The sequence below is a fragment of the Lycorma delicatula genome, chromosome 12 (genome assembly GCF_047948215.1).
Source record: "Lycorma delicatula isolate Av1 chromosome 12, ASM4794821v1, whole genome shotgun sequence".
Taxonomy (NCBI): domain Eukaryota; kingdom Metazoa; phylum Arthropoda; class Insecta; order Hemiptera; family Fulgoridae; genus Lycorma; species Lycorma delicatula.
The window spans coordinates 56381231-56525409 of NC_134466.1; the positions used below are offsets into that span (position 1 = coordinate 56381231).

Sequence of the window (144179 nt, forward strand, 5' to 3'; positions counted from 1 at the left end):
GGAAGCTGTGATACCAGTAGTAAGTAAAAAAACTTTACAAAGAGAATGTTTTGTTGACCTGGCTTGTGTGTATGGATCGTACTAATTGGGTGCATGAAGAGGAGAATTCTTAATGTTTTATTTTTGCTGGAGATATTTTAAATTAAAATATATATTAATTAATATATAAATTAAAAACTTTCCGAGTAGAAATAAATTAATAGTGTTCATTGTTTCCAGCAGAAAAGGATACACTAATAAATTGTTTTAACTACCTGTCTCAGTCTTCTGATTAAGATGCACATCAACATCACAGATCTTATTGGTTCTAGTGATATTTAATCTCAGATGTTCATTATAAAGCTAGATCTTTGATGAACAAAAAACTTATGAATGTATGGCTGAATACGAGCTGCATTTTTGAGGACTTGGGGTATTATTTGCAGTGACATTTGTTTGGGTCAGTAAAGAATGAAATTGGAAACCACTTTCTTAGCAATACTGCCACGGTATGCTTGTTATTATTAAAAATAGTTAAGCTACTGTCATGAGTAACTTGTGACTGATGTCCAATTGCCTGCAACTATATGTTTATGACACTTAAATACTGTGGTGTAAATTGTTGTACCATATCACTTTTCAAAAGGAAATGTGTTCTCTTTAAGAATTATTTCCCATCAGTATATTATGCTACTTATTTTTCTCAAAAATTCTTGGGCGTCAGATTTCATCGCTATGAAAACACATGAAAGCTAATCATAGTTGTATCAAGAGTTGCTGACCACTGGAAAATATCTTAATGACGACCCAAATTTACTGTATTACATTGATATTTGGAAAACTTACTGTTCAATTCGGTTCAACAAATTTCATCAACTTTGATAAACTTGAAAAGCAAATTGTCCATTACATGGCTGCACAATATTGTTTAAATAACATCTAGATGTTAAAATCTACGAAATAAATACAATAAATTCAATGTATTCCCGTAAGAATATTCCATTTTCTAATGTGAAAGCGTCTCCATCAAAATACTTTTCTACAAAACTATATCAAGTGCTTTTAATTGGGTCTACATTCTTGAATTCTTCAGTCTGAATAATGAAGGGTAAATTTTATACCATTTGTGAAAATTCATCATATACATAGCAGATTTATTTTTATGATGCTGCTGCACATTTTCTTCTGAAATGATTTTTTGTTTTTGTTTATTTGAATAATAACTGGAAATATTACAGGTTTGCATTACTTTACTATATCATCTTTTACGTATTTTTTTTTTTTTTTGCAAAGATATAACTAAGAGATATTAGTTTTTTGTGTACTCATGACATAGAGAAATTAAAAATCTATGATCGTCTGTAAGATTAAAGTTATAATAATAATAAAAAATAAAAAAATTACTTAAAAAATTTTATAGATTATGTTTGGTTGCTTGTAGTTGAAAACCAAGCACATACAGCTTAGTTAAGCAATAATGCCCTTTAGGTAGTATTTATTTCCTATTGTTTACAGTAGTCATGAACTAGCCTGAATTACAAAGCAAAAGATTTGAAATTGTCAAGTTGAAGTGAAAGAGATTTTTCAAAGTAAACTAGATATTAAATTTTAATAAAGATTTTTACTGTTTTAATTACTTGCTAGTTTATTGGTTCATACTATTTTTAATTTTTTTTCCTTTTCCATTTTGTTGGTTGCTTTGATAACATAGTTACATATATTCTGCTTGTAGTCCAGATAGATAAAAAAAATCACTAAATTATTTTCATGCACAAATACAGTTCGTGTTTTGATGTGAATTGCATTTTAAATGATTCTACTACTTACGGGATTAGTTTACTGTAAGTAAATAATAATATTGTGTTACAATTTTAACATGCAATTTTTAATTGTTCTTGATTTTGCTGAATGCGTATAGTATTAACTTAGACCATTTGTTGGTGTTTTCTTCTGATATATTCATTATTAAGGTGTTACTGCTTATAGACGAGAGACTTATCAAACAACTGACTAACTATTTTTAAAATAAGTAATATAGAATGAAATTAAAATGTATTTCATATGATAAAAATTGATTGTAATAGATTTAAGTGTAAATTTATTAAAATAATAGAAGAATTATTATTAGAAAGAGAGAACTTTCCTCAGAAAGAAAAATTTATCCGAATCTATCTGTTAAGTGAACAGTAAACTTGTATATACATTTTAGAAAACCAAAGTGGTCAAATACAGAGGTCAATTGAAGAATCTTTCTTTTTATTAATTAGAACAATTTGTTTTTCAGTAAAATCGATTAAAAAAGGATATTTTAAAGTGACCACATGAGAAAGAAATAATGATTTTAAAATTTTTTTCTAACAAGATTTTGGGGAGGTGAAATTTCATAAGAAAAACGACTGAAATGTAACAATCTTTGGAATTTAAAAAAAAATAGATAACCTGGTTATCACACACACACACCAAGGAAACATATAAAATTGAATTTTTTGTTATATAAATCTTTAAACCACATGTTTATGTTTGTACAAATACAAACGTGGAAAAAGGGAGAAAAGGAAAATAGGGAAAAATCAGAAAGAGATGACAGAGAAAGTGGAAAAAAGAAAAACGGGGAAAACAAGGAAAAGGAAATGGAAAGGAGAAAGAAGAAAGAAGAAAAAGGGAAATAAGGGATAGAGAAAGGGGGAAGGAAATGGAATGAGTGAAAGGGAAAGGGAATATGGTAAAAATTAAAATGGGAAAAAGGAAATGGAGAAGGGTAAAAGGGAAATATTAAATTTTGTGAAGTTCCGTAATGTTCATTTTGTTAATTTATCAAACTTTAATTTGTGTTCATTTAATCTATATATATATATATATATATAATCCATTTACTTCAATATTATATTTCTGTCACCATGGCAACAGAAATAAATTATGAATCTTTCGTCGTTAAAGTGTGTGCTTTAATTACTATAGTTACTTCTATTCCGTCTTTTGCAATTTAAATTATTTCATTTCGCATTAATTACTACTTATTTACTATGTAAATATAGAGGCAAAGTATAATTTTTTGATCAAGACAATGCATCAACTGTAGTTTTTACATAAACTTAGATTGCCGCTTAATTTAATGTCTTTTAGATATTCATAGAAATAAGCTGTTGCAAAACTAACATAAGGTTTTTTTTCAATCCTTCAAACATTGTACTGCATAATTTTTCTGTTTATTATTGCACCTTAAGAAAATAATATTTATATTATTGTTTCTCTTTTTCTTATAAGATTTCAAGCATTTAATGCAAAATAATTTTTTTTTAATATTTCTTTCCAATTCATTTTTTAATAAAATCTTACTGACATAAACTGTTTAATATTATTTTACTTATTGACTTATATCTGTATAAAAAATTTTCATGTACTCTTACTCGTTTATTAACTTTGTACTATACTGCAACATAAAGATAAAGAAAAAAGGAATAGATCAGCTAAATTGAAAATGATACTGACCCAAACATGTGTAATTGTTGCTAAATGTCCCTTCAGATCCACAATATTCAATACATTCTTTATTGTATCTATTATATACATAAAAATCAAGAGATTTCTGTGAATTTTTGAAAAAATTCTCTATTTTATGCAAAAATTACTCAACCCATTGAGCTGAAATCTTGCATCAACATAGTTTTTCATACCTGGAAAAAATATACCTTAATTATTAACCAGTACTACCTTAACCTTAAGAATTAACCAGTTAGACCTACTATTTTTAATATGCGGGCTGACTATTCTGAAACCAGAATATTTCAGAAAGTTTCAAGTTCTGTGCTGATAAATCTGTTGCTATAAATTTAAAATATTTTTATTGCGTCATGATTATTTATTTACTTATACAGCAGCAATCGACAAATGCCATACCAGTTATTGATAATCGATAATGCTAAATGCTGTGTATATAACAAGTATTGAAGCACTAAACAGTTGGTGGGAATGTTTTTATTTGAAGTTACATATATTTTATATGCAAAATTAATGCGATAATATTTTCGTTATTCTCGCTCTTTTGAATAATTTTTATGTCCAATTTCTGATAATATACTGAAATTACAGTATAATTTAAACGTATTTGTACTTATTTTAATATCTTGTATATTAAGTACATTGTACATCCTATGTAACATTTTACACGCTGAATTCTATAAAACATGTTAAGATGTAATAAACATGTAGAAGTATTTTTTATATTTCACTTGTGTTTAAAGGTAGTCTTGATGCATGGAGATGTTATTATTATTCCTTCATAGTACAATTTATTTTTATTCATCTGTGCGCAGTTCTGCTTTAGTTATAAATGACAGGAATGAGCAAGTGTATGTATATATAAAACTTTCATCGACGGGTTTGAATCGCGTCTACACCTATTGCCAATAAAACCATTGTAAAAGAGATATAGCATAAATAAACTTTTATTATGCTATAAACTTTTAAATATACTATTATTATTCCATCAGGAATAAGTAGGTATACTACCTAATGTGTAAAAATTATTATTAACCATTCGTATTATTATTATTAGTTAATTCTGTTCTATATTTTGTGTTTTACTTTAGTGTATAATTTTTTATTATATCTGTTGGTTGTAATAGTAATATTTACACTAAAATTGAATATAATATAAATTATAAAAAAATCAATAAAATATTTAAATCATTCTGATTAAGAACTTCTGAAATAACCAACAAAAAAATAATAAAATGTATAAATAATGTGGATCATTCAAAAATGATAAAAGTCAATTTAGAAAAACAAGGTATATATAGTTTGAAATGTACGGATTGCGATTTCAAGTACATCGGGCATGGCCAGGTTCATTTTCAATAAGAACAAAAGAGCATCTAAAATGTTTAAAAAAAAGGCCATATTGATAAATAAAATTTTGGTAAACATAAACTAGCAGACCCGGCAATGCTTTGCTATTGCTATATTTAAGTATATATATATATATTTATAGATTAAATGAAATTTAAGATTTTGAACTAACGAACTTTTACATAATTATTTATATAGATAACCATAATTATGACCCAGACAACTTTATTGATATACTCGATTACTCTAATAATTTACATAATACTAATAATCTATTTATCTAAATAAATTTATTTAATAATCTATTTCTTTTAATAAAAAATCATTCTATTTGTATTTAAATAATGATAAATTAATAAACGAACAGACAAAATTTGATAATGACGTATTTTAGAGGCAGGTATTTTTATTAACCCACGGGGTTGATCTAATGATGAATGCGTCTTCGAAAATCAGCTGATTTTTTTAAGCACATTGTCCTTAAAAACCTTATTCGGTTTAACCAAATAAATGATAAAATATCAATACAGATAATATCTTTTAATTTTATCAAATAATAAAATGTCCGCTTAAAAACATTATATTCCAATGGTTCTTAATTTAAATTTCTATGTACACAGAAAGAAATACGTAATTAGTTTTTACTAATTACCTTTTTCTTTCGCCCTTCCAGCGTGTTTTTGGACAGATTTGGCAATCAAAGAGCCCTTGCTTTTCGCCATCGCTACTGGAAAAATAACCAAACCACTTTCATATTCCTTCCACCGACTAAACTTGAAAATGGAACGAACAAGGAATGTTCCGTGCACACGCGGAGTAAAAAAAAACTACCTTCCACCAGAACACCAGAGTCGGCACTCTCTCTCTCTCTCTCTCTCTCCGCTCCTTCGCCCTCGCGTGCAGCTTCTTATGTGCGCATGCGCACAACAGCCAAACATTACGCCTCTGGAACTGTGACGCGCACAGTTCCATACAAAGATTTTTGTATTTTTCTTAAACTGGGGGATGGCTACTGATATTCAGCTGAAAGATTATATATTTTACAAATATAAAGAAAGAAGGACTCATTATATTAAATGTTATTGATAACATCAACTGGAAATAGGGGGTGCTGCAGTCCCTATACGCGAGCCATCACTGTTACGATCGATGTAATATTTTTTTCTATTTGTGTTACCTCCCTGGATTGTTCGAAATTTATATAAAAGTTGTACAAATTGGCAGATTAAATTGGTTAAACGTCTTTCTCAGTTTCTACAATATCTTATTAAATTTTTAAAAAATGATTAATCTGAGCGTTAAAAGGTCCATCGTATCATATCATTAAAAATTTTAATAATTTAAAACTGTGTTTTTATTTTAAAAAGTGTTTCGAAAGATATAACAATTCTTATTTTTCTTTTTGATTGTTTGTGATAAATAAGAAATGCGGTGGATAAAATACTATTTGATACTCGTTATAGAATTGAAATTCCGTTATTAATAATTTTATTTTTAATACTTTTCCATTTACTTAGAACGCGTTTTGAAAAATACAATTAATGTGCCTGTCACGTAACGCATGGGTATCCTGTTCTGTGTACTTGTCTGAAAGTATAGCTGTTCTATAAATAAGCATCATATTCAATTCTCGCTCATCTATGACGTCAAAATATGGGTATATATATATATATATATAAATAACCATTCACACCGTATACATTGAGCATATAATATTGGATTCTGTAATAGGGATCTATCTTGTACTCTGACTGGATCAAGTTTTAATAATGCTATAATTCTATGAAAAACATAAGAGTTTCAAACATGATAATCAAAATCTACTTTATGATTTTTTTCATCTTCATTGCAGTGAAAGCTAACGAAGAAAAGTAAGTAATATATGTATTTATATATACCTCTTTGTTTTTGCGTGCGTTTCGAATCAATGGACTGAAAATATTCTTTTAATAAATTAATTTAAAAAAAAGTTTAATTCTAAATACTATGTACTTTGCGTAATAAAAAAAGGATACTTCCCTGAATCAGAGTAGCCAAAATTTAGCAAAAAGATTGTCTTGGTCGAATGCAGATTGAAATGAGAAATTCTTAAAGTTTTTAATACTACAGTAGTTTAAAATCACACGTGAAAAAATTTTAAAGCATACTTATAATAAAAAAAACTGTTCTAAAAAATAATATTTTTTTATTTCTAACATTAATTTCGATTTTTTTTAATGTTTGACGACATTTAATTTTTTGATAGTCTTTTTGTTCAGCGCCCACTTTAAAAGAAAAAAAGATGGAATTTAAAGAAGAATATAGAAAAGTATTTTAATGCTTTTTTAAAAAACATTTTTAAAAAATAATTTAAAAAAAAATGTTTATTTCACATCGGTTTAATTTAATTTAAATATGTAATTTTAATTACGTTTTTACTTCTTTGTAAGAACTACAAGGAAGTATTGTGATCGCGAAAAATTTCGGATGTTAGATTTCAACGGAAATATCCATTTCGACCATCCTTGAATCAATTTTGATTAGTTACGGCGTGACGTCTGTACGTACGTATGTATTTCGCATAACTCAAAAATGATTAGCCGTAGAATGTTGAAATTTTGTATTTAGGATTCTTGTAACATCTAGTTGTGCACCTCTCCTTTTAACTGCACTCGACTGGTCCAAAAATGCACAAAAAAGCCCAAAATTCAAAACATTTTGATTTTTGACTTTTTTAACTGCAGTAATAAGCCCTTATATAGAGCTTTCTAACGATTTATCATAAGTGGTACTTATTTTCATTGGTTCTAGAATTATAGCCAAGTGAAATTTTAGTTAATGAAATATTGTGATCTTATAAGGGAGAGTACGTCGGTTATTAATGAAAAAAAGAATTTATGTAGTTTTCATTTTAGAAAAAATGTGTATATGTACGAGGGATATCTCTAAAGTAAAGACCCCTGGGAAATTTCTCTCCTTAAGGTTGGCGAACCTGTCTCGTTCATGGCCGTACTAGTAATGTACACATTGCAGTGTTGTCTGTAAGTTGTCGCATCTTTGATTACGTGTGAGTTATTACGTTGTTAAATGAATAGGAAAATGGATATTGCCGCTGACTCTGAAATAGGCGGATTCATACCTTTTTTTAAACCATCAAAACGTCAAGCCGAATGAAATTCATAAGTAGTCGGTTGCTGGTACGGTGATAAAGTAACGAATGAAATAAACATCCGAAAATGATGTGAAAGGTTTAGAAATAACAGAATTAACGTGCATGATGAAGAACGTTCGGGGAGGCCCTCGACAATCAATGAGGACCTGCTAAAACGCGTCGAAGATGAAATCAGAAAAGATCGTCGCTCAACAATTTCTCATCTGACCCTTCTTTTTCCTGATGTTTCAAGATCGGTCGCATAGTACATGACCATTTAGGCTTTAGAAAGGTTGGGTGTGCTTAGAATTTTTGACACGCTACACAGGAAAAGGTGATGAGTTCCTTAATTCGATTGTTACCGGCGATTAAACATGAATTCTGTATTACACACCAGAAAGAAACCGGCAGACAAATGAATGGTAGTCACCTACAATCACCAACCAGACGCCAAAGGTCAAGCCACAGCCATTTGGATGCAAACTGACGGCCACAGTCTTTTGGGATCGGTTTAAAATACTGCTGATTGATTTCATGCCACGTGGAACGATTATAAATGCAGAAGCCTACTGCGAAACTATGTAAGTTACGGCATGCGACTCAAAATCGGCGACGTGGGCGGCTGACCGACGGTATCGTGCTGCTGCACGATAATGCACTTCCGCATTTTGCGGATCCGACACGTGATTTACTGAGAACATTTGAACAGGAGATTCACGATCACCTACCATATAGTCCGCACTTAGCTCCTTCTAATTACCATTTTTTCTCATTCTTCTTCCCGAACTTATTTTCTCCCAAAACATCTTCATCAAACTCTCGCTACTTCCCTTCTCTCCTCTAAGTAGCCCGCTTCTTCTTTTCTATACTATCCTGGAAACTTTCAAATTTTTGAATTTCTTCTGTGTACCTCTTCTAACAAGAATTGTTCTTTCTTTATTATCCACTTCTTAAATATTCTTTATCGTTTTCTCCATCCAGTGTTCACTTTTATTTATTTTTGTTATACAAATAATTGAAGGAAATTTTAGTTAACTTTTCTCCATCCATATTCTGTGTAAGAGGCTGAAGTAGTCATGCTTTCTTTTTCTCACTACATCTTCCATTTTGTACATTCCCTTTCTTTGAATCTAAGAATCTGTCTTAGTATTCTCTTCTCCAGAATATTAATCCATTTCATATGTCCAGTACTGTTCAGAGAATGGAATTGAATTTCTTGCAATAATTCTGGTCTTATTATTGTGCAATAATTGCTTATTTTTGTCTCAGTGTAAATTGACTTTTTGTTGTAGTTCTTTTGTAACAGTTTATATGCTAGTTGTCTTCTGTGTTTCTTGTTCTGTAGTGACCTTTTTGTTAGTTACGTTACTTAGTAAGGCTCAATCTCCCAATTAAATGAATTTTCTCTTTGCTGTATAAAACAACGCTATTTACCACTTACCGCTTTACCACTTCGAACGGTTCTGAAAATTCCCACAAGAATTTAACATTTGGAACTATTTTTGTTAGTGACCATAATTATGTATAGTGGTTTCCTATTTATTCCTACATCTTCTTATATTTTAAATAGCAGCTTACAATTGCTTTTACTTGCTTTTCTTTAACTCACAATGTTTTTTTTTCATATTTGTCCTCAAATCTTGCATCCTTAATTTTACATACAGTCAAACATTGACTGTTGATGAAATTTTGCACAGTTTCTAAGGTCAGATGACAGTACAATATTCCACAATTACTTTTGCAATTGTCACCCTTGTCGGTGGGGGGGGGGGTAAATTAAGGATGCAGGTGTAATAATTTAACATATCTTATAATTTAACGATCTCTCGATGAACTTAAGCTCAAAGAGTTGGAAAACTCCAAATTAACAGGAAGAAAATATTGCAATAATATTGTATTATCAGATATGGATGGATCAAATGAGAAATCTTCTATAAAAACTCATAAATATACATTTGTCAAAAATTGTGATAGTTAATTAAGTAAATGAAATAAAAACTTCACTATTTTGTTACTTTCTATAGTAAATGCTTGATTGAAAATTTGTTTGATATTTTATAAATGCATTAGAACTTTCAATATATAATGTTATCTTTTGAAGTCCAAATTAACCTACTAATTAAACTCATGCAGTGTATGATAATAATTTGATTAAAGTATTACTAAAAAGTAAAAAGCTAGGTTTTTACAATTTTTTTAAATTTTTGTAATATTAAAAAAAAATGTTGGCTTAATTGGTAAAGACACTTTATACTGGAGTGGTAAATAATAGGTAAAGTATTAATGATAACATGTTTTATATTATTTTAATTATTCTAATTAAACTATCATTGTTTATCACCAAACCAAAAATTTTTGAGAGTTGTTTTAGCGCTCTGATTCATCAAGTAAGTGTCAAAACCTATTGCCCGATGGATAGTATAAAACCATATTATTTTCGATTTCATTCATGTATGAAATGAAATTCTGCAATATGTTAATGATTTTTTTTTTTTTTTTTTTTTTTTAATATATGACAATGGTAATAATTTAGAGTGGCTTTGGTAATGTAATCAACAATAGGATTAAAAATATTCAAATAAAATTAAACTAGGCCATTAATTGTTGATGTTCCAAATGCCCTTTTTTGTTTTCAAATAATCCTTCAACATGATAAATTATATCAACATTGACTACATTTGTTGTCATCAATTTTTGTTATTCCCACGTTTATTTATCCTTTGAAAATATTCTCCCTTCTCTTCTTGTGTTCACATACTTGATGTTTAAAAATCAAAAAATATATTTTTTTAATTTAAAATAAAATCATACCTCTAACATATCACAAAAATTTGTACAGCTTTAGAAAAACTTATTCGATTTTTAATGTTCTCTTTTGTTCAGTATTTATTATTATTTAACATACGGGTTTTGCACAATATATATATATAGATATTAATGCAAAAAAAAACATTAATAATATTAATATTACTGCAAAAGCTAAAGAACAATTTTAATAATCCTGATTTCTTAACATGAAAACAGTTTGCAATTAAACCATAGAAAATGTTTCTCATTTATATGCGATAGAATATCAATAGTTTCTGACCTATCTTAGTGCGAGTTACCTGTTTTGTTATGACTTAGTTTATAGGGCCCATCATGACAACATTAATTTAAATTAATAAATAATATGCAGTAAGAATTGATTTAAAAAATAATACGGTTACTTGTTTAAATCTCAGGTATTCTCCATCTGATTATAATAATAATGAAAAATATAAAAATCTTCAAGCGAGGTATTTATATAATAATTAAATATATATATATTTTGTGTGTGTTTGTGAGTGCATGCGTGTGTATGTGCATATGTGTACACACACATACATATATATATACATATGTATGCATCTGTTCATTATAGCTACTGTTTTTAGAAAGTATTGATTAAATAATGGTATCAGCAGTAGATCTTGTAATTGAAGAGTACATTTTTAATTTCATACCTTGAAATTAAAAAATGCGATTTAAATGTAAAAAAAATTGTACAGTATGTTTATAAAACAAATTTACATTAAAAATCTTGCAGGATTAGTACCACACTTCTCAGGAGTGGTCGACCTGAGACTGTACAAGATTGTTCTTCATTCATTATCATACATATCATCCTCATTTATCTTCTGAAGTAATACCTTATGGTGGTTCCAGAGGCTAAACAGAAAAAGAGAGAGAGGATACTAATCCTCTCTCACATAAGTACTATAACATAAGTACTAAGTACTAAGTACTAAGTATAGTAAACATAAGTACTATATGTCTATTTCCAGCTCACTTAATATAATGAGGATTTTGAAGTAAATAGTTATAAAGAAATATATAATTAAAATATTACAGATATAGAAATTTTAATATTATTAAACAGCTTTTGATTTTTATAAAAATGGATAATTGACAAAAAAATTAAGGTGACGGAGATTAAATTAATGAAGAAAACTTGATGATCCAAAAGGCTGCTTGCAAAACATGTATGAAAGAAAACTGTTTGCAAGAAATTCAAAAGTGAAAATTACTTGTATTCATCAAAATAAGGAAGGAAAGCACAAAGCGTAGAATACTTAACCTTATATTCTTGTTAGAGTAAACTGTGTTTTATTTGGGCTGAGTATAATTATGTTATAATATACTCGTAATATTAAAAAAAAACATTAAATTGTTTTTGTTTTTACAATATATTAAAAAATAATAAATTGATTAATTTAAAAATATTTTTTTTGATGCGATTTTCAGCTGCTTATCAATGTTTTTTTCTATATTTTTAAGTAATTCTTTTAGTATCACTTGATTTCAAACCATACAAAAGAAAGCTAAAACATTAGGTAGTTTTTGTCAGTAACTTACAAGTTTTCATTTTTTACTTTATCAAAAACCATGGTAAATAGAGTTCTTGAAAGTTCACTGGCTATCGTTTTTTTAAGTAAATAATAAGTTCTACTTCTAATCAATTGTTTTATTTAAGTAGCCTTTAACAAATCTCCTACATTCTCTATCTCTACATTTAAAATTTTAATTTTTCATCCCATATATCTCCTTAATAAATCAAGTTAATATCAGATAAAATTGTAGTTATTAGGGACTAGAAAGAACTATGAAAAATAAAATTTTTATCCTTAACATTAAAACTTTAAGGATGAAGAGTTAAAGGTGGCCTTCTGAACATGGTGTGTACGGGTTGAATTAATGAAATGAACCATTTTTAAGTAAGTTAAAAAAATTATTAAAATATAAAGTACACATGAATGCATTACCTGCCAAAAAATATGATGGCAGTTTTTACACCTCTATTCCATTTGTCTCCAGTTTAATATATGCTCAGTGTTAAAATTATTTTTGTAATTTCTTTGGTTTTTAGCTGTGAGAATTTCAATATTCCCAAATAATATTCGGTTATCCATTTTTACATTAATTAAATAAAAATTACAAATTTTTTAAACAACATATATTTGTGTAAATTATCAGTTTCACAGTTCCAGTCTAGAATACTTTCAAACTAAATACATTTATTTAGCTTTGATCCATCTACAATCCGATATCTGAACCAGCTACCTACTCCAGTATTTTTAAAACAAATAAAATGTGTATTTTATTGTTTTATAAGCTTAGTGTGAATTATTTGAAGAAAAATATCATAAAACTTGTAGGCATTTTATTTTACTTGTAGTAAAGTTTTGACAGATTTTGTAAATATCAAAATTAGCAATTAAATTTTAAACAATATAGGAAAATTTTGCAAAATTTTAAATACAACGTTAGAAAAATTATAGGAATGCAATGAAAAAATTCTATAGCCTTTTAATATTGAAAATAAAAGGAAATTGTAAAAAACTAACAATAGAAAATTCAACAGGTTTATTGTTATCATTGTGCAAATATAGCACAGCAAAAGTAATTAACACATTATAGCGCTGACAGATTTGAGTTCCTTTTGAGAGAAAATCGTTGATCTCAGCATTATGAATCAACACCGTTCATAATACGGAGGGCGGATTCGAATATCAATTGGACAAGAACTGTTAACTGCCTTATCTTTATTAAGCAAATGTAAATCAGATTGCTATTCTGCAACGGGATGAGCTAGTGATAGCCAAAATGCAGACAGTTTTGTTAAAATATTTGTGTTGCCAGTTGTACATTTTCCAGCAGTACTTGTAATATTTTTCATAAATTGAAAATAAATGGAAGGTTATGTAACTACATTAGCATGCGCATTATTTTATATTAACTTTTTATCACGTTTTTAATTTTTTTTTTTTTATAGTTTGACTTGAATTTTAAAGCACAAAGAATTTCAATTTATTACGAAAGAACATAATAATAATATCATTGTATAAAGGCAGCAACGTAATGAAAGTTTTATTTTAAGATTAAAAATTCATTCTTCTTTTTGAAAGAGATCGAGGGAAGTTTTAAAATAGCAGAAATATGTTTTATTGTTATGTTTGTTTTGTAACTGATCATTTAGTCTACCATTTACATATTTAAGATCATCTTTGTTTAGATCATTATGCCGATCAGTATTAACTAATTAAATATTCACTTTTTATCACAGTTGCCAAACATTTGTAAATTCTGAAGATGCATTTACAGGGTAAGTATTCAGTCACCGGTAGTATATAATACTACTATACAAAAAAGTATAGCAATTAATAAGAATAGTATTCAAACAATTCTGGAGCTGTAGTATTAAAAATAAATACAATCAGTTCTTGTTAAAAGATATTATAATTCATTTAAAATATGTTAAACATTCCGAAAAAAAAAATTTTTTATGTAATAATAAACAATTTTTAAACGTTACAACAGTTCTTATAGAACACAAGATTTTCGTATTCGTTTTGTATTTTTTTCATATTGATTCCAAACGAAGTGAAATGTCCTAGCAGTTGTAAATTTCTAAGTTAGTTGCTTCGTATACCGGCTATAATTTTCTGCATACTTTAACACCATTCATTATAATCGTCAATGAAATTGGCTGACCATTGATCTTTCACTAATTTTTGAGCTATCATTGATTTAAGCTCCCGCAATCAGTAGTAGACCAAAAACTCCTAAGATCTAAAAAATCTCTAAATGGCTGATTATATATAAAGTTTTAGCACAGTTTAAAACAGTCTCGTTGGAAATCACCCCTGATTATTTTAATTTTTTATTTGCTATCGAATCAAAAGCAATTTAAAAAACAACAAAGATGCCAAACATCTGTTTTTTTTTTTACTCTTTTCATATGCGCATATTGACATTACATTTTTGATTTCTTCTGAAATCCGCCGGCCTCTTCAGTGTTATGTTACGCTCTTCAGTTCACATGTATAATCTATTAGAAAAATTCTTATAAAAATTTTAGTTATATAATTTATTGATGCAAAATTGGGATTATTTTTATGGCATTTATTTATTTTTTTGTAACGATGAGTCTGAGAAAAATTTTTGACGAACCCACTCACACAAGTGGAGAAATGTCGGACTCACACGGGTTCAGCTAGTTTTTGTTTGGAACCTATATGTGCCGCACCCTTCTGCCTAAAACTCCTCTCTCACCTCTGGCTACCAACATTCCTGGGATTGCTTAAAGAAGCATTACTTCAGGAAGGAAGTAATACACCCACTCACACAGTCATGCACATTTACTATACAAAGAAGTATCAATGAAATCTATACCTTAATAAATCAATACCTTAATCTAATACAAAATCAAAGAGAGAATGAAACTTCATACTCAGTAAACAATGAGGAGTTACAGAACACATGCAGAAAACAGGACACAAGATGACATGTCAGGGTTCATCAATACTCACTATTGTTATTTACAAGACATAAAGTAAATAAGCAGCACACATTAATGTCATAAATTTCATACATTAGGATTAATGCTATTGATTAGACTTAATACTATGAATGGGAGGAGTACATCCTCACACATATCCTGTACCAATGGAAGAAGTAAGAAGCAGTTTAACATTAATACTAAATAAAATGAAAACAAAACATACGTTTACACCTACGGGATACAAGATGGAAAGCACTGTTTCTGGACAAGTAGAGAAGTATCACCAAAAAGCAGAAAGATATGGTTTCAGGAGAGAACACTGGGAATGTATTTAAACAGCATTGTGTCACACAACATTGTGTCACACAGCATTGTGTCACATACTTACTCACATGCCTTATGCAATAATGCCTTAACTTACACAATACGGGTGCACTCCGCGCAAAATCACTTGTTGGTGTCTCTCATGCAGACTATCAGTCAGCACAACAAAAAATCTACCACATATTCATTACAAACAGTCACAGACTTGGAGGCTTCTAGGATGTGGATGCCAAACCGGAATCGGGCATGTACCCATATTCCAAGGTATTTTATCGTTCTTTTTGATGTAATCTTCTTTCCCTCAAAGGTCACTGTGAGGGTCATCCTTCGCTTAGCTGTAGAGATGACGACGCCTCCGTTTTATTTGGTGCCAAGGCGAGCCCCATTCCGGCCATCCAGTCTTTTATCATGTTGTATATGTCACTGATTTTAGTGACCGCCTCCCGCCAAGTTTCAGCCGCTACCTGAAGAGCCAGGTCATCCGCATATTCCAGCATTGCCACATCCTGTGGGAGTGCCAGGTGAAAGACATCGTTGTAGGCCAGATTTCAGAGCGTCGGTCCAAGGACCGATCCCTGTGACACTCCTCTGTGGAGATGTCTTTCGACATGTTCGTCTCGTGCTTGACACACCAGGTTGCGGCCCCCAAGATATGCCCGTATCATTCTGTGGAAGTAACGTGGTACGCCGAGATTTGTTATTGTGAGCAATACGGCGTTGTGGGAAACGCAGTTGAATGCATTTCTCATATCGAGCATGACGAGAACACTCATATTGCTTCCTTCACCTGCCATGTTCCTTTCACAGCCATCTTGCATACAGCGTCCTCTGCATCCAGAGCGGATCTGCCCTTTCGAAAGTCATACGGGTGTGGCGAGAGCCCGCCCGCATCTTCAACCGTACATGTTAATCTCTGTTGAACCATGCGCTCCAGGACCATGGCCAGCGCGTTTACCATTGCCAAGGGTCTGTATGACGATGATAGTGTGGGGTCCTTCCCCGCTTTGGACACCAGCACCAGTCGTTGGCACTTCCACCTTTGAGGAAGAACGGCCTCTATAAGACAGTTGTTATATACGTCTAGAAATGCTTCTGGTTCGGCCCTGGATATTATATTGATTTCTTTTTTATGGAATTTATTATTTAAAACAATCATTTTTATTTTCACCTATTCATAGGTAATTTACATAACAAAAATTTTTCTATTTAGTAAGTAAATTAATAAAATCAAGTCGTGGAAGGTGCCTTAAAAAAATTCAATTCTTGTCGAAAATGTGGCGTAACAGAAATAAGGTCTAGCTGAACGACGGCTGATGAGCTACTCCAATTGAATTAAATAATTAAAAAGCGTCGGCTTAGTAGAAAAAAGTTACGATATAATTTTGAAAAGTAAATTAAAGAAACTAGTATTATTGTAGGAAATAATGTATTCAAAATAAAAATATTCATACGAAACTGTTACATAAATGATAGAAATTTAATGAGTCGCAGAATAAAAAGATAATTCAACTCCTACTAACTGCCATCTATAACTAAATATTGGGATTTATTATCTGCATTTGTTAGCCTATAATACTGTAATAATGATTTATTTCTGATTATTGTAATTATTTTAAAAAGCTATCTTTATAAACTATTAGGTTTTTAATGATTTTTTACTGAAATAGCTGCTGATGTTTCAAGTGATTAGCAAAAAAATAAATCTCGTCATACACTCGGCTACATTTGCACATGAAATTAATCAAGATTAATAAAGTTACCCTTCTTAAATTGATAAAACTATAAATTGCAATATCCGAACATTTTTTTTCAAAACACATTGCGACTTACTTCAGACATTTTCAAGATACAAGAAAATTGTCAGAGCGTTGTTTAGGGTCAATGGATATGAATGTTGTATACTGATATTTAGTATATTGAAAACGTTTGACTTATTCATGTGTTTACTTTGTACTTAAATAAAAAAATATATTCTACCACCTCTATTAAACCGGACAACAAAATGTTTTTCATATAACAACTTTATACATAAGATTACAATAAAAAAGGCTCATTATCATCTATTGGTTATATCTATTTCCATTTGTTATTGGCTATTACCTATTTCTTCTTCCATCTATTCTCATAAAAAGGAGAAGGAAAAGGAAGAAGATAATCATGTGATCATAGATGCTTTTGAATTCGATAATCTAAGTGATTTATCTTTGAGTAGTGACGAATTGTTTGAACCTACTTAAAGTGATTTGGAAAGTAATAATGACGACGATTTTGAACACGAGGTAAAGAGTGATGAAGAATCTGTGGTGCAACACACAGAACCTAAACGGGGAAGAACATATCTTCGTGACCCAGAATTATAAGTCATAGAATAATTTAAAGTAAGGAATCCTGGCAACAACTGCCCGCAGAGGAACAGTCTCTTTTTCACATATTGCTATCAGTTTTTTGACACAATTTGGAAACTTCTAGTAAAAGAATCACAAGTGGTAGGATATCAACTGGTACGCTCGCCACGAATCAAATTACGGTTGTGCCTGGCCTGTTACACCCCACAGAAAAAATACCGGTCATTTCTGGTGCCTAGGTTTAAACTGTGGTGTTAATCCACAGTGCTTCCATAATTTGGAACACTTTTGGAGGCCCAGTGACACAGGCAGAAAAAGAAATCGCCCTGAAGATACAGAGGATGAATCTAATTAGGGTTCCCTACAGCACCAAAATGTGTATAGTGTACAAATAACTTTTTTTTCCTAGTAATAAAGGGTGGATCAGAGGAAACGCATGTTTTTTAAAACGCTAGTACTCAGGGATGAGTGGGGTATTGATCATTGACGATCTCTGGTGGACATCTCAGACTACGCAGTTTCAGTCTATGGAACGTTGGAGCGTAGAATACTTTGTGTTTACTGTCGAACAGTTTTTTAGAAATTATGATTCTGTGGTCACAGTTCAACGACTTTTCCTTTGACATTTTGAAGTCAACGTCTAGGTGCAGTTTCAGATCGAAACACCGTACCCCGATGGGTTGACGCGTTTAGAAGTACTGACTCTTTCGAACTCAGGAAACCGTAGACAGAGTGAGAAGGAGTCAGCTAATCCAAAACGATCCGTTAGGTGACAGGCTGTAACTCATCATGTCGTTCGCTTCATCGCATCTTCCACGGCGATCTCAAATTTCATCCATTCTGTATAATGATATTCTAGCAGCTAACTGAAAGGGATTTTGTGTAACAAAGAATTTTGGGTTGTGGTATGATCAACGCCATTCTTAAGGAAAATGCAAATACCCTAATAATGAAAAGTGACGAAGCCCGTTTCCATCTGGATGGCAATGTTAATTTACAGTACTGTCGGTACTGGGCATCGGAGAACCCACGTGAACTACACAAAAAACCTCTCCACAGCTCAAAAGTAACAGTGTGGTGAGGTGTCTCTAGATAGGAATTGTTGGTTCTCACTTTTTTGAAGAGTGGGGCCAGCAGTTACTACTCTTGATACATCAACCTGCTACATCGACATGTTAAACAACTTCCTGCGTCCAGAACTGGAAAGGCATCGGGTAAAAATGCGAGAAATGTGGTTCCAACAGGATGGTGTCAGAGCTCATAAGGCGAGAGAGTCGATTTAAGTAATTCGACAAATGCTTCCTGGATATGTCATTTAACGATTTGACAATGTTTCTTGGATCTCACGCTCTCGCGATCTGTCGATTTGTGACTTCATTTTGCAGGAGTACCTGAAATCAAGAGTATACCGTGAACAAGCCTCATACAATTAAAGACCTGAAAATTTCCATTCGTCAAGAAATTGAAGCGGTGTTGAATGAAATGTTCGTGCACAGCTTTGAAGAGAGACTCCTAATTTGCGTTCGACAAGAAGGATGTCATCTTACTGGTATTATTTTCCTAACCTATTTAAGGTGTGTTGATTTCAAAAACGCAATAAAAATATTATTTAAGTGCAAAACATTTTTTCTACAATTAAAACAATCGAAGTTATTCAATAGTGAAAAACATGAGTTTCGTCTGCTCCACACTTTATAAGGTAGCAAATTGTGTACATTTCTTGTTCATTACAAAATTGTATACAAGTGTAATAATAGAAGTTATATATATATATATATATATATATATATAATAGAAGTTTAGTTATCGTAGTGTTTGGTTGGTTTACACGGACTGAAATTTCTGAAAGTGAAATATTTTTTAGTTTGATGATATTTGATCAAGACTTTCTCAAACAAACAGTTCTGTAAGGACAACTATTGTATTATATTATTATTCATAACACTTCATGATTAGTGAAAGAAAAATAGTTTTGAAATTTAAAAAAAAAATGCTTGCAAAACACCTAAGAATGATTAGCGGCTCAAGGTAATATTTTATTTTTATATTAAAAAAATATTATTTTTCAAAATGCAGTCTACATTCCCAGATTAACAAGAATCATTACAGATGATCAAGAAATATCTTAATTAAATTATTAAAACTATAATATTAATAAAAGCATATTTCAATTCTTAAGATATTACGATATTTCAATTCTACCTTCTAAAAGAAAATAAAAGTAGAGAATGAGGTTTTAAATTCTATGCCACTTCAAGTCTTTTCAATCCCTTAGTGAAAATTAATATTTTGCAATTTTCAAACTGTTAGTTTTGAAAATGCATTTAACATTGAACAGAAATAAAAAATCATGGATTGTAAAGATTTTAACAATATTTTGTTTCAAGCCCTCCATATTCAAAATTCTACCTTGGAAATTGACCCAGTGTTTCACACAGATTCATATCATTTAATGCATAATTTTTGTTTAATCCTAAGCAAATTCCAAAAGACGGTTTCTTAAATTACAAAATAATAAAGAAATTAACGATCTCTTGTAAAAAATATTCTGTGCAGAAAACAAAAGACATTTGCTGATTATTTTAAAATAGTTTCAAACAATTCTCTAGTCTAATTTATTGCTAACTATTGATTAGAACTTAATAAACAAATTTGAATTGCCTTATAACGCATGTGAGTAGATTACTATAGCTATCTATTCTTAAACGCTATTGGATGATTTATGGAAGCCGTAATGTGTGTGTATTACAATAAAACCATGTTGAATAAAGATTATTCAACATTAGTTTATAACATAAAATTCCTATTAATAATGGTTGTTAATTAATTACAGTTATTTAGCTTGGATGTATAAAAAAATTAATGATACTAACCATCTTCTGGGGTGAGTATATATAACTACTATTTACACTTTTTTAAAGTATTTATTTTTTATCTTTTGTTAATTAATTTTTATAATAAAAATAAATAATTAGGAATTTCATTGGTATATTTTTTCTTACAATGCTAAATGGATAAAGTAATCATTAAGAAATTGTGTTATATTGAACCGATAATGTAAGTTCAAATATCAATAAAAACTTTCATGTTGTGATATTAAAGTAAGTGTAAGATGTATATGACCGAGCATATCATCACAATATTGGTCGCTCTTTGTCTTATTCACATCACTTGCAATCAACATGTATAAGTAGGAATTATGCATTAGCTTGCATAAAGGGAAGTTTCATCTAAGATTTACAATAGCCTAGGAAATCAAATCAGAGATGAACACAGTTTTAATAATAATACAAGTAATTCAATGACAACAGACTGAAGTTAAAGGGCTTATTCAGAAATATCAACAAATGACTATTAAAGAAATATCTGAAAACTTTTAAGTGATGTGAGAATAGAAAAAATTATATCTGTTCCCTGGATTTTGAAGCCTCAGTGTAAAATAAAGATCTGTTGCTGTTCTTACTACAATAGGATATTTTCTGCAGCTGAAAAGCATAGATTCAGGTCATTAGGTCTGTATAATAACTTGCAATGAAACATAAAAGTGATATTCTTGTTCACCTCCATCATAGATAGAAAAAAATACATTTTCAATCCAAAATATAATGGTTACCTATTGGAATTCATGGGGAATATTCAACCTTGCCTTTCTCACCAACCTAAGAACCGTCATTGCCCAATAGTATGTCATGATTTTAAAAGATAGTGAAATAGGGAATATATTCCTAGTATGAATTCATCCCATTTACTATTTGCTTTCCACCAGGACAATGTTTGCCTTTACATGCTGAAACTATGAAAACACGTACAAGAGCTTGAACAGGTATACTACCTGCAATCTATAGTATCCAGATTTTGTATCATCATACTTATCTCTATGGTGAAATTGAGAAATTGTAGAACAAGGAGCTCAATGATGCTATGTGAGGGCAAGTCAACATTCACCAGAAACATCTCCTCTTCTGAAATCAATAAGCTTCCTGAGTACTGAATCATGTACATTGCAATCAAAGGAGATTACACCACTAATAAAATAGAAAATAGCTCACCACATTTTACTTAATAAATAAAGTATAGCCGTGTAATTCTTATTTATATTTAAATTTCTCCCTAGAATTATGGCGGATATGAATTATCTTTTTGCCATTAGCTTATTAGCCCTGAGTTGGGTTTTGTAATTCTACCAGATAGAATAGAAATTTTTTGATGATGACATATTGTTGATATTTTGTTGTTTTATTATGAATGCTATTGATTTTATGCAATCGCATGTTTTACATGATTTAAATATATTTAACAAAACGGCTTAAATTTTAAAGCAGGTACATTTTATCTTCAGGTAAGAGAGAGGATAGAAAAATAATTCTACATTAATCTAGGAATATATATTCTGCAAACATTTCTAAGATCTATCTTAATCTTGTTGCAAATGGTTCAAATTTTGAATGCAGTTAAAATAAATTGATTCGGTAGCAGAATCAAAACATGGACACAGAAAATAAAGAAGATATGTTTAATAAAGAATTATTTAAAAGTAATTTTTTTAAATTGTATTTAAACTGTTATTGTTATGAGGAAAAATAATTAAACACACTGTCGAAATAGTAACTGAATTTTCAAAAGATTTCTGCATTTTATTATTTTCATTTTTAGACTACTATTAACTTATTAATATAGCCTATTGTATAGCTTAATAAATAATATTTTTTTAATTTTTAGGTGCCTTAAGGAAAGTAATCTTAATAAACTAAAAAACCAGTAAGTAATCTTAACATTTTTAGTTGAAATTGGCTTAAAATTGATGTTTATTTCTTCTTTTGCAGAATTATTTTTTAATAGGGTCAAACTGGTTATTTTCATTTCTCTTCTCTACCTTCTTTTTCATCTCATAATTAATTCCTTTATAATTCGGTTAACTTCAATTTCAATCAGTTACTCTTTTTCACTTTCCTTCTATATTTTTCCTTTAAAATTCCTTTTCTCTCTAAACACACACACACACACACACACACACACACACACACTCAATAATACATAATGTTTATCTTTTAATTAATTGTATCATTAACCAAAGGTGTTTTTCTTTTCTACCAAGATTTTTCATACCATATTTTAACTAAACCCTGTTTTTTATTTACATTTATTTTTTTCTTTTACATAATTTAAGCAATTTTGTCTCATTTAACTTTCTTTTCTTTTTTGTTTTATTTTTTTATAATATTTATGACGTGTTTGTATTTTTTTTCTTACTTTTGTTGTTTTTTTTATGTTTGTAATATTTTGTGTAACATAATAAATTAATTTTCATGTTATTATTATTATCTTGTAAACTTATAAATTTGTAAATAAATAAATCTTTATAGTATAAACTACACTAGGTTATAAGGTTCTACAATTTACAACCTAGTGTAGATTAAAATAAAACAAACCCCCCCCCCCCAAAAAAAATACCTTCATCATATGGCTAAGATTATTATTAAATTAAATATTACTGTACATATTTATGCAATTATTTCCACACATATAAACTGCTTAGCTAATGAATCGTACAGAATTGCCGGTTCATAAATAATGAGTGAAGAAAATATTTATAATTATTCTGTAATTTATTTAAAGTAAAAAAACATTTATTTTAATACTTTAGTGTCTATGCGCCAAATAAATTCTTACTAGTAAAGATTTGATGTATAGTTTTCAACTCTAGATAAGTTGTAAGACATGTTGCTCGTTAGATGAATCGTTCAGGTCTATAAAAAAAAACAATATGTTCATTAAAAATAATTTAAAAGAATAATTAGAAGAGATTGTGAGCTCATAGGACTCTTTAGAAAATAAAGAAGTGATATTATATGATTACTTGATTGCATGTCTAAACATACTTCCCGCCAAAATATCAGATGATTTTTTATAAGTATTCATTGATGTAATGAAATAAAAAATAGTAACACTTGTACAAATAAATCTTGAATAAGTTCTTTAAACACAGATTATTTGAAAAAATAAAAACTTGTAAAAATATACCATTTGAATCAATAAATCTTGAATTAAGTATGTAGAATAAGCAAATACCTTGAACAACAAAAGCATTTGGATAAATAGATTCTTCCAATAAGTAGATATCTTGATCTAATAGTATCCAAGTCTAAAAAGATACTTCGATTAAGTAAACACTTTGTACAGAGTAGTGAACGAAATGATCCAACTTTTGGTTTTGTTAAAAAACATTTATTTGAATCGTAATACAGAAATGTAAAATACAATGTGTTTACTATATACCTGAAGATTATTCTCTCCTTATCACATGTTCAATATGACCACCATCACATCTAGCAACTTCTTCAACATGAACTCCTATGTTATTAATAACTTGACAACACATATATTCGGTTATCTCGTTGCACAATGATCAACACTCTCAGTTCCATCACTGTACGAGGATGTTTAGGGAAAATCTTTTCCTTTAGAAGTCCCCAAGAAAATAATCACACAGATTAAAATCAGCACTGTTTGAGGCCAGTACTGGCCACACACAGAACGATTAGGAAATCAGTTTGAAATGACATTTGAATTAAAAGTTTCATCCAGAAAGTCTAAAACAACATTAACGGTATGTGATCTGGCTCCAATCTGCATGAGCAACTTGTTTTCCAATTGAAATCCTTTTGCAAGAAGCTGAGGAACAAAATTATTACGCAGCATGTTTAGATAACGTTCACTGTTCATTCTCTGTTCGAAAAAGAATGGTCCTATTACCCCATGACTTGAGATAGCCACCCATACTGTAATTCTTGGAGCATGATGTTCCTTTTTCATGAAGCATGTGTGGATTTTCAGAAGCCCAAAAATGCACATTTTGTTTATTAACAACCCTGTCTAGGTGAAAATGTGCAACATCTGAAAACCAAACATTGTTCAAATACGTCTTGGCTCACAGCCCATTTGGCGAATGCCATTCTTTGATGTTTATTGTCAGCTGTTAATTTAGGTAACACTGTTATTAGGTACGAATTCAAGTGCAAATCAGTTTTTAAAATTTGCTGCACAGATCGCTTAGAAATCCCAAGTTGTGCTGTTGCTTTTCTTGTTAATTTGCCTGGGCTCCTCAGTGATGCTGATCTGATAGCTTCGACATTCTATGGAGAACATCAGCATACCGTTCACCCTACTCTCAAATACTGAACCATCACTATTAAATTTTTTGTAAAGTCTATGTATTGTTTTAAATGAGGGTGACCACCGAGTTTGAAAATGAGCACAAAACCATCTTGCGTAAGCACCACACTTTTCGTGTCAATAAAAAACAACACAGTCTATACGTGCTGTTCAACAGTCAGTCTTCCTTTGTCAGCCATCCTGGAACGATACACAAAGAATGCACTTGGAAAGAGAAGAAACTAATATTCATGAACTCCTGTCACTTCTGCCAACATAACACACATTAATAATTATTAAACTAAATAATTATTGCCAAAACAAATGTTGGATTATTTTGTGTGCCACTCTGTACATAAATACTTGTTAATTCTTTAACAGTGGTAACAAACAGTTTGTGTATTGGTCTATGAAGTATTCCAAAAGATGTTTTGACATCTACAACAGTTACTAAATTATCCAATCCTGTAAATATTTTTGTTATTAAGCAATATTTCCACTTATTGTTTCACACTAATTTTGTTATGTGTGCTTTAGAATTCAAGATAAATTGATGTATTATTAATTGTATGTATGATGTATTGTAACTGTAGATTATTATTAATAATCTACATAGAATTTGTGGCGGGATTCAGGTGACCAAAAATTAAAATATTATGTATTATGAAGTGCACTTATGGTACAGCTAGTACCTCCTTCTTGATTATAAGATGCCTTATTCAGATTACTAAGCCTGTTTCCTGTTGTTTTCTGTTGTTTCTTGACTTTTATATTGATAATCTTGTAACATGATGAGAAAATCTAGTTGTATTAAAGAAGTTAAAGGTAGATGATATAAGCTGTTTGTTAGATTAATAACGGTTACCATTACATAAATGTCTAAATAATTTAAGCATAATTCCAGTAAATGATAATTGTAAGATTTATTAAACAAATCTGCAAAACAAATAGATATTTGTATTTACTAAAAGGAAAAAAACGTACTGACTAAATCTGGCTTTAACACACTAAAATAATGATGTGTTTATCATTGCTGGAATTTATAACCTAATAGACTTGATTGAGTCGGTAGTATTCTTATGCAAATTGTATTCTATGCAACAACTGTGGTAAATTAAATGTCATTGAGACGACAGCGTATCTGATAATTTATAGTCCTATTCAGAACATCTCTACAGTGAGTTAATGTTAGTTATCAACTTTATCATTAACATATGAATTATGAATATTGGACCATTAAATATTTTTATGGTTTTGCTGATGCATCACACAAAAGATTATGTCAGTTGTATATAAATCAGAATCATTTATTCTAATGGAAAAATTTCATCCAATCTACTTCGTTCAAGAATTGCCTAAGGGTGTTGCACTACTCAAACATATTTCTTTTACCAAAATTTGAGATATTTGCTTTTTGCTACTAACTCGTTTGACTAATCAAATCTGTTGATATCCTAATTTGAGGTTTTCCCTGAAAAGCTTCAAAGATGTAATTTATATTGACATTTAGCCCCTTTTATTTTTTATAAGATTCAATACATTGGGCTAATAATAATCTTTGCTGTAATGATTTTACTCCTTCACCTGAGTGTAATATTGAAGAATCTAAAGGAATTCAATTCTTATTTGTTTTTACATTACTCAAAGATATTACTGAAGATTTTTTGTTATTATCTACCTTAATTTGTAACTTTACCTATTGTTTCAGAACAAACCTATTGTTTCATGTTAGAAAACTTAAGAAAATAAAGTGTTGATATAGTTGTATAAGTACATCAGTGTTTGTAAATTTTTATATTTATTTTTTTTTTTCAGATATTTGTTTTTATATATATATTTTTTTTTTTCAGTGAATATTATAAAAAACATTTGTAAGTACCCGTACCACTTATTTTTGTAAAATGTAGACCTAAAAAATGTCTTAGTTTTTACAAATATTATATTGTATGCCATTAAATAAAATTTCCATTTTGTTTTTAAAACAAAATGTTGTTGCTTTATAAATTTAGTAATTTATACAGAAACTGACATAAGTCAATCATATATTGTTTGCTGCAGAACAACAAAATGTTACGTACAGGGAATACAAGGCAAAGAAAAATGTAGAGCAGCTTTATATTTAGTGCTGATGGATGAGAATAGCTCACATTAATACTAATTAGTGACAATCTTCTTTTAGTAAACTTAATATCTGTTAAATACATAACAGGTTAGAGGGCGGATACTGTCTGACAAGCCCTAATCATGTATTTGAAGTATTTGATCACTACTCACCCTCATATCGCTCTAACACTTATAAGTGCTAGATTGACATCTTAATTACTGCTCCAAAGAACAACGCAGACACATTAGATGTTTATATGACTGGACATTTCCTTGAGAGGCACAACATTCTTCAGTCGCTGAGCCAAACTTTGTAAAATAGCTAGTAAAATTTCCACGGTTGGACAGACCATTGATTGACTAATTTCATGAAATTCCTCCCATCATCCTGATTGTCATCCACCTTGTGACAATCCTGGTCACCACACCACACTCTCCATTCATAAATCTGATGGGCTTTACCGGAGGTCGTCTTTTAGACACACTGAACTTGACAGCACAACATAGTCATCATTTTTCCTCTGTTAGGATGCAACCATTGCATATATCTCAGGAGGAGACATATCCATCAGTATATATATTTATATACACACAACCTACTACAACACCTTCGTATGGGCTCTTCCAACCATGGCCACCTACAATAACTTAACAACCCTCAACTATCTAATTAACCGATTTTCAGAAGCACGATTCTTGTGTCTTCCTTTAACTTCAAAGGTTTCACACAAAACCTCTTCCTATATCTAACTTCAATTAGACTATGCGCTCAAGTCATTACTTTCTTTAAACATCGTAAATACTATCTTCATACCAACAAAATGTGTTGATCGCAGCAACAACAATTTTGTCATCATCAGTTTAATTTACTCAAAGTCCTCTGTTTACTTAAAAATCAAGAAACGGATTCACAAATTTAATAAGCCTCTAATGAAAAGATAGGCTATCTCTCTCTGCTCTGGTCCACTTTCGAGAGCGGGTCAATGCCTACATTCTCCCACACCGTAGCTCCATCACACTGTTCTCAACATATCCATTCTCATCCTACCAGCAAATATATCGGCTAACTGGGTGGGTCTCGAGGCTGCAATGCGTAACTTGGCGGGCGAAGTATGCACCCAGGCAAGCCTCTACCCATACTAGTTGCTATTCTATCTATACATCTATAACAGCATTAGACCCCCCTGAGTAATCCTCTTCAGGGCATAGAATCTAAGGTGTCCAACTATGTTCCATTCCCTTTTGGTTTTCAAATTAACTTGTAGATCAAAACCAGCATTGATCCCTGCAAGCTCTATAACTATTATGGTATGCTCAGCTTCGTACCTGGGGCAAACATATGATACATGGCACACATCATCAACGACTCTACACTTTGGACAGAAGACCGAATTATTCAAACCAAATCTGTCCAACTTTTATCGAAATTAACATATCCAATAAGAAACTGTATAATATGCCGATTGAGGCAAATACTTCTAACTACCTGCATACTTCTCAAATCAAGAAAAATACCACGCAAGTAACGACCATCGGACAATTCAGTTCACCTGATCTGCCATAAATGGAAAACTCAGTCGTCTATTTGTTTTATGCATCTAGAGGTAAGTTAGCTCTATTAACTTCACAATGCTACTTTCTTAGAATTATAATGTAATTGGTGCTCAGTCACAAAGATATCAATGGTTTTAGTACCAGAAATAACGTGGACTACTGAGAGACAGTCCTATAGGCAGTCATCAATCACAGGTAACAATACAAGACGTTGAGCCCTTAATGAAATATTCCTATAACATTTATACTTCATTCAATGAACTAAGACAGGTACAGCATACAGCATTGTGGCTTTGCATACACCCTTATATGGAACATGCATGGTTCTAAAATTCATCACTTAATCAGGGTGAACTGCTTTCCAAACACCGAAGAAAACAGAACAAGCCTTTGTAGCAGCATATTGAAAGTGATGAATGAATAGAAGATTCTCATCAAAGATAACACCTAAATACTTCTGCAGCGGGACATACCTAATTTGATGACCTTAGGCATTGAACGGATCTAAGTTATTGACAAACGAGGTCATAATGTAACAGCTAACCTGCTCTTGAGCAACAGCATCAATGTTTTTTCTGGGCTTAACACCATCTTATGTTGTAAACAGCTGGAATATCTTACAAACTTGGATTGTTCTAAAAATGATCTCCTTTAACCAGCAAAAGCCATCATTCACATACGAGATGGCGGCATCAACCGGGTAACCTCAAGAGCATCAAAAAATCAAATTTCACAACCCAGAGCACAAATCCTAAAACACTACCCTGCAGACATTTAGATAGCGTTTTTCCCACTTCTGAGACTCAATTTCTGAAATGAATATAAATACCATATTCAGCTCAATCTATGTAAAATCACACCTCTGCAGCTAAAATAGGGGAGAGGGTCACCACAAATTATTATTAATCCTCTGTTATGTCCAAAAAAGATTCCTAAGAAGTACTTAGACTCACTAGAAGAAAAGTATTCATAACCTTAAAAATAGCATCCTCTGTATCCTTTCCTTAGGTACTGATCATTAATCAGAACTTTTACCTCCCAAAAAGAATATTGTTAAAGACAAGCTCAATAATAAAGTAAAACACAAAATGGGTAAAAAATTCTTTTAGCATGAAGTTGAAATTAACTTATTATTAAAAAAAAAAAATCGCTCTTAAATTTTGTAGATACTTTAATTTTGAATTATCGTTAAAAATTAGCTAATTGTTGTTATTTTATAATTTTATTAATAAATATATTTTAATTGCTAATAAGTTCAAATAATTGCTTGATTAATTGTATAATATTAAAAAAAAAAAATAGAAGTAATGGTAATGCCTTAATAATAAAAAAAAAACTTTAGAAGAACTAAAAAAAACGAGTGAACTGCTTGGATGGTGGAAAGTAAATAAAGAAGAAAAATCCTATAAAAATAATGAAGAGCATTGAAAGGGAATAGTAAAGTTCAAATTTCTTAGCAGATCCTTCCGTATCTACATAGAAAACTGTTTCAATTGTACGTTTCTTTTGCAGCCAGTGATGACAAAAATTTAACGTTTAGGCATCATTTCAAAGCAGCTATTTTTATTTAACTATTCATAAATTTGTAATTATTATTTATAATAAGTTCACAAATGCATAATGAAAATATCAGCAAATTTGCTTATTGCCGTTATTTGTATCGATTAAAATGAAAATGTTAATAATAATTTTTTTTTCTTCTGAAATAATTAAATTAAAAAAAAATTGAATATAGTATGTTTTTAATACTTTTCTTTGTATTAATTTTATCTTTCAGAATCCAGTTATCAATTTTTGGAAATGAAAACAAAATAAAAATAAAAAAATTGTTACCGACTCTTGTTAAACTTCTTGGACTAATCCCGAGTAAAATTATGTAAGAAAATATTATTTCTGCGATAAGTATCTTAAATATTTTAATATTAAATAAATATTACTTTTTTATACATAAAAAATTTAAACAACATAAATACCTTATTATTACATACTTAATGCAATTAAAAAACGTATTCATTGTGAAGTCATTCCGTGCTTGATTATTCGTGGCAGCATTTAACCGCTGAATTATAGATTTACAATACGAGGATATAGTTTTATAAACTGTTTGAGTAAGTTCCGGTCAATTTGATTTGAAGAAACCATGAAGTTAACAGTTTCGCAGGTTGAAAATTTGAAAGGCATAAAATAATATTTTCGCAGTGTTACTCAGCGTCCTGTCCGGGGATAGTTTTATCGAGATAGACTGTTACTTTTTTTTTTTTAAGATGTGGAGGAACCCCAATTACGGGCGCCAGGGCAGTGTCGAGCCCGTTAAAAGATTCCGCAAGATGTTATAACTGAGTATGTGTTTCTGCGCACTATCGACTAATCCTCCATCCCTGGCTCACCACACATCCTGGAAACCGCTTATGTTGCATTACTTCAGGAAGAGTGAAACGCCCACACACAGAATCTGTCACCACAAAGAACACCCAAGCAAACACTCACTCGCCACAAAACGAAACTCAAAAGTTACACTCAGACTAAGCCAAAAATATCAAAAACCGCCTACAAAAATACCAAACACGCCAATAGATCAAGGAACAACCAAAACTCATACACATCACACGAATCGCAGTAAAGCTACACGAAGGAACCAACAATACTGTCAAAACACACTACTTATCAAACGGAAACTATCTATCTTCGATGTAACAGTGATAGACGCCATCGGGCACCACGAACGGAGTGCCCACGGCTTCGTCGCACCAAGGCAATCTCCAGATGCTCAGGTGACCTTCAAGGCGCTCAACCGCGAGCCTGTCCGACCTGGCACTCTCCGACGTCTCCTTCCCTTACGGAGACTCTTCTGCAGCATATAGTTTCGCATCAACTTCCTAGTGAAAACTTCCACAGCTCTCTAGCTCTCCTCACTTTCCAACAGGATCCCTTGCGTTTCTTTGGGCGTGAACATACGGTCACGACCCAGCGTGTCTAACATTTCCGAGCTACCTGTGTGAAAAGCCAGAAATATACGTACTCTGGGGTCTCTTCTTCCTCGCACTCAGGACAAATGTCCAAGTGGTCCCAGTTGAACCTATAGAGATATGATCTATAACCACCATGGCCCACAAGGAACTGCGCAAGACTGTGTTCCAACTAGTCACATCCACCCTCTCACACCACCTCTTCAAATCACCAATGAGGTGATGTGTCCACCGACCCCTCATGCCACAATTCCATGAGCTCACCTATTATTATCTTAATTGCCAACTTCCTGTCTACAGGCTGCAATTCCCCCAACTCGCTTATTCCCTTCCGTTGCAGCAATACCAAATCTATCGGCAGACGTCCGGCCAGCACTTGCGCCACCGCTAATGATACCGTTCTATACGTTGATATAGCACCTCCTGTGGAGGGACTTCAGTTTCCCTCTCTATTTACGATATCTAGCTACTCCCGACCATGACTCGGCTCCATAATGGACTCCTTCTCTGTTGCTGAGGTCCACCTCTATTTGGCAGAAGGTCCGCAATCAGCCGCAACACCCTATCAGCCTTACCATTTACCTCAATGGCATGAACTCCAAAACGGAGTCTGGAGTCTATCCAGACTCCAAGATACGTGATAGCAGGTCTCGTAGCAATCTTATTACCCTCTAGCGTAAGTGTCAAAGTAGGCCTTCTTTTAGCTGCACTGATTACCACGCCTCAGTTTCCTCCAGGTCTAGCTCAAGCCCGGCATCCTCTCTCCATGCCCTAATCCAGGACGAGAAGGACCCCTATCTTATTTTTTAGTTCATCTTATACACAAAAAGATTTTAATGTAAAACATGTATTTAATGCGGAAAAAAATAAATTTGCAGTCAAACTTGGTCTCAAGTTTAATATTTTGCAGGAAAGTCGTTTTCACTTCCACTTCAGATCAATTATTATTAAATTAAATTATTCTAGTCGAGGCAATACCAGCTTCTATGCATACAGTAATATTGTATTGAGAAATGAAATTATCTAAAACTGTAATTTTTAATCGGTTAGAATCTCATCAGAATTAAAATATATTAATAGAACAATATTCAGAAAATGAAAATCGTCTATTTATATAAAAATGAATGTTTGTCTCGTATGCGTTCCTGTACCATTCATCTGATTGCGATGAAACTTTGGTGAGTTGTAAGCACGCCCGCGAAGGTTTCTTAATTAGTTTAGACCCGCAAGTTGGCGCTGGGGTCGAGATATTTAGAAAAATTGTATTTATGGTCCGAATTGGCTCATATTCAGAATATGTGTTCTTACATGGAAAAGTATACCTCTGCAAAAACTGGACCCGCTAGATGGCGCTATGGTTGAGGTATTAGGAAAAATTGCATTTATGGAACGATTTGGTTCATATTCAGAACATATATTAGTTACGTAAAAACATAAGTTTTTGCACAAACTACCCGTTAAGAGGCGCTGATGTAGAGATATTTACGAAACAAATATACAAACAGACATTCTTCTATATATATAAAAAGGAATGTTCGTACGTGTTTCCGCTATAATGTAAAACAAACTGCTGGGCCGATTTACACACGGGATTTTGAAAAATGGTTCGCGTTGTCCGGAGAAAATTTAAAGCCATGGAAATCCTTGATCTGACCAGTAAAAAGAATGTCAGGGGTATTTTGAACAGACTAGTTTGTTTACAGATTAGTTTGAATTATATCCGATAAGTAGTGCTGTTTTCCCAATTGTATTTATTTGGCTTCCGACTTTTATAAAGTGAAAAGTTAAATTTTGTGAAGTTCCGTACTGTTCAATTTTTCAAAGTTTTATCAAACTTTCATTTGTGTTCAGTATATTATATATATACTCAAATTTATCAATAACGAAGCGTGCCGGGTCTGCTAGTTACGTTAACAATAATTATTACATCAATTTTTTAATAGAAAGATCATGGATGCAATTGATTCAGGAGAAAAACCTGTAGCGATTGCCTGAGAAATAGTAACTTTTATACGTCTATAGAATTAAGTTAAGGAGTTAATAAGCTTGGTTTACTTCATACCTTATCGGAACCAAAAAATTCGTTAACCTCCGGTAAATTCGTTAACGCAACGAACCTCAAAATTCAGCCAGCCGTATACCTTTATCTGTGTGTCGTCGAATCCTGTCTACTTTTACTTAACATAGGTGTCTTTCATTTCACTGTCTTTCTTATTGGTATCACAGACAGATGACCTCTTACTTTATGTGGTCATAAAGTAAGGGTTCAAAGATAGAATTATCGGTCCCATTTTGTTAATTTTAAGTCTTAGTACCGGCGAGTTCAATACTTGATATCGCCTTATTTTAAATTTAAAAAATCAATAATAAAAAAGATTCAAGAAATAATTTATATAAGTGATGCAACACTGAGATGTGATCCAGCAGGAACTTCATTAGAATATGATACAATGAGGTTACGTAATTTTATCGATATACATGTAGCAATCGAAAGACTCATTCGATGAAACTTAGTAATTAATGATTAAGTCTTTTTTTGTAACGATCAAAGTATTTAGAGTAAACAATACAATCATATTTATCACCCTAATGATATGGACAGTTATTTCCCTTGATCGCTTGGAACAGTCATTCATACAGGATTCTTAAAGCTCACTTGAAATAATTATTTGTATTATTTTTGCCAATCATTATTTAATACAGAGTTATCAATCAACGAAATAAAAGAGAAAGAAAATATTAGTTAATAAAATAAAAATTGTAGAAACTATACTAAATTAAAGCTAATATTTTTTTCAGGATCAAAGGAGGAATAATAAATACGTAAGTAATAAAAAAATAGCATATTATTAATAAAAAAGTAGCTTTTAATAAATGGGTCCTATGTATTATAATTTCTGGAATTCGGATTTCAAAATGCATTCTTTCCTACACAGTTCATCTAAATATCTCTTTATTTTTATGTATTTTTCTTGTTTTATACAATGTATTTAACCCTACAATCAGCGTGAGCCTACATTCGACTTACGTTCATCGCGTCTTGTGCTGCCACTTCAGAAAGTGTTCATCACAATAGGGCCTTTGTTAAAACTTATTATTATAATGAATATTTATTTTTTAATTAGAAAAATATAATTAATAATATAAATTTACAAATATTTTTGTATTTCAACAAAATCTATTTGAATATGACATTTTGAAACGCAAGTTGATACGATCGACGTTTAAATACTCTTTAAATACTTTTGAATATTCTATCAGTTATTTACTTGAATGTATCCTGCATTTCAATAGAGTGAATAAAGCAAAAGCTCTACTTATGTACGTACTGCTATTTTACATAAACAGATATTTGTTAAGGACTGTATAATTCTTCATCCGTAAATATTAAAAAAATGAAAAGTTTATACGAGTAGAAATCTTTTTTTCTATGAGAAAATACTTTTTCCAAACAAAATCTTTTCTTACAGATTGTAATATATTATTTTTTGAGTAATTGGGTACATATTACTTATAAATTTATGAAGTGCTTTAATATAAAAGAAATTAAAAAAACTACCTTAATATAAAACACTTTTAGGAGTATTTTAACAACTGTAAGTTGTCTAAAACGATAACGCACAGTTTATCAGGATTCAAAGAAAATTATTATTTATATACCTAATCAAGTTTACTGCCTTTCAATGTATTCCGCCTTATGTAATGATGTTCGCCAATGGTTTATCATGTAATGTTAAAGGTGCAATACACGAACTTTTGTTAAAGTGTCGAATTTTCTGGGTCACAGTAGCCCCATAAATCTTTCAAACGAATACCTAGGAATGTTTTATTAGCTTACGAAAGAGATGTAAGTCCGGAGAGCGCAAACAAGGACTGTATGGTGAATAGCGAAGGGTTTTCCAAACGTAATCAAAGAATATATCAGTGGAAGCGGTCGCAATATGTGGGCACGCATTGTCATGTAGAATTAACATACCAAACTCGACTTTTTCTGGACGTAGTTTTCAAACTTTGGTAGTTTCAACCTTCCGAATAAAATTCCTGTAGCAAGAAGCAGTCACGTTAATACCATTTGACATTCTGTTCGAAGCAATAACACCATCCTCATCGTAAGGGAAAATCGTCATTTTCTACACGTTTAACAGCATGCGACGACATATCTTTGGTCTCGAATAATGTTGAGTCTTCCAAGCACTGCTTTGTGACTTCAGTCCAAGTTCAAATCACGTCCATGTTTCATCAGTAGTCATTATTCGATTTACGAACTGTTCACCTTCACTTTCATAAAGAGAAGGCAGTTCTCAAATAATTTTGTCACGTTTTGCTACTCCTTTATTTGGTATGGAATTCAATACACTGCGACGATTTTTTCCAAACTTTCCTTTAAAATGCGGTGTACTGTGGGTTATTTTGAACCGGTTTTATTTTCGATTTCTCCCTGACATGTAACGTCTTCGTCAATCACATTGGTTACAATACTGATGTAGTTCTTATTACGATGTATTACGTAGTGAAGTTCTTATTTTACTCTCATATATATCATCCTCATTCATGTTCTGCAGTATTATGTGAAAGGTAATTATCGGAGGCTAAATAGGGAAAATAAAGAAGTAAGTAGTGAGCTCGTATTCCTTGTTAACTGGCTGATGTAATTTCTAAACCAACGAGAAATGAATTTTTGACACCTTCGATAGGCGAAATATGAATGCCAATCGGTTGAACCAATCCTGCTATCAAATTTTTAATAAATACTTAATTCATTACGTTTCAACAGTTTACATGAAACCATATCAAATTTAGATTATCTTTGATAAAGATACACAAGCCATCACATTTATTAAGTTTGCAGTATTTTCTTATGACTGTAAGGCATCTAAACTAAAGTAAAAAAGCATATCACGAGTTACCTTAGTTTCTACTAAGATTATATTTAAAAAGCACAATTTAGTAAATATCTCGATTAGTATAGTCGGAATTGGGGAAAATTTGCAAGCATTATTCAAATTTTTTACTTTTCTTCTCCTTTTTCAAGGTCGAATTCTGAAAAATCTAGAAATATAAAAAAAATGTGTATATGACAATTACACATACTAAAAATCAAGTTGATACTTCAAAATCTATGTTTTATACGTGCAGAAGAGCAGTGGATACTAAATTTCTGTCACGCCATTTAAAAAAAAATCATATTTTAATATTTCCTAAAATACCTACCCATAAATGTATTATGTATTTAAAATAATTTATGTATGTTTTTGAAATTATATTTAAATAAATTTACACATTTTTCAGCCCAGAAAATGCGATGTTATCAGGAATTGATATAACTGAAACGTGAGTATGTTTTATTATATTTTTACACAATGATGTAGGAAGAGGTTGAAATACGAATTTCATTTATCAAATTCAATCAAGTAACTTGCTTACTAATTTCTGTGTGAAATCTTCTGCTACTGCGATACATTTCAATGGTCAGGAAGGTTTTCTTATCTTAGAAGTGAAACCTTTCAACCTACCCTTACATATTTCGATAGCTTCTTTTCGAATCGAATTTCTCACTTTTACAATCCTTTAAGTGACCAGGCAGGTGACAGCTTGATGGAACTATATCCACGCCATGCGGAAGATGGGTAGCACACCCTACTTGAGCTCTTAGAGAGTTTTCAAGTTAAAGCAGAAATGTAAGGATGAACATTGTCCTGTTGGAACAAGATCTTCCAGGCTTCATTTTATCTTATAACACAATTGCGTAATACTTAATGATGATTGTTCTTTTTCTATAAGAACGAAGTGTTCGAGTATCCCTTGTTAAATTCCAAAAGAATATCCCCATTATTTTTAAAGGTAAAAATCTGGTTCTGCTTTGTGAGATATAGATTTGCATGAAGAATTCCAGTAAATATTCATGTTTTGATACTGGGTCAAAATAGTTCATCGATATTTCATCGCAGTTTAATATGAAGCAGTGGGAGATCGTAGCTAAAATTAGTGGGGGTGCTGGTCCAGAAAATTTTTTTCTGGGTTTTTCAAGTTCATGGTTAAAGTTTTCTATAAAATAAAAGAACTGAAAAAATGAATCAAATATAATAGCTGGAAGCAGGATAATAATCTAATTCTACACTTAATCACATTCAAGAATGTGGCACATGGATTTTAATCACAAAACACGCGGAGTAAAAAAAAAAACTACCTTCGACCAGTACGCCAGGTTCGACGCTGCTGGAGCGACTGTGCTCTCTTCGCTTGCAGCCTTGCATGCTGCTTCCTATGTGCGCATATACACAACAACTAAACACCACTTTGTTTCATTGTTATTCATTGTAATCATGATCGTGAAAAATGTTCATAGTTGACCTGTTACCTGTTTTTCCTGTTGTTTAATTTTACCTGTCAGTTTTTAGTTGTTGTTACCTGATTTAGGTTGCATTTAGACCATCAATATTTGATTGATTATCAGGACATCAACTTAAATTACTAGAAATACTCTTTACATTGCCGCCACTCATTAAATATTGTAGAGTTCATCATCGTCACTATGCTCTTGTAAAATAGTCAACTGTTTCATGAAATAGATCAGAAAACGGGACCATTATTGACAAACACTTTACATTACTCACAAAACTATACAAAGCCAATCAATTGTGAACACAGTAATTGCAGAATAAAGGATACTGAAACTAACAGCATGAACAAACAACAGCAAGAACAGTACAACACTCAGGAATGCGGGAGCAAAGGAAAAGAACTGCTAACCTTAAATTTAAAGTGCGCCCAGTTTTTTCGCATGTTGTACCAGCACAGATATATTGAAAGTACAAGTATACAATATTACAATGATCCTACCAGAGCTACCTGGACAGTAAAACATGGAATCATATTGATTGCTGTAACAGTCCTGTCTCAGCAGAAACCCACTTGCTTCAGGACAACAGCCTTTCACGCGACTGCTATAGCAGTTCTGATTTGGAGTTTGTACAGAGAAAATTCTTATAAATTTTCTGTTTATTAGAATGGCATCTTGCCTTCTGTAACATATAATTATTTATTTTATTTTTATTGTTATGTCCTTGACTGGTCATAGCTTATCGATGATTTAAATGTATTTAAAGTGAAAAATTACGTAAAAAAGTGCTAGAGCCTTGGCAGTAATTTAACTGATTCTTTTTAACACTTTCTTAAAATTCTTCGAAGAAGTGAATATGGAGCTCTATCTTATAGTATTGTGTACAATATATATTAAATAGAGTCCATATTTTGGTATTTTCAGATTTTCTTTTGAATGTACAGGTAAAGGTTGACAATGAAAATTATTTAAAACTATAAACTTTTGAAGTAACAAACCAAATCAGATTTTTAGAAATAATACATTTTTTATAATTTATTTCCAAACATTCTCAGACATCCTTGCAACTATCTTCAGTGAGTTTATAGTAATTCAAAAATTTGGTTTGGTTAACACTTCAGAAGTTCATGGTTTAAATATTGAATTGCCTTATAGTAAGGATGTAATGGTAATTGATTTCTTATAATGACAATAATTATGGAATTAAAAAAAATAGTTTATCCTACTTTTAACACTAAAAATGATTTTCTTATTCACTATCCTACTTCACTAATTTCTCCGATGAGTAATAGAGCAACTGGTTTATATGTTACTGAAAGAAACTAAAATTAAGGTCCAGCCATGATTAAAAAGATTGTAAATTCTTTTCAAATTTAATAAATTTTTTTATGTACAAAAACATTTTGTGCATATATAATAAAACTACATTTTATAGATCATTTGTAATAATTATTTATATATTTACTATATTATAAACATCACAAAAAATAATAAATCATTCATTCTATTAACTAAACAAACAGAATGCATGTAAAAAACTGTTTTAATTTCAGGATTTCACATGATTCTAGGAAAGAATTCTTTATTACGTAAGTTCAATTTAAAATTTATTGAAATGTTCTCAAGTTGAATACGCGCGCGCGCTTGTGTGTGTGTGTGTGTTATCCATTGTAATGTTCAATGGAAGCTAAAAGTATTCATACATAATACACTGTGAGATGAGTACTCTTACATATCAGTTTTAAGTGACTAGCATTTTCATATGCATTATTTTTATTATTGTTATTTTTTAAACTTCACAAAAAATAGATTTAATTAGATGTGTTACATAAGAGTGGTCTAAACCTTATTTATTCTTAGTTCTTTCTAGATGTAAACAGAGTGATATCATGAAATATTAACTACTTAAATGAGTATGAATATGCTCAACGCTGCATTTTATGAACATCAAAACTGCAGGAAATGCTGCTGATTTCATTGTATAAACCACTTTAGCATAAATAACATGTGTATTATATTAGCCTTCTATTGTGTATTAGTGAGAATAGTCATTTTCATTATGATTAGGTTGTACTTCATTTAGTTCAGTTTATTTGAATAATGATAGAATTAAAGATATAAAAGTAAAATATACATATATATATATATATATATATATATATATAGATAATATATAAAAAAAACACATCCATTTCTGACCATAGTAAATACTTCTTTTTGACTAGAAGAAACAGTTTTTTTTTTTGCCACAATAAGCATACACAGATGATGCTGGCGGTCATAATGTTACTATGAATTAATAAATGTGAAGTAATTTGAACAATATGAAGTAATTTATAATGCAGATCACATCAGGAATCAGAAGTTGTATTACTCTGGGGATAAACAAAATATAGTTATCATTTTCCAGATAGATCAAGGGGAATCGTAATTAAACCATGATCAGAACAGCATCATTGAATACACAATAAATACAGAATTAATTATAAAATAAAAAGTGTTGTTCATTAAAGTACGTAATAGTACTTAAAATAGTAAACAGTAAATTAAATATCTAAAGATTCTAAATAAAAAAATAAAATATAAGATGATTAAAATTTATAGAAGAGATTAATGAAAATAATTCTTAAACATACTATTGCTAATTGTTGAATTTCAAAGCTAAATCAAATACTAGGATTTTTAATTTAAAAAAAAAAAATTCTTAAAAGCTAGCCCACAGATTAATTTTAAATATTTAATTTAAAACCACTAGAATCATACTTTCATCTAGTGTGATATAATACTCGTAGTTTATGATATGGATGGTTTGAAATTATTTGTTATGAGAGGAATGGATTCAATTGCTTATTTCGCATTATTTTAAATAATTTACTTTCATTTAAAATTTTTTTACAATGCAGTTTATTTCATCATAGTATATCTGTATATGTGGAATAATACCATTTCATAATTCAAAGGAAATAATGTGAGAAAAGTTTCTTAGTTGGTGTAGACAAAAATAATACAGCTCCAATAATTTTATTCCATTTACTTGTCAGTAATTTTCAAACCCAAAATAATGTACAGCATTTTGCTGATATTTATTATCAATTCAGACAAACATGTTTTTTAGTGTATAGAATTAGGTAGAAAATTGTGTATGTCCTTGCACACATGTTCATTCACAATTTGAATGAACATGTTTGCAATTTTCTACCCGATTGATGATTACATTTATCTATTTTTTATGCACTAACACAGTTTTCTCTCATGCTATTTACGGTGTGCTATCTAAACCATGCTATTTCAGTTTGGCACTATTTTCCAAGAAATAAGATGTAGATAACTTGTTTACAGCAAGTTGTTAGCATGTGAAATTAGAAATCTGACTCACAATAAAGTACTTATAGTTTTAAAAATTGCTGAAAATTAATTTTTTCTTAACAATGATGAATAAGCTGAAATTATTGTATAATATACGGGTATACTTATTCAGGCTTTGATGCTTAAATAACTATTCAAAAGAAAAGAAAAGGTTATTTATAAGTCACTCAGAAAATATTTTGTGCCTTCCATGGAAGAATACGATCATAAATTTTGATTAGCAATAGGTCTTGGCTCCTTAACCCACCCGGTTGGTCTAGTGATGAACACGTCTTCCCAAATCAGCTGATTTGGAATTCGAGAGTTCCAGCGTTCAAGTCCTAGTAAAGTCAGTTATATTTATATGGATTTGAATACTAGATCGTGGATACCGGTGTTCTTTGGTGGTTGGGTTTCAATTAACCATACATCTCAGGAATGGTCGAACTGAGACTGTACAAGACTACACTCCATTTACACTCATATATATCAACCTCATTCATCCTCTGAAGTATTATCTCAATGGTAATTACCGAAGGCTAAACAGGAAAAAGAAAGAAAGGTCTTGGCTCCTTATAAACACATACGTCTGTTAAAAATCCCAAAAATGTGTGATCTGTGACAGGGATGAGGAATGATTGGAGGATAACTCAAAATCTGCCAAATTCCACCAGTTTTCTCCTATAACCATAAGACTTTACATTTTGTAAAGTAATTTTTTACAACCACATGACATTGATATATGGCTGAATCATACACTGCGAGAGGTAACTGGTCGGTTCTAATAAATTAAATAGGCTGGATTTTATATCAATACTTTATTTATTGAAATTGGGTTAACAATTCAAAATATCACCAATTTTTTAATTCATGATTTCCATAAAGAAATATATAATTTTGCATGGAAAGCACTTTTTACATACAAAGCATAAAAATATTTATTACGTCAGTAATATCTATGATGCATTTTATTTTATTGTTTTCTTTGTGTTGCATACAAAATTCAAAACTGAAACAAAAGCCATTTCTTTTTTTTTCAATTATATTGACTACATTTCATTGATTTGGTCTTTTTCTGTTCGTATGGAATAAATTGTAAGATGATTAACAAAAATTTGGTAAATGAACTTGTATTTACACAGACACAACAATCCACACAATTTAATTCTTCACAGCCTATTACTTACAACTTCATTCAAAATATTTAGAAGATTGCCTCCTATTCATAAATAATATAACAGTCATTTACAGTCATTTACAGTAATTAACAGTTATAACAGTCATTTGCTTAAGGTGAAATGAAAAAAGGAGAATAGAACAAAAATTAAAATTTAAGCCACCTCAGAATGAATTTTTGATTAAAATTTTAGGAATGAGAATAAAAGGTGAAATGATTTTTCTTGGAATCATTGTTTTTGTTTTTTATTTTTTTTCAAGTGGACACTGATATTTTCCCTCATTTTGACAAAACATTTTTTTATCACATAGAAATTAGTTGTTGATAATGCATTTTAGCTATATTGGTTCATGCGATGAAAATTAAAGTAAAAGAAAATTCTAAACAATGTTAAAAAAACAATTTTTTAGAATTTTATTGCACACTTCCTTACTCTTCTATTTAAATTTTTTTTTTTTTTTAATTTATTTATTTACTAAGAGAACATTTTATATAAAAGATTTTATTAAAATAAGAATTCAAGTAGACAACATTTTAAATAATTTTTGTAGGAAAAAATTTAAAGATTTTAAAGAGATCTTTTCAAAAAAGGAAAAGATAATAAATTAAAACTGGTAAGCAGAGAGTAATTCAATCCACCAGCTTGATCTAGTGGACAGTGCGTCTTCCCAAGTCAGCTGATTTGAAAGTCGAGAGTTCCAGCATTCAAGTCCTAGTAAAGTCATTTATTTTTACATGGATTTGAATACTAGATCGTGGATACTGGTGTTCTTTGGTGGTTGAGTTTCAATTAACCACACATCTCAGGAATGGTCGAACTGAACAATACTGCACTTCATTTACACTCATACATATCATCCACATTCATCCTCTGGAAAAAATAAAGGCAGAGAGTAATTTAGAATATTATAAATAATTTTTGAGTATAATTTACTTATTTGTTTATAAATGTTGCAGATTTAAATTCAATAACTATTAAATTCAGTCTCTAGTAGAATCTGTTACATTTCTTAGAATAATGATTTCTACACCACAAAAGATAACTACAATTAGTTTATTAGTAATGATTTGCATAATTATTTTATTTTACCGCTGTATATATTTTATTGTTATGGTCACAATCAAGTGACTGGATTGTTGACTATCAGTATGTTTGTTTTACAATCACATTCTATTTTATATACTCTAACTTTATCTTCTTATACAGTTATAAATTAATTTTGTCAGTAAAGAAGAATAAAAATTGTCACATTTTATTTATTATGTTTCCTTAATATTTATTAATTTTTTTTTCAGAAAGGTTCCCCTTTCTTCCAGGCTACCGTGTGATGACTGGTACGTATGGTATTGTCATATTGTATAAAATATCTACTAAACAATAATAATATATCCTTAATAACTAGTTTTAAATAAGCTTTTATTTCCAATCTCTATAGTGTTCATTTTTATAAATTAAATTTTTTCTTTCTGGAAAAACTGCTTGACTTACATATTTTTCTGTATGCATCTTTTGTATAATGTTGAGTATCTGTCTGATTTGCTTACTCATACATATTGAAACTAGAACATGGATACAGTTTTTTGTATTTCTAAAGCATAAATCAGGTCAACTAATTAAATTCTATAACAAAATATAGCAGATTTCCTTTTGTTGTTTGATTTCTATTACTTTATTCAATGGTCAATTGAACTGCTAATCAATCAGTTTATAAGACTATCAACTGAATGTTGTAGATGATGAAAATTATCATTATAATGGATTGAATGTTGATTTATAAGCTATTATTCTTTGAAGTGTATTCTACGTCAGAAAGAATTAAAAAGGTGATCAAAAATTTACCTTCATTCTTAAAAGCCTCTTTTTCTGTCCCCTCCCATCTAATTACTAAAAATATGAAATACTGATATTTGAATCAATCCAACATCACAAATTATATTAAAAAATTAATTTAATAATCATCGCTCCAAAAAAATGATATAAATTTCCTTTTTTAGCTATATCTTGCTTCAGAAAAGGAGTTAATGGGATCTTTTGGATCTAAATCTTCTATATCAATAGATCTTCAAATCACTATAAAAGGTTTTTTCCATTTCACTCTATTGGTCTGCAATACCAACAAATTACATTTTTTTTAAATTTATTTTTAATTGAAATATATCTGCTAAGTTATATTGCATTTAAAATGTAAAAACCTTGATTTTTTTTTATAACTCCTACTTTTTAGTACTTCTTAAAGAAAGAATTAGCAAAAAATTTTAGCCCACTTCCAAGAAAATTACAACTATATTTATTTGGAATAATGGCTGTATCTTTGTATTTTTTAAACAATTTCAAAACTGTTTTATAATTTATTATCATTACCTAGGGATTATATTCTTAAAATTTAATTTTACCTGAATGCTTCCTCTTAAGTATGGAAGCCACTAAAAATGAAAAAAAATTATTGTATATAGGATAAACTGCTTACCAATATATTATTCATTTCCTTCTAGCGCTTTCGATTATCATACCATCTTCAGGAGGAATTATAATTTATGATTGAAATATGTAAAAGTATAAAACTCTTATATTTAAACTATATACATTACAATTGATTGTCATTCTGTAAAAGTTAAAATCTTGAGTCTAAGTAACTATGTCCATATTGTTATAGTATCACAATTATTAAAAGCCCCTGATGCATGAGCTCCCAAATTTTAAAGAGGTCAAAAATATTTTTTTGAAACAGTTATGCTGATATACTAATATTTAAAATTTTGGGTATTGCTTTATAATTCAAAAACAAATTGCATAACTTGACTAAAAGTTATGGAATTCGAACAGTAAACTTCAAATGTGTAAGTTATTTATATTGTTCTTGTTGATTACAATGTAGTGCTAACAGTTTGCATTGTTTCACATAATTTTTATCTTGGAATATTTCTATTTTAGGCATCCAGAGGAAAATGTATATGCTGATGTTGAATTCGTAACGTAAGTATTAAATGCTATAACCATGTTATCATCAAATACTTAAGCTAATTTTAATATTTTTCCTTAACATCAAATTTCAAAAGTTACTATTTTTGTTTTCATTTTTACTTATCATCTGTGTTTCATTACAGTTCAAGACTTGTTTTTAAGAAAATATTTCTATTTTTGAAATATTTATTTGATTTCATACTGTTTTTTTTTTCCTGAAAGCTAATTAGCTAATAAAGCTCCTTCTTCTGGGATGCTAATCTGCTTTTGATCAATACATTACTTCATTCATCCTTTTAATTTAAATACCTGATTTACAAATTCTAGCAGTAAAAAATTATATTATGTTTACATGCACAAGTGTTTTAATCCTTAATACTAACCGCTTTTTTAAATTTCCTTTTCATTGTTCACTCTTTTTCTTTTTAAATAAAATTTCTCTCCAAGCTGTTAATATGTACCGTTTGCTACTTCTTTTAACCAATGTTTTTGGTTTCTGTTTAAAGAATAATGTCATTAGTGAATCTCAACATGTTTAGCTTGTCTCCTTTAACAGTCTTGCATTTGTCCTTTAATTCCTGAATTGTTTTTTCTATGTTTAAATTGAAAAGCAAAAGGAACAGAACATACACTTACTGTTCCTTTCTGTAATGGAGCTTCACTTTTCTTCAATTTTTTTAACCAAAAATAATGTAAGTTTTTTATTACAACTTTTATTATTTATTCTCAAGGTGTAATTTGTTGATAGTCAACCTATTTATAAAATCTATTACTAGTTTTATTTGAAGAAAATATGTCGTATACATTACATGTCGTATGGAACATACAAAAGAGATAAAAATATTCCAATTTCTTACCCAAATTTTTAATAAAAATGATAGATAACACAACTCCTATCATCGTAATGCAATTTACATATCTTATTTTATATAACTTAACGTATGTTACTGTGATAAATCGTACTTCATATCATTCAAGTTACTGATATGAATGCATTATTTTAATGATAGTAGTTGACTTTCTAAAAATGAGTAAACATTTAAGATGTGTAAACATTGATATCACAGTCACCAATTTAAGCCTATCAAATGCCTTTTCAAGATCTAATGATACTGTTATCAATTTTTCTTCTTTATCCAGTATTTTATATAAATCGCCAATCAGGAGGAATATCTCCGTGTCCCACGCCAGCTGAAACCTTACCGATCAGAAAAAAGATATTAGTGTAAGTAATATTTCTAAATATTCAACATTAGGTATTTCTTAATAAATTTTACTGTGCGTATTAGTTTTACTGACATTGAAATTAGGGAAAACGATCGATTTTTACTGAAATCTTTAAAAAATTTCTTTATCAGTGAGTATTTTCAATCTTCCTTGAAAACATTCAATTTAATCTACAACTTACACAAACTTTTCATATTGTGTGAATAATCGCATCAAATGAATGTTTCTTTAAATGCTACTGTATCTTAATCATTTTAGTTCTTTCAGTTTTTAACAACACTTTACCACCCCGCCCTCCGAAAAAAAGGTATATTAACATTACAATACATGTTTAAGTTGTTTTGATGTTACTAAATAAACGTTACAGATCTATGGCTGAACATCATAAAATTGAAAAACCATTTTTTTTTTTTTTAATTAAAAGAAACCAGTCCCTTAAATGTATGTAAATAATCCTGTGGTTTGTAGGGCAAGATATTATGTTTTTATGTAAGTAGTTTTGTTATTTGTTTTGACATAAGTGTTTTTTCTTTCTCTAATATTAAATTTCTGCACTAATAATCAACAAGGTATAATGAATAATTTTCATTGAAATAATTTAATTTAATTTTTCTTTGTTCCAGAATGAAAGACTATGTTCTTATAGCATATTTTAAGTGGTAAGAAAATAAATAAGTTTATTTTATTGCTTCAAACACAAGAAAATTTATGATAAAAATGATATTTTATGACACCGTTATTATTAATTTTCTTTTGTCAAATAATTAACTAAATCTTATTAGTAAAATTGAAAAAAAATCTGTAACATTGACACCCACACTTGAACGCCTGATTTAAAAAATAAACATTGTTGAAAAATTATATTACACATTTTATGGTTGTAAGATATAGTTATTATGAACAGACCAAATTAAAACAAAATACTCCTTATAAAGAATGAAAGTATTATTTAAAATAAACAGTGATACAGAACAGGTATGTTCTTTATCCCGATTACTGGCATATGAACCGGCATTATTTCACTGCTGCAAGTAGTTAAAAATTGAACAACTGTAAGATATTACTCAAAAAACAAAAATGTCTGTAATATGAATAAAACGGTTTTTAACAAAACGACACTTGTATCAAAAAAAGTAAGACGCTACATTTCTGTTATCATAATCTGTTATTAATTTAGAATTTTCTTTAAAAAAAATACATTTTGAAATATTTTCAATAGACAATAGATATTCAATAATGGATAATAAACAATATTAAGCATTCCATATAATAAGAAAAAAAAGAAAAAATTATTACAAAACTCTTATTTGCCCAGTTTCATTTATTAAACAGCGAATAATCATAAGAATTGTATTATTTCTGTAAATGTGATATCTGTTACATATAAATGAAATCGGACCGGTAAGAGTTTTGTAACATATTTTTCTTTTTTTTTTGCTTATTATATTGAACGGTTAAACATTGTTTATTATCTATTATTGTATATTTACTGTCTATTACATATATTTAACATGTATTTTTTTAAAAGAAAATTCTTAACTAGTTACAGATGTTGGTAATAGAAATGTAGTGTCTTACTTTTTCTGATATCAGTATAGTTTTATTAAAAACAGTTTTATTTATATTACAGAAATTTTTGTTTTTTGAGCGGAAGAAATGATATCTGCAAGACTTACCGTACGGTTTGCAATTTCATTGTAATTTTTTTAGATATCACTGCATTTTGTTAGATTATTCTTTTATTTTTTTTTATGAATTACTGTTTTTTATCTTATGGACTTTTTATTAAAATTTATTGCCTTAGAACAAACAAATTGAATTTCACGGCCAATTTTTTTGTTAATAGTCATATCATTTACTTCATACCGTATTTTTTCTTTTTTAATAAAACTAATATAATTACCTTTTTTGAATCGAAAATCAGTGATGTAATATTACACTTATTTGTTTTGCAAGTGACCCCTCGATTTTTATGGTTAAATTTTACCAATTGAATTTATTTCTGTTTTATTTATTCCTTTTTTAATAAAACTAGTATAATCTCTTTTAAACTAATACTTTTATATATCTTTTTTAAAAGAAGTGATGGATTTAAAAAAATTGTTTCATCTTCAGTACTGTCATTTACATAACATCAATTACTATTAAAACTATTTATAGTGTATTATTTATTATTCAAGCACATTATCAAGTTTTTGTACTCTACCTAGTACTTTCAAGTACTGCTATCTAGCGGTGCAATTCGTTAACGCACATAAAAAAATTAATAAAATGACAATCGAGTCCCGCGGTTCATCAAAAAAACGTTGTCTAACAAAATCCGAGGTATTTTTTGAACGTATTCTTTATTACTAATCTAACTAAACTGAAATAAATTGTTTTCACATTTTCATTTCATTGTTAGGTTATATAATTTTAGAACTGTAAACGTAGTTCGTCGACTTCGTCACCTCTTACCGACGAAGTTCTAACGAACTACGTAATCAAAAGTTCATCTTTCGATTCAAAATGTCCACAGCTATAAAGTAATTAAGAAAATAATATCTAATTTTAAATCGTATGTGTCTGTACAGTTGCTTTTGACTATCTCTTTAGTTCGAGTAATATAAATTTAGTCGAACTAACTGTACTGTGAAATTGTAAAATCACGTAGCATTATCGACTTTTATCATGTCAATTATTTAGACATTAATAAAACTAATGTCAATCAATTTTTTTATCCATATTTGATAATTTCATTGTTTTTCTTGCATATTTTTACATTATAATCTCTCTAATTATATTTATTGTCATATCACTTAACAAATGCCTAAATGTTTCCTAAACATTTCTTTTAATTAAACACGAGAATGACATAAAAAAATAGGATTCAGACAGACTTAAACAGTTACTTTCCACGTAAAACTTTATTTACTTGTAAAATACCAGAATGTGTTTAAATAATATCATTTTTGCGGCAACTTGTAGAGAAGTATTCTAGAAAAGAGGATTATAGTAGGTATTTGATTTGTATGGAAGTAATCAATTGTCCACTAGACTGTTTTACATAAAGTAAAGAAGATAATGTTGTGGCAGTATTTTCGGTAGTTACGCGTTAACGGAAGGGCCATTCAGATATATTACAAATTTTAGTCTCTCAACTTCTATATCCGCTACCAAATTCCTTGTTAACTGAGATTTGTGATATCATTAAATCCCATTTCTTCTCAACGTTGCGTAAACGCAACAATATAAAATTATGTGTGTAATTTTTACTTCCTTGTACGAAGTAAAGAAAGTATTGTGATACCAAAAAATGTCGGTTTTCAGATTTCAACGGAAATCCTCATTTTGACCATCCCGTAATCCATTTTTACTAGTTTCGGCATGACTTTCGTGCGTACATATATATCTCGCATAATTCAAAAACGGTTAGCCGTAGGATGTTAAAATTTTGGATTTAGGACTTAGTATCATCTAGTTGAGCATGTCCTCTTTTGATTGCAATCGACTGCACCAAAAGTGTCCAAATAAAGCCCAAAATCAAAAATTATATTTTGGACTTTTTCTTAACTGCAGTAATAAGCTCTCATTGAGAGCTTTTCAACGATATATCATAAGTGGAACTTATTTTCATTGGTTCCAAAATTATAGCCAAATAAATTTTAATTAATGAAATATTTTGATTCTACAAGGGGAGGCACACCGGTTCGATTCAGACTTCATCTTTTTTTAAGTTTTTTTTAATTTAAACATATTGATTTATTAATAATTATTAATCTAAAATCGTAAAAAGAAATTTATGATAAATAATAATTCAATAATAACAATAAAAATAAAAAAACTAGCCGGATAGAATTTCAATCGCAGTTTTGTTGTTACTTCGATCAGAAAAATTGGAAAACTTAACGTAAGTGACAGAAATTTGGCCGCCAGAGCCTCGCTATACCCAGTGCTGAACAGTGCCAGCCCGTACCCACTGGCAACTAAGCTACTCATTTTTCCGCTGTACGTACTGCCGATTCTGACATATGCTTACCCGGCATGGGGGGCAGTGTTGAGCTCTTCGCTTCAAAAGAAGATCGAGGCCGTCCAAAACATCGCGTTTCGGACGATCTTTGGAGCTCCGTGGTTCGTCAGGAACGCCACTCTCCGATCTGATGCGAGATTTCAATCCGTGTCCGAGGTGGGGGTGGCGCAGGCGCGCAGATTGTTCGGGAGAGCGGCTGTGTCCGAACACAGTCATCTTCGGGACATCTGCCGAGAGGACCCAACCCCGACAGTTGTAAGGAAGCGGCCTCACGCCGTACTGGACGAACCACCGTGATGGTGCGGTGCGGGAGCCGAGAATCGACAAACCAGGCTTAGGGGCCTCCATACCGCATGAGCCACAAACAGAATAATGCGTAAGAAACGTTTCCGGGATCGCGAGTGAATAGTTTTCGCGAGTTATACTCTCTGAAGACATCAAATACGGTAAGTCGTAGTTAAAACAAAAACGCGGACATCACTTTTTTTTCCGCGTGTGTTTTGTTTCTCTTGTTTCAGAGTTTCAGAAACGGGAGAAACATGGATGTGGAACGACTCGTCGTGCCGACTTGGGAAACGGCCTTCCTTCCTTTCATCCTGCCACCCTAAAATAAAATAAAAGTCAATATATATATTTTTTTTTTCGTCTGTGTGTTCTGTTTCTTATGTTGCAGATACTAACGGCCACCACAACAAACAAATGGTTTCTTCATTGCGGCCACGCGGTCCCCCCAACCCCTTCCCGGACATACGTGTGTCTGGAGATTAATAATTATTTGCAGTAAATAATTTCTGTTTACTTCTTCTTAGAAAACCGCCGCCCCAAAACCGCGATCGCGATTAGGTATCGCCATTTTGTAAGTTCCCTATTACCTTTCCTTTCAAGAAAGAAGAAAGAGGGAACGAGCCCAGCAGCCATCAGCCCAGCAGCCACTGACAGCACGGAAAAACGAAGAAACCTGCACTTTCCCCCGTTCAGCCCTTCGGGGCCTCGGGAATTTTAAGGTTAGCGGTATGTAACTTCGGTTACTACCAATTCTCGGAAAGTGCAGGCCAAAGAAGAATGAAGAGGTCATCGGAAGAAGAAGAGGGAGAAGAAGAAGATGAAGAAGAAGGAAGACCCTCTACTCGTCCCAACATCACGGACTGGAGTCCGGAACAGAGACCAGCAGAGATGCGTCCTGGAAGGCAGCCATAACAGAAGTGGATGAAGAACTTCTACACAACCTCTCCTTTCTAAAACTTACTATTTAGATAAAATAAACCAGCAATTGCGACTCCTCCGGAGTAGGGGTCGCATTGCTCCCTCCTTATAGTTAGTGCCCCGTTGTGGCGTATTCCTGCTAGCTTATTAAGCGTTAGCACCGAAAGGACTTCAGTAAACGGTCTGAAGGGGAATTACGTCGGGAGGACAGGCTCTATAAGCCTAGCCTTCCGCGGTCGGCCCATAAAATGGGTTCGATAACGCTGGTTCAACAACGGATTGGAATGCAACTAAATCCGTCTTAAATTCACAAAAATAATAATACACAAAACTTGAAAAATTAGACCCGAGATATAAAATAACCCTTTTAAAAAAAACAAGCCCGATTAGAATCATCCAGCAGCAAGGGACTCTGTCCAGGTTCTGCGATAAGTAGGGAGTAATAAATTCCCGCCAACTTTGCATTCCATTCTATTCCGACAGAAATTTACTTTTGTGACACTGCAGTAAACCGAGTTTACCAGACAATGTACATAAAGAGAAAACTGACCGTATTATAGTCAGAAATGAAACTAATGCGAGACGAAGGTGTAAAGTGTTTTACACCTTCAAGGTATTTATATTTATTGACCTTCAAGGTGTTTATATTTAGGTGACTATTTATAATCAAGGTGTTTATATTTTTAAGAAATTACAGGTGATTTTACGTGTGTACTGTTTTAAAAAATTTCACAAGGCAGTTGAAAATAAAATATTTGATCTTGACTTGACTTCAATAAAAAATTGATAATGTTTTGATGGTAATAATTTTAAAAACAACTGGTTTTCTATGTTTTTTTATCATTTTTTTTTTTTTTGTTTGTAAGCAAATCTATTTTAACGTAAGATTATTTGTGCCTATTCACAAAAATTAATTATAGTTTTTTTAAATAGACATTATTAATGAACATGATGTCAATATTACAAAAATAAAGAAAAGCAAAGATGTTTAAAATAAAATACATGTTATTTTGAATTATTTGAAGCTTTTTTGATACCAGAAGCTATTATCAGTAAAATATAATTTTAATAAATTAACGTACTTGTATTTTTTAGGTCAAAAACAAAATACATTTTTAATAAATTTCGTCAACTCACTTTCTCAGTATACAAATACGTTCCTCAGAGATGCCATGAAATCATCTGCCGATGAAATTAAACAATATCGCTTCGAATATATCTTTTGAAAGTACTGTAACGTTTAGAAAATCTTTCAGAAAGAAGAAAGAGAGAAAATAAAGAAAAGAAGAATCCAGAAGAAACCAAAAAGAGGTTATTTCTAGAAAAGGACTTATAAAGACATAAGTTGCAGACAACCCCCGTAACGGAAGACACCCGCCTTGTGTAGACTTCGGTCGCCATACCAACCCCCCGGTTCATAGCCTTGATGGGCTTTAACGGAAGTCGTCTTTTGAGCCTCTAACTGATTACACCTCGCAGTAATTAGCCAGACCTCGTTAGAATGTCACCGATGTAAATGCCTCGGTAGATATTTACATCAGTGAATTATGACTCAGCCTTCCGATATTTTATTTTTATTAATTTAATTTAATTTTGAAATGGAAAAATGTGACTACTTGTATCGTGAATATAAGATTAAAGAATTATTGACATATAAGAATTTTTCATATTTTAATTATGTAAAATTTGGAAAACTGAAAAAGTTTAAACCAAGTTTAAAAAGTTTATTTAAACCATGGGAAAAAATTATTATAACAGTTCTCGTTACTTCAAAATCTATGTTTTATACCGTGCAGAAGACAAGTTGATACTAAATTTCTGTCACGCCATTTAAAAAAAAAAATTATAATTTAATATTTCCTAAAATACCTACCCATACATGTATTATGTATTTAAAATTATTTATGTATGTTTTTGAAATTATATTTAAATAAATTTACACATTTTTCAGCCCAAAAAAATGGATAATATCAAGAACTGACACGTGAGTATGTTTTATTATATTTTTATACCATGAGGTAGGAAAAGGTTGAAATACGAATTTCATTTATCAAATTCAGTCAAGTAACTTGAATACTAATTTCTGTGTGCAATCTTCTGCTACTGCGATACATTTCAATGGTCAGGAAGTTTAACTTATCTTAGAAGTGAAATCTTTCGACCTACCCTTACATATTTCGATAGCTTCTTTTCGAATCGAATTTTTCTCACTTTTACAATCCTTTAAGTGACCAGGCAGGTGACAGCTTGATGGAACTATATCCACGCCATGCGGAAGACGGGTAGCACACCCTACTTGAGCTCTTACAGTGTTTCCAAGTTAAAGCAGAAATGTAAGGATATTATAAAGTATATAATATAGTAGTAATAAATATAAAGTGTATAAAGTAGTAAATCGGAACTAAATTTCAGTATTTATAACTTAATTGTTATTAAATTACTAACTTCGTTTTTAACTTGAATTATTTCGTTTTTGTATATTGTAAATTATTTAACACTAATAAATTGTATTTATAAAACATTTTTAGTGTGTTATCTATCAATATAATTATTGAATCGTGAACATGCGACAGTACATTTTTAATTCAGTCTCATAAATATAGTTACATTAGGCTTTCGTTTATCAATACCGGATGCCGCTTATACAGAATTCATCCTTAATTATTAACATCCTGTTCATATTATCGATAGGAATGAAGTTACGGTATTTTTATAAAACCGATTCATTCTGTATAGGCTGCATCCGGTTCTAATGACACTACAGTTACAGTATCAGTTACCCATCGTCGTTTGTCTATTCCCCATAGTCGTTGTACTGTTTGTATATGTAGACGGTTATGTGCATTTTATCTGTTTAGTTTATCTTGTGATAGTTTAATACGGTGATTGATTTTAATTACAGCATTAAAATGAGTACAAAAGGACAGCGTCTACGATCTTTTAGAGTAAATAAAAAACTGCGCGTTATAGAAGAGGCTGAAAAATTGGAAATCGGGCGGCAGGAAGAAACTTTGACCTAGTTGAAAGCTGCACTCGAAACACTCGAAACTGGCGTAAGAAGAAACAACTTCTGGTGAAAGACACTGGTAATAAAAGGGGTTTTCGTGGCTTAAAATCAAAATACACAGACGTAGAAAAAAAAATTTTATTACTTTGTTATGGAAAAAAAGGAAATGCGGATATGCTGTCACGAAAGAAATGTCAATCATATGCTAGTGAAATCGTTAAATTATTGAATAAAGTTGGTTTTAAAACAAGCCGTGAATGGATAACACGATTTTTTCCACGAAATGATTTGTCAATAAGACGAAAGACGCTTATGAACAAAAAATATTACATTTCCACAAATACATAATAAATCTTAGAAAAGATAAAGGCTATTTGCCTTCTCAAACAGGAAACGCTGATCAAACCTCCGTATATTTTGAAATGCCGTTTGACAAAACCGTAAACAAAAAAGGTGAAAAAAGTGTTACGATTCGCACTGGTGATAATGAAAAACAAACGTGTAGTGTTATGCTTTGCATTACTTCTGATGGATCAAAATTAACTCCGTACATTGTTTTTAAAAGAAAAACTCTTTCTACCGTACAGGTAAATGGAGTCATTATCAGAGCACAGGAATCAGGTTGGACGGACGAAACCTTAATTTTAGATCGGATCAGGTGTGTATGGCAATAGTGATCAGGAGATTTACTTAATAAAAAAATACCGGTATGCTAGTAATGATAGTTATCGGGGGCAAACGACTGATAAAGTAAAAGATATTTTAAAAAAGGGTATGACAGACCAAGTAATAATTCCAGGAGAATTGACATCTTTATTGCAACCATCAGATGTCTCCATTAATTAACCGTTCAAATCTTTTTTTTTTTATCCTCTTCTCCCCCCAACCGGATATCCAATTAAGTATAACTCAGTTGGGGAGAGTGTCCATTTACTCTAAGGAGGCGTCCCCCGCCCACCGGTAGTACGCCCGGCACGGCAGGTTAGCATCCCCGGTCTCGGATCTCTCCGCGCACAACTCATGATCTTATTTGACGCTTCCCTAGTTACACGGTGAATCTGATAATCTATCAGCCTATGGTTGATGTTTATCTGCATTACTCTTGAAGGACGGTCTCTAATGGTAATCGAAACAGCCTTGTGGTCACTTCCAGTCTCTTTATTAAGCACTGAGAAATCAATTGTGTCGATACGCATTCTACTATCTATTATTACCAGGTCGATAATCGATTCGTGCCCCCTAGCGTTATTCTGTGGCTGCTCCATAATTCACACAAATCGCACCTGTAACCTCCAGTAGATCTTCTAGGATTTTTCCTCTGGCGTTAGAAGAAGCAGCCCCAGCCAGGGCGGTTCTGCAATTGAAATCTCCTACCACTATTGCTCTCTTACGGGACCGCATCATGATTTGTAGATTAAATATTCAGTGTTGAAAAAACCCCAGAGCGCAGTTTGGGCTGATGTATACCCCAATGATTACTATGTCACGCAGCTCTATAGCCACAATACCCTTATTTCTGTAGTATAGGCTATAGTCTATATTACCTACAATCCCCCTGATAGTCACATCCCCGTTTCTATCTGGTACCCATTGACCTCTAGCCACTGAATTTACATTAGGTTCAGTGGCTACCAGGAAGTTGTAGTTGCCCCTTGTGGCAATCTCTGTAGACAGTTCGCATGATAATAATAAACTTCTATTGTTATTTATTAAGAGTATCTTACTCATGATTCCTATTGCAATCCAAACTGCTAGTTCTATGTGTCGTGCTTCTGCAGTCTAGACATTTTGTTGCTTCTCTGCAGTCTTTAATCACATGGCCCGATTTCCCGCAGTTGAAGCACAAGTCAGAACGATCCGGTCCTTTGCAGTCTCTCCTACCATGCCCGGTCCCCCAGCAACGGTAGCATTTCTCATTTTCCGTTCTAATATACGCTCTACTCCTCACCCAGCGGACTCTCAGTCTAGATGCAATGATTTTTGTCGCTCCCCTATGGGTGGTAATGACAGTGGCATTTTTGGTATTCCCATATGCTTCTCTTTGAGATGTTACCTGAAAACTTTTTTCTATGCCAATTACCTTTTCCACCGCCTCTTTGACCTCTTGTTCCGTGGTATCACAGAGCATGTCTTTCACATGTACCACCGTTTTACGATCCCCTTTTGTTCTGATGTCTACCTGGAGTTCCTCTACCCTGTTCTAAAGTAACAAAGAGAACTCTCCTGCTTTTTGCGACCCGCTTATTCTAACCTCTAACTGTTGATCTTTGCCTTTCCTAATAGACAGTATCTCCCAGGCTTCTTCTGCTTTGATTTTTTCTTTCATGGTCTTTAGGAGGTCTGCGTATGACTTTCCTGGCGCTTTAACGACTACCGTTTTGTTCCCAACAACCGGTGGCGTTCCTCGTCTCGCCGATGCTGATCTAGACCTTGCTCTCACCTGATCACCCAGGTTAGGAAGCACCATTCTAGGGAGGGTTTTGCCCTTTCTCATTAAATATATTACAATTTTCTTAATTAATATTCCAGCCGGACCGGTGGGCATTACGAAAAAGGAGGACTCTAATTTTCCAACCACCCTTCTGAGTGCCTTTATTACATGGATTGCCATAGCCTTGTCTCCACTACCAGAATCGTAAATGACTGTATATTTTGTTCCTCCCGTGGTTATTTTGTTGTCATCCAGAATTGTGGAATCTTGCAAAATCGTTGCACCCGGTCTCGCCTCTGCGTACTTACCGTTGGGCCTCTAACCATTTAAGTCCACGAAGTGGCAACTGTCGTCTCCAGGTCTTAAAACACTTACCTGAGTCAGCCGGTTCGTCACCCATGTGGACCATCTAGTTGGTAATCGGTCGATGAGTTGTTCATCTGATAAGTCGACGTCAAGTATGTTGGACATTTCACTTTTATAGTGACCCTCGGTCTGTGTGCTCTGGTTTGTCACATCCGGTGACTCTTCGTTGAGTCTCAGTAGTTCCTAATAAATGTCTGTCAATTCTCTTTCGTGTGCTTTAATTGCTGTTGCACTCGCCTTACCAGTCACTTGTTTCAGTTGAACCAATGCATTCCCTAACTTGTAAGTGACTTCTTTTAACGTAAGAGGGGGTCTCCTCCTACTATGACGAGCCGGCTCTTGCTCTTTTAGCCGCTCTCCCCTCAACGGTTTTCCATTTTATCTTATCTTGACTAGCTACACTGATGTCCATACCATCGGTTTCTTCTGTAGTGTTTTCCTTCTTTCCAGTATTCCTTCGCGAGGGTCCAGCCTCTTGCGAGGCTGTATCTTCAACGGGCAGCGAGCCACGTCGTCTCATACCTTGGATTTGGTATCAGGGTGCGATTCCGCATCCAACGATACCCCACACGGTCGGGTGCCCCAAAAAGAAAATTTTGGGTAGGTGAGGGGTGGGAGGTAAAATGTATCTAACCGAAAATATGATCCAAAATTTTTGGGGGGGAGGGGGTCAAAGGGTAGGGAAATTTTTGGATCGGATAGATCTCAAGGAAGTTTGGTTCTATTGTTAAAATTACAGGAAATATGGAGGATAAGGATTTGCCCGTATAAAGTATGTCTCAACACTTAGAAAAATTCTTATAGTATAAATTCTACGAAAAATTTTACAAGTCCTTGTTTACTACTTTTACTAGTGACGTAACAGACAAGACAAAGCTTGCCGTTTCACTTAGAAAATTTTACTCTATATTAGTTAATAAGTATAACTTTAAAGTTCTAAAAATACTAATTCAAAATGGTTTTTAACTCACTGTATTGAATTAAATTGACACGTAATGACTCACAATGATTATTACACCACTAGAAGGACCTTAATTGTTCTCCAAAAAGTTAAAAAGAACAGTAAACACTTCACTTCATTCAAATATTTGTTTCTTTTTTTTTTAAACTCTAATAACTTTAGTTATCCACATCCAAAACTCATAAAAAAGTATACACTTGTCCGTTATCCTTACCTCAAAAGTTTACAATGTCCTGTTCCAATTAAATAACCAAAAATCCAACTGAAAAAGCACAAGATCGCGTCTTGACAAGAAAACACGTCTACACGCTCTGTCATCCACAACTGTACAGTTGTGGATAACTGGTAACGTTATGAACAAGTTGTGGATGAACTGGTAACCGTTCAAAACTGCATTAAACAACTGTACAGTAAATGGATGGCTGATGAAAATTTCTTTCTCACGCCTGCAGGAAGAATCAAACGCCCAGATTTGTGTTTGGTTAAAAGATGCTTGGCAAGGTATTTCCACGGAATTAGTAAGAAAAAGTTTTAAAAAATGCGGAATATTTAATGAAATGGTAGTGATGACGATGGTAGTACCTTTGGCAATGTTTTATAAGTTTTACAGTTTGTTTTTCGCCCTAGCAGCATACATTTCAATCGATTTAAAAAGTTATTTATTTTTATTCTAAAATTTTAACCAATCCTTTAATTTAGAGTAAACGCAAAAAAAGTATTATTTGTAATAATTAAGAATATTATATGTTAATAATGCTATAAATATCCATAACTAATTATCATTTAATAATTTTTCAGTTGGTATGGGATGAAATCAAAGACATTTTTCGTAAGGTAAGCGTTATTTAAAAAAAATTATAAGTACATAATTGACACTATTAATTTTCTGTTATAAAAAATATTTATCAGGAGTCCCCTAAAAACATATAAATTTCATATGAATTCATAAACAATGTACATTCTACAAGTTAAAGCAAACATTTTATAAAAACTTGTGTCTACGTTCTACTTTTTAGTTATTACGAAAAGATTTGGGCTAAATTTACGATCGAGGAAAATCTGTATTAATGGGTAAAATAATATGATATTTTAAAATTTAATTTGACTGAACAAATTTTAAAAGTGTTCGCACAGTTTTATTGCAATTAATACTGAACAATTTTTTTTTTTTTTTGAACTCAGTAAATAGCAGTAAAAATACGTCTGTGATTTGTTGAAAACAACTGTTAAAAAACGAAAAATAAAAATACCGAATAAAAAAATTCCATGTTAGTTGGTTTTTTTTTGTTGTAAATTTATATTGATAACAATAAGAAATAAATATAATAAATAATTATAAAAACAAATACATCTAACCTTACCTGTCATTTGGTTCATCCATTTCCGATTAGTCTTATGGCCGATTAAAAAAAATCTGTAAAATATAATTGAGAAACAACCACTGTGGGACTCATCTCTTTAAATTCTTCAGTCAAATTTAACGTCGTGTGAAGTTTTATCCAATTAATAATGACTATAGAAATAACGTATTTTGGAACGTCTATCTATTATCGATGAGGATTAAGTACCGTACTTCGATGGATAATATACTACAATCTTCAATGATATAATAATAGAATAAAAAAATATGTGTGCTTAAGACCGCACGGCCGAAGTGAAAACTTGTGTGGGATCGCAATCGTTTCGAATTACTCTTTACTCTCTCCTGAGAATCTGTGTTTTTAGGTGAAAATAAAGAAGAATAGGAATTTTCCATTTAGAACTAAGTGCACAGCAATCATTTAAAAGTAATTAAAGGATCGATTCTTATATTTCCTAGCCGTACCTCGACAAATTGAATTAGAAAAAGTTTCTTTTTTCATCTCTCAGTGTACTGAAGTATCAACCGTGCTCTAGTCGCCTTATATTCCTGTTGAATAAGAATTCTAATTATTTCATTTCTGTTTGCGTTTCAGGCCTGAAGAAACAGAAGTACGAATAATTCAGAAAACTTCCATCCCGTAGGTGATCATTTTTTAATGAATGTAGTTTGAAGTATAGACATAGAAAAGATTTTGATGAACTGTATAATCCATGAATTATTAGGAACAAAAATTCAGCGAATAAAATACGAGTAATTACACATTTAATCGTCATTTATTCATTCAAAGCAGATTCGTACTGGGTCATTAGTAAAGGGTTGCACATGAATAAAACATGAAGCAGTTTACCTAACGGAAAAGACTCCTGCGCGCAGCTGTAGGAAGCTAACCGAGAGATATAGCTGGTTACCATCCGGATTAAGGCTCCAAGCGTTTTAATCTGGACAGGTACTTGCTGGCATTCAGCGGCCTAGGCGTGGCACCGAATTGCTGTCTTTGACCAGATAAATTTAATTATTGATAGTCATATATGTTTTAGTAGTAGACGGGGTGCGCCTACCCATTTTAGTGATATATAAAAAGTGGGCGGTGGGACACGCGAGTAATGTATAGTACCACGCTTATTCCGCTCACGCTTTTAGGTTAGCTGTAGGAGCTAGTTAGAACACTGGTCGCTAAATTGTTTCGAGGCTCAGTAGCCGTTTGTCGTACAGACTTTCAGTCTTACGTTTTAGGGTGACCGAATGGGGAGGTGGCGGGAGAAATGCCAAGTAAGCCAATGAATAAAACGTTTGAAGACGTTGCAGTGCAAGGCGTTTTGAAAACGTCTGAAGATGAAGAAATTGCAGTGCCGTATAACAATAATTGAGCTAGAATTTTCCTGAGATTCCCGATCTAATTAGGGTAGAAAACGTTCAACCCTGTCCTGCAGTCAAGTACCTATGAAGATGAAGCACTTGACCGTGTTCCCTCAGAAGGCCGAAACAGCAGCCGGCTAATCGCCCACATCGGGAATCCCCGCACATCAAAGTGATTTCTCTGGGTTGCTCTCGAATGTATGATATGGAGCACCAAATTTCTCTCCCTTGCTTCCTACAGCAGTGCGGTAGGAGTCTTTTCCCTTAGGTAAACTACTACCTAGTGACGTTCCTGTCACCCACCCCTATTCCTTGCCGTTTTGGGCTTTAAAGGGAGTCGCATATCGCCCTCTGACTTTTTACATCTCATAGTAATAAGCCTGGCCTCGTTGGGATGCCACCGATACAAATTTCTTGGTAGACATTTGCATCGGTGATTTAATCACTCAGCTTACTGCATTCGCTGTAGGCCTCGTCCGGACATCTTGAATGTCCTAATCGTCTTCCTCTGAACTAACTAACCCAGCTAGAGGAACCAAGAGCAGGAGAGTTAAACACCAAATGTTCATTTGACTAGACCTCCCCGAAGACGCACAGCTCATCAGCTTTATCTACTTTACTAGGACTTGAACGCTGGAACTCTGTACTTCCAAATCAGCTGATTTGCGAAGATGCATTCACTGCTAGACCAATCCGGTGGGTTACTGTTCATCAGCTGCCAGGCGGAACCGTAACAGATATTGGTTTAAATTAACATGGTTGGTAAGCATCCGGGCACCTGTTGCCCTTAAAAACTAATTCAAGGCATACCATCCCTACAGATCCTGAATAAATTTATACAAGGATCTTCCCTTAGTTGTAGTGTAGCATTCCAGCCGCCATGCATCCATCTCGAGGCTCTGCAACCTCTTCCGCAGGCAGGAGATGGGCAACTGAACGAAATTTAGATTCGGTGCATTGTGATCACCGTTAATTTTGTCATAGAGTATAATTGAGAAAACCATCTCTTGACACTAGCTTATTGTCTAATAAGATTATCCCATTAATTTCTAGTTTTTAACTGTTTTGTACTCGGCATCGTTTTCCAGTTTATCTCATAATTGTAAGTACCGATCACTTACCATTCCCTAACACTCTTTAAATTTTTATTTTTTTTATTTTAGTCTTTTAATTTTATTGATCTGAATTATTTTTAGTTGGATATTTGATTTCCTTTTTTTCTTTTTTTTATTTCTTTCTAGAATAAATAAACATTCAACTTTACGGGAAAAGAGAGAATTACTGTTGTGTTATCCAGTAATGACTTCAAATTCAGTTTTTTTTTTGGAATTACATATTCATATTATTATCACTGACGTCCGATTGTTCTCTCGTTTAAAGATACAGATCCTCTCTATGCGCCTTTCAGTTCGTTTACAATGACTCCTTCATAGTAAATGCTTACTAACTTTAAGTTGCTTTACTAACTTTATGTTTAATAATAAACATAGCTGATATATTTTAAGTATTTAGCTCATCTTTTCTCGAAGTTTTTAACTCCTTAGATTATTTCACTTTAATGACTTTTTATGAAAAAATTATTTCAATACTTTTGTTAAACCTTCGAAATAATAAATCTAATTTAATTCATCCTGGAAATAGGAGAATTAGATAATAAAGTCAGTGATAGTGGGTTCTAATTCATATACATATAAATTATTGATTATACTAGGAGTACAGTTGTTTAATGGCAATTACAATTTTACATTAATCAATTGTAATTGAATGTATTAGTTAAATTTTTACTTGAATTAAATTTTTAAGACATTAAATATTTTAAACAATATATTAAATGAAAAACATAAAAATATATTTATCATATTTCTGTTTAACACACCATGGACCTAAACATTTGTGTTTAATGGTGAATAAAAATTATATAATTTACTAAGTTTTGTTTATTTTTATATTTGTTTGCAGATGTACTTTACGTGTAAACAAAGGTGATAGGGCAGTGGTGAATAATGTATTATTTTTATCTCCTACCTTAGATAAAAATTTAAAAGACAAGTTAAACGGATATTTTAATACGCATATAAAGTTTGAATTAAATTTTTCATACATATGTAAATTTGTTAGCCCTGTAAGTATACACTTATTCGAAGCACACATACGTAGCAATTAAAAAGGAAAAAAATATAAATGGAAATAGTAAAAAAGAAATATAAACTATAAAAAATAAATTATTTGTTTCAATCATGTGCACACACACAAAAACACACACACACACACACACACACACACACACAAACCGGCAAAGTTATGTAAATCTCTGACTACTGAGATCTTTGCCCTCGACAGACTGCTATGTGAGGAAATATAACTGCAACATTAAAATACATAACTATTCGTGTAAAGAACTATGTAAAAAAATATTATACTTTTTGACTAAAATTTTGAGATATGGAACTGAAGTTGACCATATATTCTCACATTTTTAACTCACTGTAATGAAAATGAATTTGCATCAATGTTCCATAAATAAAAACTGACAAATTTCATCTAAATTGGTTGAGATATCAATTAAAAAAAAATTAAAAAAATAAAAATTAATAAAATTCAACAAAAAAAGACATACGAATATATGTATCTTTCCGAAAATTATTAATGCTAAAATTATAGAAACTTGTTTTTTTTTTTTGAAATGTCAAAAACTGTCAAAACCCTGAGATGTAAGACTTAACCCGATTATCATACTTTCACTTGTGTAGTATAATTTATTAAGAAAGCATTAAACGATTTGAATGACAGAAAGGCTCCTGGAATAGGCGGAATACCTGCAGAATTACTGTGTAGTGCAGCTGAGGAAGCGATTGATAGATTATAAAAACTGGTGTGTAATATTTATGATAAAGGGGACGTTCCGTCAGACTTCAAAAAAAGTGTTATAGTCATGATACCAAAGAAAGCAGGAGCAGATAAATGTGAAGAATACAGAACAATTAGTTTAACTAGTCATGCATCAAAAATCTTAACTAGAACTCTATACAGAAGAATTGAGAGGAGAGTGGAATAAATGTTAGAAGACAATTTGGTTTCAGGAAAAGTATAGGGGCAAGGAAAGCAATTTTAGGCCTCAGATTAATAGTAGAAGGAAGATTAAAGAAAAAGAAACCAACATACTTGTCATTTATAGACCTAGAAAAGGCGTTCGATAACGTAGATTGGAATAAAATGTTCAGTATTATAAAAAAATTAGGTTTCAAATACAGAGATAGAATAACAATTGCTAACATTTACAGGAACCTAACATCAACAGTAATAATTGAAGAAGAAGAAGAAGAAGAAGAAGAATAAGAAGAAACAATGAATGACATAGATGAAGTCCTACGCAAGTACTATCGCATGAAAATAAACAAGCACAAAACAAAAGTAATGAAATGTAGTAGAAATAACAAAGATGGGCCACTGAATGTGAAAATAGGAAGAGAAAAGATTATGGAGGTAGAAGAATTTTGTTATTTGGGAAATAGAATTATTAAAGATGGACGAAGCAGGAGCAATATAAAATGCCGAATAGCAGAGGCGAAACGAGCCTTCAGTCAGAAATATAATTTGTTTAGGTCAAAAATTAATTTAAATGTCAGGAAAAGATTTTTGAAAGTACACGTTTGGTGTGTTGCTTTATATGGAAGTGAAACTTGGACGATCGGAGTATCTGAGAAGAAAAGATTAGAAGCTTTTGAAATGCGGTGCTATAGGAGAATGTTAAAAATCAGATGGGTGGATAAAGTGACAAATGAAGAGGTGATGCAGCAAATAGATGAAAGAAGCATTTGGAAAGATATAGCTAAAAGAAGAGACAGACTTATAGGCCACATATTAAGGCATCCTGAAATAGTCGCTTTAATATTGGAGGGACCGGTAGAAGGAAAACAATTGTATAGGCAGGCAACGTTTGGAATATGTAAAACAAATTGTTAGGGATGTAGGGGGTATACCGAAATAAAACGACTAGCACTAGATAGGGAATCTTGGAGAGCTGCATCAAACCAGTCAAATGACTGAAGGCAAAAAAAAGTATAATTTAATAATAAATTCCTTTATTACAGTTGTATTATTGTTATGACTTATATACTTTTCTTTCTTTTTCCTGTTTAGCCTCTGGTAATAATCTTTCAGATAATACTTCAGCGAATGATATGTATAGTGTAGTCTTGTACAGTCTCAGTGTTCGACCATTCCTGAAATGTGAGGTTAATTGAAACCCAAACACCAAAAATCACCGGTATCCACGATCTAGTAGTATTCAAATCCGTGCAAAAATAACTGAATTTACTAGGACTTGAACTCTGGAACTCTAGACTTCCAAATCAGCTGATTTGGGAAGACGCGTTCACCACTTGACAAAGCCGGTGGGATATGACTTGTATACTGTTACAGCTGAACAATTCAAGTATATAGTTAGGAAATTAAAAATATTAAAAGTTGTAGATATACTATCTGTCAAAGCCAAGACTGTTCTTAACTGGACAGTGCAGTGTATGTCAAAATTTTTACAATCATTACCACCAATTTACGTTAAAAATTTTACATGTTAAAACACGTACATGTTTTTACATTACACGTTAAAAACTTTTCTGACGTGATATCATTTAATTAAAATCACAGACTCCACACCATTTAAGTACAGTGAAATATGTTTATGTAACTTTGCACCATAATAATGCACCTACTCACACTGCACGACTTGTTCGTGAATTTTTGGCTCCTCTAAATGTATCTTATAAATTTAATCTTCTAAATTAGAGCTTACTGAGTTAGCCTCTCTTATTGGAGAAGATTTCCAAACACAGAACCGGGATACCTCAAATAACAAAAAAATTAAAGGGGTGCAACCGTAGTTCTAGATATCTGAAACAAACACATTGCTCGCCGAATCTTGGATTGGCTGATTTATTGAAGGCAAGAATTTAATTTTAATTGTGTAATTTCTCTATTCTCATCAAGCTCGTTAAAATGTTATATCCATCTGACAATTGGTTCCACTTGACATTTTTTAATTGACCCATCCCCAGCCTCCCAAAAAATCAAAAACTGTGAAATGTACGTTCACTGAAGTAGCCTTTCAGTATTAGGAGAAATGTCGCAAACCGCATCCAATTATCTCAATTTTAAAAAAGTTACAGAGAGATGTAAGTTACTTTTCAGCCATCCAGTAAATTAATACTAACAAGAGAATACGGTTGGTGACCGAGTAGCCAGCAGCTACACCCAAGTGAGTACTAACGTTTGAGTATTGATATCACCCAATAGCTCAAAGAAGCTGTAAATATTGTTTCCAGAAAACATTTATTTGATCAAGTGGATAAAAAAATATAATTTCTGTACCTTTATTATGCACATGAGTCATTAACTGACTTGACTGTACAATTTGTGCAGTCAAGTAATATTAAAATTTATGCAAGTATGAATGATTAATATATGTTTGTCAATCATTTAATTTTTTTCCAAATCAGTGAATTCACTGATTACTAAAGCTTGCATTTTTCACCCTTTTTCCATTGAAAATTCGACTTAATCCTACCTTAATTTTTGTGACATGAGTTTAGAACACCTCAAACCTAAAATGATGTGAACTACAATTTTATAATAGCTTTATATTTCATGTATAAACTTATATATTTATTATTAAAAAAATTGCAGTAACACTGAGGCAATATATACTTGCATCTGGTGATGTTGACATAATGTTCATATAGTCATTTATTAAAGTTTAATATGCAACTGCATCTGTCGTTACTTTATTTGTAAATAAACTAATAATATTAACCCACCGGGTTGGTCTAGTGGTTAACGCATCTTCACAAATCAGCTGATTTGGAAGTCGAGAGTTACAGCGTTCAAGTCCTAGTAAAACCAGTTATTTTTACACGGATTTGAATACTAGATCGTGGATACCGGTGTTCTTTGGTGGTTGGGTTTCAATTAAACACACATCTCAGGAATGGTCGAACTGAGAATGTTCAAGACTACACTTCATTTACACTTATACATATCATTCTCATTCATCCTCTGAAGAATTATCTAAACGGTAGTTACCGGAGGCTAAACAGGAAAAGAAAGAAGAAACTAATAATATTACATATTTTGTAAACAGTAATTAATATTTTTTTTACATTTTAGTTAGATTTATTTAGCGTATGGTACCAAGACACAACACCAATTACAGTCAAAAATTACAAACAAATATCTAAAAAATTAATATAAGCTATTGATTCTGGAGTCGCTATCAGGAAATCTTCAGAAGTCCCTTCGTAGGCTATCCTAGGGCAAACTTCTGTGATGTGTTTAACAGTTTGATTTTCACCACACTCGCAAAGGGGCGTCGGTGTTTTACCCCATTTATACAGGAAATATGCGCACTTATCATGTTGAATTTGTATTGCTTAATGTTGACCATGTCTTACATGGCAAGTCAAAACCCGGCGGCTTTTGAGTAATACATTGTTATTCTGGACTTCCTCCGACTCTTCAAGTGATGTACATTTTGTTATTAGCACCCAGTCATCGGCCTAGCCATGCTTTTTAGATCTTGTCTCCGGTATGTCTGTAACATCGAGGCTGAAAAGAAGAGGCACAAGCACCGACCCTTGTGGCAGACCATTCGTGAGTTTCCTTGGTGAGCTTTTATCGGATCCCAAGATAACTTGGAACATTTTGTCGTTCAACATGTTTATAAAGAGGCAAGCTGTTAATTTGAATGGGATTACACGGAGGTCCTAACAAATCATGCCTTCTCTCCAGACATTGTCGTAAGTGGCTAATAAATCAATGAATGCAGCATAGGTTTTAATATTTCTTTGGAACCCCGCTTCAATATACGTTGTGAACCAGAGAACTTGGTCGGTGCAACTTCGTTTTGGCCTAGAGTCTGCTTGTTCAATCAACATAACATTAAATATTCTCTGACAGATTCTGTTGTAGATAAGCCTCTCCAGTAATTTATATGTCACTGATAGTAATGCTATAGGCCTGTAACTCTTAGATATGTTTGCCGGTTTCCCTGGTTTTAAGATGGCTACTACCTTCAATTGTTTGAATTCTCTGGGTACGCTACCGGTCTGTATTATGTTAGTGAAGAATCTGGCCAGCCAAAGTTTTACATATTTTCCGCAGTTTAATAGGAATTCTGGATTCATCCCATCGAATCCCGGTGCTTTTCCTGGAGCGGCATTTTTGTGCGCCGACTTAATCTCTTCAAGTGTGAAAGGGTGAGCGTACTCAGTTCCCCCGTCTATCTCTCTCCAAGTTTTTTAGTTTACGTTTTATCTCAACTGCGTGCGCCCTATCTCTTGGTGCTCTGGACGTTGCCACTATGTTGGAAGCTACGGTGTTTGGGGAGACATTTGCTTTGTGTCTCTAAATAGGAGCACCGCTTCCTAATTTTCGTAGCAGAGTCCATGCATGACAACTCGAGGTCTGAAAGTTCAGGCTTCAACCGTTTCTGACCATTTCTGTTGTTTTGCAGCGTTGAGGTTATGGAGAAGTGTCTTTCAGCTCTTGATCACCCGTTTCAAGGAAGCTTCGGTAGAGAATTTCGCTGTTTTGGGACCACCCTGGGATATAATCTCTGCGAAGCCATCTAGGGATGTACTTCTTTGCGGTACTTGTTACTGCTGCTATAAATCTGCTATAGCTTTTGCTAATTGATGGTATCCAGCCTAGGCATTTATCCAGATCCCTAGAAATACTTTTCCAATTAGCCTTTTTGAAGTTCATTCTAAGATGGGTTACTGAAGTCACGAGTGAAATTTTGCTACCTGCCTCTACAATGACTGGACGGTATTTGCAGTGGGGAAAGTCGCAGAGAACTTTACTGGTGACTAGCAGCAGCCAACTTTTGCAATCAGTTGAGGCAAAACATAGATAGGGTTACACTCCTGCCTCCAAGCCGCTGATTTAAAAGCAAATCGGTCTTTAGCATCAAAGACAAGACTTAGATTCTCATCCTCAGCCCATCTCACCAGAGCCTCCCCATCCCTACCACAATCCTTATACTTTCATTGCTCGTGGTGGCTTTTAAAATCACCCACGTATAACACAGGTTGAAGTTGTATTTGGATTACTGGGTCAGACAGATGGTGGTTTATAGAGATATTGGACACTATTATACTTCCAATTTTAACTACCACATTATGAATTTAATTGCCTGTGGAGGTGGAAATGAGAGTAGCGTTTTCTATATCGCGTCTAATGTAAGTAGCATCATTATGCATTGAGGGTTTACTTGAATAGTTTACATAATTTTACATGTTACAAAATTCAAGGGACGTGCAACTAATTTTTCATGAAGCTCAAACCAGTCCTGAGTTGACTCCTTAGTATATAACACTCTTTTTTATTCTATAAAAGGTTTTCTTCAAAAAAATCCATTATTAATTTCTAAGATGATTATATTTCAGAAATTATTAAATTCCAAGCATATACTTGTATTTGAGGTGGTCAATTATTCATCATTAATGGGCTGTTTCTATCCTGATAAATTTATCCAAATTTCTGGAAGAAATTATTGATTAAATAGATGACTACTGCTTGAAGAGTGAATTCTTTTGGATGAGCTTGTTTTGTAGTCAATGGGGAAAAGGAGATTTGGCCCCTTATCTACAATCCACTGTTTCCTGACCTGTGATCATTTCTCATTGTTAGTGTTCAGCTAGATGCCTCTTTGATCCATTCCACGGACACTATGAGGATTGGCTTGAATTAATGTATCACTGCTATTTTTGGGATTTGATTAGTATATAAAAATTGTTTATATACTTTCACTATGGAATCTTTAATCCTGTTTGGTAACTGTACTATCTCTGTACAAACCCTACTTAACACACAATACATATATATGTTGTGTGTGTTGGTGTGCTATTTAGACATAACTTGGGTATATGCAGTTATTAAATTACCAGATCAAATGTAAATTTCTCTGTTTAGTCTCTGGAACCACCATAAGAAGGCTAAACTTCAGAGGATAAATGAGTATGATATGTATGAATATAAATAAAGTTTAGTCTTGTACAGTATCAGATTGACCATTCTTGAGATGTGTGGTTAATTGAAACCCAACCACCAAAGAACATCGTTATACATAATCTAGTATTCAAATCCTCATAAAAGTAACTGCCTTTGCTAGGATTTGAACCTTAGAACTCTTGACTTCAAAATCAGCTGATTTGCAATGGTGAGTTCACCACTAGACCAACCCATGGTGGGTAACATCAAATGCCCCTACTATTTAAAAACATATTTATCTAATATATTCCATGACAATTAATTTTTTTTAGGTACCTAATATAATATCTTAATTAATGTTTATGTAAATATCCTTTAATTATGTATTTCTAATATATAAAACTGTTCAGTTACAGGCCTTTAAAGGTGCAAACAGAAAAATATGGCAATACAAATTATTAAACTTCACCGTCAGTGGTTATCAGTTACAATATTTTTATTCTTTACAACCTACATGTGTTGGTCTTACATACTGTTTAAGACATCAAATAATTAATCATAATGTAAGTAATGAGGTATCTGATTATCCTTCTCCTCACGTTTAATAGCATTTAACAAAAATTTTACTTGTAATGATTTACATTGTATATTTCGTCTAACAAAATTTAAAAAAGAATTCCCAATCCGTTAACTATTTTATTTAGATAGTACAAACAATATATGAAAATCGTCACTGCTATTAAAAAACAATTAAATTTTTTTCCATCTTAACTGTTGTATATTGTTCAGGTGAAAAATTTATGTGATAAATAAAGTTTAAACTCAGCTATAATTTTGGTCCAAACTTGCAGCCATTGCAATTTTTTTTATTCTATAAAAAGGTTTTCTTCAAAAAAATCCAATATAAATCTTTTATTAGTATCAAAAACATTAATTTACTGTATTGTTTCTTCACAAGTGAATGATTATTTCCTATTTTCCCTGAACATATGGCAGAAATATTACAATACTCTAAATTATAAGAAATATAATTCATTAATTTGTATATTACTTCATTTATTTGAGTTTTGTTTAATTTTAGGAATATCCTGTGGAGGGATCCTTTTTTCACAAGATTGATAGTACACAAACTAATGATACATTAAGTGTTATAAATGCTGTTGATGATTGATTCTGTTTAATAGTAGAACCTAATATCCTACAGCTGTTATCCAAAAAAAAATTTAAAAGAAGATAAATTAAATATGTAATTTTACAACAAATAAAATATAATAAAAAAGTAATTGAGACTGCTCTATTAACTATCCTTTTACTGTTTCTTTCTTATTTTACTTTTTTATTTTAATTCCGAAGCGAAAAACAAAGCACCCTGAGAAATTTACAATATAATGTATTCACTGAACCACATGCTTCTGCTGAATCACTAGCAGCATTGCCAAAACACTGTAAGCAGCATAAATTTACAGACTAAAGGTATAACCTTTGAATATTTTATAAAAAAAAGAATATGTTTCTATCACAATGAATCTTTGAATTTTGATAGTTAATGATTCATTTATGATTTTTACTCATTAATCTATGATAGAAAAAAAAATATCTATTTAAACAAGAAATCTTCTCAAAAGTATCCAAGGACAATATCTATGGTTTATGAAAAGCATTCTTTGTTTATTTTCAAACCGGTTTCAAATGTCATTTTATTTCTCTATATGGCCATTGAAACTGATTCCTATTTATTTTTGTAAATATATTTTTTTTCTGTTCTTTTTGCTAATATTTTAAGTAGTTTGTTGTAATATGGATGTTTTTTATCTTGTATTTATTATTTGTAACCATTAATTAAATCAGATTTACTAATAACCTCTGTTTAATATAAATTATCGTATTAATTTTTACCAAGTTTGAGATGAGCCATTCTCTGTGTTTTCTTTAGTTATTTTTTTCTTTTGTTAAATTTAAATGAAATGGGGGGATAACTAAGAGAGTATGAATAGCATATGTGTGTTTATATATATATATATATTTAATATAAATCAACTTGACCCAATCAACTACATAATTATGAAATATCTTTCCTTATTTTTTTGTTTTTCTACAAGAGTACTTTCACGGGATCCTGTTTCATCAGTTGTAGGTAAAATACTTTGTATATTAAACAAAAAATATTAAAAGATTATAGATATTAAAAAATAAAAAAAGCTTTTTTTAAAAGATTACAATACAAACCATATGCAAAGGCAAATGGAGTCAATTGAGTAACATGCATGTGGCCAGCCAAATACAATAACTGATACTATTTAAGTAAATGAATATTTTATATAATATCTATGAAGTGCTGCTATCTATTGCAACTTTTATAAGCAGATCTCCCTCAAAATTTTATATTAAATTCTTTTTGGTTTTCCTACTTTTTATGTTTCATTATCATAAAATGCAACACCCCATAAAAATATATTCAAGAATCTCGTTTTAATTTATAGATCTGTATTTGATACACAAATTTCTTTTTTTTTTTCATTAAAAGATTTCCATTATTTATATTAGGCTGCATTACTTTGTCCACTCTTTATAATATTATTCCCTTAATAAAAATATTCTATAAAATTTTGTTATCTTTATCTACCTTAATATTTTAATTCTCTTTATCCTAATTTTTTTTTTCATATTTCACTAAGCATATTTTACTCTTATTCATTTTCAAACCAAGTTATTCATATAGAAATAAATCCATGCCATTAAAAGAACAATGTCATCGAATCTCAATGTTTTCATTTTTTCCCTGAAATCTTCTAATTTTATTTGTTTCGTTTTACTACAAATTGAAAAGCAAAGGGAATAAGCTACATCTTGTAAGCATTACTTTCTGAATCAGTCCTTGTCTTTATCTATTTATTTTTATTTTTGTCTATTGACACTGTTTAATTTTTTTATTTTTTCTAAATTTTTTCTGATTAATTTTTTCTCTGACAAAGATGATACTTTGTTTAGTTTTTCATTTCATCTTACTTTATCGGTGTTTCTACATAAATAATTTATTTTTAATGTTTCTATTAATAATAACACAGCTGTATTATATGATTCTTTTCTTCTCAGTAGTGATTTCTAAAGAAAGAAGAAGAAAATAGAATATTTTCATAGAAATAATTAAAAAATCTGTTTTAACAATTAATAAGATCTTTATTATAAATTTTCAATCAATCGCTAATTTTACTATGGATGTTTCATATATAAGTTTTACTAAAATGGAAAACAAGACTATGCTCTGAGAATCACTTCAAAAAAATGCTATTAAAAATCTAAACCTAGATGGCCATTTCTATTGGTAAATAATAAAATTGTGTATAAAAAATACATTTAAAAAGTTCATGGAAAAACCAAAGAAATAATAATAAACAATATAAATTATCATTTAAATTTTTATTAAAAAACAATTATAAAATCAATATTTTCAGCCGGGATTTAAAAAAAAAAATAAGACTACAGATAACTATTATTCTAATAAATTGTAATAGATCCCTAAATTTAGTTTAAAAACATCTAACCCAATCATATAAATCAATTCAGATAGACTTGTGACCTTCTTGCAATTAATTGTTTCGAATAAAAAGTCCAATCGTTAACCTCTTCCCAAAACTAAACCTTAGTTTTAGGTTTTTAAATATTCTTTATAATAGATTTTACTTCAATATAAAATAATAGAATATATTATTGAATTAGAATCGATCTATAATTATTATAAAATAAACAGAGAAAAAAGTTTTATTTACAAGGCTACTCAATTAAAATATGAATTACAAGGTTTGTAAATAAAGTAATGAGACTGATTCAGAAAAAAATGTTATTTACAGTCCACTATACAGTGGACTCATAATGGCGTAGTCCATAAGAAGTTTTTGCCTACAGGACAGACTGTAAATCAATATGTTTTCTGAGAAATTCTTGAAAGACTGTGGAAAAGAGTTACGCACATGAGACCAACCATCAAAGACAACTGGATGCTGCATCATGACAATGCACCTTGTCACGCTGCACTCTTAATTAATGAGTTTTTAGTAAAGTAAAACATTCCTGTAGTTCCTCAACCACCTTATTCATCTGACTTGAATCTCTGCGACTTTTACATGTTCCCAACTCTAAAAATCACCTCAAAGGGCACCATTATGGAACAGCAGAAAACATAAAAGAAAACTGACCAACTGAAGGATATCCCAGTTTCTGTATTCAAACACTGGTATGAAGAGTAGGAAAACCACTTGAAGGTTCCATTTGGGCTTCCCAAGGGAACTATTTTGAAGGTGATATAGTCCATGTATAATTGGACTGTAAATAAAAAGTTTTAGTTCAAAAAAAATTCTGTAAATAAGGTAATGAGACTGGTTCGACAATCTCATTACCTTATTTACAGACGTCATGTATTAAAACAATTTATCATGATATAGAAGTATAAAACTCAATCAACAGTAGTCTTGTAATTTTCCTGGTTGTGTGTGTGGGCGCCACGCGCGTGTATGTATGTACGTAAAACACAATTTAACAGATCTCAATATAGTATATTTCATGTATTTTAGAAAATAGAAGAATGTTCCCTTACATAACATGGAAGGGACTATATACCAATTATTTGGTCGAGGATTTTTGAGTATAAATAAAATAAAAAAATAAATAAGGGAATTTTTGAGTAATAAAATAGAGGTATACATGTTTTTTATATCAGTTATGCAGAGTGATCAGTAGGATAGGAAAGTAATTTGGGAACTAATTCTAAGTTTGAAATAAGAAAAAAAGGAATACAAGAACATATCCTATGGAGTTACGACTAACGAAAAATTTTGCTCAGATTTCAGTTCCCCTGTGAAATGAAATAATATTAAAATTTTTAAGGCATTGTATGAGGGAAAACTTGATGGTATCCAACGTAAAAAAAAACATTCGATGACGAAAAACAACGTTTTCAAGGTTTAAGTACAATAACTTTGTGAAATGACTAATAAATGTGTAAATTTTATTACAAAAACGTATAGAGAATTTAATTCTAGAAAATTAATGTAATAAAGCCTATGAAAATAAAAAAAAAAAACAAAAAAATATTATGAAATTGTAAAAACTAAAAATAGTTGTATTTAGTACAATAAATTTAGACTAATAATAATCATCTTTGTAAGAATGATACATTTCTCAGCGCTCACTTTTCATCTGAACGTCAACCGGTACACTGTAATGTAAGGGAAAACATCTTGAGGAAGTACATCTTAGTCATCCAACGAGCAGAAGAAGAATTTCTACACGACTCAACATTCAACAAAATACAATATGAAGGATTTTACATGCTCACGAACTGCGTCATTCTAATGTTCAGAAAGGTCAACAATTCCAGCTTGATGACCTTGTCAGACGACTTCAGTTTTGTTAATTTGTTGACAATAACTATCACCTCATTCCATTCATACTATTTTCGAGCGAAGCTAATAATACGAAGCTACTTTTACCCGTAATGACATAAACAACACACGGAATTCACACGTTGTGAATTCCAAGTATTTTATTTTAATTCTGACACCTTTGACGTTCTATATAAAAGAAAAAATCTGAAAATGCTAGAAACACCAGTCCTTCAACCAGTCATAAAGTGAAAGGTATGCGGAAGAACTCTGAACTTGGAAGATTTGAATTCAAATTACGATAGAGAAGGCCTTGGATACAAAGATTGTACAACCTGTAGCTATGGCACCTCCAAACATCCAAAGGTTTCCTACGGAGAGGGCGAATATTTCAGCTGTCCCAAAAATGTAATTTCAAGTTTGGACACTTGGACAATAACGACAATAGCACCATCTAGATCGGTATCATCTCATACCGATCGCAGAACATGCCTGGTATCGGATAAGGATGAAGATACCATGTCCGAGGTCTCAGATATCCTGTCATCAGAGGTGGAGGCCGTCAGAAGGATGAAGAAAAGAAGGACGTAAGAAAAGAAGGACCAAGGAAAAACCTAGCCGTTAAACAAATAAGACTCATTTTCAAAAAAAAATTTCTAATTTTTCTCATACATCTTATTTTCATAAATGTCCTAAATAGTTGTTAGTTTTTTATTATCAGGATGGAAAAGTCTTTTCTCTGTTTTTTTTTTTATGGGAAAAGGGCTTGTAACGAAAGTAGTCGATGTCCGTAACCCCTCACAAAAAAATCATAAATGCTTTAAAAGACAAGGACTGATTCAGAAAGTAATGACTATAGGATACAGCATATTCCGTTTGCTCTTCAATTTGTAGTAAAAAGAAACAAAAAAAATTACAAGATAAATTTGAGACTGAAGTAATTATCTGAGAGTAACAACGAAAATATTGAGATTTGACGATGATATTGTTCTTTTAATGGTATGGATTTATTTCTATACGAATAATTTGGTTTGAAAATGAATAAGAGGAAAATATACTTAGTGAAATATGAAAAAAATTTAGGATAAAGAGAATAAAAATATTAACGTAGATAATATTAACGTAACAAACGTTTGTAGAATATTTTTATTAAGGGAGTAACATTATAAAGAGTGGATAAAGTAATGCGGCCTAATATAAATAAAGACCTCCTCTATGAATCATGAGACCTTGCCGTTGGTGAGGGGGCTTGAGTGCTCAGGGATACAGAGTAGCTGGACCGAAGGTGCAACCATATCGGAGAGGTATCTGTTGAGAGCCAGACTAAGGAATGATTCCTGAAAGAGGGCAGCAGCTCTTTCAGTAGTTGTTAGGGGCGTGAGTCACAATGACTTAAACGGCCGTATCAACATCACTCAGTCCTCTGAGTACTGCGCAGCTGAAAGGAATGGAAAACTACAGCTGCTTTTTTCCAAGAAAATGTGGCTCTCTGCATTTTCACATATCAATAATGGAGGCGCCTTCCTTGGTAAAATAGTCCCCCGTTCGGATCTCCGGGTGGGGACTACTAAGGAAGGGGTCACCAGAAAATTAAAAAATAACATTCTACGAGTCGGAGCGTGGAATGTTAGAAGCTTAAAAAAGGTTGGTAGGCTAGAAAATTTAAAAAGGGAAATGGATAGGGTGAATGTGGATATAGTAGGAATTAGTGAGGTTCGGTGGGAAGAGGAAGGCGACTTTTGGTCAGGTGATTTTAGAGTAATTAACTCAGCGTCAAATAATGGGCAGGCAGGAGTAGGTTTCGTGATGAACAAGAAGATAGGGAGGAGAGTGGAGTATTTCAAAACGCATAGCGATAGAATCATTGTAATAAGGATAAAATCAAAACCTAAACCGACAACGATTGTTAACGTTTATATGCCTACAAGCGCCCATGATGATGATGAGGTAGAGTGTGTATACGAAGAGATTGATGAAGCAATTAAGCACGTAAAAGGAGATGAAAATTTAATAATAGTTGGAGATTGGAATGCAAGCATTGGAAAAGGCAAGGAAGGAAATATAGTGGGTGAATACGGGCTGGGCAAAAGGAATGAAAGAGGGGACCGACTTATAGAGTTTTGCACGAAGTATAATTTAGTAATTGCCAACACCCAATTTAAAAATCATAATAGAAGAATATACACTTGGAAAAAGCCAGGCGATACTGCAAGGTATCAGATAGATTATATCATGGTTAAGCAAAGATTTAAAAATCAACTCGTTGACTGCAAAACTTACCCTGGAGCAGACATTGATAGCGACCATAATTTGGTGATAATGAAATGTAGATTGGGGTTTAAAAACCTGAAGAAAAGTTGTCAGATGAATCGGTGGAATTTAGAGAAGCTTGAGGAAGAGGAGGTAAAGAAGATTTTCGAGGAGGACATCGCAAGAGGTCTGAGTAAAAAAGATAAGGTAGAAAATGTAGAAGAAGAATGGGAGAATGTTAAAAAGGAAATTCTTAAATCAGCAGAAGCAAACTTAGGCGGAATAAAGAGAACTGGTAGAAAACCTTGGGTTTCAGACGATATATTGCAGCTGATGGATGAACGTAGAAAATATAAGAATGCTAATGATGAAGAAAGTAAAAGGAACTATCGGCAATTAAGAAATGCTATAAATAGGAAGTGCAAACTGGCGAAAGAAGAGTGGATTAAAGAAAAGTGTTCAGAAGTGGAAAGAGAAATGAACATTGGTAAAATAGACGGAGCATACAGGAAAGTTAAGGAGAATTTTGGGGTACATAAATTAAAATCTAATAATGTGTTAAACAAAGATGGTACACCAATATATAATACGAAAGGTAAAGTCGATAGATGGGTGGAATATATTGAAGAGTTATACGGTGGAAATGAATTAGAAAATGGTGTTATAGAGGAAGAAGAGGAAGTTGAGGAGGATGAAATGGGAGAAACAATACTGAGATCTGAATTTAAGAGAGCATTAAAAGATTTAAATGGCAGAAAGGCTCCTGGAATAGACGGAATACCTGTAGAATTACTGCGCAGTGCAGGTGAGGAAGCGATTGATAGATTATACAAACTGGTGTGTAATATTTATGAAAAAGGGGAATTTCCGTCAGACTTCAAAAAAAGTGTTATAGTTATGATACCAAAGAAAGCAGGGGCAGAAAAATGTGAAGAATATAGAACAATTAGTTTAACTAGTCATGCATCAAAAATCTTAACTAGAATTTTATACAGAAGAATTGAGAGGAGAGTGGAAGAAGTGTTAGGAGAAGACCAATTTGGTTTCAGGAAAAGTATAGGGACAAGGGAAGCAATTTTAGGCCTCAGATTAATAGTAGAAGAAAGATTAAAGAAAAACAAACCAACATACTTGGCGTTTATAGATCTAGAAAAGGCTTTCGATAACATAGATTGGAATAAAATGTTCAGCATTTTAAAAAAATTAGGGTTCAAATACAGAGATAGAAGAACAATTGCTAAATGTACAGGAACCAAACAGCAACAATAACAATTGAAGAACATAAGAAAGAAGCCCTAATAAGAAAGGGAGTCCGACAAGGATGTTCCCTATCTCCGTTACTTTTTAATCTTTACATGGAACTAGCAGTTAATGATGTTAAAGAACAATTTAGATTCGGAGTAACAGTACAAGGTGAAAAGATAAAGATGCTACGATTTGCTGATGATATAGTAATTCTAGCCGAGAGTAAAAAGGATTTAGAAGAAACAATGAACGGCATAGATGAAGTCCTACGCAAGAACTATTGCATGAAAATAAACAAGAACAAAACAAAAGTAATGAAATGTAGTAGAAATAACAAAGATGGACCACTGAATGTGAAAATAGGAGGAGAAAAGATTATGGAGGTAGAAGAATTTTGTTATTTGGGAAGTAAAATTACTAAAGATGGACGAAGCAGGAGCGATATAAAATGCCGAATAGCACAAGCTAAACGAGCCTTCAGTAAGAAATATAATTTGTTTACATCAAAAATGAATTTAAATGTCAGGAAAAGATTTTTGAAAGTGTATGTTTGGAGTGTCGCTTTATATGGAAGTGAAACTTGGACAATCGGAGTATCTGAGAAGAAAAGATTAGAAGCTTTTGAAATGTGGTGCTATAGGAGAATGTTAAAAATCAGATGGGTGGATAAAGTGACAAATGAAGAGGTATTGCGGCAAATAGATGAAGAAAGAAGCATTTGGAAAAATATAGTTAAAAGAAGAGACAGACTTATAGGCCACATACTAAGGCATCCTGGAATAGTCGCTTTAATATTGGAAGGACAGGTAGAAGGGAAAAATTGTGTAGGCAGGCCACGCTTGGAGTATGTAAAACAAATTGTTAGGGATGTAGGATGTAGAGGGTATACTGAAATGAAACGACTAGCACTAGATAGGGAATCTTGGAGAGCTGCATCAAACCAGTCAAATGACTGAAGACAAAAAAAAAAAAAAAATAAATAAAGAACATTTTTTGATGAAAAAAAAAAAACAGAAAAGAGATTTTTTGTGTCAAACAACAGATATATGAATTAAAACGAAATTCTTGAATATATTTTTGTGCGGTTTTGCATTTTACAATAATGAAACATAAAAAAATAGGAAAACCACAAAGAAAAAAAATAATGTATCTTAGAAAACATTTTATTACAGGAAGAAATTGAGAATTAGTTCGGTTGATGAAATTCAAAATGAATTTCTTTGTCTTTGGTTGAATAATAGAGGAAAGAAACTTTAAACCAAATCCTGTAGAGACGAATTAGATTGGAGGGGGCATAGTTAAAACATCCCAGTTAAGTTAATTTGGTTGTAAAGTGGTAATAAAAGCAATACAGTAAGTCAACGATTATAATACGAAATTAATAACTGAATACATAAGGAGTAGTAAATATTTTGAAGTTTAAAGATAAATACAAAATAGAAAAGGAATGGAGAATAGCATCAAACCAATCACTGACTGCTAACTCAAAAACACAAAACAAAGCTGGTTGATTCAAATTTCACTCAAGTTGGGTTCGGATAACTATGAATTTTGGATCTAATATACTTTCATCAGCAATATAATGAATGTATAACAATGTATGATCGAGACAACAATATTGTTCATATTGTTTTTGTATTAATCTTATAGAAATATTTTTAGAAAGTAATTATATTAATTATTAATCAATGTCTTTTTCATTTATCGATAGTAATTTCATTATTCGCATAGTAATAATAAAAATAATAATAATGAATAAAATCACATTCAGTTAAGATTTTTCTTTTCATATATATACAGAGTGTTTCTAAAATAATGGGCTGGGTATACTTTTTCGGATTCAACTTGAAAAACCAAAAATTATCTTAGAAAAAATTACGATTTTTCCTTCGTTCTCCTCTTGTCCGCCATTTTGTTATTTTTATATAAAATTTTATATCTCAAGTTCGGAGAGACGAATCACATTAATATTGGGTAAGCGTCTTGGTAATAAAGTTTTAAAATTAGAAAAAAATCAGGACTTATTTATATATCTTTGCAAATTACAAAATGGTGGAAATGGTTATTTTTCAAGCCGTTACGTGTCCATAAATATTAATCTTATCATAATTTATATTATTTGCTAAAATATTAAACGTTTTATTTCGAACAAAATGACATTCCATTTTTGATAGGTATATTATTGTGAAAAAATTATTTTTTACAATAATAGTTATTATAATAATAATTTGTTATTAATTTACAATACTAGAATTAACAATAAATAAAAACAATTAATATTTCATAAAATTGAACCTAAACTGGTGGACATGAAAATAGACATAAAATTATAACATCAATAACTCGGCTATTTGTTAACCGATTTTAAAAAGTAAAATGTAATTTTGTTCAAAATAAAAGATTTAATATTTTAGCAAATAACATAAATTTTGATAAAACTAATATTTATGGACACGCAACGGCTTGAAAAATAAACATTTCCACCATTTTGTAATTTGCAAAGGTAAAGTTCTAACTTTTTGCTAATTTTAAACCTTTATTATCAAGACGCTTACCAAATATTAATGTGATTTGTCTATCCAAAATTGAGATATAAAATTTTACATAAAACTAACAAAATGGCGGACAGGCGGAGAATGAAAGAGAAATTAACATTTTTCCTAAGGATATTTTTTGTTTACTTTTTCAAATAGAATCGGAAAAAGCATAGCCAGCCTACTATTTTAGAAACACACACTCTCTGTCTCTCTCACTCTCTCTCTCTCTCTCTCTCTCTATATATATATATATATATATATATATATATATAAGTAAAGATGATTAATTTTATGCTTTTATAAATCTAAATAATATTATCTGTTCATTTCTATTTTCAATTAAATTAGTATTTTATAGTTCTATTAATGCGACTAAGATTTCGAAGAGAAAAATAATAATTTAAAAATAAAATAAAGCATGAACTTGAATGCTAATCACATGTAAATTACACTATTTGATGAAATATCTCTGTTGTTTTCCTGCAGTATTAAAAATTCTTACTATAAATAAAATATTAAAAAAAAAATATTATATTGAGGGACCGATCAAAACATTACCTAATACAAAAATCTATTGCTTTAATCTGTACATAACCACCAAGTATTTGCGTAGATTGAAAATGGTTTTCACCATGATTTCCTTTGAAACCATATTAATAAATTAAATAAATATTTAAAAGAATTAATTACAAGAATCTAATTACAAGTTTTTTTAATCTACAATAATTTGATTTATTCTGGCGCCTGAGATGTAGTGGAGGTAAATCAACCAGTAACGGGAGGCATCTAATTTAAGTGGAGAAGATTGTACCAGTAATTAATTAAATTCCGCTATAATTGCATTATAATCAATGTACACCATTAATCGGTCTTGTTTTTCTAAATAACGTAGGATAATGGAATAAGTAATTAACAACAAATATTATGGGATAATAAAAAATTGTTTCTAGTCAATAAATCATGTATATTTACTTTTAAATTATATTCGTAGCAGTCACGATATCGTTTTTACCTTTTATTCAGAAAATCTTCATCCAACTTTTAATATTCTACAAAAATAATAATTCATTATTTACTGTAAACGGCTGAATACCCAGTGGAAAATTAATTTTTAAAATGTTCAAATTAGAATCATCAAAATATCACAGATTATTAAAATACAGAGTGATTAGTTTTACAAAGTTCTTCTCCCACAAGTTTCAAGGTTTTAAGTGTAATAAGTCTTTTCCCCCTTCTGAACTAAACAGAAATGAACAAATTTTCTTTTAAGTTCTGATCTTTCATGTATTTTCAGGAACATACAGAGAATTTTTAAATTATATTTGAAAATAATCAAGTCATAAATTTTTGAGTTTAGATTGTAAATTTACAGAATAGGTTTTGTTTATGCTAATAATTATTAGCATAATAATTATGCTAATTATTTGTTTTAATTATAATTAACGATTTATTAGACAGTTTAAATTTGTATTTTCTCCAGTAACAACAACTGGTATCCAATTGTTAATCATATAGTTTGATATTTACAGGTGGCTGGCAAGAATTCAATTTAATAAATTTCTGTTAGAAAGACAAATCATTACTTTCCGCCATTTTGATCAATTCTATAACTTCTTCCGCCATGACAACAGAAATAAGTTATGAATCTTTTATCGTCAGAGTTTGTGCTTTAGTTATTATAATTACTACTGTTCTGTCTTGAGCAATTTACAATTTAAATTATTTCAGTACACGTCAATTTCTTGTTTACTGTACGTGAATGTTTAAGTAAAATACAATTTTTTAATCAAGGCAAATGCATCAACCATATTTTTTATATAAACTTATATTGCTTGCTTATTCTAATATCTTTTAGTTATTCATGGAAATAAGCTATTGTAAAAATAATAAGTAGAATTTTTTTCAGTTCTTCGAACACTGTTATGCATAATTGTTTTATGTGTTAATGCATCTTAATAAAATAATATTATTTCATCATTTTTGTTTTTTATATAAGATTTAAAAGATGTAATTCTAAATGGTTTTCTTTTTTTCAGGATAATTATTTCTTTTCATAATCACTTTTTTATAAAATCTTACTAACATAAACTATTTAATATTATTTTATTTATTGACTTGTATCGGTATAAAGGATTTGCATTAATCGTAGTCTTGTATTCATTTTTAACAACAGTGCTGCATATGTATAAACAAAAACGACATAGGTCAGCTAAATTGAAAAGGATATCGATCTAAGCATGTGTATTTGTTAATAAATGTCCTTTCAATTCCACAATGTTCAATCAATCCTGTGTTATACCTATTATATACCTTTTTTCCCTAAGCCTCCCATGACTGGACTTGCAATCTAGCATCACACGGTACTGGGAGGAGCCTCGTCCCTAGCCACTCAGAACCCCCCCGACGTGACGGCTATGTTGTCCACGGCAGACTAATCCAAGCGGCCAAGACTCAGTCTTCTACTCCTTCCCAAAAGGGGCCCTCCCACTTATCTATTGTACACCTAAGTCCTAGTGTTTCCTCAGAGTCTGTAACTCTATCACAAAATAACTACAAAACCAACTGAGCTGAAATTTTGCATGAACATAGTTTTTATATCTGGAAAGATCAAAAGAATATTGCTGAAATATTTCACAGTTTTAAGATAGTGGTCGTTTTAATGGCTTACAATAACAATCTGCTTATTTACCTTGGCAATATTCAACTTTACTGCGGCCATATTTGTAGTTTAAATCGAATTCAAAAACAACTAGCAGTATTTGAAATTAAATTTTCTATAAAACAGGTATTTTTATCTTTTCAATATTTCTTTCGCGTATCAAAAAAAAAAAGTAGATTTAAATGAGTTACAGCGTACATTCTTTTAGACTTGCCATTCACGTTCAAGCATCTCCATATTCCACCTAAAGTTACTTTTTCAATCACAATAAATAAGTCACTAGGGGCTTCAAGTCACAAAGTCCTTCATGTGGATGATCTCCACTTGAAGAGTAAATGCTTCTCGCATGGTCAATTGTATAAGGCTTGCACTAGAGTCTTCTGTGAGAACAATCTATCCATTCTCTAAAATAGTCCATTTTTTACATTATGTTCACAAATTGATCCACAAAGTAGTTAAAAACATTAAAAGTAAAAGAAAAGAGAAATGAAGTGCAGTCACCTCTTCGTTTTCTTTGTCGGGTAGCGCTAAGAACAGTGGAGAATACGTTTTTACCTGTCCTTCCTATGGTAACCCGCTAGAACTACTCCTTTAGCATGGAAGCTGACTATTCCGAAACCAGCAGACTTCACAATGTTTCAAGTTTTGGGCAGACCAAATTGTTGCTCTATCTACTCTAAATTTACTGTATTTTTATTGGTTCATTGTAATTTATTTATTTATACAGCAACAACAGTCTAACAACCGAACAGTTATTAATGATCCGTAATGCTAAGTGCTGTATTTATAACAAACATTACTGCTCTAAATAGTTGGTGGGAATGCTTTTGATTTGAAGTTGCATTTATTTTTTATACAAAATTAATATGATAATGTTTCCATTATACTCGCTCTTTTGAATAATTTTATTATTATTATACACAGTTTTTGGTATTATACTGATAATACAGTACAATATAAAATTATATATATTTATTTTTATTACTCATGTTAAGTAAACATTATATCTAATGTGGTATTTAAATAATGGATTTCAAAAAAAACTTGTTAAGATGTAGTAAACATTAAGAAGTATTATTTTTAAAAAGATCACCAATACATTTCAGTTATCTTTAAAGTTAGGTCTAACTGCATGATGATGATACAATTATTTTCTCTGTCCAATCTGTATTTCTAGTAATGTGCGAGTAAGTCTGTTTTAGATATAAACATTTACAGAAATGAACACGATTATGTATAACTTTTATCAACAGGGTTGAATTGGGCCATTAAAATGAATTCATTGTATAAACAGATATAGCATAAATAACAATTGTATTATTTTGACCTTTTGTTCTGTATTAGTTTGAATGAGTAATTTTCATTATGGCTAGGGAGTACTTCCTCAAGTTAAGTTAGTTTGAATGATGATAGAACTAAAATATAAAAATGAAAAAAATACAAAAACCAGGTATTTTATTGTATTTATTAATGGAACATTTTTGACAAGAAAAAACATCTTGTTTGTCACAATAGACATAGATAAATTATGGTAGTAACCCCAATGTTGCTGATTAACAAATTAATCTTTTATTCAAATCAGTATGTAGTAATAAATGATGTACATCACGTCAGGAATAAATAGGTATACTATTCAGTACATAAACAACATACTGCTCGATTATTTTCCTGGATAGATCAAGAGAAGTCATAGTTACATGTTGCTCAAAGCAGGACCACAAAGTAACAATTAATTATAAAATAAATAAAAAAAAACAAAAAATTAAATATGCAAACATTCTAATCAGATAATTTACAAGATGATTAATTTTTTTTTTACATGAGGTTAAGGAAAATAATTCAATAATTATTTCTACATGTTAAACAAAGATGAATTAAACACAGGGGTTTTTATTAATATTATTTAAGAGGCCACTGATGATTCTTTACTTGTAAAAGATTCCTAATATATTTTAAAAACATTTGTAGGAAAATTTGTTAAATGGGTTTAATAAATTATTAGTGGCAAAAAGGTATAATAATGTCATTTATCATATGTCCAAGTACTGTGTTGAGTTACATGAAAGCAAATATTTGTTTTCTGGTTTGAAAAAGATGAATATTGCTCCTTTTTATAGATAAATAATTTTTTTTTACTTGTTTTTCTCTGTAGAAATGTAGTACATGATAAGAGATAGATGCATGGATAAATTAAAATCTTTAATTTATTGAATATTTGTTTATATAATTTATATGTATGGGCATGAAAAAATGATCTGACAATCCATTTTGCTATATTCAAAAGTTTTTTCTAATTTATTCAAGTAGCAACAGGGAATTATACTTAGTATATTTCAGATGTGAATGTTTAAAGGACATGTAGGTGAAATAAATGCCTATAAGTCAATAATAATAATAATAATAATAATAATAATAATAATAATAATAATAATCATAAGAATCATAATGATGGACTGATGGCATAAATAAAGCGCTAGTATGCTGTCACTATACTGCTACCAAAATGGAAAGCATCTCCTTAGGCTAAGACATGAATTATACAGACTCTGTTTGGTCCAATACCAAACCTGTCATCATCATTACAAGAACAACACCTAACATTAAACAACTTTCTCACAGAACAGCAGAAAGTATGTAGGAAACAAAGCCAAGTATTCAAAGAACAGCTTATCATAAATAGCGTCATCAAGGAAAAACTGAAAAAGAAAACAGAAATATTCACACCTGCTTACAACGTAGACTACAAAAAAACCATTGACTCAGTACCATTAACTCAGTATCTGGCTAATCAAAGTTACAGAGATTTACAAGATCACCCCATACCTTGACAGTTTCTTACACAAATCATGCAGACATGGTGGACATGGTAGACTACAAAAAAACCATTGACTCAGTACCATTAACTCAGTATCTGGCTAATCAAAGTTACAGAGATTTACAAGATCACCCCATACCTTGACAGTTTCTTACACAAATCATGCAGACATGGTGGACAAAAATATACTTGAAACACAAACCAAACATGTCCTCAATATATAATATATTTTCCAAGGAAAATCACTTTGCACACTCCCAAACGCACTTAACAATACATGCTATGGCTATCATATCAGACATAAAAAACAAACCAATATAGAATCAACCACTTCTTCTACATTGGTCACATTAAATTATATCCAGTGACAGAGACACAAATAAAAGGATTGCTCAAAACCATAGAAACCTGCACCTGAAAATCATAGAAACTTTCATTCGTATTAAGTTCAGAATAAGTAAATGCAACGTATTTCACATTAATAGAGGCCAATGGAAAGACCACCCAGAAATAGAAACCATAAAAAATAAAACACTTGATGCTATGCTCAACAATGAAACAGAAATACTAGGTTTCCATCAGAATATCAAAATCTATCAAATACGCATAAAAATGTAACTCAAAAAGGAATTCCAAAACCGGCTAGTAACCTTCTAATTACAAAGAAAGATTCTTAAACCTCACCAAAGCCATCAACACATTTGCCACACCCGTCCTCATATACATCTTTGGCATCATCAAATAGTCATATTCAGATATAGAAAGCATTCATAACTTCATCCCTATGGAAGTCTTTAAATACAGGATGTCATACCCCAGTACATACAAAGAAAGACTCACCATAGATAGAAAAGAATGTGAGAAGAAGAATCATAGACATACAGTTACTACGCACAAAATAAAGACATTCGAGAATTTCTTTCATACGAAGCAAATCAGCATACATACAGCGATAGTAAAAGCAGACAATACCACAGACCCTTCACCTTATCCCACACAAGTCACGTGCAGACACACACATCCACGCAAAATCACAACATTAAAAGATAAACACCTGGTCACAAAAATCACTCCATAGAAAACACAGATACCATGTCACGCAAGAATGCATTAACAAAAAACAATACTATACCTGGTTACAGGAGGCACCTCTTTCCTGATACAGAGGGTTTCCTACTTGCAATCCAAGACCAATTCATCGGAACGTGAAAATATACAAATTATACAATCGGCAACCATCACAAATGGTACATGCAGGAGAATCCATCAACAAAAGGAAAGAGTGGAACACATCCCAAGATGCAAAGCTCTAGCCAGAACCGAATACACAGCAAGACAACGCAGCAGCTTCCAAGTATTATACTGAGCACTACGCTACAACATACAAACTCATCGAAAACACAGATCATTACTACAAATACACATATACTTGAAAATATTAAATACAAACTATAGTAGGATATCGACATTCATACAGATAAAACGATCCCCACCAGTAGACGAGATGTCACCTTGCAATCCAAAAAAGAAAAAAATCATCCCTAACCACATAATCATCCAAACTAAATACACCAATAAGATATCCAAATACACCAATCTAACGATAGAAATTGAAAGGGTCTGGAAACAAGAAAAAGCCATCGTCACCTCCCTCATTATGTCGGGTATCACATCTCACACATTCATACCACATCTAGTACAGTTAGGACTCAATATACTCAAACAGAGAAACTTCCAGAAATCAGTCCTACTCATAACATGCAACATTATGGGATCTTTCTTTAATTCAGTAACATGATATATTTGTACTGACTTGGCATAGCCAGTTGGTGCTGATTAAGGCAGCAATCATGCTAGGTAGAATAAGAAAAGTAGTAATAATAATATTTACAATAATAATTAACGTTATTATAATTTAATAATGATCTTAGTGTTTTACGATAAATAATTAATGTTAATCAATTACGTACTGTATGGTTTGTTTGTTTGTTTTTTCATATGCAATCAGAGCTCTTCAACGCAGTTGGCCTCAGATAGGGTCTACAAATCCGGGTTTCCATCCTCTCTAAGTGACCGTTCTTCGTATATCGAGGTGTGGTCAAAGAGATGGCTCCAAGTACTAAGACAATGACTGGATTCCCTCATTCCATCGTCTATTACAAGCTTACGCTAGACCTGAATATCTACATCCTAAAGCTCGCATGTGGCGATAGGTCCTTTGACAATCTCATCCGCGTTTTCATCGTCTGTCACGGCCTAAAATGACCGACTTTTTTTTTCTTTTTTTTTGTAGAGGTGGGGGATCCATTTTACAGACGCCGAAGCAGTGTCAGAGTGAGGTAACAGGACCCGCTAGGCTTTAGGAAGAGCGTATGTGTACCTGCGCACTACCGACTAAACCTCCACCCCTGCCTATCCACTCGCCATGGCATAGCTAATAACGCATTCCATCTGGTAAGGGGGAGGTTGCCCACACACACAGTCATACGTCATATCGTACTACAAGTAGAAATCATAAGTTGAAAACACAATAAAAACATCAAATGATACAGATTATACATGATATATATATACAAATACAATTAATCATAATATATATAACAAATAATGCAATTTTTTTTTTAAATGACCGGCTAGACGAGAATCACCACAAAATCTCACAGGCTCTTATAATACTTGATTGATATCTGATTTTCAAATCAGAAGGGAACTCGCCGGTATCCATTCACAATCAGTTCCCTACAAGGTAAAATGAATGAACAAGGAAAAAATTAAGAAAATCATAATAGAAATAGATTTTGTGATAACAGATTACCCGGATGAAAAGTGAAAATTGAGTAAAAAAACAAAATTATAGCAAGGTTTGTTTTCCTTTACTAAGTAGGCACAAACTATTTAATGTAATATTTCTTGGTGGAAGGAGTACGTTTATTTTATGCTTTTCACTACCGATCGCAGTCTTCCTTATGACTGTGACGCATGTAAAGAATTGAAGTATTAGAGGTAATAATACGAGTTATTCATTTCAAAATACTGAATACACGCAGCCAGTCTGTGTGGAGAAAAGAATGTAGTTGACTGTTACAGTATATTGTCTGAAATTTGGTGAGCTTAGCATGACGTACAAAAATACAACATAAAGTTTGGTTGCATGAAAGAGGCGACGGAAAAACATTTCTTATTTTAGTTAGAAATTTCTTACTAAAGTAAGTTTTCCTTAACGTTACAGGACTTTTAAAAAAATTAATTTTATTATTTGTTTTCTCCCATAACCGTTACGGTATCTAACATTTTTTCACGTCGGTTCAAAGTGCACAAAATTCATTTAGTACGGTCTAGGTCAGCGATCTCCAAACGTATTTTTGTTCGTTTACCCCTAAGACGAAAATAATTGTAAGTTAAATAATTGTAACCCTATAATATATATATATATAGTGCGCGCGTGTGTTTGTGAGCGTATGAAGTCAAAAATCAAATAATTTTTTACTTACACTATTTCTTTAGAGTACCCCCAAGTATCACTTTGGGCACCCCTGTGGTACGCGTACCTCACTTTGGAGACCACTAGTCTAGGTACAGAAAAGACGTAATTTCTCTGTATATAATGAAGAACGAATCTTTTTTGGGATTCCGATAGATGCAATGTTTTTTTATGTGCGTTATATACCCAGATTGTTCAAAATCTAGATAAAATTTATATAACTTCCCTATTAAATTAATTAAACGTCTTTGTCAGTTTCGTACAGTATGCTATTTATTATTTTGTTTAAATAGATTAACCGTCAATAGGTACAGTGTGGGATGTAATTAAAATTTTTAATAATTAATTAAGGTCTGTGCTATTATTCTAAAACTTGTTCCAAGATGTATAGAAATTCTTATTTTTTCTTTTTGATTGTCCATGATAAATAAGAGTTGCAGTGAATAAGATAATATTAGGGACTTGTACAGAATTGAAATTTCCTCATTACTGTTGACTGTATTTTCTTTAAGAAAATATGAATTAGTTGAAACGTATTCCGTATTTTTTTACTTCCTCTTTCGAAGTAAAGTAAGTATTGTGATCGCGAAAAATTTCTGTTTTCAGATTTCAATGAAAATATAGATTTTGACCATCCCTGAATCCATTTTGACTAGTTTCCGTGTGACGTCTGTACGTATGTATGTATCTCGCATAACTCAAAAACGATTAGACGTAGGATGATAAAAATTTGGATTTAGGTCTGTTAACGGCTAGTTGTGCACCTCTCTTTTGATTGCAATCGACTGGAAAAAAAGTGTCATAAAAAGCCCAAAATGAAAAATATTTGGATTTTGAAATTTTTCTTAATTGTAGTAATAATCTATATTGATAGCTTTTCAACGATATCTCATAAATTTTACTTATTTTTATAGGTTCCAGAGTTATAGCCAAATAATATTTTAACTAATGAAATATTTGGATCTTACAAGAGGGAAGGCACATCGGTTCGAATACAACTTCATCTCCTTTTTTTTAATGTAAATATATTTGATTTATTAACCTCTAATTGTAAAAAAGTTTTACAATAAATAATAATTCAATAATAACCGCAACAAAAAAAAAGAAAAATTATCAGAAGTTATTAATGAAATAAAATTTTATATCCTTTTCATTTAAAAAAAAAATGTGTATATGTAATTTAATAGGCGTACAAGGAAGTTATTTGGTGTCCAAATTAGATTTTTTCACTTGGTGATAAAAATATAATTTTTATAATGCTCAATCTGTAACGACCAAGATTTTTTAATGCTTTTCTTCACTTTTTTTTCGGCAATTTAATTTGAATCGTGAATTACAGGGCCTAAACCATAATTTTTCTGTTAACCTGGAAAGAAATTACAAATTAAAAAATGATAGAATTAACTTTTAGTATTCAGTGTATTATAGGGAGGTAAATATAACATTAAACCGTACAATTATGTATGTTTTTAATATTAGAACTTATTTCCCTTTTTTAGTAGCCTCAGGGACGTATTATTGATGTTCAGCTGAAAACAGGTAATAAATTACGATCCAATTAACAGTTTTAGAAGTTTTCTATAGCTGAAATTTGTCAAACTTTTGTGGAAAAATCTGAATAAGATTACTGGAAATGTAATTTTAGTTACAATATATTACATCAGAATCTCTGTAAGGACTGATAAATGTTTTATGATGTACGCTGTTTATTTTCTGATTTACTGAAGAAAAGTAATTTTTCCTAGCCATTGAAAAAGTTGATATAACCGTTAAAGAAGCTTGTACTCGATTAACATTTATCAATTATACTATCCATTCTGATTACATGTGCTTTGTGGAAATATCATCCTGGAAGTTTCATGTTCGGTTGGAAAACAAGTCTTTCTTCCTGTAAGGCTTAATGGCTAGAGCCGTTTTGCTGGTCGATATAAAAATTCCTGTATGAATTCGCCTTTATCAAATATAATAGATAAAGTTAAAAAAATCTCAGCTCTTCCAAGATCGCAAGTAGAATTTTATTCCGATCCTTACTAACGGTCTACAGGTACTGAATTTTGTAAAAGTTAATGCGGTAAAAAGATGGATTGGTAATTGAAAATAGGTTGAGCCATATAACGAAGAGAGTTCGTCGCAGTGTAATTTTAATTTTATAACTTTTTGATTTTTATTACAATAGGCTTAACCAGTTGGTTAAAGTGAGAATGAGTGTAACGGTGCACTCTTGAGTAGCACCGAGAAAATCATGTATACCGTCTCTTACTTTTTTTATTTTCCCAATTCAGTTTAATTTAAATTAAATAATCACTAATTAATTTTCAAATGATAGAGTTCAGAGATTCAAGTACCAATAATAGGTTTTTTCATACTTCCATTTCTATAAAACACGTTTTGTAAAATAATTAACGTACGTACGTATTATTAATTAATAATTAATAATTAACATGGTGACGCGTGAGTATATATATATATATATATATATATATATATATATATATATATATATATATATATATATATATATATGTATATATATATATCTGTTCTATAAATAAGCGTCTTATTCAATCCTAGCTCATCTATGACGTCAAAATATGAGAACATATATAAGCATGCATACTGTACGAATTGAGCATCGATATCTTGGATACCATAAGAATCCATCTTGTATTAGAATACATCAGATCATAAAATTGCTACAATTATTCACATTCTGTAAAAAATATAAAAGTTTAAAATATGTATTTCGTAATCTACGTTACGAGCTTTTTTATCTTCAGTGCGATGAATGTTGGTGTAAGAGGGTAAGTATTTTGTATGTGTGTGTGTGTTTGTGCGTGCGTATTGAACCATTAAGCTGTAAATATTCTTATAAGAAGTTTTAAAAAATGGTTTTAAAGAATAATTTCATTGTAGATACCAGTACCGTGTATTTTCCTTAATCAAAAAAGGATACCTCCCTAAATCAGAGTGGTCAAGATTTAGGAAAAAGATTGTTTAGGTCTGATGCAATTGAAATTAGGAAAATCTTAATGGCTGTTATATGGTAGTCAAAGAAAATTAAGATTTAAAAAGCAAAAGTTATTATAAAAAGAAATTTCTTCAAAAAATAATTTTTTTTTAATTTTAATTTGAATTGCAACTTTTTTCGATTTGGCACCAATGTTAAATTCTTATTTGGCTCTCACTTAAAAAAAAAAAAATATGAAATTTAAAGCACAATTAAAAAAAGTATTATAAATACTTTTTTATGGACATTCGAAAAAAAATTTTTTTTTGAATGGTCCGTTTGAAATCGGTTTAATTTAATTAAAATATTTTATTAAATTCATATTTCTTATTTATTTTTTATTTAAAATGTGACTAGCCCTGCAAAAAATATAAAAAAATTCCTACCCATGAAACTAGAAGGCAATAATTTTTACGTTCCAGCTTTTATCGTAAATAACGGAGGGAAAATAATTTTTTTGATAAAAAAAATATTTCCTCCGTTTTTACTTTTATGCGAATCCAAAATTACTGAAATGACGGTTACAAAATTTTTTTGGTGTGAATATCTATCTGTTTGTTGGCAAAGTTACAACTAATGTTTCATGTACAGTTTAATCTATGATAATCATATTATCGTAATTTATAGATGAGATGCTGTAGTAGAAGAATTTTTAATTTAGTACGTTAGTAATAGAATATCGATTGAGTGAGAAGAAAATCATTCAATGTGTTTTTTATCTCAATACATATCAGATTTATTTAAGTTTGTTTTAGGTAGATTTCATCAGAAAGCTACCTATTGTAATGGGTACCATGATTCGATTTCCGGAAAATTTCGACATCTTCGCGTTTCACATCCCCTAGATCCAAAAACCACCATCAGTCCAGAAGTTTATATATGTATATATTTCACTTTCGTGTGGACACGATAACTGCCGTAATTTTCCGCCAATCACTTTCAAATTGTTCTCTAAAAATAACTCGACCCAAAATCTCGGGTGAGTTCGTTAACGGCCAAAATCGGACCATAGGGGTGGAAATGGGGTGGCTTTTTCAAAATAACAAAACATCGCTATAATTTTCTTATTAAGTAGAATATCGAATTCGTTTAAAGCTCCTACTATTCTTTGGATAAGGGCCTAAATTTTATCTAAGCAAAGTTTTTTGATATAACTAACCATTGGCCGACGAGGTGGAAAAAATAGGTTTCCGAAGACAAAAAGAAATCATACCTCCCGTAATAGGCACAGTATCAGATCGGTTTTTATCCTCTAAACATTACCTAAAACCGTTAACTGATAAAAATGTAATAAGATCAATCCTTACGGCAAGGGATGATCAAAACAAAAAAAAAAAAAAAAACAGAAAAAACAAAATATCACTATAACGTTCTTATTAAGTAAAATATAGAATTCGTTTAAAGTTCCCAATACTCTTTGGATAAGAGCCTAAAACTTATATAAGGAATGGTTTTTGATATCACCAACCATTGGCTTAGGCGGTGGAAAAAATGTGGTTTCGGAAACAAACAAAATCGTATCTCTCTTAATAGGCACAGTATCGGTTTAAAGTGGCCATTAGTCCTCTAAACATTAACTAAAACTTTTGTCTGAAACAATTTTTGATATGACCATCTTTTACGGCAAGGGATGACCAAAATCCAAGGGGGGAGAGCATTAACCGTATGACTCCCCCCACGGCGAGTTCAATCGCCACGCTGTATTTCCTGCCTCCCTCTGAGGCACACAAAGAAGGCGCACTTCACCATAATCTATAAGTTCCTTATGTAAGGAACTATAGTTCCTTACGTAAGTTTACGTAAGGATGTACAAGTTCCTTACATAATCTATAGTTCCTTACGTATTATTTATCTTAATCCGAGTGGCTGGTTTTTTTATGACAGCGTAAATCTAAATTAATAAATAATACGTAGCAAGTAACGATTTCAAAAAAATAATACATTTACTTGTTTTAATTTCAGGTATTCTACATTTGAGGTTGATAAATACGTTCATCATAAAAAATATCCAAAACTTAAAGCGAGGTATTTATATAATAAATATATGAGTATATATATATATATATATATATATATATATATATATATATATATATATATATTTGTTCATTATGTTATCTATATTTTTATAAATTATTTAATAAATTATGGCATCAGCACTAAAGCTTGTAATCGAATAATACTTTTTTAATTTCGAGGTATGGTGGTCGTGTGCGATTAAAATGTAAAAATATTTGCACGGTATGTTTATAAAATAGATTTCCATTAAACAACTTGTAATATTAGTACGTATGCTTATTTCCAGTTTACTTAATTTAATGAAGATGTTGATTTAAATAGTATTAACGAATTATTTATTTAAAATATTAATAGTAAATTAATATTACAAGTATAAAAATTTTCATCTTATTAAACAGCTTTGAATTTTTACAAAAATGGATAGTTGATAGAAACATTAAGTTGACACAGATTAAATTAGTTGGACATCTTGATGATCCAAAAAGTTGCTTGCAAAATATGCATGAAAGAAAACTGTTTGCAAGAAATTCAAAAGTGGAAATTACGTGCCTTCATCAAATTAAGGAAGGAAACAAAAATAATGCTTAAAGAGCCCTTTATTCTGACCAAGATCCTGATTCCTTTACCATGAACAGATGATTACTAGAATCCAAGAATTTATCTTATTATTTTAATTCTTAAGTTTTCCTTCTGATAACTAAATCAGCTGTTCTTTGAGATAGTCGTATGTTTATGTATTCTACCTAAAATTTATTTCTCTGTTATATTGAGTTATGTTCTGTTTTGTTTTATAAATGCGGTTGCATTTTGGAAGTTAATTGTCATTAGGTATAAGTTTAATTATTATTATTTTTTTCTTCTCTCCAATTTTAATCTTGGAGGATCATTTCGATCCAGCGCCCCGTTGCTAAGGAGTGTTCATTGTTTGTTTACTTTTTTGCGTACTTCTTTGTTTACTTTTTATGGTTTCTAGTTTCGTTTATGCATATGTACGCTTAGTTCTTGCACGATATGGATCAGCTGCCTTCGGAAGATGTGGTAGACGAGAGGTCATGTGATATTGTAGGTTGTCGTGTACCGTCAAGGAAACGTGATCCACTACCGTCGTTGGATAGGGGCCCGAGGAGGGCTGCGCGCAGGAAACTTATTAGAGACGACTTGGCGAACAATCTGTCAGGAGCGTCGAGTGTTAACGAGAGTGTAACCATGGAGTCCCAGACTACCTGAATAGGTTTAGTGGCCTTCCACTAGAGGATACGGAAGTTGTGAACCAAGCCTCCTCCGATTGTGCTTTACGGAATAAACGACGTGCTGAAATTGTACGAGCTGCCGGAAGCGACCGTGTGCAAGAGTGTTTACAGCAATCGACTGGTTGGAGATAAGCAGCTGAGAATAATTTCTAGGGACATTGAGGCGTACAAGAAGATTATACATGTTGTTCGAGAGCACGGTCTGATAGGTCATACTTTGACAAGGAAGGATCAACGAGCCTTTCGTGTTGTAATACCTGCACCACACTATTCCACTGGAGATGATAAAGGACAAAATTGAAGCCCACGGGCATCGGGTGAAGATAAATGCACGCCACAGGATAACTAAGGAGCCCACACAGACTTTCTTCGTGAACCTGGAGCCACAGGAAAACAATAAGGCCATTTTTGAATTGGATTACATTGCCAATTGCAGTATCATTCAAAACTCTACGGAAGCCTACAGGTCTCGTGCAATGCATGAGGTGTCAGCAATATGGGCACACTAAGAAAAACTGTATGAGGCCTTTCCGCTGCGTGAAATGTGGTGAGGACCATCGGACAGCTGACTGTCCCAGAAAGGACTGGAGCACTCCTGCAACCTGCACCTTGTGTCAGTCCGTAGATTATATCAAGAGATATTGGAGAGGAAGCCTAGGCGGAAGGCGAATTAGAACTCGCAACTTGCTCCAAAAATCGAACCCGCTACCGCAAGGTGGCCGGCCCCGCGCTTGATGATTAGAACTTCCCTTCGTTGGGTGTGGGGTGCCGAAGACAGTCAACCCGGAGCCTTAATTTCTCCATAAAATGTATGCTGCGGCAGCTGGGCGTGCTAGTGAGGGCAGTGTGGACAATATGGACAGGCTTTCATCAAATATAGATTTCCTGGTTCAACAGGTTGGGAGTCTGATAGCCTTGCTCACCCAGGTGCTCTCTAAAATCTGTTGATATCCAGATTTCTACGAATCGCTGCATGGAACATTAACATCCTACTTTCTATGGGTGAGGAGCTAGGGGTTATGGAAATTTCCAATTCCCTGGACTTCATTTTGATATCGGTAACGCACTTTACTGACCGGAACTACCTCAGGCTTCAAGGTTACTCTGTGTATGTGACGAATCAACCAGATCGAAGGGCCCATGGAGGAACCGCGATTCTGATTCGGAGTTCTCTGCGGCATAATCAACTTCCGGGCTTCTGCACTAACCAGATTCAGGCAACCACTGTTAAAATTACAGAGTGGTTGGGGTCTATTAGGCTGTCCGCTGTGTACTGCTCTCCGTGGCATACTGTAACTGATGAGTTATTTTCTGATTTCTTTGCGACTCTGGTTCTAGATTTATTGCCGGAGGAGACTGGAACGCGAAAGACCCATTCTGGGGTTCCCGGTTGACTACCAGCAGGGGTAGATCGTTGAAGAGGTGTGTTCAAAATCTGCGCCTGGACGTGGTATCGGGTTTCCAGCTGACATGCTGGCCTACGGACTTGACGAAGATCCCGGATTTGCTTGACTTTTTTGTCACCTCGAGTATATGATCTGCATACACTCTGTTGGAGAACAACTATGATTCATCGTCGGACCACTCGCCCGTTATTTACGCGATTACTTTTTGACGTCGGTCATGCAGGAGGAAGCATGGCGGTCTACACCTGATGATTTTCACTCAGCCAGAGACAATACCTATCCGAGGGAAGTGACAGAACTAATTGTCTCGAAGCGGCGTCTTCGGCGGAATTGGCAGGTCATTTACGAGCTTTTAACTTTTGACTCCTTGAGTGGGCTGAAGAACAGAGGGTCCATTCGGGGAAGATTTAGTTGGACGCTCCCCTTGTCTTGTTTCAGGTGTTAGTTTCGTACAAGCTGTGATCGTAGTGCCTTGCGACACAGCTGGTGTATTTTAATAAGCTCGTCCATCGATGGAGCAACCCGGGGGAGGTTGTTTGGAGGATTAGGTCGGATTAGCCAAGGATCTGGTCTTCGGTTACCCCTTCATGCCAAGCAGGTCACTCAGTAGGTCGCCGTCGCGGTCCCGGTCTTCCGCGAAGGAAGTCACGGAAGCCCCTCGGGTAGTAGAGCGCCCGAATGAAGTGGCATTGCAGCAAAACCTGCGCGATACCTCTGTTTCGAGCGGTGCGGAGAAGGCGAAAGCTGGATCCGTGCAGCGAGGGCATGGTACTGGGGGGGAGACGCCAAGTCCGAAGGACGCTTCCCAACGAAGTCAGGGAAGGCTGAAAGCAGTGGCGCCGATTCTGCTCCTGGACGCGAGGTTTCTGGGGGGAAGCCTGTTATAAGGCAGGTGACCTCTGGAACTGAGGGTCGAGGAAATGAGGGCCGAATGGGCCAAGATTTCCTTAAAGAAGGAGTTCAGAGTAGCTCTAGAGTTACGCCAGTTGGTCGACTCGTGTTTGAGTGAATGTGGTTTATTGGTTTCAGCTCTGGCTATGAAATGTGAAGGCCTCCAGGGTGCGAACTTTGCATTAGATTCAGTCGTTAGTGAACTATCAGGCAAGGTTTATCAGGTGGTGGAGGGAGTCCGGAGCTTTAAGCCGGTAACATGTTAGTCTTTGGGCGAACTCCAAAGGTCTATTAATAGGGTGGAAGAGAAGGTTAAAAAGCCTGTCTCCTTTGCCTCACTAACGGCCGCGCCTGCGCCTAAGCGGGTTGGTCCGCCGCCACCGGCAATCAAAATTAAGGGGGCCACTGATAAGGTAGTGCCGATAAAGCCTGATCAGGGGGCTTCGTCAGCGATGAAGGGCTTCGTCAGCCTCTGATATTGCTTACCAGATTCAGGTCGCTATAACATAAGGGGCTTGGATCGATCGGGGGGGGGTCGCGTCTGTGGAACGCAGACGGAGGCCCGGTAAGAAATGGTGGTCCTCTGACCTTAGAGGGAGGTCCGCGCGGATAAGGTACCAGCGCTGCCCCCTAACGGGGACCATCGTTACGTGTGCGCTGAGCGTCTTCGGATCTACTGGTGTGCCCGAAATGAAAACGTTCACGCCATCAAGGAAGCCAAACTCAGGTTCTGGCAGGACTCAATGCGCGAGTTGCAACGCAATCCCTGGCAGATCGCAAAGACTTGTTACAAGCCAAAGCTATTGCACGTGTTGTCCAGTGTTCGGTGCGGGTTTGGTGGTCGTGAGATACACATTAACATCTGTGGTGACTTACCGGGCATTCCTGGATACTCTGTTTCCAGATACTCCGGATGGTGAAGCGGAAATCGGCGTTAGGGCGTGTGAAACACCATTCCCCGCCGTTCGGAATGTAGATATAGAACGAGTGGTTTCTCGAATGGCATTGAAGAAAGTACCGAGGATTGACCAACTTGACCCGGATATACTTTACCATCTGCTGCCTGTCATAAGAGAGTCGCTTGGCAGACTATTCTCAAGGTGCCTGAACTGGGGTTCCTTTCCAGCTTGCTGGAAGATGGCTTTGATGAGGGTGCTCTTAAAATCTGGAAAGGATCCTGGTGAAGTCAGTAGTTATCGACCTATCAGCCTCTTGCCGGTTCTCGGCAAGTTGCTGGAAAGGCTGGTTGTGGAACGGCTCTGGGAAAACATCGATATGAACTCTTTTCTAAATCGAGGCCAATATGGCTTCATGAAAGGGGTTGGTACCGAGGATTGCATCTTAAATGCTCTTGCCAAGGTGGAAAGCGCCGACTGCAAATACGTTTTGGCAATTTTTATGACATAGAGGCAGCATTTCCTTCCTTGTATTGGAGTTCTATCCTCTATGAATTGGAACGCCGCAATGTCCCCGAAGCCCTGCAGGCCGTTGTAAGAGACTATTTGTCGAATCGCTCGGCTTTGTTTAAGGATGCGCACATAGTTGTGGAAAAGTCCGTCACCAGGGGAAACCCGCAGGATTCCATTCTCGGTCCTCTGCTGAGGAACCTGGTTTTTGATGGATTTCTGGGGTTGACATTCCCAGAAGGGGTCACGGCCCAGGCTTTCACCGATGACTGTCTCGTTTTGGTTCGTGGTAATTCACGACCGCAACTAGAGAATAGGGCGCAGGCGGCCTTGTCAACCGCCGAGGGCTGGATGGACCTGCAAAATTTAAAGATTTCTGTGCCCAAGACGAAGTTCATGCTTCTCAAGGGTGCAGACAAATTATCAAGCAGTCGTAACACCACATTAAGTATAAAGGCTGAGTAATCAGCCGAGTAAGGGTTCATAAGTACCTAGTTGTTTTGTTTGATGAAAATTGCTTTTTATTAACCACATTAGACAAGTTGCGACGGACGCTGTTTCAGTGATGCACAAGCTTAGAAGGATTGCTCGAAAGGATTACGGGCTGTCGGGCCGTCAAATGTACGTGGTATACCGAGGCGTCTTTGACAGTATGATAGCATACGCGGCGCCAATTTGGGCGCAGAAGTTGGAGAGAAATAGAGCACTGCTTCAAAATTTAAAGAGTGCCCAGCGCAGAACCATGATAGTATGCACTGGTGTTTTTAAAACAACCTCGTACCAGGCTACCACCGTATTGGGAAAGACTCTCCCAATCGATTAAGTGGTGAAAGTTAAAGCAGCCATGTGGAAGTTGCGAAGAGGTCGGGAGGCCGAGGCATTTGGGATGCGGTTTCAAGTCGGGCCAGAACCGGAGCGGAACGGTGATCACAATGCACCGGAGCTAAATTTCGTTCAGTTGCCCATCTCCCGTCTGCGGAAGAGGCTATGGAGCCTCGCGGTGGAGGCATGGCAGCTTGAATGGCACACCACAACTAAGGAAACTTGGAACTTGTATAGGTTTATACAGGATTTGGAGGGATGGTATGCCTCGAATTAATTTTTAAGGTCAGTGGGTGCCCAGGTGCTCACCAACCATGTAGATTTAAAACAATCTGTTTTGGTTTCGCCTAGCGGCTGATGAGTTGTGTGTCTGCGGGGGGGTCCAGTCGAATGTGCATATGATGCTCGACTGCCCCGCTCTTGGGGGAGGGGGGCAGAGACCAAGCCACCCTGAAACTTAGGGGTCGGGGGAAACTTGGGTGCTCACAAACGGCGAGTCAATGTGGTGACAGCCGCATTGTTGGACCGTGTGGGAGTTCCTCGATTGTGTTGCGATGTTCAACAGTCATCGTTAGCTTTAAGGGTTACTTATAAATGTTATACGGATTCCTATTGTGCTGCCGTGGGAAGCCTTTCTTGAGATAATGGCTGGCCGCCAGCCAGATAAAAGCTCCAAGCGTTTTAAATGGTGGACAGGTACTGGCTGGCGTACAGCGACTGAGCCCTGACGGCCTGAATTGCTGTATTTTATATTATTAACTGTATTTGTTTTATTAGTAGCAAGGGATGCGCCTACCCGATTTAGTTTAAGTTTTGACAGGTGAGCGGCTGGGACACACAAGCGGGTAGTGAATAGCATCCTGCTTAATCCGCTCACGCTGATAGGTAGCTCACTAGGAGCTTTTAGGTATTAGGGTCGCTAAACCGTTTTTAGGGGTACAATAGCCGTTTCTTGGCACTGACATTTGGTCTATGCTGTAGGGAGACTGAATGGTGTGGTGGCGGGAGAAATGCCAGTTAACCAAATTACAGACCAATTAGCCTATTACCGATCTTATCTAAATTGTTTGAGAAGCTACTACTGCACAGGCTTTGGCCAGTGTTGGAGAGTAAGAGGATAATTCCGGACCATCAGTTTGGGTTCAGGTGTGGCCATTCCACAATCGAACAATCCCATACAGTCATCAGAGTAATCAGCATATGTCTAGAGGAGCAGAAATTCTGGTCGGCGGGGTTCTTAGACATCCAATAGGCCTTTGATAAGGTATGGATACCTGGCTTACTCTAAAAGTTAAAGCTACAACTTCCTCAACCCTACTTCCTAGTCTTGCGGAATTATCTTGAGGGGCGTTTTTCTCAGATGAAATGTAATGATGAATTTTCAAGGTTCTTTGAGATTGCGTCGGGTGTCCCTATGGGCTCTGGGCTGGGTCCTGTGTTGTATTCCATATTCGCTGCGGACATTCCGGTCCTGGATGATCACATCTTTGCCACGTTCGCCGATGACACTGCTATCCTGGCTGTTAACGAAAACCCTGGCCTCCTAGCCTACAAATACAGAACCTAAAATGGCGCTAGATCGTGTCTGCGTGTGGCAGAAGGAGGTTCAAGGTTAAGTCGAGGCACGTCACATTTGCCAAGCGGAAAGGTGACTGTCCCGGTGTGTACCTCGATGGTGTTTTGATCCCGCAAACGGAGACTGTGCGGTATCTGGGACTTCATCTGGATCGGCGTTTGACCTGGAAGTGTCATGTGAGGATGAAGAGGAAACAGCTGAACGCAAGGTACAAGGAACTTCATTGGCTGCTACGGAGGAACTCAGACCTCAGGAGCAAAAAAAAAGTTTCCTTCTATTTTACTTGAATTTTCTTTAAATTTTTTTAAAAATATCTGTATATCATTATAGCATATTATATCACATTAATGTATACACACATATCATACTTAATCTTGCATGCTATTAGAGTATCTCATGTTATACTTCGAGTTGAGTATCATGCTACAGTATTTCATTAGTAAAACATTGAAATGACGAAAAAAGTAATTTAAAGTCATTTTTTACAATATTATTATTAAATAATAAATTAATTAATAAAAAAAAATTATGTTATTTTAATGTCAATTATCAGCTGATTGTCAGTTTATTTTTTATTTTTTTTAAATAATTCTTTTAGTGTCACCAGATTTCCAAATCATACTAAAGAAAGCTTAAACATTAGTTAGTTCGTCAGTAACAAATAAGTTTTTATCTTTTAGTTTCCGGAACCACCGTAAGGTATTACTTTATGAATGAAGATGATATGTGTGAATGTAAAAATGAAGTGTAGTCTTGTACAGTCTAGGTCGATCGTTCCTGAGATGTGTGGTTAATTGAAGCCCAACCATCAAAGAACAAATGTTTAAATTCGTGTAAAAGTAACTGCCTTTTTTAGCCCACCTAGTGGGCCTAGTGGGTCTAGTAGTTAACTCGTCAACGAGTTAACCACTAGACCCACTAAATCAGCTGATTTCGAAGTCGAGTGTTCTAAGGTTCAAATACTATTAAAGGCAGTAACTTCTAATTACGGATTTGAATACTAGATCGTGGAAACCGGTGTTCTATGGTGGTAATTTCCGTAGGGAGAGGAAAATGTTCTGTCAACCGCCGCCAGGCCCGCTTTGACGAGAGTACGGGGCTCCACCCACTAAAAACCTCCCCTTCTACTCGCGCAGGGGACAGACCTAATCCACATGGTATGTAGACAGCCCCTGCACAATCACCCGGGCGCTATTTTCACCGAATTAGAATAACCAGAGCGACATTCCCAGGGAATCATCGGCGAACGACGACTCCGAGGAGCTCCCGCCGCCCACCACCAAAAGGATTGGCCGCCCACAGTCGTTCGGCATCGGTCGCTCCGCCTCAGGTCAACTGCAGATTTCCAGCCTTGTTTTTCTTATCGCTGTTGATCCAAATTATAAAATAAGAGAGAAAATCAACCTCGTGAAGAGTTTGTTAATATCAGTTCCAAAAATAAATGGAAGGTTATGTAATTACACTAGCGCGCGCATTATTTTATATTTTCTTTTTATCACGTTTTATATTTTTGTAGTTTGACTTGAATTTTAAAGTACAAAGGATCTTAATTTATTACAAAAGAACCCAGTAATAATTTCATCATATAGAGGCAGCAACGTAACTAAAGTTTTATTTTAACAACAAAAATTCCTTCTTCTTTTTGAAGGAGATCGAAGGTGATTTAAAAATAGCAGAAATATGTTTTATTGTTGTTCTTATTTTGTAAGTAATCATTTAAGGTACCATTTATATATTAAAACATCTTTGTTTAAATCATTATGCCGATCAGTATTAATTAATTAAATATTCACTTTTTATCACAGTTGTAAATCATTTGGAAACACTGAAGATACATTATCAGGGTAAGTATTAAATCACAAATAGTTAATTTTATTTACTTTTTAAACACGCGCCACAAATAATATTTTTTTAAATCTATTATTTACTTAACAAAGTTTTAACGGTATAGATACTGGGCTTATCGCGTTTAAAAGTGAAATACATCTCTGTAAAGAAATGATAGTACGTCAAATTTACCGTGAATAACCATCAGCTTAAAATTAACCGCATAAATAACAGAACAATTTGAACCACCTCTTCTTAAATCTCAATATCTTAGCTTCATCTTTTTATTCATTTTCCTGCAAACTGAAACCAAATATTACTTATTTTAAAACTATTTAAATTTGATAAGCTGCCGTAACTTTGTCATCATTTATAATATTTTAAAGTAAATTTAATAAATTTCTCCTCTGAAAATTTTACTCCCTAAAAAATTAATCTATTTCGGACTAAAATTTTTAAAACGCGTTCATAGATAACGGTTATTATTTCTCTCAACTATCTTTAATTGATTTACCTCATTGCTGAAAAAGTAAATGTATTCTGAACGATTCCGCAACATATAGCTCGAATTAGAGAAACGATCCAGAAATAACAGTCGTTTAAAAATATAGAGTTGAACAGAGTCTACTACGCTGTGTAATTAGAGATTCATATTTCAGGAGAATATATTAGAGTAGGGATGTCAACAGCCTCAAGTAGGTGCTTCCTCCAAAGCCAGAATAGTGTTTACCTTTTCCCATTACCGTTAAAGTTTCACCGATTACTGGTTTTGTTTTACTGATAAATACTTTACATATTTTAGTAAAGCGGTTTGGCTTATTAGACTGTACATCCTGACCCGTAAGGGGAAGATTCTGCCACGTGAAGATTCCGGTCGCCACGACACCCCCTTCGTGCCAAGTCCTGATAAGCTTTACCAGATGTCATCTTATGGAGCCACAGACTGATGGACGTCTCTCAGTCATCATCTTAGTTTTTATCAGAATGCCACCGATGCAAATGCCACGAATGACATTTCCATCGGTGTAAACACTATAAAATATACGTAACGAAAAACAAATAACAAAAATACTCATATGATATAAACCTAGTAAAACAAATTAAAAGTTTTGAGCTAAATTCCCTACAACAAAAGAAAATTAAATAAACAACACCGCAAATTAACAAAAAAAAAAAAAAAAAAAAACAATTAACACCAAACAAAACTTCAAAAACGCCTATCATTGCAACTAAAACGCCCTAGAGACCCTACCTACCCGTGTTACACGAACTATACGCCCTCCCAAACTCACTGAATAACAAAATATTTCATAAAACTCTCTATTACAATCCATTTGTCCCAGCTTTTCCAACTGACAGTCAAATCCAAGTAAGATCCAATCTCCGACCTGCCTCATAACCTCTAATCGTCTTTCCTCATAACGTAGACAGATATACAAAACGTAAAAAATATTGTCCATTATACCACAACTCGGACACAGATCCGAATCAGCCAAGCCGAAACGAGCCAATTTATTCGTAAAGCAACTTAATGGCATATTTATTTGAGACGCCCAAGAGGCGCCCCGTAAACTCCTCACATAAGAAGAGACCATGAGAGACTAATGGACGTATAACGTCCATTAGTTGTTTCATCCCATCTCTTCCCTCCAGCAATCACCAGAACAGCCTCACGAGAGATAGTATGATAACCCATGTTACTGTGAACAGCAAGAGACGCTAGGCCCTCAGTAAAATAGCCATATAAATGTTGTATTTTAGTCTATCCACCCGTACAGTTGCGGCATACTACACAATTGCCTTACACACACCTTTATAAAGGATACACATGGTTCTAAAATTTAAATCCCGAACCGGACTTATCACACGTCGAATACACTTCAACAAATCTTCTTCGCGACTTATTGTAAATGCTCCTTGAATCGAAAATTTTCGTCAAGGATTACCTTGAGGTACCTCTGAACCTGAGCATAACGGATTCGGTGGCCTGACATAGATATACGCATTCGTCGCCAAATCATTGTGGTTTTATCCGGGGTGAATGCCATCTTATGCTGATGGCCTCACAGTTCAGTATCCTACAGGCCTGAGAGCCCTAAGTCAAACTCGTTCGGCGTGCATCCTTCGACCAGCAGTATCCCGTCATCGGAATTAACGATAATGCGACAACCGCCGGCAACCTCAGCCGCATCACAGTATTAAACTCTACAACCCATAACAAAGGCCCCAATACACTGCCTTCAAGTCAACCCTTAGACAGTGTCTTTACTATGTCGTGGCCAGTATCACAAAGCGGAACTTCATGATGACTGAAATAAATATGCATTACCTGCATTTTACTCCAAGAACATCCACGTCTCTGTAACTGATATAAAGCAGAGGGCCACCACAATTTGTTAAATGCACCAGATATGTCCAGGAAAATCCTCAAGACATACCCTGCACAACTACTCCTCACAATATTCATGATTTTTAGGATAGCATCCTCTGTCCCTTTACTAGGACGAAAACCATATTGATCATCCATCAATAACTGTTGCAACATCTTCCTATCATTTATGCACAAACATATTATCTTCACAAAGACTTAACTGGTAGCAACATCAAGGGCCTGTATGAGGAACTAAAGTAGGTGGATTCTTTTCGCTACCCTTAGATAAAAGCTTAACTATTTCCTTCCTCCAATAAATTGGAAAATGACCAATAAAAAGCATTTTATTAAAAACCCTAGTAAAAACATGAACACTAACATTTATTGAGAGAATAAGAAGTTCCACTGTTATTCCATCAAAACCTGGATTTTTGCCTCTACCAAAGCTACAAATTACAATATGCACCTCAGCTCAGTAACTTCTGAAGACAAAAATTCCACATGATGAGAAGCAACATCATTCCGAACACAAGAATGATATGCAGTCTCAACCTCTGAATCAATTTGGCACCAAATCATTCAGTAGCGATATATTTAAAACGTAATTTAAAGGTTTTTTTTTACAAGAAGAATATTGCTCTGTCAATGAATTTCTAAATACTAATTAAACATTTAAGATTTTTAAAAAGACCCTTAATTTTCTCATCTCAGTATAAAATATACATAAATATGTGTTCAAATAATTCTAATTGTGATTTTATAGTTATTTTATATATTTAGAATCTCACCTATGTAATTTAACATTATTTCATTTGTTTATATTTTAAATAATTAATTTCGACTTTAAGTATATACATTTTCATTTAAAAATTAATTTTTATTTTGTGATGCGGTTCTAATGAAGGTTTTATCACTGCTTTCCTTAATCCACCCAGACAAATGTTGGGTCAGTTCCTTTTGTATTCATGGAATAACACAATTATCTGTTCTTGATCTACATATGTGTACATAATAATGTTATATATGAAACGATCAGATTTAAGAATCGACAATTTATAAATGTAATATTAAAATAAGTTTAGTTCTTCTTGTGCCTGTACTATCTATTTCCCTCAGAATAAGTATTAAAGTACTGTAATGTTCAAGGAATGTTATTTTTATAGACACAGCTGCTTTCAGGGATAAGTAAGACTTAACATAGAGTAAGAAGATCAGACTCTGTTGTCACTAGACTTCCTTACTAGACTTCTTAATAATAAAAAGTAATATTTTAATACAAAAATATTTTATTTTTATTTAAAAAATACTATTTTTCAAAATGAAGTCTACATTTACAGATTAATCAGAATATTATTATCGGTGATTTATAAATTTCTTCATTAAATTAGTAAAACTCACTTAGTAAAAAATCACATTTCACTTCTTATGATATTATACTTTCTAAAGGAAGTTAAAAAAGGAAAATCAGGTATTAACCTCTATACCTCTTCTAGCCTTTTAAATACTCCCTAAAGGAAAATTAATATTTTGCAATTTCCTAAATGTTAATTTTGAAAATCCATTTTACAATGAACAAAAAGGAAAAACCATGGGAAGTAAAATTTTTTTAAAATATTTTGCTTTTCAAGCTCAATATTCTACTTTCTACCTTGGAAACTGATTCAGTATTTCACATGGATTCACATATAATTTTTACTAATTTCTATGGAGATACTAAAGTAAGTTTGTAAGATTGCAAAATAATGATGTAGGACTGACATAATCTCTCGCAAAAAAAAATCCCATGCAAAAAACAAAAGACATTTGCTGATTATTTTAAATCAGTTTAATTTTACTTGAATGATGTCAAAATCTTATTTTGAAAAAACGTATTTAGCCTAATTAATTATTGATAATTGATGATGACTTCATTTTCATTATTGGTTAAGAGTTATGAGAGATGAAGTTTTAGAGCTTAATTTTTAATGAATTTGACTCTCCCCAGCAATTGCCCTGTAAGATATGTGAATACATTACTGCAGCTGTCTATTCTTAAATGCTACTGCATGATTTATGGATGTCATAATGTGTGTGTGTGTGTGTGTGTGTGTGTAAATAAAACCATGTTAAATGTAGATTATTGAACGTTAGCTTATACGATTAAATTCTTATTAATAATGATTGTCTATTAATTACAGTTATATATATCAAATTTATAAGAACATTATACCAACTTATTCTCTGGGGTGAGTATATATACTTAAACTAGTATTTACACTTTTCTAAAGTATTTTTTTAATCTTTTTTTAATTAATTTTTATAGTAAAAATAATTAATTAGGAATTTCATTAGTATATCTTTTCTTACAATGTTAAATGCCCAAGAGAATCAATCATTAAGCAATTGTGTTATATTGAACCGATAAAGTAAGATTCCAATATCAATAAGAACTTTCATGCTGTGATATTAAAAATGTATATGACCAAACATATCATCACAAAATCAGCCGCTGTTTGTTATCCACATAATCAACATATATAAGTAGGAATTATATATTAGCTTGCAAAAAGGGTAGTTTCATCTCTGATTTACATAAGACTAGAAAATCAAATCAAAGATGATCATAGTATTAATAATAATACAAGTGACAACAGACTGAAGTTAAAGGGCTTATTCATAAATGTCAACAAATGACTATTACAGAAATTTCTGAAAATTTTTAAGTGATGTGAGAGTAGAAAAAAGTTAATCAGTTCACTGGATTTTGCAACCTGAATGTAAAAAAAAAGATCTGTTACTGTTCTTATTATAATATGATAGTTTCTGCAGCAGAAAAGCATAGAGTCAGATCATCAACTCTGTATAATAACTTTCAATGAAATATAGTAGTGATATTTAAGCTCACCTCCATCACAGATAGAAAAAAATCACATTTTCATTTTTAAAAATAACAGTAACCATTTGGAATTCATGGGGAATATTCTACCTTGCCTTTCAAACTAAGAAATGTCACTCCTCAATAGTATGCCATGATTTTAAAAGATATAGTGAAACAGGGAATATATTCCAATAATAAAATCATCCCATTCACAGTTTGGTTTCCACCAGGACAATATTTGCCTTTAAATGCTGAAAAAATGAAAAAACTACAAGGGCTTGAGCAGCTGCACTACCCAAACTTCGTATTGTCCAGATTTACTACAACATAATTATAATCTCTTTGGCAAAATTAAGAAATTGTTGAACGAGGAACTCATTGATACTAAGTGAGGGCAAGTCAACAGTCATCAGAAAGAACTCTTCTTCTGGAATCAATAAGTTTCATGAGTACTGAATCATGTGTATTGTAGTCAAAGCAGGTTGCTCTGAAAATAAATGGTAGCTCACTTCATTTGGCTCATTAAATAAATTATAGCCTTGTAATTCTTTTTTACATTTAAATCTCTCCCTATTATTAGCGAGGATATGAGCTACCTTTTCCTCATGAACAAGTCAGCCCTAAGGGGAATTTTGTACTGCTACCAGATAAAACAGAATTTTTTTTGATGACATATTGCTGATATTTTGATGTTTTATTATGAATTCTATTGATTTTATGCAATCGCATGTTTTACACGATTTAAATATATTAAACAAAACAGCTTAAATTTTAAAGCAGGTACATTTTATCTTCTGGTAGGAGAGAAAATGCAAAAGTAATTCTATACTAATCCAGGAATATATATTCTTCAAACTATTCCAAGATCAATCTTAGTTCTGTTGCAAACGGTCCAAGTTTTGAATGGAGTTATAATAAATTGATTCAGTAGCAGAAAAAACATGGAAAACTAGAAGAAATGTTGAATAAAGAATTCTTTAGAAATAATTTTTTTTAAATTGTTACTGTTATGAGGAAAAATAATTGAACACAGAGCCTAAATAGTAACGGAATTTTCAAAAGATTTCTGCATTTTATTATTTTCATTTTTAGACTACTATTAACTTATTAATATAGCTTATTTTATAGCTTAATAAATAATATTTTTTTTTAATATTCAGGTCCATAATGGAAAAAAAAATTCAAAAACTAAAAAGCCAGTAAGTAGTCTTAACAATTTTAGTTAAAATTGACTTAAATATGATGTTTATTTCTTTTTTAAAGAATTATTTTTAAACAGGGGCAAACTGGTTACTTTCATTTTTATTCTCTCCCTTCTCTTTCATCTCATAAATAGTTCCTCTAAAATGCAGTTAACTTCAACTTCATTCAGTTACTCCTTTTCCGTTTCCTTCTATAATTTTACTTTAAAATTACTTCTTGTATACACTCAAAGAATAAAACTTAATGCATAATGTTCTCTTTTAATTGTATTATTAAACAAAGATTCCTTTCCTTTTCTTTTAAGACTTTTCCATTCCCTATTTTAACAATTTTTTATTCCTCTTTTTTTCTCTGTTACCTAATTTAAACAATTTATTATTTTTCTATCTCTTTTCTTTGGTTTAATTTTTTAAAGGTTGTATGGCTTGTTTGTTTATATACATTTTTTTTTTGTACTTTGGTTGCATTTTTTGTTTATAATTTTTTTTGTTACCTGTAACCTGTTACCTGTAATTACAAATATATTAAATTAATTTTCTTCTTTTTTTTTTTGAGATGATGGACATCGACTGCTTTGGTCATTTTGCCCTAATTGTTTTTGTTATTACAATTATTTTTTATATGTGTATAGGATAAATCTTTATAGTAAAAACTACAACTTATTTTCTGTGTATTAGTTAAAATAACATGAAAAACCAAAAAAAATTAACAAAAATTACTTTTAATTAATAAGATTGTTATGAAATTAAGTATACTACCAAACATATTTAAATAATTATTGCAGTACATTTTAACTGCTTAGCTAATGGATCCTTCAGAATTGGTTGTGTAAATAGTGAAGTGAATAAAATATTTATATCATACACTGTAATTTATTTAATTTTAAAAACATTTTATTTTAATAATTACTATTAGATATAATGTCCTGTGCAGACATCATTATATAGTATCAGCGCATTATATCTTCTTACTAGTAAATATTTAATATATAGTTTAAAACTTTAGTTAGGCTGCAAGACATGATACTTGTTTGATGAATCGTTCAAAACTTTAAGAAAAAAGATCAATACTTTCATTAATAATATAGTAAAAGAAATATAAAAAGAGATTATATGATCATAGAACTCTACAAAATAAAGAAGAAATATTATATGATTACTTGATTTCATGTCTGAATATACTACCCATTAAAAAATCAGATGATTTTTATAAATGTTTATTGATATAATGAAATATGAAATAATAAAATTTGATAACACTTGCATAGATAAATTTTGAATTGAATAAGTTTTTAAAGACAAATTATTTGGAAATAAATAGAAACTTGTACTGAATAAGTTCTTTGAATAAACAAACTCTCTGAATCAATAAATCTTTCATTGATTAAGTATGTAGAATGAGCAAATGAAGTAATAAGCAAATCACTTGAATAAGTAGATTTCCATGTTTAAAGAGATACTTTAGTTTTGTAAAAACCTTTGATATAAGTACTTGTTTAATTCTTTAAGTTTGCTAACAAACATAGTTTGTGTATTGGTCTAGGAAGTATTCCGAAAGACTATTTGACATCTCCAACGCATACTAAATTGCCTGATCCAGTAAATTTTTTTACCATTAACCAATGTTTCCACTGTAAAGGAGAAGTATTTTCATCTGATATTACTTCTAAGTTTCCTTCACAGATGCTACTTTTATGAGTTTTCCAGTTGTTGCAATTGATTTAAATAATCCTTTGACCAATAATTCCAAATGGATTAAATAGATTTTTTCATTAATTGCCAATGGCCTAAAGGATTATTGTTAATTTTAGTGAAATCAGTGTCAGCAATCGAAACCCACCGGGTTGGTCTAGTGGTTAACGCGTTTTCCCAGATCAGCTGATTTGGAAGTCGAGAGTTACAGCGTTCAAGTCCTAGTAAAGCCAGTTATTTTTACACGGATTTGAATACTAGATCGTGGATACCGGTGTTCTTTGGTGGTTGGGTTTCAATTAACCACACATCTCAGGAATAGTCGAACTGAGAATGTACAAAGACTACACACTTCATTTACACTCATACATATCATCCTCATTCCTCCTCTGAAGAATTATCTAAACGGTAGTTACCGGAGGCTAAACAGGAAAAAGAAAAAAAAAAAAAAAATGTCAGCAATCGAGGTGGGAGGAAATCCAATAAGAAGGTCTCCAAGTGTTAATGGTTGTGAATTCCTCGAATCAAAAGATACAAAATATAACAGGTGTGAATTTAACTAAATTTAAATTTGGTTAATTTAATTTTGGTTAATTTGGTAATACCCTTTCGGGTGTTTTAATTACAGGCAGGATGGCATAAAGACCGAGTTCTGGAGTGGGGGAGCAGGAATGATATAGTCTGACCTGGTAACTAAAGATAAGGATAATTTATCTTCCTCAACTACAGGAGTTAGAGGCAGGCAATAAATTAAGGTCTGACAGGTGAGCCGACCTGTCATGATAGACATACTACCAGTAGGTGGGGAGGCTCATTAGAGTGAAAGGACACTCCTCTGGATAATGAAATTATTCCAGTTCCTGAGCCACCTGTGAGTGTATGTTTCGAAAGCAGTAATCATGAAGAATCAGGAAGTAAAACAATCAGTATTGAAGAAGACAACAATGATTTTGATTTTGAATTATCTTCCAGTAAGCCACATCTTACTTATATCATAAGGTGAATTAAATGACTTGGTTAGGGATTTAAATTTATCAAAAAATCAAGCTGAACTCTTACAATCAAGACTGCAAGGTTGTAATTTACTTCAAAAAAATACAAAAATTTCAGTATTAATTTGAAAGAGACAAACGATGTGATGAAAGACATTCTTGAAAAAAAAATTATAAAAAACACAGCTGGAATATATGTGGTGATTTGAAAGTTATAGCTATTTTGTTAAGCATGCAGTTATGCTATACTAAGCACATGTGTTTTCTTTGCTAAGAGACAGCTGAGCTAGGGATAAACATTGTTACCAAACAGTGGAAGAAACGAGACAACTTAACTCCAAATGGGAAAAATATTACTCATGAGCCCTTAGATGAACCCAAAAAATATTTTTACCCCCTCACCATATCAAGCTAGGACTAACGAAAAATTTTATAAAAGCAGTGAAGAAGGATAGTCCCGAATTTTTGTACATCAGGCAGAAATTTCCAAATGTAAGTGAAGGAAAAATTAAAGAAGAAATATTTGTTGGTCCTCAAATAACAGCGTTGGTCGAAGATGATGTATTTAACTCAATGTTAAATAATGTAGAAAGTGCAGCTTGGGTTTCAATTAAAGACATTTCCTACATTTTCTCGTCAAACAAAAATCCGACAATTACCACGATATTGTTACTTAACTTCTTACTTCATACAGAGCTATAGGATGTAATATATCTTTCAAAATACATTTTCTCTACTCACATGTGAATTTTTTCCCCCGGACAACCTTGGAGACATAAGTGACGAACACGGTAAAGGTTACCATCAAGACATTTCAATGATAAAAAGCCGCTATAAAGAGAAATGGAATACAAATATGCTAGCCTATTACTGTTGGACATTAATTCAGGATATGCCTGAGGCTATTTATAAAAGAAAAGCATCAGCAAAATCATTCTAACACGGGTATGGCCATGCAAAATTATAAACTTTACAGATTTTAACTATATTTTCCCTTAATTTTTTTTTTAAGTGTAATTTATTTAAAACTAAGAGTGATAAAATATTGTATTTTCAGATCTGTAATGTATGCAAAAAAGCAATTCAAGAAATGGTACCACACTTAGTGAAACATAAAAAACAATTTTTTTTGTCTATTAGTATAACATTTGATTCATAAAATATATGCTATTTAATTTAAAATTCTGATTTAAAGATCAAATGAATAAAAGTACATTAAGACACCGTTAATGTAAAATTTTAACAATTTTCAGAAACTTTTTACTATTTTTTTTCATTTTATTTTAACTTTATACATGATTTTGTTGAACAGTTACTGTAACAAGTTTTTTAATAATAAAATCTTAACGTTAATGAATTCAGTAAAGAATTAAGGGAAGTTATTCTTACACTGGCTACATATTATTAATATTTCACATTCACAAAATGTGTGAATGGAGAGATCTTCATCATTTTTTTCCTTCATATGTAATATATTGATTCATATCATTTTATTACCTATTTTTTAATAGAGTAATAATATTTGTTTAAGGATAAATTTATTATGTTATAAATAAATATTATTGTAAATCATAAAAATATTTCAATATAGTGTGTAAGGTTCACTCTGACTACCATAAAGTTTCATCATTTTGTGAACCTGTAGAAAAATCTTTTCAGTTTTGAAGAAAATATTCACTGATCTGAATACTGGTTATCTGAAATATCACAAAACACAGTTTACACAAACGCAATTAGTTACATTAAGATAATTAATCTCAACAATAAATTATGAAGGTTACTACTACATATAACTTTGAATTGAGATTGGTTGTAACCTTCAATTGAAATTGAAATTTGTGTCATAACACCAATTTCATTCCTATGACTTTGTGATAGTGCTGATGTAAAAGATCCCAAAACATCAACAGCCCTTATATTTGGGTATTAGGGTGAACATGAGTACATAAGTTTTTGTATAAAAAAAGCCAAAAATGACTGGAATTAAAAAAGGTTATTTTTACAAAATATTAATTGCAGACCTACCCATAGTTATTTATATTTTTATCAGGTATTTGTTTTCATATATTTTTCTTTGTTTTTCAGTAATCATTACAAATATGATGTGTAAGTACCATTATCATTTACTTTTCTAAAATATATACCTTAAGAACGCCTTAGATTTACAAATATTAAATCATGTGTGACTAAAAGAAATTGTCCATTTTGTAAGTTACCGGATCAGTCTTTTTTTTACTCATCTCTTTGATTTCACACAAAAAAAAAGAAAAGTTAGCTTTTAATGTTTTAAATTTAGTAATTTATTCAGAAACAGATGTAAGTCAATCAGACATGGTGTGCTGCAGGATGGCAAAATGTTATGTGCAAGGAATACAAGGCAAAGCAAAACATAGAGCAATTTTATATTTAGTAAATATGGATGATAACGGCTTACGTTAATATTTCATTATTGTGAAAAGCCAATATTCTGAAATGAGGTTACAGTCATCATTTTTTTCCAGTTTCATCATAACCATTCATTAACCCATTTAGATCAGTTAACAGAGTCCATAGGTTAAAAATGAACTGCTTGAATGGTGAAAAGGAAATGTACGAGGAAATGACTGTCAAAATAATGAAGAAAATTGAAAGGGATAGAAAACCTCATCTTTCATAGAAGATGTCTCCTCATCTACATGGAAAATTGCTACAATTGTACATTTTATTTCCATCCAATGATGAAACAAACTTAACTATTGGGCATAATTTCAAAATTGCTATTTTCAGTTACAGTTCATTTCTTTAATTTTAATTTAACTTTTCGTCATAATTTAATTATTATAATTATTATTAATAATAATAATAATAATAATAATAATAATAATAATAACACAAATGCATAATAAAATATTTAATTTATTTTATTAACATACCTTTTTACCGTAATATTGCTTATAATTTTGATTTATTATGTTTTAAAATCTAAGAAAAAATATCCCTATATTTTGATGAAATATCTGCAGATTTATTTATTGCACTTACTTTTATCAATTAGAAAGGAATGTTAATAATAAAACTTTTTTTTTATAATTTTACTTTTTACTGAAAAACAAATTGAATATAATATGATTTTTAACTCTTTCCTTTGTGTTAATTTTATCTTACAGAATTCAGCTGACAGTTTTTCAGAAGGAAAATGACAAAAAAGAAACAACATTGATACCGACTGTTCTTCAACTTTTAGAATTAATCCCGAATAAAATTGTGTAAGAATATTTTATATTTGCTTTATTTTTGCAGTAAATATCATAAATATAAGAGTGGGCTTAAAAGTGAGTTTCTTCGATCACTAGTAAGAAAAAAAATTAATATAAATAATTAAAAAAATATATCCTTCTCACTAAACAACTAAACTCCTTCTTGTTATGTATCTTCTTATTACATAATTAATGCAATCAAAAAGTGTATTTATTGTATTGTCATTCTGTTCTTATTCATTCATGGCAGCATTTAACTGCTGAATTATACATTCTATAATATAGAGTTTGTAATGTTATGTCCAGTTTTAAAAAGTAAATTTTTTCAGGCCATTCTTGTCAATTTGATTTGAAGAAACCATGTCAATAACAATTCCGCACAATAAAAATTTTCAATGCATTAAATAACACGGATGCGCTCTTTTATACGGATTTAAAAACTAGATCGTGGATACCGGTGTTCTTTGGTGGTTTGGTTTCAATTACCCACTCATCTTAGGAATGGTCGACCAGAAACTGTATAAGACTACACTTCATTTACATTCATAGCATCATCCTCTTTCATCATATAAAGTACTATCTGAATGGGAGTTACCAGAAGCTAAAACAGGAAAAAGAAGTTTTAGGCCCACCTGTTCTTCAATATTATTAGGAAATCTGATGTGGGATTCTTCATGGACTTCAGTAATATCCTATTATTTTTCACCAACACCAAAGAAAAACAGATTCTAGTTTTCTATACTTAAACACTTATATAATCAATATAATTATAAATAAATGAATTGAACAGTTGAATATGAATATGCTAAAATAGTGTCGCCTATCAAATGTGACACACACACATACACAAACGTATATAGAGATTTTAATATAAAATCATTTTATAATTAATTATTAAATTAGATTATATTATTTTCAATTTAAATTAAAAATTATTTTTTATTTAAATTATTTGTAATTTAATGTTGAAGAAAAATAAATTTGCAATTATACTGGGTGTTGGTAATAATAGCAGAACAATATTGCTTCAGAAAATTAAAATAATAATTATTATATCGATATTTTTTATATAAAAGGTGATGGATGCAGTGAATTCAAAAGAAAAACCCGTACCGATTGCCTGAGAAAAAGTGACTTTTTGATAAGTTTATAGAATTAGCGCTAATAAAATTTATTTACATAATTTTTTTTTAACTTCTGAGACCACCGTTAGGTATTGCTTCAGAGGATGAGATGAATGACAATTATTGTAGCGTGTGAAAAAGCCATGCCTGACCGGGATTTGAACCCGCGACCTCCGGATGAAAGGCCGAGACGCTACCACTCGCGCTACGAAGGCCGGCATCATACCTTCTTTTTTTTTTACGTCGTAAGTGGGAAAATTTGCCTCAGCCAAACGCCCAGTAGCCTGTAAATACTGGGTGTGTGGGGTTCACCGCCTACTGCAGTGGGACCCACTCTCTCACGCAACGTAATGCTGGAATTGACGCCGATGACCACCACGCGCATCACGGGCACACCTCACAAATATTTACACTTCTCATTCACACTCTATTTACAAAATTACATATATATACACTATGTAACACATTCAGACACCATTTACAATCAATATTATATACAGCTCAGAATACATATATCACAGCTATGCCGGCCTCAGACAACAAGAAGCATCCCACGGGAGCCATTGGTGACGAGAATGCCGAGGCACCCCCACCACCCGCTCTCGAAGCCTGGCGTCCATCGCTGCCCTCAACCGACATCTCAGCCTCGCGGTCCTCCTCTAACAGTTTCTGCTGTAGCACCCTTTTAAACCACCGGACACACGCAGTCCATCCTTCGTCGGAAGAGAGCATCAACCGCATGACTCCCCCCCCGGCGAGTTCAAATCGTCTCGAGGTATTTCCTGTCTCCATCTGGGGCACACAAAGAAGGTGGGCTCCACCGTATCCACGTCATCACAATATTGGCACAGTTCTCTTTCCGATCCTGCAGAAGTAGATCCCGAACGACCCATGACCCGACAACCACCGAGCCGTCCAGAAGTCCACATCTCCATGCAGTCTATGACCCAGTCAGCCACCTCTCGGATCAAGGTGTAGGTCCAGTGCCCCTCCTTCGCACTCCGCCACCTTTTCTGCCAGTCAGCCAGTAAGCGGCCCCTCGCCTCCTCTCTACCATCTCTGGTTCTATCTCTTCTTTCTTTGGCCAGCAGGTCCAACATTATGGTCCTATTATATATGCCATTCAATCTCCGGACATTTCTCACCACTCCAAAGGCCTCCCACAATATACCCGTGTTGCATAAAAAATCATACCTTACCGGTACCAAAACGTTCGTAAGCCTACAGCTATCAAGTATTATTTCACTAACGTAAAAGTGTTTTCAAAAACAAATATCCCAGTTAATTCTATGAACCTTTAAAATTTTTGTTTTATATCATAATATGTTTTATAATAATTCTACGATATATTCTGAAATTGTTAGTGGTTTTTTTGACTTATTTTTGAAATAATATTTAAAACTAAAAACTGTTTTAACCGGAGGAAAAATACTAAATAAAAATTTATGTAGTATTATCATTTGTTATTCTGGTTTTACTATTAAATTATTAGATAAGTATAAATACATTATTTTAATTTAAACTGCATTTATGTACAATAAGATATACTATAATACAAAAATAAATAACTTAATACAAAAGTAATACGGTTAAAAATTAGAAGTCTAATTTTTCGTTTAGCTTTTTTTTTGATTCTAATTATAACATATTCACTTAAAAAATATAGAATTAAATTTTTAAATAAAAATTAATAAACTGACTTATTCATTCTACTTTACTTTGATATTAAGAGGGATGCCTTTCATAATATTCTATCGTTTTACAATACAACATCATCGAAGCTTACATATCAGGTCATCAACAAGTTGGTTCGGTAAACCTTTGCATAATCAAAATTGTGGAAAAATACTACTTAAAAAAAAACAGTGTTGTAATTAGAAGTAAATAATAGAATGAAATAAAGAAAATACGTCACTGGTGACTTGTCTTTGTAATTCTACATTGATGTTTCTTTCAGCAGTGAACAGTACACTGTTTAAATGAACCGTACACGATGAATCACAGAATTCAGGCAGTCGTATACCGGTATCTGTGAGTCGGTTCCTGTGTACTTTCAAATAAAATAGGTGTCTCACCCATCGTTGTCAGTTTTTTTTTGGTTTCTGATACCACATAAAATAAGAGATCGATAGTAGTGTAAGAAATAATCAGTTAATTATATAGTTAAATTAAATGTAAGTCTTCGTACAGGGGAGTTCAATACTAGAACTCGCCTTATTTTGTATTTAAATAATCAATGACAAAAACGAATCAAGTAATAATTTTTATAAGTGATGCAACACTGATGTCAACCACCAGGTTATAATCTCATAAGAATCCTTTCATAAGAGGTCCCGGGTTCGAATCCCGGTCAGGCATGGCATTTTCACACCAAAATTGTCATTCATTTCAACCTCTGAGGCAACACCGGTGGTCCCGGAGGTTACAAAAACTCACAAGAATACGATGCAATAAATTTAGGTCATTTTATCGATATAAATGCAGCTATCGAACGACTCATTCGATGTAATTTAGTAATTTATGAAATTAAGTCCTTCTTTGTAATCTTCAAATCAAACAAAGCAAACAATAAAATAATAATTGTGTCATATTAATGACACTGACACTATTTTCTCTTTATCGATTGAAACAGTCATCGATAGAGGACTCTTAAACCTCTCTTGAAATAATCATTTTTATTATTTTGGCCAATGTACATTTAATACAGAGTCATCATCAATACACGCAAAAAAATAAGAAAATATTAGTTAATAAAAAATATATTATAAAAAAATTATACTAAATCAAAGCTAATATTTTTTTTTTTTCAGGATCAAAAGAGGAATAATAAATTCGTAAGTAATCAAAAAATAAAATTCAATTCATTGATTCTCTATACCATAATTTTTGGAATTCGGATTTCAAAATGCATTCTTTTCTACACAGTTCATCTAAAAACCTCTTTATTTTTATGTATTTTTATTTTTCTTTACAATATATTTAACCCTACAATCAGCATGAGCCTACAATCGACTATGTTCACTGCATCTTGCGTTGCCATCTCTGAAAATCTTTACCACAATAGGGCCTTCGTTAAACCTAGTTATTCTAATGAATATTTATTTTAATTTTAATTAGAAAAATTGAATTTATTATATATGTTTACAAATATTCATTTATTTGAACAAAATATTTGAATTTGAAGTTTTGTAGCACAATTTGACAAGATCGACTTTTAAATACTTTTTAAATACTCTATCAGTTATTTACTTGAATCTATCCTGTATTTCAGCAGAGTGAATAAATAAAGCAAAAGCTCTACATATGTACAAACTGAAATTTTACAAACACAAATATTTGTTAAAGACTTTATAGTTCTTCATCCATAAATATTTAAAAAATGAACAGTTTATACGAAGTAAAGGTCTTTTTTATATGAAAAAATATATTCTCCAAACAATATATTTTTTAAAGATTGTAAAATATGTTATTTTTTGAATAATTTGGTATAATATTATGAAGTGCTTGAGTATAAAAAAACAAAAAAATTAAAACTAACTTAATATAAACCACTTTTAGGAGTATTTTAACAACTGTAAGTTGTACCACAACTAAAATAACGAACAGTTTATCAGGATTAAAAGAAAATTATTATTTATATACTAAATCAAGTTTACTATTTTTCAATATATTCCCCTTTTTGTAATGATACTTGGCAATGGTATATCATCTATTGTTAAAGAGATACAATAGAAGAACTTTAGTTAGTGTCAAATTTCCTGGGTCACAGCAGCCGATAAATCTTTGAAACTGCAAAAATGAATACCTAGCAATATTATTTCAGCTTAGGAAAGAGATAGAAGTCCGGAGAGCGCAAGTCAGGACTGTATGGTGAATGGCAAAGGGTTTTTCAATTGTAATCAAACAATATAACAACGAAAGCGCTCGCAATATGTGGGCACACATAGTCATGCAAAATTGACACACCACTGTCAATTTATTTTGAAATGGAAAAATGTTACTGTATTTGTGACCTTGAATACAATGTTAATGTATTATTGAAAATTAATAATTTTTTATATCTTTTGTTTATTTTGACAAACACTGCAATAGAAATTACTGAATAATTGCTACTTTTAAGATAGCCCTCGTGTCCCTTTCTGGAGTAATAAAAAACGTATAAATTGACAAAAAAGGTGAATTTATTATACCTGTCTTGAGAATCTCATTTTTTTATGTTATTATGTCTAACTCTGTCATAAGCCAACGTCTACTAAGTTTAACAGACTGTTGACATTGTAATGATGTAACAGGCAAAGGTAGATTGCCACTAACTTGTCCAGTCTGACTATGCACAACTGCTTTCGTTTGTTGGTGCTGTAATAGTTACTGCTGAATCTTATGAGAACCCTGTAACAAATATCAGTAAATTTAAGTAATATGTACTAATATATATAAAATTAAAACTAGAAAAAATTACTATAATTGTTCTTGTTATTTTAAAATTTATATTTTTTATTGTGCAAAAGAACAAGGAATACAAAATTTTCATCACACCATCCATCATTTAAGGGAATTATAATTTACTACTTCATACAATACCTACCCATGTATGTGTTATGTATTTAAAATTATTTATACATGTATTTTAAATTATATTTTAATAAATTTACATTTTTTTCAGCGAAGAAAAATCGATATTATCAGGAATCGATATTACTACAACGTGAGTAATTTTTATTATATTTTTTTACATCAATATGTACGAAGAGATTGAAATATGAACAAGAATTTCATTTATCGAATTCCGTCAAGTAACTTGCTTACTCATTTCTGTGTGTAATCTTCTGCTATTATGATGGACACTTTACACTGCTAAGGAAGTTATTTTTATGCCAGAAGTGTAATCTTTCGATTGCATATTGCCCTACATTCATACATTTCGATAAAGTCTTATTCGAATCAAATTTTTTCACTTCTGACAATTCTTTAAGTCAGCCAAACAATTGACACCTTAATGGTACTATCTCCATCGATGTGGATGACTAGTAGCACACCCTACTTTAACTCTTACAGTATTTCCAAGTTAAAGCAAAAATGTAAGAATGAATATTCTCTTGAAGCAAAATCTTCCAGGCTTCATTTTATCTTATAAAGCAAGAGCATAATACTAAGCGATGATTGTTCTTTGTTCTGTAAAAAAGATGTGGTAGAGTATCCCTTGTTAAAATCCCTAATAATATTCCCATTATTTCCACAGAAAAAATTTAGTTTTGCTTTGTATAATGTAAATGTACTCAAAGATTGCGACTGAATATTCATGTTTTGACACTAGGGTAAAATAGTACATCAATATTTCATTGCAGTTTAATATAAATTCTTTGTAGCTAACCTGTTCATATCACTGTATACACTGGATGATAAAACAAATCAATTCGTACAACAAAAACTATTTATGAGGATGGCATCCTTCATTTAATATTTTTTTTTTTTAATTTATTTATTTGAGATTAATTTAAATAAAGAAAAAAATTTCACTACCATCAGTAGAAAGATTTTTTGAAGTCTGAGATGGTACTCTAGTATCCCAACATTTATAAAAGCATTTATTTTAATGGTATGTCATTACACCATTGATTTGAAAAGTTACATGTAAATGAAATCAACCACTTAAGGGTATGAAAAGGTTTTTTTAATTTTGGTCGAATAAAATCCTATCTGTATTAAAAGTAGATAAAAATTTTATTTTATATTTATTTCACTTTATATTTTGTTATTTAAATAATATTTACTGCTTTTATGAATTTGTAGTGGCTAGTGATCGCCCTCCACCTAAGGTGAAACCAAGTAGTAAATATAATATATTTAGCATGTGTAGTAATGAATATGTAGAAGAATAAGAGATATTTGATGACTTATTGGACAGATTTTTCGGCAATCTTCATCATGCATTGAAAGTAATTCAAAAAGATGTAGGTGAATTTAATACTTAGACTGAAGATTGGAGAGGATAAATATGGTGATATAGGCCATTTTGCTCGGTTTGAGAAATATCTATGGGAGGCATAATCAATGAAAAGCTTACATATGTGAATGAGGCTTACAAGTGTAGAAATGTTGGCAATAATTTATACAATAATTTAAAAGTTAAAATCCTTATCTTACCAGCAAATTAAATATATGCTTCTTTCTAGATCTTTTGGTTTTTCAAACCACCATTAGGAGATTAAAATATTATATTAAAGTCAAAAATTAAAATTAAATTACAGTCATGACCGTTTGCTTTTCAACAGTATACTTAAGAAACTGTAAAGTTTGCTCGATGGATAAAAATATAATTAACAGAAACCGTATTATCAGGGATGATATTTTAATTGTTAAAACTATTATTTATTTATGTTTATATTTAGGGCATGATTAAATAATTGGTCTTTTTTAAAAAAATGTTTGTTCATTAATTATGTTAGAAATTTAAAAAATTTATAATTAATACATTTTATATATTTTTGCCATAGAGGCTTTACGCCTTTTCTTTTCTTTACCTGTTTAGCCTCCGGTAACTACCGTTCGGATAATACTTCAGAGGATGAATGAGCTTGATATGTATGAGTGTAAATGAAGTGTAGTCTTGTACATTCTCAGTTCGACCCGACCATTCCTGAGATGTGTGGTTAATTGAAACCCAACCACCAAAGAACACCGGTATCCACGATCTAGTATTCAAATCCGTGTAAAAATAACTGGTTTTACTAGGACTTGAACGCTGGAACTCTGGACTTCCAAATCAGCTGATTTGTGAAGACACGTTCACCACTAGACTAAGCCGGTGGGTCGAGGCTTTACGCCTGGAATGTCTTTGTAACACCTCAGGTCAAGTAAACAGATAAAATATTGGAGACAAATTTTATGGAATACTCTCTCAGCAATAAAGACTTTTCCTGATGTAACCACTAAATTTAATTGTTATGTGATCATTGCTTTCGTAAGGTTAAGCTAAAAAAGTAGGTAAGAAAAACTTTAAGAGGTTGTTCATTAAAAAATAAAAGCAGGTAGTAGCTGTTTGCTTTTCAGGTATTAATTCACCAATTTACAATTTTTTTTGTTTTTTTTTTTTTGGGTGAAAAACACTTATCACCTCACAGACTAAACATATAACTAAAAATAAAACTAATACTAGACAACGCAAATATAAAAATCATAAAATTTATGTAAACTTAAATAAAATACAACGAGATCTGAGAAAATGTAAAGGACCTCTTCTTAGATAACAGAAAGATTAAAGAACTAACATAACAATTATAAGAAAAACAACTATATTAAAAAATTGGCCAACACATACACAAAATATATACATGAGTAAAACAAAAGTAAAATCAAAAATGATGCTTTGTTTCATATAACAAAAACATTAAATTCTATGTAGAATACAAATACATTGTAGAAATAGCAACACCTGGTTTAAAACTTCCTTATGATTGCCCAGGATATTTGCTCTTTTGATTACTGGAAGACATTTAATAGGATTTTAATACAAAAAGAGATGTAATTGTAAACCAGACTGGTTACAGTCACCAGGATTTGACTTAATTGTTCTGGAATCTAAGAGTTGGTTTTAGAGTTCTAGCCTGTATAGAAAAAAAACTTATAAATTCGTTGTTTATTGAGATTACATCTTGCCTTCTATGACACATAATTATTCTTTTATTTTTACTGTTATGACATAGACTGGTCATAGCTATTGACGATCGCTATATATAAAAAAAAATTACATGAAAAAGCGCTAAAGCCTTGCCAGTAATTTAATAGACACCATTTAATGTAAAGATTAGTATAATAAACATGACAGTAACTGATCAATCACGTTTTTTAAAAATCTTCAAAGTGAATATGAGAGCTCTAGCTCATGATATTGCGAACAACATATCTTAAATAGAGTTTTTCAGATCTTCTTTAGAATCTACAGGTACTTCTGAGTTATTATTTGCTATGATTTTGTCCATAAAGGTTGACAATGAAAATTATTTCAATCCACAAACTTTTGAAATGACAAACTGAACCAGATTTTATAAACAATACATATTTTATAATTTATTTACAAATATTCTCAGTCTTTCCTGTGACTATGTTCACAGGAATTAGTGGAAATCCCAAAATTTGGTTCGATTAACACTTGAAAAGTTCATACTTTAAATGTTGAATTGCATATGACAGTAATATGATGATGATTTATTTCTTTCTAATGATAGTAATGTTGCATTTTAAAAAAGAGGTATTTCAATAACTTCTCCAATGTGTAAAAGACGATTGATTTGTATGTGTTATTTAGAAAAACTAAAATTAATGTATTTGATACTGCATTTTTAATTAGACCTAGCCATGATTAAAAAGATTGTAAGAATTCTTTTCAAATTTAATGGATTTTATTTTTTTTATGTACAAAAAAATTTTCTACTTATATATTAAAATTGTTGTTTTAATAATTATTGATATATTTATTATTAAAAATGTACCAAAAAATGATAAATAATTCATTTCTATTAACTAAATACATTGAATGCATGTGAAACCTATTTTAATTTCAGGATTTCTAATGATTTCTCGAGTATGTTCAAAAATGCGTAAGTATAATTAAAAATTTATTAAAATGTCTCACATAGAATAATTTTGTGTGTGTGTATTTCATCAATACATATGCACACATTTATACAGATCTATCATATCCATTCTAATGTTTAATGGATGCCAGATTATGTACTCATTCAAAACAGACTGGTGAGATGAGTACTTTAATATATTAGTTACAAGTGACTCAAGCATTTATTTATTGTTATTTTTTATCATTATTATTATTGTAAACTTCACAAGAAAGTAGTAGATTTAATTAGAAGTGTTACATTAATGTGCTCTAAACTTATTTATTCTTAGTTCTATCTTGATGCAGAGTGATGTTATGAAATGTTTACTAATTTAATCTCATACAGTAGAGTAAATAATTAACAACATGTTCAATCTGTGCAGCATTGTACTCACATATCAGATCTACAGAAAGTGCCACTGAATTAATTTTATAAACCGCTTTTGCATAAATAATGTGTATTAAATTAGCCTTCTATTGTGTATTAGTGAGAATAGTCATTTTCGTTAAGATTAGGTTATAATTCCACCTAATCTTAATTTTAATTTGTTTGAATGACAATAGAATTAATGACATAAAAGTAAAATACATGTACACAAAAAAAAATCAGGTGATTTTTAATATTTGATAATGGTTCATTTTTGACCATTAATAAATACTTATTAATATTATTAATTAGTTCTAAATAATATTAAGATTAAGATTCTAAATAAGATGATTAAAATTTATAGAAAATGTTAATGAAAATAATTCTTAAATTTATTATTTCTCATATTAAATAAGGCAGCACCGAATACAAGTTTTTTTAATTTTAAGAAATGTTACTTTAAACCTCACTGACAGAGTAATTTAAAATATTTCATTTAAAACCATTAGATCCGTTTTAACTGTTATGTGTATTGTGAAATATTATTTTATGATAACTATGGCTTGGAGTTATTTGTTATAAAAGGAATGGTCTCCAAAGCTCCAATGCATATTTTCCATTGTTTAAGTAATTTACCTTCATTTTAAATTTATTTACAATGCAGTTGATTTCATTATAGTATATCTGAGGATGAGGATTAATACCATTTCATAATTCATGGGAAATAATGGGGGCAAAATTTTCTAGTTGGTGTAGACAAAAATAATGTGGCTCCACTAATTCTATTCCATTTATTTATCAATAATTTTCAAATCTAAAAATAATTAACATCATTTTATTGATTGTTATTATCAATGTCTTATTTTTTATGTTATTAAACTAATAAATTATAATTATATAAATATTTGTTTTTGTTAGTTTCTCAATATCCTGGTCAAACCGTGAACACATCTCAGTATCTAAGATGCAGTTTATTTTATTGATTTATTTGTGTTGCATACAACAGTCAAAACTGAAGCAAAAACATTTTTTTGAATTGCAGTACATTATATATTGATCTGTGCCTTTTTTCTCTTTGTGTGGGATAAATTAAATGTAATTTTTTTTTTTAAAGAAATTTGTAAATTGGACTAATTTTTAACCACACACAACAATTCACACAATTTAGTTTTTCATAGCTTGTTACTTACAACTTCAGTCAAAATTTGTAGAAAACTGCTTTCTATTCATAAATATATAGATTTTAACTCACACTCGCTCATGATGCACTAAAAATAACGAGATTAAGAGTAAAAATTCTCCCTTTTAGTAAAAATTGTTTATTTAGCAACTGCAGATTAACCTTAAGGTAAAGATTTGAAATAAAATTTCTTGCAATTTTTGTTTTTTTTTTTTAAGTAGATACAGAGCTGTCCTCTTTTTGACTAAACAGTTTTATAACATAGGACTTAGATGAAGTTGTTTTTAAGCTGCATGGATGATGTAATGAAAATTAAGTAATTACAGAATTCTAAACTACGTTTATAAAATCAATTTTTTTAGAATTTTAGTACAGGCTTTTTCCTTAATCATCTATCTTAAACAGTTTTTTTTTTTTGTCTTCAGTCATTTGATTGGTTTGATGCAGCTCTCCAAGATTCCCTATCTAGTGCTAGTCGTTTCATTTCAGTATATCCGTAGTGGATGTAGGATGTAGAATCCTACATCCCTAACAATTTGTTTTACATATTCCAAACATGGCCTGCCTACACAATTTTTCCCTTCTACCTGTCCTTCCAATATTAAAGCGACTATTCCAGGATGCCTTAGTATGTGGCCTATAAGTCTGTCTCTTCTTTTAACTATATTTTTCCAAATTCTTCTTTCTTCATCTATTTGCCGCAATACCTCTTCATTTGTCACTTTATCCACCCATCTGATTTTTAACATTCTCCTATAGCACCACATTTCAAAAGCTTCTAATCTTTTCTTCTCAGATACTCCGATTGTCCAAGTTTCACTTCCATATAAAGCGACACTCCAAACATACACTTTCAAAAATCTTTTCCTGACATTTAAATTAATTATTGATGTAAACAAATTATATTTCTTACTGAAGGCTCGTTTAGGTTGTGCTATTCGGCATTTTATATCGCTCCTGCTTCGTTCATCTTTAGTAATTCTACTTCACAAATAACAAAATGCTTCTACCTCCATAATCTTTTCTCCTCCTATTTTCACATTCAGTGGTCCATCTTTGTTATTTCTACTACATTTCATTACTTTTGTTTTGTTCTTGTTTATTTTCATGCGATAGTTCTTGCGTAGGACTTCAACCATGCCGTTCATTGCTTCTTCTAAATCCTTTTTACTTTTGGCTAGAATTACTATGTCATTAGCAAATCGTAGCATCTTTATCTTTTCACCTTGTACTGTTACTCTGAATCTAAACTGTTCTTTAACATTATTAACTGCTAGTTCCATGTAAAGATTAAAAAGTAACGGAGATAGGGAACATCCTTGTCGGACGCCCTATCTTATTACTGCTTCTTTCTTATGTTCTTCAATTGATACTGTTGCTGTTTGGTTCCTGTACATGTTAGCAATTGTTCTTCTATCTCTGTATTTGAACCCTAATTTTTTTAAAATGCTGAACATTTTATTCCAGTCTACGTTATCAAATGCTTTTTCTAGGTCTATTAAAGCCAAGTATGTTGGTTTCTTTTTCTTTAATCTTCCTTCTACTATTAATCTGAGGCCTAAAATTGCTTCCCTTGTCCCTATACTTTTCCTGAAACCAACTTGGTCTTCTCCTAACACTTCCTCCACTCTCCTCTCAATTCTTCTGTATAGAGTTCTAGTTAAGATTTTTGATGCACGACTAGTTAAACTAATTGTTCTGTATTCTTCACATTTATCTGGCCCTGCTTTCTTTGGTATCATTACTATAACACTTTTTTTGAAGTCTGATGGAAATTCACCTTTTTCATAAATATTACACACCAGTTTGTATAATCTATCAATCGCTTCCTCACCTGCACTGCGCAGTAATTCTACAGGTATTCCGTCTATTCCAGGAGCCTTTTTGCCATTTAAATCTTTTAATGCTCTCTTAAATTCAGATCTCAGTATTGTTTCTCCCATTTTATCCTCCTCAACTTCCTCTTCTTCCTCTATAACACCATTTTCTAATTCATTTCCTCCATATAACTCTTCAATATATTCCACCCATCTATCGACTTTACCTTTCGTATTATATATTGGTGTACCATCTTTGTTTAACACATTATTAGATTTTAATTTAAGTACCCCAAAATTTTCCTTAACTTTCCATCTATTTTATCAATGTTCATTTCTCTTTCCACTTCTGAACACTTTTCTTTAATCCACTTTTCTTTCGCCAGTTTACACTTCCTGTTTATAGCATTTCTTAATTGCCGATAGTTCCTTTTACTTTCTTCATCACTATCATTCTTATATTTTCTACGTTCATCCATCAGCTGCAATATATAGTCTGAAACCCAAGGTTTTCTACCGGTTCTCTTTATTCCGCCTAAGTTTGCTTCTGCTGATTTAAGAATTTCCTTTTTAACATTCTCCCATTCTTCTTCTACATTTTCTACCTTATCATTTTTACTCAGACCTCTTGCGATGTCCTCCTCAAAAATCTTCTTTACCTCCTCTTCCTCAAGCTTCTCTAAATTCCACCGATTCATCTGACACCTTTTCTTCAGGTTTTTAAACCCCAATCTACATTTCATTATCACCAAATTATGGTCGCTATCAATGTCTGCTCCAAGGTAAGTTTTGCAGTCAACGAGTTGATTTCTAAATCTTTGCTTAACCATGATATAATCTATCTGATACCTTGCAGTATCGCCTGACTTTTTCCAAGTGTATATTCTTCTATTATGATTTTTAAATTGGGTGTTGGCAATTACTAAATTATACTTCATGCAAAACTCTACAAGCCGGTCCCCTCTTTCATTCCTTTTACCCAGCCTGTATTCACCCACTATATTTCCTTCCTTGCCTTTTCCAATGCTTGCATTCCAATCTCCAACTATTATTAAATGTTCATCTCCTTTTACGTGTTTAATTGCTTCATCAATCTCTTCGTATACACACTCTACCTCATCTTCATCATGGGAGCTTGTAGGCATATAGACGTTAACAATCGTTGTCGGTTTAGGTTTTGATTTTATCCTTATTACAATGATTCTATCGCTATGCATCTTGAAATACTCCACTCTCCTCCCTATTTTCTTGTTCATCACAAAACCTACTCCTGCCTGCCCATTATTTGACGCTGAGTTAATTACTCTAAAATCACCTGAACAAAAGTCGCCTTCCTCTTCCCACCGAACCTCACTAATTCCTACTATATCCACATTTACCCTATCCATTTCCCTTTTTAAATTTTCTACCCTACCAACCTTTTTTAAGCTTCTAACATTCCACGCTCCGACTCGTAGAATGTTATTTTTTACTTTTCTGGTGACCCCTTCCTTAGTAGTTCCCACCCGGAGATCCGAACGGGGGACTATTTTACCTCCGGAATATTTTACCAAGGAAGGTGTCTCCATTATTGTTATGTGAAAATGCAGAGAGTCACATTTTCTTGGAAAAAAAACAGCTGTAGTTTTCCATTGCTTTCAGCTGCGCAGTACTCAGAGGACTGAGAGATGTTGATATGGCCGTTTAAGTCATTGTGACTGACGCCCCTAACAACTACTGAAAGAGCTGCTGCCCTCTTTCAGGAATCATTCCTTAGTCTGGCTCTCAACAGATACCTCTCCGATATGGTTGCACCTTCGGTCCAGCTACTCTGTATCCCTGAGCACTCAAGCCCCCTCACCAACGGCAAGGTCTCATGATTCATAGAGGAGGTTTTTTTTTTTTATTTACTAATGGGTCATTTAATATAAAAGATTTTATTGAAACAAGAATTAAAGTAGACAAAATATGAAACAGGTTTTGTGTAAGAAACTTTAAAGATTTTAAAGGGTGTTTTTTAAAAATTTAAAAAGGTAATAGATTAAAACTGACAGAATTATTTATGATATAATAAATAACTTATCATTTACTTATTTATTTTAACTATTGCAGATTGATATTCAATAGTTATTAAATTCAATTTCTAACAGAATATGTTTTCTTTCCTAGAATAATAGTGTCTATATCACAAAAGGTAACTAGAATTTAGTTTATTAGCAATGATTTGCATAATTCCTCTATTTTATCACTGCATATATTTTTTTATTACAGTCACAAACAAGTGACTGGTTTGTTCACTATTCATATGTTTCTTTTATAACTAAATTCTGCTTCATACTCTCTAACTTCATTTTCCAATACAGTTATAGATTAATTTTGTCAATAAAAAAGAAAATAAATGGTCACATTTTATTTATTATGTTTCATTTTAATATTTTTCATGTCTTTTTTTTCAGAAATATTCCCCTTTCATCAAAAATAGCATGTAATTCAAGGTATGTAGCTATAATACAGCCTTAATAATCTATTTTAAGTAATGTTTTATTTCCAATCTCTATGGTGTTAATTTTTATAAATTAATTTTACTTTCTCTGTAAAACTACTTGGCCTAACGTATTCTATTTTTCTTCATGCAAGTTTTGTATGAATGTCTGAGCATTTGCCTGATTTGCGTACTTATACTTATTGAAACTGAGCCTGAATACATCTTTGCAATCTATGTTGTTTATATCTCTAAAGCTTAAGTCAGATCAACTAATTAAATTATATAACAAAGTATAGTAGATTTCCTTTTGTTGTTTGACTTCTAATATCTTATTCAATGGTCAATTGAAGTACTAATAATTCAATTTATATGACTATCTCCTGAATGTTTTTTGTAAATGATGAAAAATAAAGTAGTAATAATGTATCAAAGGCTGATTCGTAGACTGTTATTATTTAAAGTGTATTCTACTTCAGAAAGAATTAAAAAAACATGATGGTGATCAAAAGTTATAGTTTTCCTTGATCCCTAAAAGGCCTCTTTTTTTGGTCCATAAATGACTAAAAATAAGAAATATTGATATTTGAATCGATCTTTTTCAAATTACAATCTACCATAAAGGAAATAGAAAAGAAAAGCTATCTGAGAGTTACAACTAACTCTCTTGCAGCAAGGGCCTCTAGCTCCCAAGCCTTCTCAATCAAATTAGAAAATCATTTTTTTTTCAATATAGCGCTTCAGTTATAATGAATTCTATGATAAGCATAAGAATAATACTTAAGAAAATTGTCATTAGAATTATAAGTTTGTGACTAATTAAAGTTCAGTATTTTTTTTATCAACATCACAAATAATAAAAACAAGTTTGTTTAATATTCACACCCAAAAGATGACTTCATTTTCCTTCTTTAGCTATATTTGCTTAGAGAATGAAAACAATCTTTATTGGATCAAGATTTACTACATCAATAGGTCTTCAAACTACTATAATAGATTTTGCCCATCCCGTTCTATTGGTCTGTGATAACAAAAAAATATTTTGTTTAATTAAAAAACATTATTTTAAAATTTATTTTGAATTAAAATCCATCTTTAAAGTTACCAATTACAATCAAAATGTAAAAATCTTGATTTTTTGATAGCCCTTAGTCTTCACATTTTCTTAAAAAAAAAAAAAAAATTAGCTAAAAATTTTAACCACCTTTTTTTAGAAAATTACAGCTGTTTATTTAGAATTATGGTTGTATCTTTGTACTTTTTAAACAATTTTAAAGTTTTTAACATTTTTATCGCCACTTAGAGATTTATTTTCTTAAAAATTAATTTTACTCAAATGTTTCCCCTTGAGTATAGGAGCCCTCAAAATAAATAAAAAAATCTTTGTAATTTATTTTGTTAAATAATAATAATCATTAAAATAACTTAATACCCCTCCCCTGATGGTGAACTCCCACATTTTTAATAACTTATATTTTAGGGAGTATTTAAAACATTAATAAAAGCCCTCTGATCCATGACCCCTCAAATTTCAAAAATATTTTTTCCAAATTGTGATGCTAATATACTAATATTAAAAATTTTGGTCATTGTTTTACAAATGCTATAATTCAAAAATGAATTACATAACTTGACTGGCATAGCCTGGAAATTCATTGCAGGTTTTTTAAACAGTAGACAGATCAAATGTGTAAGTTAATTTATTATTCATGTTGGATATAATATAATGTTAATAGATTTCTTTATTTCACACCCTTCAATTTCAAAGATTATATTCCAGAAGATGTTACAGATGCTGTGGAACCATCAGGAAGTAAAGAGATACAAACAAATATTATTATAATTTTTATCTTGGAATATTTCTGTTTTAGGTATCTGAGCTCATATAGTGATGTTGAATATGTAATGTAAGTATTTATTTATATGCTATAACCATGTCATCATTTTATATGTAACCTAATTGTAACCATTTTTCTTTAACACCGCATTTCAAAAATTTCTACTTTTGTTTAATTTTTACGTATCATCTGTGTTTCACTACACACTGCAAACTTATTTTTTTATTTGTATTGCTTTATTTACAATCAGTTTCCTGAACAATGAAACTATAAGTAAATTATAGTATAAAAATAATGACATGAAAGGGAGGCATCCAGTGATACCTTTCAACATAATATAAAAGGCTTAAAAACAGTATAATACAAAAAAAATTATAACAAATAAAAATATAACTAAATCAAACAAAGAACCAACTATTTTAAAATTAACTGATATGAACAAAAAAATGTTAAATTGTAACATAACTTAACATAGGTATTGAAAAAAGTAAAATTAAATGGTTAACACGTGAGAATAAGCAATTGAGTATAAAAAAAGATTGTCACAAGTCATTCAACGAGAAGAAAAGAAGACATATAACAAATTAACACTTCTCAAATATAAGAAACAAAGTTAAAAACCACGATACTTAAACTGTACATAAACATCAAACCAAAAGAATTCATATTACTAAATTAAAATAATTCATAAATAGTACCAGAAATATTTCAGAAACAAAATGATGATATTCAACACACAACAGCCTCTAGATCCAGTACATGCAGTTTCTTTAGTCATATCACATATTCACTATCATCCAAATGGTTAACCGCCAATTAGTTTTCATGCATATTAAGCTTAAGTACATACTTTGAACTTAGCCAGTAGATTCCTTCATGAATAGAGTTAATCGTGGATCTCCTTGTTCTTCATAAATCATGGTGCCTCTGAAATGTTCCTCAGCATTTTGTTCTGGAACCTTTGGATGATGTTGATGTTACCACTGCTTGCTGTTCCCTAATGTTTTATCATAGGCCTATATTGACTATAAAAACAACTTGCACAACAACAGTTTGTTATTTAACGATAGCATGGAACTTCTTCCTTATAACCAGTTCAACCGTATAAGCTTGATATTATATTGTTTCCTCTTTTCTCTCATATGATTTTTCTATCTTAGGTAGTGGTCTAAATGAAGTCCTATGTATCGTAATGAAGTTACTGTTTCATAATAAAATTATAATGGTATCAAAATGAAGACACCTTATGAAGGTATCTTTGCTCTAATGAAGGATGTGATCTCCATCTAGGCTGACTTGTAGACAAATTCCCCTCCTCATCACAAATATATGAGTCAACTTTGCAGTATATATCTTCCATTTGACTAGCCATTCATTGAGAAAGTCTAACTCCAATCACAGTTTCTTTGACACTAATGTTGGGTTAACTTCAACTGCCATAATCGCCATTTCATCAGAAAAGAACGCAAGTGATATTTTCCGTGGTAGAAAGATAAGCATAGTAGATTCAATACAAAACTGGGTCTATGACGAAGCCTTGCTAAACCCGCAATTTCATATAAAAAAAGCGAGATAACTCTTGGCCATATTTGACCTGTGAGAACCGTCCATCAATGTAATTGAGTAATATCAAATAATATGGTTGTTGCTGGCTCATTTTAAGATTTTAAAGCAGACCTGGCAACCATATCTTATCTAAAGCCTGTTGTATATTCAAAAATATCACCAAGTAGTATTCCTTCCTTTGCAAACAACTGGTGATGACATCAACAATTCTATGAATTTGTTCATTGCTAGAGTGCTTACTCCAGAAGCCAATCGGTGGTCGGGAATAACAACTCCTTTTACTAAAGTAAGTCTAATCCATCTGAGGAACAGCCTATCAAAGATCTTAGAGAGATTAGGTAAAAGGCTGATTAGATCTATAAGAAGATAAATCTTCTACAGGTTTGCCCGGTTTTGGGACCATCATTGTTTGTGACAACTTCCAGTTTGATTGGAAATGTGTCGTATGAAGGATTCTATTGAAGAGGGGTGTTATGTATTCAATAGCCCGAAATGGTAACATAAACAGGATCCTATGAATTGTCAAACCCAGGAGCCTTGTTTAAGCCGCCTACTTTCCCGTTAGATTGTGACACTTCTCCACATGTGAATGGCCGTATATGTAGACATAGAGGAATCAAGCTACTTAAGTATTCATAAATCTCGTCATCATCTGTTCCCTTCATCTCATTTGGCTGAAAGATCTTGGTTAGGTCTTCAGCAAACAGTTTAGCCTTCTAATCATCACTACAAGCAGATCCACAGTCTGTGTCCTTAAAGGTGGAAATGAGAGCAGAGGTTGAAGAAGTTTCCTCGTAACCTTCCACAACAGTCATCCCTACTCAAAGGGGAAAAACTTTCCATGTAGTATATGAAGGTCTTGCTCTTGATAGTCTTTATCAGCTTTTTTATCTTACGAGCATACTTATTCATTATTCACAGCTGTTCTATTCTCAGGCTGACTGTATAATTACCACCTTCTCTGAAATCTTCTTTTAGTGGCAGTAAAATTCATTACCTACCTTGGACACTAGTCTGTGCCTTCCCAACCCCCATGCTCCCTCTCGGGATTCGAACACCAAGCTGGTTCATGCATAATCAAGGTCAGTCACTGGGTTGCACCATTGATGTCATTTGGGCATTTCAAAATAATTGCTGCAAGCAGCCTGTCCTCCACCCAGTTTCGATACGATTCCCTATCAGTGTCATTATTATGCAGTAATGGGCGTTCCTTCTTCTTTATAACAATCATGCTAACGATCAGCAGAACTGGTGAATGATCGGATGAGCAATCATAATTATTCTCAACATTGGTGTAAAAGAGAGAAACTCCCAAAATGACATAAAAAACATTAATAAGTCTGGTACCTTCATTACATCTGTAGGACGTAGTACAGTATATAGGCTGTAGTCCAAAAATTACATTCATCTGCAGGTTGTTAATAGTATCCTTCAAGGTCCTCCCTCGAGTCGTTATGAGCCGAGATCCCATGAGCACATGCTTTACGTTCCGGTCACCCTCCCCCACAATAAAACGGGGACCGAAAGTGACGAAAAATTTTGATAAAAGGCATCTGTAATCGCATGGCAAGAAGGACAATATACTGCAAATAATATGACTGGTCCAAGCCACTCCAATATTTCAATCGATGTCGCTTGAATATAGGACTATGTCCTCTACCATCTGGATGATAAGTAGAGTAGATCTTGTAACCTCTAACACAGAAGTAGTTACGGTCAGTAAAATGCATTTCGGAAATTTGTTTGATGTCTAAAAACTCCATAACTATCATTGTCTCCAATTCCTCCCTTCAACTCACCAGCCCATTGACGTTCCAGATCATAATTCTTAAAAATCTCACCAATAAAAAATCTTGTTAATAACTTTTGTTAGTAGGCTTATCGGGCTTATCAGATTATAAATTTATCGTACTAAGAATTCAGAGTTAGCTAATAAGTTATCTATTTTATCTTTGCGACCAGAATCATCAATGTTGTTGCTGTCTGTAACCACGGCATAAGATCGGGGAAGATCTAAAGAACGACCTTTCGAGTTCCCTTGCGACCTTCGATTCGATGAAGGAAAGCTGCTTCTTTTACTGATGTCAAGTGATCCCGCTTGCGATCCTGAAGGAGGAGTATTTTTCCTCACATAAATAAGTCTTTGCCTTTCCTTCTGTTCCAAGATCACTTTGTACAGTCTACATCCCTTAAAATTTGGAGGATGATCCGAATGGCAGAGCACACATATTGTCGGAGTAGTATTATCCTTCTTGGCACAGTCCACGGTTCTATGCATATGTATGGCCGCATGCAATTGTTCTTTGTATGTCCATATTGCTGCATCTTGTGCATTGTGCTATCCTAGGAGACCTCTGTGGTGTTTGAAAGCGAACACTACAGTTCACAATGTACTCTAGGTCAAAGTTCTCCCTGCTGTTACCCTGAGGTTCAAGGTTGTCAAAGACAGTTGGCAAAGCCTCTTTTGCCAAATCGATGTCTAGCGTTATCAATAAACTTATTTTTAAGAAAATTTTCTGACTGTGATAGCTTTATTAGATTTCATACTGTTTTTTTCCTTGGAAGCCTCCTTCGTCTAGGATCCTAGTCTCATTTCAGTCACTATATTACTTTATTCTTCTTTTTCATTTTTCTGATTTACAAATTCTAGTAGTAAAATATAATATTATGTTTACTTGCAAGAATTTTTAAATGCTTATTACTAACAGTTTTATTAAATTACATTATCTTTGTTCGGTCTTATTTGCTTTTAAATAAAATCTTTCTCATAGCAGTGAATATGTACTGTTCGTTATTACCTTTAACCAATGGTTTTGGGTTCTGTTTAAAGAATAAAGTGTTAGCGAATCTCAACAAATTTAGCTTTTCTCCTTGACAGTTACTTCGTTATCACATTTTTCCTTCAATTCCTGTATTCTTTTTTCTATGTACAAGTTGAAAAGCAACAGAATATATACCTATTTCTAATGGAGCTTTTCTTCATCTATTCTTTATCGCTGGTGTTCAATTCTTTATTAAGTGAATTCACCAATTTTCAATATGTTATTCAATAACAGTTTTTTTCATTCTTTTTTTTTATAAAATGAATCAATTTGACAAATGGAAATATAATACCAACTTAGGCAAAACTTCTCTTAATATTTACTACTTTCTGTTAACTTTGATCACTCTGTCCTGAATTTTTTTTTATTTATGGAGAAAATATCAGTTATTTATTTCTGAAATATTTTGTGGTAAACCAAGAAATAAAATACTCGTAAATGCTGCAGAACATGTATATCATTTTGTTGGTAAGTTTATTTTACTTATTAGTTCAGTAACTGATATAACTTGGGTAAAACATATGTTTCTTAAAAACGCACAGCAGATCATTTCTTTTACCCAAAAAGTAGTAAGATTTTTTTATTAAAATTTTGTCAAATTATTTACTCTCAATACATTACTTTATGATAGACATCATTTTTAAAGTTTATTAAAGTTTTATTTGAAAACATAATTTCACCCCTGCATTGGATCAACAATTAAGCATGGCTCAATACAGGGGAGTGTCATTTGAACTCAAACGACCCTTGGTCCGGCCACCGGTTGGATCTTTTTGTTTTATTGCCCACTCAAAGAGGAGATGTCATTACTGGCCTCCCCTGCTGATTTGGTTCTTTTCTTTGCGCTACAGGGTTTACTATTTCTGGCCCCCTGCCGGTACGGGTCTTTTCAGTTTTACCCCAGTCTTCTTACTTTTACAAAAATCTTTGGCGGATGAGAGGATCCAGAGTCCCCCCACTTCCTCCCCGATGACAATTCAAGCAAGCCCAGACAGAGGGCGACTCGATGAGGGGTTGTCCCTCACCTCCTCACCACCTTCTCCTTTCTCCGTAGCACAGCTGAGATGTAATTAGTTATTTCCCGATATTCCTTCTCGCCGGACAACATTCTGTCCACAACACTGTCCGCGTCAATTGGGCCCACTTTGCCTTCTATGTCTCGTCTTTGTATCCCCCCTCTGTAGCACTGAAAAACTACATGATCAGGAGTGTCGATCTCCCCGTAGTAAGTGCAGTCTTCGTTTTCGGCTCTTCGCCTCGCGTACAGGTAAGCTCTGAATCCCCCGTGGCCGGTCAGGAACTGTGTAAGCCAGTAATTAATTTCTCCAAATTCCCTCCCGGACCAGGGTCACCAGACGGTACGTCCATCGTCCTTTGGTTGTGGCATCCCACCTTGTTTGCCACTCCCCGAACATGTCATTCCAAGCCGTACTCCTTCGTTCTCCCTCCACCACCCTTTTTCGCATCCTGGCTAACTGCTGCAGCGGGGGAATTCCTGCTATCACCATCGAAGCTTCTGTTGATACTGAAGTATATGCGGACGCCAGGCGAAGGGCCACCCGCCTTTGGACTCCTTCCGTGCTTCGCCTGTACCGGTCAACATCTAACGCCTTGGGCAACACTGATTCACCATAGAGAAGCTCCGAGTTGGTCTCATGTACGAACAGTTTTCATCTTGATGAGCGCGGTCCAGCCACATTCGCTAATAGCGCACTCAGGCTCTTAACCATCCTGCCCGCTTTGATGCACGTTTCTTGAACGTGTGTAGAGAAAGTCCTACGCCTGTTTACCCATATTCCTAGGTATTTAACTTCTGCAACTTGTTGTATCTGGTTACCTCCTACACTGACCAAAACTGGTCCTATCAACTTTTTTATTTAAATACATTTAAATGTAATATTTACAGTGTAACAGGATCACTTTTAGTATAATTTTGAATAAATTACTCAAAAGAAATTTAGAACGTATTGGTAATTTTCTGTTAAATAACAATGGAAATATAATCCTCTTGTTTGCAGGATGATATTATGTTGTTATACGTGAAGTTTTGTTACTAGTTCTGAAAGAAGCTGTGTTTTTTCTTTCTCATATAGTAATTTTTTCTGTAATTGATCAACAAAATAGTTTTCTTTGAAATAAAACTGTATTTAATTTTTCTTTGTTCCAGAATGAAAGGCAATCTTCTTAAAGCTTATTATAAATGGTAAGATGATAAATAAGTTTATTTATCGTTTTCAAACACAAGAAAATTTCTGAAAAAAGATATTTTATAACACCATTGTTATTCATTTTTCTTTCTTAAAGAATTAGGAAAATCTTATTAGTAAAATTTAAACTTGTACCATTCATATCCGTACATCAACCTCAGATTTAAAAAAAAAATTAATAATTTAAAAAATGATTTTACAATTTTTATGGTTGTAATATCTAGTTACTCATGAACAGACCAAATTGAAACAAAATAGTGCTTATAAAAATGAAAGTACGTATTATGTAAAATTAATAGTCGTTGGAAATATTCTTTCCCCATTACTGTGCAATTATTGGTGTGTGAACCGACATTACTTCTCTGCTGTAAGAACTAAAAATTGAAAAACTGTAACATATTATCTAAACTTTATCTTCAGAATAACTTGTCAACTTCGAGTTCGGTGTAGTGAGCGCTAAAAGTAATCACAGTAAATGTCTGGCAAAAAACTAGTAAAGATTGCGTCATGAGAATTCCATTCTGAACAGTGGTTTAAAACAAGAAGCTGTTCGGTGAATCTTGGATAAGTCATCAAACCAGTCAAATGACAGAAGACAAAAAAAAGTGAATAAGCACTATTTCCGTAAAACGAATAGTATTAATTGTACATTTTCATATTGATATTATTTGTTAAATCAGTTTAGTTTATATTAGTTAATAAAATGAGGCACGGGGACTCTCTCGTCCTCTTATAGAAAAGTCCCGGCGAGAATACTCCTTTGGGTGTTCTCGTTTGAAGCAAACAGGACATAAAGACCGAATTCTAGCTCCTAGGGTGGGGGAACAGGAACGACATAGTTGGGCCTTGTAGCCCTATTCTGAGCGTTAGAGGCAGGCATTAATAGTTATAAAAGGACACTCCCCCGGATTCGGGGAGAGGAGAAAAAATGTTTGTTTAGAAATCGGAAGTGTATTTCGGTACTTAATATATATAAAATTAATTTTGATTTAATTTGAATTATTATTTTGTATATCATAATATTTTTAATACTAATAAGTTGTATTTACAAGAAACCTTTACGTGTGCTATCTCAATATCCTTATCGATCCCTGAACATGCGAAAGATTTTTTTACAGATTTTTTGCATTTATAAAATATAAAACTATATTTCGAAATTATATGGGCCCTTAAAATTTAAGATCTTCTTTGACTTATGGTGGCCTGTGCGTGTTCACTGCCGGTTAATCTACGATACTATTTGATTAACGTATGTTTTTAATGCATATGCAACACGACTCGGATTGAAGTAGATTCGATATTAATATTTAATTTATTTTTAAGACATTCATCAATTATCATCTTAATAATATAATTAATTAAAGATTTTAACAAGAAAATCGTATGTAATAATATATATTTGCTAACACTATCTAGTCAAACCATTTTTTATTCCAATGTAAACCCTGTAATTAGTAATATGTTTTATAAATTTTACATATGTTTTCCACCCCTGGCAGTATATTTCTATAGATAAAAAAAGCGATTTATTTTTATTTTGAAATGTGAAACACTTTCTATTTTTTTAGGGTAACGTAAAAAGAATATTATTTTTAATAATTAAATAAATCATATGTTATTGATGATATAAGTATTTCACCTTCATAATCAGTTATCATTTAATAATTTTTCAGTAATGATTCGACACGCGTAATGGATTTTTCCCTAAGGTGAGTATTATATTAACAAAATTATAAGTAGGTATTTACACTATTACTTTTCTACCTTATAAAAAATGTTTATCAGGAGTCCGCTGAAAACAAATTAACTTCATAAGTATTCTTAAACGATGTACATTATACAAATCAAAGTAAAACAATCATTATATATAAACTTGTGTCTAAATACATTCTGTTTTTTAGTTATTACGAAAATATTTTGGCTGAATTTATGCTTCAAGTATACGGTGAGGCAACGGTCTATTTCTGGGAACATTAATCATTTGTCGAAGTATAACATTTTAAAATCTAATTTGATTGAACAGATTTAAACAGGTTTTATTTTGCTTTTATTTATAGTCGCGTCAACAATTATAGTCATTAGCGACTACAGTAACACTATCATGCAGTATTATACAAAACAATAAATAACAAACATAGACAAGTGACAACAATAAATACAAAATAAAATACATAAATCAGACAAAATTCACTAAATCGTATTCTTCATTCCACTGTAAGAGAGGAACCGCAGCAGACGTTTTATTCCTTCGTTCTGGTTTAATAGAAATTTCATATCCGAGCCCAGGTCTAAATTTTGTTGTCGGATGGTTCCAAAGATTGGGCAATCAACGAGCAGGTGGTACACGGACCATTTGACCTTGCAAGGCTCACAGATCTTCTGAGGAGAGCCAAGTAGGTGACCGTGGGTAAGCCTGGTGTGTCCAATCCTTAGCCGAGTTAAGATGACTTGGTCTCTTCAGTGGCTCGGGGAAAGAAGTTTCTCGAGCATATTCTCCCGGATGTTGAGTAATGCCGTGGGAGGACTCAGAAGCCAGAATCTATTCCACCGAGCCCGCAATTTTACACGGACTGATCTCATGAAGTCTCTCTCACATGTCGATTGGACTCGGATGCCATTTATTGCAGCTCTCTTGGCAGCCTCATCGGTCCGTTCGTTCCCAAGGGTGCCACAATGGCCAGGGACCCGTTCCAGTATCACAGTCTTATTTATTCTTGAAAGAATATCATGAATAATCTTGAATTCGGAACGTTTGTAGCCCAAGCTGTCAAGTACACAGTGCTAGAATCTGTAATTACTAGGAAGCTGTCATCGCTATGGGTTTC

General features: G+C 32.1%; 2 protein-coding genes across 9 annotated transcripts in view; both read left to right on the plus strand.

The window, feature by feature from the left end:
* Positions 1 to 6495: 6495 nt before the first annotated feature.
* LOC142332849 (uncharacterized) lies at positions 6496 to 71722 on the plus strand. 6 transcript variants are annotated; one of them, XM_075379497.1, is made up of 19 exons: positions 6504 to 6698; positions 11182 to 11235; positions 14043 to 14081; positions 20763 to 20813; positions 22649 to 22687; positions 26932 to 26952; positions 30516 to 30614; positions 34504 to 34527; positions 36994 to 37035; positions 39598 to 39633; positions 43863 to 43901; positions 45499 to 45540; positions 47379 to 47414; positions 53919 to 53951; positions 59531 to 59566; positions 60688 to 60732; positions 63411 to 63573; positions 70850 to 71002; positions 71521 to 71722. In XM_075379497.1, exons 1-19 carry the CDS (start codon positions 6610 to 6612, stop codon positions 71608 to 71610), a joined length of 1131 nt encoding a protein of 376 aa, XP_075235612.1. In that variant the 5' UTR covers positions 6504 to 6609; the 3' UTR covers positions 71611 to 71722. The 6 variants fall into 6 exon arrangements, 5 of the variants coding, with proteins under 5 accessions (XP_075235613.1, XP_075235615.1, XP_075235612.1 ...); XR_012758409.1 differs by lacking the exon at positions 63411 to 63573 and having other exon boundaries at positions 6496 to 6698; XM_075379498.1 differs by lacking the exon at positions 39598 to 39633 and having other exon boundaries at positions 6499 to 6698.
* A 21700-nt stretch (positions 71723 to 93422) lies between these two features.
* The window catches only part of LOC142333047 (uncharacterized), a 65879-nt gene continuing 15122 nt past the window's right edge, over positions 93423 to 144179 (plus strand). Inside the window, exons 1-14 of one of the 3 annotated variants that reach the window (XM_075379850.1) lie at positions 93423 to 93605; positions 95774 to 95836; positions 104987 to 105025; positions 109557 to 109604; positions 111397 to 111435; positions 116208 to 116228; positions 117269 to 117367; positions 121293 to 121316; positions 123146 to 123187; positions 127044 to 127079; positions 132896 to 132934; positions 134793 to 134828; positions 141315 to 141350; positions 143028 to 143063. In XM_075379850.1, coding sequence (XP_075235965.1) covers positions 93541 to 93605; positions 95774 to 95836; positions 104987 to 105025; positions 109557 to 109604; positions 111397 to 111435; positions 116208 to 116228; positions 117269 to 117367; positions 121293 to 121316; positions 123146 to 123187; positions 127044 to 127079; positions 132896 to 132934; positions 134793 to 134828; positions 141315 to 141350; positions 143028 to 143063 — 623 coding nt within the window. In that variant the 5' untranslated portion in view covers positions 93423 to 93540. The remainder of the gene's footprint in view (positions 93606 to 95773; positions 95837 to 104986; positions 105026 to 109556; positions 109605 to 111396; positions 111436 to 116207; positions 116229 to 117268; positions 117368 to 121292; positions 121317 to 123145; positions 123188 to 127043; positions 127080 to 132895; positions 132935 to 134792; positions 134829 to 141314; positions 141351 to 143027; positions 143064 to 144179) is intronic. The other 2 variants (XM_075379848.1, XM_075379849.1) reach the window with 2 other exon arrangements.

What these genes read in the sequence shown, in the direction of transcription:
- LOC142332849 (XM_075379497.1), top strand. Translation starts at nt 6,610, where the DNA reads ATGAAAAACATAAGAGTTTCAAACATGATAATCAAAATCTACTTTATG. An exon ending in GTGAAAGCTAACGAAGAAAA is followed by an intron (nt 6,699 to 11,181) that starts GTAAGTAATATA and finishes TTTAAATCTCAG; the next exon opens with GTATTCTCCATCTGATTATA. An exon ending in ATAATATCAAGAACTGACAC is followed by an intron (nt 53,952 to 59,530) that starts GTGAGTATGTTT and finishes ATAATTTTTCAG; the next exon opens with TTGGTATGGGATGAAATCAA.